The following is a 143,824-nucleotide window of genomic DNA, read 5'->3' as shown; positions in this document are numbered from 1 at the left end:
GTTTCCCAATTTTGTATTTGATAGGTCTCAAAAAGTAAGCTTTTTCTGGTTGGCCTGTTGCTCCCACAACTTGTACAAATTCATCACTCTTAGGTACCAATTCTTGATTTAAAACCGAAAATGTTGCTCCTGTATCAATCAAAAAATCCAATTCCTTTTTACCTTCCCCTAGCTCCATTTTAACCAGTGGGTCTGCTAGGGTACGGCCCACCGGTCCCCCTCATTCACTGCCCTGATGTGCGATAGTAGTAGTGTCCATTGATCTTTCTCTTGGTTGAGGGCACTCACGTTTCCAGTGTCCCGTTTGGAAGCAATAGGCACACTGGTTTGGCCCTATTCTAGCTGGGTGGGGTTGGAACCTCCCTCCCCCTCTCACTGGGTAGCCCCTTCCCCTACCCCTGGTATTAGGTCCCAAATGGTTTGTATTTTGAGCTGTTATTGCTGCAGCCACTATTCGACCTAGCCTCTTATCTTCCTTTTTCTTTTCCTCTATTTCTCTATTATTATACACTTTCCACGCCTCATTCAGCAACGCCTCCAGGTTTTTGTTTGCTGGATGCTCAAGCTTTTGTAATCTCTTCCTAATGTCTGGGTTACTCTGTCCCATCATTAATCCTAACAGGTGTTGTTTCCCTTCTTCCGTTGCTGGGTCCAGGGGTGTGTATTGTCTCATGGCTGCCCTAAGTCTATCCAAAAACTCTGATGGGGTCTCATCTTTTCCCTGCCTGATGTCATATAGCATCGACCAATTGATAGCCTTAGGGATCGCATTACGCAAGCCCATCGCTATCAGTTTTCTATACTGCACCAGCCTCCGATAATGCTCTTCATTGCCCGGGTCCCATTCTGGTTTACTGCTGGGGAAATTATCTTCTAGTCTCCCTGATAACACCTGAGCATGTCGTTTTCCTGTTTCCAATACGAGTTCCCTTTCTGTATCTGTCAACTCTGACAGCATCACCTCTATATCTTCCCAATCAATATCCAAATTCTTTGCCATTAATTCAAACCTCTTCGCTACTCCCTCTGGATTCCTCCTGAAGTTCCTTGCCTCATCCCTCCAATTGTTCAGATCACTTGTTGAGAACGGCACCTTTATTCTAGTCCTTTCCCCTACCATTGGCATAAGTTGTCGGAGAGGAGCTATCGTATGGTTCCCTTCCTCTCTTTGCTTTGCTTCCCTCCGTGCCACAGATCTGGTATAATACGAGTGACTAATTCCCCCCCCGGGATCTTCTTCCTGTGCCTCAATGTCTTCCCTACTCTTTCTCTTCTCTTTTCTCTTTCCCTTTCCCTGTTCTTCATCTTCACCTTCTATTTCTGTTAACTCTTTTCCTACTACTCCCCTAGCATGGTTCACACAGTCCAACCGCCTCTCACTCTGCATCTGTCGCCTTTCTTCCCGCATCTGCCGGCACCTATCCTGTTCCGGGCTACCGTCCTCCTCATCTTCTGTTCCCCTTCCATCTCTCTTATCCTCTATACGAATTACTATATTCAGCTTCTGTGAGTTGTTCTCTGCCTCCCTTTCGCATGTCTCATTGTCATTCTTTTCACTATATTTCAACTTAGAGACGTCGCCCCCCAGTGAGTCACCTTTGTCTCCAGTCCTCGGTGTGCTGGTTTCCATTCTACAGGTACCTGATTTCCTTAAACTTCCATTCCTAGGTGTGCCACTATCCCCACATGGACTTAGTTCGGGCAAGCTGCGTGTCTCCCCTCGGCTCTCTTCTCCATGTGGACTGCCCTCTTCCCTCTCAACTTCTAGTCTGGGTGGGCTGCCAACATCCCTGTAGCTCCCCGACCCCTGTGGACTATCCAGTCCCTGTGGGCTGCTTTCCCTCTTGTTAGTCCCCGATTTTAATGGGCCACCCCCCTCCCAACTGTTGTCTAGCTTCTGAGGGCTGTGCCCAAACTTAGATTTCCACCATCGTTCCAGTTCCTTTAATGGGCTAGGATCCCCTTGTTCCTCTTTTGGCCTGGGAAGAGGCCCTTCCCGTCCTGGGGCGAATGGATGGTATTCCCACAGGCTTATTTCGCTCTCCTTTCCACTGTCCCTTCTTGTTAACTTAAGACATTGTTGCCCAATGCTACATGCATCACAGCAACGTTCTTTAGGCTTTGAACCTTTCTTATCTTTTTCCAGGGCTAGTACTAGGGGGTCCTGAGGTGCTACGTTTACCCCGCACTCTTTTTGCCACTCCGGTTTATTTCTTAAGGTAAAGAACATATCAGCATACATCACTTCGTCCCATTTATTAAGTCGACGAAGGAAAAGCATCAGTTGTAAGATAGTGTTATAATTAGTTGTTCCCTCCGGCGGCCATTTCTCATCGTCATCTAACTTATACAATGGCCACCACTGTGTGCAATATTTAAGGAGTGTCTTTTTACTTATGTTTCCCCCCGGAATCCCTCCCAAGTCCTTCCAGTGCTTTAGGATACATCCTAAGGGGGTTTTCATATTTACGTCCTTACTCTGTTGACCTCCCATTACTATTCCCTGTGGCTGTGTTTACTGTTTAACCGGATCAGTCCCTTTCCCGCAAGTACTATGCCAATTTATTTCAACACTTCACACACACAATTTCCAATCGCTTTGTCCGTTTCCGACCTGGCTTCTCGCGAAGAACAGGAAATGCGGAGTGGGACTCCCTCTCGCTTCGCAGCGATGCTGCGTCTCATTCACTCTCATCCATACCCATACACCTTTATCTACAAGATTACATAGAGTGACAAAATGTCTCCTGTAAGATTTGCAACAGACACATAGAACACCACAAACTGACCGACCTCTCTCCCGGTCTCAGAGAGCAATCTTAGTTCTTGACCCTTAATTCACAGTAAATATAACATTAAACACAATATTAAAACAGTTTCCCACACAATAAGAAGAACCCAAAAATATCAAGATAAATGAAAAACAAATATTCCTTCCAGCAGGACTCTAACCTGCGTTTCCAATATTCCTTCCAGCAGGACTCTAACCTGCGTTTCTATTACCGGGACTCTAACCCAGCTGGGATTTTTTTTACCAGGGCGTCCCCTGGAATCCCTTCGAGCGGTCACGTCTGACCCTCGTTTCCCAATAAAGCGCTTTACCATAAAACCTATAAGCAAAGATAAATACCTCTTAATTTGGAGCAGGAGATGCAGAAAGTTCTTGTCCACCGATGCGCGTTGGCTGGAGGATGGGGGTCTCTTCTGACAGAATTCCATCAGGGGCCCTGAAGAGGTCCCGGTCCCCCGAGTCAAGGCTCAGACGGACCCTTTTCTGTCCTGCCGCGGTCGCCAAAATGATGCCAAATTTTGCCCCAAAAGGCGAGAATAAGCTGCCCAGAGACTGGATTTGAGGTCTATAGGCAGGAGGTATTTATTGGCAACGCGTTGGAGAAATCGCTAAATGGATTTCCAAATTATGTACAGCAAAAGCAGGTTTTTATACAATTTTGAAAAAGGATTACATCATTATTACATGCATATTCATAGGTAGGCAGGAGTACAGTCGGAGTCTTCCAGGAATTCTTGGTCTTCCTTAGTTAAATTTTAAGCTTTTCCTAATTTGGGCAGTTTCCTGTTATTCTTGGTATGTCTTTCCATGGCTTGGCAGAAGTTATTGTTGTATTTGGCTTGATTCTAACGGCTTGGCAGGTCACTTTAACTTATTGGCTTCCATTTCTGCTTTTCTCTTCAAATATTCTAATTCCAATGTTTCCTCTTCAAATATTCTAATTCCAAAGTTTCTTCTGTGTGTGTTTTTTGGTTAACTTATCTAGATATCTGATCAAAGTCAGGGCTCCCTAACAGTGTATTTTAGGTTATTTATTAACTTATCTAAATATCTGATCAAAGTTCTTCCTAATAGTGTATTTTAGGTTATTTATTAACTTCTGCGATTCCCTTGATATACTTTTAAGTGTCTTTTAATTCTTTTATTTCTCAAAAACTATTGTTCAATATAATAAATGGCTTCATTTAAGTCTGATTAAGGTTCTGATAAGGCATAAGCAAAACAGACAATGGTACAGACCTGTCCGGGGTTTATCACCCTGCCTCTTCTACCAAAAAAACAAAGGAATCCAAACACAACTTACATACTGTATGCTAATACATATTCATCAATATTTTCCTGTAAATCTCCTCCTATTTTTGATTCTTCAAATCTACGTCCCTATACTGCATGCTCCACATGCTCCACTTGTTTCTAAGAGGTCTTTGCTCTTTGGTGGTCAATTCTGATGAAGGCTTCTCATCATCATCACTGTCCTTTGAACAACCCCACAGGCTGCAAATGCACCCCAAGTCTTGTGTTATAGAAGCCAGCGTTACATTCCAAAAATAAGCCTTACTATTTCATAGATACCTGGAATCATCCCAATTTTTTCCATTTCAAGGCTGATCCCTTAATTATCCCGAGGCTGGGATCCATTTTGGGATATTGCTTATCTCAATACTCTGTATTCTATTTTCTCATGAACATCTGAAAACATTTGTTTTGTGACACTAATTGCATATCCTTTTCCTCTATAACTTTTTAACAAATATTTTCTGAAATATTGATATAGTTACAATTTTTAGCATGAATCATATTCATTTATCACATCAGGAAGGACGTGGAGGGGCTGGAGCATGTCCAGACAAGGCCAGCAGAGCTGGGGAAAGCTCAGGAGCACGCATCCTGTGTGGAGCTGCTGAGGAAGCTGGGGGAGTTTAGTCTGGAGAAAAGGAGGCTCCTGGGTGACCCTTCCTGTGAAAAACGCCAATCACTTGGTTTTAAAATTTTAAAAGTTTAATAGTAATAAAATGGTTATAAAAATAGTAATGAAATTAGAGTAATAAAAATTTGGACAATTAGGATTAGGACAATACAAGACAATAAGAACAAAGAGTTATGGACATCCGGGTACCTTTTTCTGGGCAAAATAAACCCCAAAAAAGGACCCACGTTAACAGAGGATTAACTCTTAAAAGCAATAGCCTTTTGCATATTCATACACCTCATACATGATGCAGAAATTCCATTCAAACACAGGATTCTGTCTGGTCATCGTCAACTTCTTCCTCTTAGTCCTGAGGCGTCTTCAGGGCTGATTGAGGCAGGAAGAAGTTCATTTCTTCTGATAAGGGAGCAATAAACTTTTTCTCTGAAAGATTTAGGTGTCCTGTGGCTGCTATCTCGGTGAGAGTACCTCATTCCTCTCTTTAAAAAAAATATTCCACATACATAGTTTCTGTTTTAACCACAAAAGCTACATTTTAACGACAAAACTACATTTACCATACCACTAAAATGTTAATACAGCACTAATCAATACAACATAATACATATAGTAAATATCTGTGTAGAGCCAGGTAATAGACACTTTTCACACTACCCCTCTACAGAACTGCCTGAAACGAAGGCGTGGGCAGCGTGGGGTCGGCATCTTCCCCCTGGCAACAAGTGACAGGAAGCTGCACCCGGGGAGGCTCAGGTTGGACAGCAGTTTTGTGATTCTGTGAAAAGTGAGCACGAGGCTAGGGAGGGATGCAGGATATCGCCTTTTCCACGGTGAAAGCCCTCGGATTGGCTGCCCGACGGCAGCCCGGCGGTGGTGCCGGGCACGGGTATCGAACCCCGGTACTGGACCGTGACCCCGGCGCGCCCGTGGGTGGCGCGGCCACGCCTCCCTTATCACGTGACCGGTGCCTCAGCGGCGCGCCTTCCCGCCAGCCACGCGAGGGCCGCTGCCAATCAGCGCCGCGCAGGTGTGCGGGGCGGAGCATCGGCGGGCGCCACCGCGCATGCTCCGTGCCCCGGCCGGACGCGCTCACTTCCGCGCGGGAGAGTTGAGGGCGGGGGAAGGGGCGGTGGTGGTGGCTGTGACGGCTTGCGCGAGTCGGGCCGCGAGCGGGTGGTAAGTGCTACCGCGGGCGGGGGGAGCGCGGAACCTCCTCAGCGGCGGTCCCGCAGCCCCGCTCTCCCCGCAGTGCCAGCGAGTGGACCCTGCCGGGGCTCGGGCTGGGCGGGGGCGCCGTGAGGCGGCACCGGGAGCTCCGTGAGGGCGGCCCCGGGGGGCCCGGGAGGTACCGGGAAGAAGTTCTTTGGTGGGTGAGAGTGGTGAGGCACCGGCACGGGTTCCCCAGAAAAGCTGTGGTAATCTGGTCTCTGGCGGTGTTCAAGGCCGGGCTGGATGAGGCTCTGAGCAGCCCAGTCCAGCGAAAGGTGCCCTGCCCGTGGCAGGGGGCTGGAACGAGATGGTCTCAAGTGAGAGGTGATCAGAAAGACAGCTTTGTTTGTTCCTTCTTCTTTCTTGCGAAATCTGGGTGTGTTTGTTCTGTACTGACGGGGAGAATGGGGAGATGAGTGTTGGTCGTGTTTAGCTGTGGAATCTCCAGCCGTGCTTCTTTCCCCACAAAGCACAAATGAGGGACAGTGAGTGTGGGGTAACGGGGGTGTGATTCCTTTCTTTCTTTCTTCCTGCTCCCGTAGATCCAATCCTGCACTGCGCTGGAAGGAAGAGGAGAGCAGAGCAGGAGCTGGGGCAGTGGATTTCAATAGCGCGCCGGAATTCAGGGGACTTGGGTTCTTTTCCTTACTCCCCTATACTAAGAGATTCTGTGTCTTTGCCTCCTCCTGTGTAAAATATGGGTATTTACATACAAGAATGCTTTCAGAACTGGGTCTGGAGAGCAAATACTTAGACAAATTGGTAATGTTTCAGCAGGATTGCTGAATTTGAAAGTGTTATAAGCCCTGGACTCTTGCCGGCACTGTTCTTCTCCCTTTTTACTTTCTGTTTCCTTTCCTGTTTCCTTCCCTTTAGTCACTGTTGTGAAAAAATGAAGAAGCGAAACCAGCAGCTCTCCTTCTAGGAGATGGCACAGGAGGAGTGTCCAGGTGTGACTGTTCTCTCAGCTGCTGCTCTGCCTTCTGTTTTGCAGTGTCGTTTGTCCTGTCATGAGCGGAGGGCAGCAGGAGCCCCCCAAATCTTGCAGCTGAATTGGGCCCCCTGGGTTCCCTGTAGTGGTAACAGTGGAAACAAACGGTTGCAGAAGGATTTAGGGACAGCAAGGGATTAACTATAAAACAGCAGGTGAAAATCCAGCGTTGATAAGTGGAAGATGATGGATGTGGCAGAGAAACAACCATAACACTGATGCCCTCCCTACTTAATCTGATGCTACTTAAGGAGATCTGGGGAACTGTGATACTGGTTTGGGGTTGACAGGAGGGTGTTGGGTCATTGTTTGGACTTGATGATCTCAGAGGTCTTTCCCTACCTAACTTAACCCAACCAACTGACAAGTATGTGACTCTCACTGAAAGGTGTCCCTTCTGTGGGGACAGGAGGACAAACCCATGGATCTGTCCCTATGATTTCTGTCTTGAATTCTCCCCTTCCAGTTAGGTACAAATCAGGGTACTTTTGTACCTTCCATTGTTTGTGGTCACATTGCACAGAATACCCTGGAGGTGCAGTTTGGTGCAGAACATTTCCTGGTAAGCAAGGGAAAGAACAAGGCCACACGTCTCCCACACTGCCTCACATTCCTCTCCAGACCCGTGGCAGTACAAACCACCAGCCCTCCACCCAGTTTTGTCTGCTCTGATCACCGTGGGCCCCCTTGCTTGTTGAGCTTCGTGGTTTTTTCACTGCTTTATGCTTCCAACAGTAGTTCTTTGGAAGTGTCAGCTCTGTGCTCAGAAGCAGGCTAAAATGTGATTGAAATAGTGAGAATTGTTAAGGAAAGAAGGAAAAATACGGAGTGATATTGTGGCTTTGTAGTGTAAATGGTAGCCCATCCTTTTGGAGGTGGTGTGCTCCTCTTTGAGTGTAGCCAGAAGAGTATAGGAGTGACAGAGGTGGAAAAAACTGCAGACAGGCTTCTGTACAGAAAAGAACTAAATAGTTTCAGATTCCTTGGCTTTAAAAAGATACAGCAGGAGAAATAGTAACAGAGCAATGCTGTCATGAGTGCTACTGAAAGAGTGGGGCGAGGAGCAAGGATTTCTTGCCTTTTCAGACAGATCCAAGTGCTTCAACTGGAATCCCTGAGTGGCAGGCTTAAGCTCTCCAAAAGAAGGGCGTTGCTCAGATGAAATGTAACTAAACTGTGAAACTGGAAACCTGCCCTTAGCCTCTCCCTTCTTGTGTAGGAGCAGCCAGCCAGCTCCATTGCCCCGTTTAGCTCCATGTCCTCTTCCTGGTAGTACTGTAGCAAAAAGCTCAGGAAGAGCACGGGCTCCTGTGGGGGTTTGTTGGGTTTGCACAGCCAGGTTTGGGTAGCAGGAGGGCTACAGGGGTGCCTTCTGTGAGAAGCTGCTGGAAACTTCCCCCGTGTGCAGCAGAGCCAATGCCACTCAGCTCCAGGACTGACCCTCTGCTCCCAAGGCTGAGCCCAGCAGGAATGATAGTAACACCTCTGTGGTAACATATTTAAGAAGGAAAGAAAAAAAGTTACTGGGCAGATATAATTGTGGGCAGAGAGGAATGGAGTGGGAATATGTGAAAGGAGCAACTCTGCAGACACCAGGATCAGTGGAGAAGGAGGGGCAGGAGTGCCTCAGGTGCCAGAGCTGAGATTCCCCTGCAGCCCCTGGTGCAGACCATGGTGATGCAGGATGGCCCCTGCAGCCCAGGGAGGTCCATGGGGATTCAGAGATCCATGCACAGCCTGGGAGGAGGTGGGTGCCTGAGAGAGGCTCTGACCCCATGGGAGGCCCATGCTGGAGCAGGGTCCTGGTAGAACTTGTGACCCTTGCGGGGAGCAGCACTGGAGCAGGCTGTGCCTGAAGGACTTCACCCCATGGGAGAGTGACCTGTGTTGGAGCAGTTCATGGAGAGCTGTTGTTCATGGGATGGACTCACGGAGGTGTTTGTGGAGGACTGTCTCCATTGAGAGGGACCCCACACTGGAGCAGGGGAAGGACTCTCCTTGAGTGTGGCAGGAGCAATGAGTGATGGACTGACCATAACCCCCATTCTCCATCTCCCTGTGCCTCTTGGGGGAAGGAGGTAGAGTCTGGAAAGAAAGGAGGGGTCAGGGCAAGGTGGTTTTAAAATCTATTTTACTTGTTATTATCCTGCTCTGATTTTGTTAGTAATAAATTTAGTTAATTATCCCCAAGCTGAGTCTGCTTTGCCTGTGATGGCATTTGGTGAGGGATCTCTCCCTGTCCTTAGCCCATGAACCCTTTGTTATATTTTCTCTCCCCATCCAGTTGTGGAGGGGAGTGATAGCATGGCTCAGGGGAGTTCCTGGCATCCAGCCAGGGCCAACCCATCACAGAGGGACAGGATACAGGGCTAAACAGGGCTGTAGGTGCAGGCTGGCTGCTTCTGCACAGAGGAATGGCCAAGAGCTGGATTTCCACTGCTTCAGGATTCCTAGAAAGGTGCTGGAGTAAGCCCAAGGCTGACCATGATCAAGTGTCTTCTGTCCTCCATCAGCACCAGGATTTCTCTGGAGCCTGTAAGAACACCAGGGACTGTAGAGTCCACGTTTAGCCCCTTCCTTAAAAAATTCCTAGAGCTGGATCCTCTGACTGGGCCTGAGCAGGCACTATGTGTCTGTATTGAATCCAGGTATTGGTTTGCTGCAGAGAGCTTTTCCTGTATTCTAGGCCATTCAAACTCTAGCTCATTCTTCTTTTGAATTTCTTTCTGTTCTATTCTAGTTCTAATATGTCCTTGTATTTCTGTTTGTTTCTATTGTATTTATTGATTGCTCAGGTTCTGAAACTGATATGATGGTCAGTGTATAGATGGGTATTGGAAATCAGTTTCTACCCTGCCTTGCTTACAAGACATAGAAGGAAAGAGGGAAAAAAACTCCAGCTGTGTGCAAAGGCAAAGTGACTTGTGATTACAAGTAAATTGTCAGAAGTGTGAGCCAAAGGGGAAAAAACATAAAAAATGCTCTTCTAGTCTGGTGGTGCTTTCACTTGGGGCTACCCAGTCTGTTTTATGCAAGGGGAATGGGAGCTAATGAAAACAGTTTGTCTGTTGAAACTTGGAAAAAAGTTGCAGAATTTGTTGGACTATGACATTTCCTGCCTGTTTTGTGCTTGGGCCTTACTACCTCTCACTAGAATAATTTAACTTCAGATCTTCCTGTTTCTTGAAAGTAAACACAGATTTTTCTTCCCCCTTGTCATACAGGAGTTTGTGCTGTCAGAGGTGACGTCTCCAGCAGAGGATAGTTTGGAGTATCACACCTAGTAGGAGTGGGAAGTTGTTGAAGATTTCTGTGGTGGACTTGCACAAAAAGCACAAAGTAAAATTTCTGCTACAAATGTTATGGGGTGATGCTCTAACCTGCTGGTGGGGGATGTGTGTAAAGGCTTGTCCAGAAACACTTAGACTGCTTTTGTGAAGTATGTAGGTGGCCTCAGAATGTTGCAGCTGCTGGAGAAAGGCTATGTGAAGAACAATTAAGACTTAAGTGTATATGGCCAAGAAAAGATAACAAGTGTCCCTAGGAAAATTCCCAGGGCTCAGGGAAAATTCTGTCACTCCTGTTAGCATTTCACCCTTTTGAGGGAGAATGTTTGAATCTCTCACTTAAGATTTTTTTTTTTGTGCCCCAATTTACTTGTAGACCTCTCCACACTACTTTGCTACATCCTTCTTACAGCAATAAATTAGTATTTCTTCCTTGTTTTCTGTGAGCTCCTGGAAGGCACTGTTGAAGCTTGGGGGCAGCTGTTTTTCTGTCCTTTGTTGACTCGCAGACCCACACATGGCAGCAGTAGGTTAAGAAAACACTATGAGTGATTGCCCTCCTCCAAATAAAAGGAGTTTCACACCTGAGAGCATGACTTGCCAGGCTGCTCTTGGATCTGTTTTTGGAGCAGATATTTCAAGCAAGCTTGGAAACTCTTGTATTAACCCTTATGACTTGTTAGTGACTTTCCAAGAGGAGATAAACCACTCTTTCTCCCGCTCTAATTGCTGGAGCTCCTGGGATCTGGTTTCCATCCCACTGCTGTGCCAGGTGCAGGCTTTTGCTGTTCTACTGGTAGTTGTTACTGGAGGAGCAAAGCACCAGGGTCAGGGGATGTAGGTGAAGGAGCAGTTCAAGGGCAGGTGTTGTCAGGCTCTGTCCTGCTTGGCCTATGGAAGTTGTTCAATTGCTTTGTGTTTTGTCCCAGTTTTCCCGCTCTAGGTGCTTTCTGGATAATGGCGAAGATGGTGAGAACGACATGTGCATTTTGTTCAGAAGGGGAGGCTGGCTCTGTGATGTATATCGCCACAGAGAGAAATATTGCAGCTCATCAGGATTGTCTGGTGAGTGCCTTTAGCTGGTCAGTACTGAAGGGATAGGGGGAAAGTTTCCATTGCTTATCTGTTTTTGGTTTTGCAATGATGTCTGGATTGAAAGGCTGGTTACTCAAACCAGCAAGTTTATATTATGAAAAGCTTAAAGAGCAACAGGGCTTGGCCAGGATTTTGGAGCGGGAGAGGATGTGTCTGCACAGCTGGTGCTGTTGATTCGTGGTGTTTTCATGTGTCTGTTGCTGAGCAGTGGTCCCAGACACACATGAAAACACCACAAAGACCACATATGGTCTAGCAACAGGAATAGGTCTTCTCGAGGCACTGTTGAGACTCATCCTCTTGGATGAGGATTCTCAGACCACACAAAGTTGTATACTTAAAACTTTGCAGGAAAATATCCATATCACTTAAAGATTAAAAAACTTTCCAGTGTGTCACTAATTTAAAAATAAGGAATAAAAATATCAGAAGTTGATGATATAAAAATATCTCTGAAGCTCTTAAATGTGTTGCAATCCTCCTACTCTTCTTGCCTTCCCTTTATTCTGGAATGTTGGTGGAGCTGGTTCTTGGAGTGCAGAATCAATTACAGCTGCTGTATTCTCCCTTCAGCAGAGGGAGAATATAGCTGAGGGCAGTTTAGTGCCAGAGATTGCTGCTAGAGCAGCTTTCTGGCTGTCACTGTCCCAGCATTCTTATTCTCACAATTGTTATGTCTGCATCTTTACTTTTCTGATATCTTTTTTGGCTGGTTATTTTTTATCAGAATGTTTCACAACAGCGTTGTTTTACCGCACTTGAATGTTTTGTTTGAAACAGGTTTTATTATGGCTTTAATGTTTCTCCAGTGTTAAAACTTCTCTCTCTCTCCCTCTCTCTGTTTTTTCTTTTTTCTGCTTTCTTTCTCCTCCCAGCAACTTTACTCATTTCTCTGCCTTAGGCTTGTTTGTGCTGTTGGGTTTTTTTGCAGTCAGTTATCACCCTCTGAGCAGACAGACTGCGCCTGGTAGTTGATGAAAGGGTAGCTCCCTTTTGTTTGGAATTAGCTGCATGTAATGCTTAGGAAATATTTGCCAAGAACTTCCCCTTCCTCACTCACTGTCATGGCTCAGCAGTTCTATGGGAATTAAAATGGCCTGAGTGTGCATGTATGCATTTTTAGTGAGTTTCTCCCAGGATATGTACAATGCTTCTGTTTTTTTCCTGCAGTCAGCTGTTGTCAGCATTGGGCTGTATGGAAATCTTATTACAGAGAAATGTTGCATCCAGGTGTAGGCCTGAACAGCTGAGCAAATAATAAGATGTCCAAGGTGTGGAGGTCTCTTGCCTGAAGATCTCATCCTTACTCTGGGCACCCTGGAATTTCACATTTTCTTTGATCATATTTTTAATAAGTTAACTTTCTCACCTTATTATCTTTTCTTAGTTTGCCTTCAGGTTTGTGAAATCTCCTGTGTGGAAGGGGGAACTTCTTTTGATTGCAGAAATGCTTAAGCTTAGCTCCTTGTTCAGTGTAGGTGAAACCTTTTGTTAACACACAGAAAAATCAGCCTTCTTAGGTAGGGCAAGTGCAAGAAGAAAAGATGTATTCCTTGTTTCTCTTCAGCACTGATGACTGAGTCATTCTTATTTCTTATAACTGTCTCTTTTGTCTTTAGTTATTTTCCTCAGGATTTGTGGAATCTGAAGATCAGAACCCAGAAAATCTGGAAATAAGGTTTGATGTGTCATCAGTGTTAAAGGAGCTCAGGAGAGGAAAGCGGCTGGTAAGGAGATGTTTCTGAGTCTGCAGTTAGTCCTGTCTCATAGTGTTGAAGGTTGTCTAGCCTGTTCTGTGCTTTAAAAAAACCCATTCAAGTAGCTGGTCCTTCTGATCTAGTAAGATTAGGGAAATTGCAGGTTTAGCATTGGAGTCATTGATTTAACATTTGGTTTGGTGGAATTTAGTTCATTCTGTATTAAAATGCAGGTGGGTTTTTTCCTGGCCTTTTGTGTCCTTAGTTGAAGTTTCCTGAGACTTTGGTGTAGAACTAAGCCAGTGCCTGAAACAAAAGAATGCAATCCACAGTTGTAAAGGGGAACACATTCTGAGTTTAGCAGAAATATGATTGATTAAAGGAGGGTTTTTTTAATTGCCTTTGTCTTCAGCTGCCCTCCTCCCCAGTGTCCTGGGTGGAAACTCTTTTTATTACGAAGTTAGCCTAGGAAACATAAATACAAACATTAACACGAGTTAATGTTGAAATAACTTGGGAAAGTTGCTAGTGCCCTCACATGGCTCTTTGCCTCATTTTACAAATTGATCAGTATGAATTAGAGGTAAAATAGCAAAAAGGTGGCTGCAGTAATGACCAAGGTAGGCGTTTGCAGGAGTGAATTTGCCTGATGAATTACACAGAGGTGACTTGCAATGGAATACTGGATTTTCCCACAGAGAACATCATTTGCCCTCTCTGGCAGGATTTGGAGTAGCTGCCTGTGGCATTTACGTGGCGAACCCTCTCCCGTTGCAGGTGTGCAACTTCTGCCGCAAGAAGGGGGCCACGGTGGGCTGCGAGGAGCGCGCGTGCCGCAGGAGCTACCACTTCTTCTGCGCCCTCTGCGACGATGCCGCCGTGGAGACCGACGAGGTCAACGGCGTCTACAGGTACCTCACCCAGTGTCCTCCCACTGCCACTGCCAGCCTCGGGGGGTCAGCAAGGGGGACTTCATTGGGTGGGGCTTAAAGGGCTTTTAGGCAAGGAAGTAAGTTCCCCTCTCCTAAAGCGATCCTCTGTTTGCAAACTGTGGGAGAAGCGTTCTCATTTCACAGGAAAACTTTACTGCAGTGGGAGGGAATCTGTTCGGTGCTTGAGCCTGTAACATCACTGAAAGATAACAAGGAAAAAACTGAGAAAGTCAGTCTTTTGTGACTCTCTAGCCAGTCTTCAAGAACCAAAACTTTTATTAATGTCACTCAAATTCTAAATTTTTTGTTGGTTCAGAAGCTCCAGTAAACGTGGTCTGAGCACAAAGCAGGTTATAGCACTTCTAGGTCTGCTCACATTAGTCAAATTTGGGTTGTTTTCCCACCCCATGCTAGCAAAGAACTTTGATTCCCACCAAAGCCCTTGTATGTCAAGTATGTTGCTAGCAATAACATGATTGAATGCATTCTAAGTAAATTTTCTGTCCTGATCATGCTAGTCCTGGTGTCCACTGCCTTTGGGCTGCCTGCATTGCCATTCACAGATGAAAGCAATTGTTTGGAGGATGCAGATTAAGGGGTTGAAAAATTGGGGCTTCAGGGACCTTTTGAAATGCTGAAGTTATAGTAAAGTCTGAGGTGCATAAAAGCCCTGATGCTGATTTCTGTGCAAGGCCAGAGAGGTCACAGGTCATGTTAGACTTAGATTGATTTGGGGATCATCTAATCACTACTTGTTTCAGAAAGGGGTGGACTAGTGCAGTCCTTGGTAGTGGTGGAAGATGGGTCCTTTTGTGTCAAGAGACTCGCACTCCTGGCTGGTTCACAGCACACTCTGTCTAAAATGAATGCATCTGTGCAAGGCTGTAAGCCCAGCTGTGCAGGGAGGATGGGAGCTGTAGAATCTTCGTCAATCTGCAAAGCTCATGAAAGAGTGTAACTGGGAAGATAGAAACTTTCTATGATCACAGCATAAATGGCTTTCATCTTATAGCTTTAGAAAGGATAACTCAGGCTCAAGAAGACTGAACTCAAGATGTTGAAAAACAAGTGGGACTGACAGCAGTCTAGATACAAACTGGTAAAGAAGTGCTTGCATATACAGTTTAGTTTGGTGGCATTTTGGAGCTGGTGACCTTGGAGGTTTGGAAGAGGGACCCTTAAAAATGCTTTAAGTGTCTGTGCAGCACTGATAGCCTAGGAAACCAGGCTATAGCAACCTGTATTGAGGAGTTGGGGAAGGATTAGATTAGAGAAGGATAGTAGGACAGCTTTCAAGGATTTGAACCTAAAGACTTCTGCACAGTAGCAGTGGTGTAAATAAAGCACAAAAATTGTAGCTAGCTGAAATTATTGGAGAGTACACTTGAAAAACAGTGGATGTGGATTGACAGCCCCTGCACATTTTCATGGTGAAATATAACATACCAAAAAGAGAGAATTCCTTCAAGAGAGGCAGAGCTGGTGGCTTTAAATTCTGAGTTGCCATCGTTGTGGTGATGGGTTTTGATCATCAAAACAAATGGAGCAGAATAAAAAGAGAAAGTATATGGTGCTGTGGAAGTGGCCAGTAAGAGCAGAGGTGGAGAAATCAGTACAATTTGCACTGCTGTCTTGCAAAAATGATAGTAGGGGAGTGCTTCCAAATAAAGTGGCCTGAATAGTAAAATATACTGTCTGTACTTTATAAGATGTTCTTGTGCTTAGGATGGGTTGTTTTTAACTGTGAAAGACTAGAACTAAAGGGAGGGGAAGAATAAAAAACATTCTCCAAAGGGCAGTATTAGAAATTCAGGGATGTAAATAAGGTGTCTCCAGTATATAGCTTTCTGATGGCATTGTTAGGCATACCTAAAACTGATTTGTTCTGCTTCAAGATGCATTACAGGCAAAAGAAGTTCCTCATCAAGCCAACAGTCTGCATTACTAAGGGCAGTATGACAATAATTAGAAAATGTCCTAGTAAAAGCAGTTCCCTTTAAAAATTGCCATGCCTCCTGACAAGGCATTTTTGCTTAAGAAGTTACTTGGGATGCTTCCGTAAGAAAGGCATATTATAAAAGTTGGTTCATGTTCTCTGCACATTATCCAAAAGATAAGGAATATTTTCAGATAAAAAATTTGTTTCATTTTGCCTCTTCCAAGGAATTCAGATTGCTCTCCTAGAACCACTGAAAATATTCCCATTTCACATATTCCTGAAGTGTTTAAGTAACAAATGGACTGAGCAGCTTTAAGCTACTGGATCTCACACAGGGTTGCCCCTCGTACTCAGGATTTGGGGGCCATTCCATGAGCACAGGGCAGAGGGAGGGAGGGGCACAGAGATCTCCAGGCAGGTGAGTGCATGGTGGTGCCATGTGGCACTGCCAGCATCCTGCAGGGCTGAGGAATGGAAGGTGACACTGGGCAGATGTGTCTGAGGAGGCTCCTGGCCCGTGTGGGGCAGAGCTGCTGTGATGGAGCGGTGTCAGGACTGTGGTGTTTCACCTTGGGAGCGTTAATCTCATTTCAGTGTCTCTGACCCAGTGATGGCCACACGCATGAAATGTGTCTGACTCGGGGCCTGAGCAGTGGGCAGGCCCAGACAGGGGGGCTGATGGAGCTGATCATTCAGAGCTTCAGTGCTGAGAATCCACTGCGGCTCTAGGAGTACAGACACAAGGTTGTGCATGCACAGGACTTTAAAGCAGGTGGTTTTTGAGGTGGGTAATGCTGAACAAAAATCCTGGTTTTTTTGAACTGTCTTTCAGTTTATGTTCGATGGAAAGAGGAGAAAATATAGGTTCAAATAGGTCAACATAACTCAGTTTGCATATTTTTTAATACTTCTTCTCTTCTTCTTGAAATTGAACTTAAATTTTAGAGTGTTCTGCCCAAAACATGACCCAGGGAATAGGACCAATCGCTATGGTGAGTTTCTTTAATGACTTCATTGATTTCATTTGTTTTAAAAGTTTGCATCCTACAATCAGTAATTCATAAGAACAAGATAAATACTACCACCTTCGTATCAAGTGGTGAATTTCTAATCTTGCAAGAGTGGTTTGGTTATGATCCACATGTATGCACAAAAAGGAAGGTTTTTTGAAGTGGTAGAAGTTAAAATTTAATCCTTCCCGAATCTCCTTGAAAACTGACTTAAACCACAATGGACCTAATCCTTGATGGAATCATTCTTACTCTTCTTTGGGCAAGTAGGCCCAAGCAGCTTGTAAAACCCATGTGAGACAGGCGAGCCACACACAAGTTTGCACTAGATTAGTAAGGAAAAGACTGTTTCAGGATAAGTCACCTTGGGATTTTATCTGTGTTTATGCAGACATTGACATTTGCATCTTCTGTATTCACTGCAGTAGTTTTTAAAATAGGGCCTTTCATTCTGAAGGATCCCAAGAGCTTTTTAAGTGTAACAAAAGGGTTGTACAATCCTTGTTTAGGGATTGCTTCCTGTGCTGCAGAAATGCAGCTTCATTTGGCAGTCTTGGCCCTTCCTGATTCAGAGGTATTTGGAAATCCCAACCAAAGCTGGACATTGTTAGCATAATGCAGAGAACTCTGCTCACGGTGAAGTGGCTCCTGGACTGGCCTTCACTTTGAATTTGACCTCAATTGAACTGAGTCTTGCTCCACCCTGATGACACTGAAGAGATGGGTTAGGTGATTATAATTTAAGCTTTTATTCATCAGGGGCTTTGCAGAAAGACTCCACAACTTGTAAAAGTTGGAAGGTAGATATGTATTTATTCTGCACTGGGCACATGTGGGATCTCTCTGAAGCTAGCTGCAGGGTCTGAGGAGCCCCTCTTATCTCCAACAGGCCTCGCATTCCTTCCACCTTGTTTGGGGTAATGAGCTCTTCTTATCAGGATCCCTGCATTCCTTTTTCCATCTTTGCAGGCCTTTGCCAGCACAGCAAGTTACAAGCTGAGCAGGTTAAGCAACATACATCATCTAAAACAGCTGTCCCGACTCTGAAATTCATTTCTACCCTAAATTAATTCCTAACCCCCCTGGCTCACTTTTTAGCCAGACATACAGTCTTTTCAATATCTGGTATTGCTGTGGTTCACTCACCAAATGCATCCTCTTAGTTTACTTAGTAGTTTCGCTTTTAATTTACCCATAGTTCTGAATCCTGACCTTTCTTCCCTTTTCAAAATTATTTTGATTTCTGTGGTCACATGGTTGTCGGTGTCTGTTGGGGCTGCCCAGGGTGCCAGGTGATCTCCTGTACAAGTACTGGACAGGCCCAGAATTGCTTTGTTTCCAGTACCAGATAATATTCAGGCATTAGGTCCAGCCCTCTAGACCACTCCTTGTTCATCAGGAGTACTTAAGTCTTACAGGGTTGAATCACAGAATGATTTGGGTTGGAAGGAACTTTGAAGACTATCTAGTTCCAGCCTGCTTGCCTTGAGCAGGCACATGTTCCACTCGACCAGGTTCTCAAAGCCCCATCCAGCCTGGCCTTGAACATTTCCAGAGACAGGGCATCCATAACTTCTCTGGACAAACTGTTCTAGAGTGTCAATACCCTCACAGTATGGCATTTCTTTATATCTAACCTAAGCCTGCTGTCTTTCAGTCTGAAGCCATCTCCCTTTGTCCTGTCACTACATGCTCTGGTACAAAGTCATTTTCTGGCTTTCTTGTAGCCCCCTTTAGAAACTGGATGGGGTTTTTGTCTTCAAATGCTGCATATGCAATGTTCCCTGAGAAGAGAATTTTCTCCTAGAGGAGTTCTTCTAGTGGCACTTAATTTAGAGACCTTCTGTTTCTGAGGGGTAAATGAATTCTGCTGGCAGTGTCTACCCTGCCTCCTGAATGAGCTTCTCTCACCTCCTGAGGGTAGCTTACCCTGGGAAGGGGGGAGCAAGTGGGAGAGTTGAGTAGAAGACACTTGGTTCCCTGAGCCCAGTGTCTCCTGCTTCATAGTTTGGAGAATAGGGGATCAAGGAAGATCCCCTTATTCTTGTTCATACAATATTCTTGTGCTGGAATGTCAGAGCTCTGCTGTGTGATTGGAAAGAGATAAAGGTGCCTTACGGGCCAAGAACTCTCCTTGCAGCTCTGTGCAGCAAGGATGTGAGAGCAGCTTGGACTTGGAAACAGGCTCCAACCTCTGTTTAACTGGAAGAGTTGGATGTGGACAGAGTAAAGGCTGACAAATGCAGGAGAGCAGCCAGCACTGTGCAGGGCAGGAGGAGCTGGGCTGCTCTTCAGACTGTGTTCCTCTTGTATAAGGCATCCTTACAGCAGATACCAGGGAGAGCTCAGAAAATCCCATCATGTGTCAAAAATACCACACTGGACAGCAAGGAACACTTGTACCTACAGCAGTATCTCCCACACTGCCCTGAAATTGGCCTTACAGGTTTGGTTTGCATGAAGTGAGAGACCAATTTCCTTTCAGCCCATGAGAAATGCAAATGTACAGCACCAGTGCCCAAAGCCCAAACTTGTTTTCACCGCCTCTGTATACAGCAATGGCTCCTCATTCCTCTTGATAGGATGATTTCTAACAGGGAGGGCCTTACTAAGTACTGCCCAGAGGTTCTGGAATTAAACAGGGAAGGGAAAGTATAACCCCACTGTACGCTAAACATTCAGGTTTTGGTGGGTGGTTGCACTCTTCTCTGCCTTTCTCTGCTCCTGCCATGTCTTCTTGCCAGAGCTATCCCTCTCTGCTTGTGATACTGTAGCTGTTTCCAAAAGCTGCCAGTTGTGATGTTGGCAAGAGTCTGGTGCATGCTCATGGAAAGGATGCAGTGAAAGCAGAGAGAATTTTTCAGAGATCTTGTACCACATAACTACAAACACTTTGTAGCATAAATAATAATAAACTGACAAGTCGAATTATTACAATAATAGTAAACTGTCAGTCAAACAGTAAACTGACAAGTCAAACCTTCTGGAGGTTTTCTGGGAGGGTCCTTATGTTGATGAAAACTCTAATGCCATTTGTATGTCTTTGATACACCTAAGTAATTCTTTATGTAGTCTTAGTTTTGAGGGTGTATTAACATACGTAAGAATTGTTTGTTAAACCAAACTGTTTTTTACCACCTAGAAGTGATGTTGCTGCCAGGAGGAATAAGTTTACTCTGCCACAATTAAAAATCTACTGAGTTGAAAAGGTTAAGTGATATCCTAATGCTATAATGATTTGCACTTTTCCTAATGGTTGGTTGATGCTTGCAATTTTCCTTAATGGAAACAGTGTGAATTCTGCTGAAATGTCAGGTTTTTGGGAAAGCTGAAACATATTTCTGCCTTGCCACTCAAAGGGCCTTATTTCCTTAGTTTTTTGGGAAAAGAAGGAATTTAAATGATATGTGATGGTCAGTCTGAGGTTGTGACTTTTGTTACTTTGTTGTTTATTGATTCCTAGATGCAGCTAATAAGAAAAGAAGACGTACGTTGACGTCTCCCACCATCACAGAAGAAATGGTAATTCTAAATTTCAGTAGTACTAAATCAGGAGACCCACACCTGCTACTGCAAAGGACTTGCATATCAAACCATTCTGACAGTGTTCAGAAAGAGCCTTGGGAGTTCCCAGTAGGCATTTGTTAACTTCTGTGCTATTTGCAAATGCAGTGGTTAAGGAAGGTGGTGTCCCAGGTGTTTGGCTTTTCTTAAAGCATTTTTGCTTTGAAGCAGTTTTTGCTTCCATTTTCAAAATAGAATGTCTGCAGAAGAATATTGTTAGCCACTCAGAGAAGCTGACTATGTTCACAGACATGTGGACTGCTTTTTATCTTTCTGCTAAGACACAAGTATGATAATGACAACAGCAGTAAATGTCAGCATGATGTAAAAATGCATTGTTTTGATTTTCTTACAGAGTACAGAAGAGACAGCAGAAGAAAACAGTTTAAGAATACTAAAAAGAAAAAACAACAGGCATAAAGGTGAGACTCATTGGATACCAGAAGGGTTAATTCAGTTTTTACTGTGCCTGTGAAACTTTAAGCAGAGAAACAAGGCATGCAAATGCTGCTCCTCCAGCAAGGACAGTGGGAAGACAAGAAGAAGATATGTGGCTCAAGAATGCAGTGATAGATGGAACAAAGGACTTATTCTCTGGGAGCCTGGGGTGGGATTTATGATAATGGATAAATTGTAAGTGTATGTAGGGAGTGTATATGAGCAACACACTTAATGTAGAGCCACAGTGTTCATGTAAGGTTAGGTGAATTCCCTGCAGAGCCTTGGGCCTGAAGAAAGGATGCTCTCTTTAACTTCAGTGTTAAGGAGCCTTATTCTGATATTTTGGACATTTGATAACAACTTCATGGAGCAACTAGGAGGTACTGTGATCTGTTATGTTCAAGTGCAGAGCTTGGAGATGGCTGGTAGCAAATTCTATGCTGCAAATGTATTTTTATGATTCTCCTGAGACAAGTGGCACTCTGTGCTCTGGTGTGGCAGCAGAAGTCTGATTTGAATGTTTTGATAACTGTACAGCAAACAAATGCCTGTGGTGAGACTTGCCTGTGATGTGAGCTGGTGATTCAGATGGGAATGCCCCGCTCTGGCTGGCTGCTGTGTTCAGCTCTGTCTTCTGCAGGCAGGGGTGCCTCTGCCTGACGTTCCTCCTCCATATCAGAACAGTTAAATCTGAAATGGGAACCCTGGAAGGCATTAACAGAGGAGGTGCTCTGAGTAGGGGGCAGCACATCTTGCCTTTGGAAGCCTGGGTGTACACAGGGTACTTAACACAATATAGGCTTTCACTGCATATATATGGTGTTACAACAGTGAGATGCATCACAGGAGCTATCCTGCAGTTTTCATGTTACCCTGAAGCTCCTGCTGCAGTTGCTTGTTGGGATTCTGCTGGCACTTGGGAGTTTGGAATGTGCTAGATGGTGATTATTCACCTCACTGTGGATATGCTTAATGTATGTGCATGGTATTGCAAGTGGCTGCCTAGTGGTCTTTTTTGAATTTCATTACCACTGTAAAGAACAGGAAACCGATAAAGAATCCTGGAATACTCCTAGAGCATCTCGTGTAAGTGAGAAGGCATTTCCTCACAAATGTCTCCAGTAAAATGTAACATTGTTTTTAACAGAGACTGGTGAGTGAGCCATCCAGTGGCTCTTTGCTTTTAAACAGCCCATTGCATTGATCTACTAAAAGTTGCTGCTGCTCAGCGATAAAGAAAAAATAGTTATTTCTCTATCAATCCAAATCTGACAAAGTCAGTATATAAAATAGGATGTAATAAAAAACTTTAGTTGCCTGGATCACTTGGAATAAAAGTAGCCTCAATTTTTATCAAATCTGATTCATTTATTGCACTGTTTTCAAGCTTTAGCTTTAGCTTTAGTCCATGGTGTAGTCCTAAGGATTGGTGAAGCTGCAAGCAAGACAAATCACTAGGGGGTATCATGAGCTTTAGGAATGGAACATTTAGAGCTGTGGAGCTGTTTGCTTGTGATGAATGAAGCCAAATCTAGAGCTTAAGGAATTTTACATCCAGCACAGTGCTTACATTTGCCTGGCTACTTTTTTGTTCCCACTTAAAAGGGCTGTGTGGGTGGCTGGAGGAGCCAGAGATCTTCAAAACTATTTGTTACTGGTGGAAGGGCTTTGGCTTAAATCTTAGTTTTTAGTTTGGCTTAAGCTTTAGTTAGAAGAGAGGGAGCAAAGCCCACTTTACAGATCACTTCTGTATGAGAATGCTTTTGTGTTTTAACAGTTCAGATAGACTTTGTTAGGAAGTGCAAACAAGCTGGGCTTCTGGATGACATATTTGAAGAAATGCTGGACACACTTCATCTGGCTCAGGAAAAGCTGATGGATGACAACACTTCAGAAACAGGTATGTTTCAGGGGCACCCATGGCAGGGACTCTGCTGTCAGAGTAGAGGTGCAGATCTGAATCCTGGGCACTTGGCCCTGGGCAACCTTCCTGAGAATAGCATGGTGCTAAATAACTCAGTCCTTATTTCTGCAGCTGTGCAGGAGGTTGAAAATTACCTCTCCTTTTGAATGACCACTTACAATGAAAGTTCCAAGGAACTTCTTTCTCAAAATTACATAAGAGCTGCCAACTCAGCATCTCCACTGAGACCTTCTGACTTGAATTTTTGAAGCCACCTTTTACATGCTGACATAAGCATAGGAAGGTTCAGTCCAGCCTCTCCTCCCAGGAACTGGGGAGCAGAGAGGTCCTGAAGAGAGCCAGGTTTTATTTAGGTCATAAGCCCGTGTTGCTCTTGCAGCTTCACAGAGGTACCAGCTGTCTGTTAATATCAGCACTCTCTTCTGAGTGAAAATCCCTAAGTATGTACATTTTAAGGCTTTGGATGATTTGTTACAAGTGTACTGTCAGCTGTTAGTGTCTGTTTCAGGTTTTTATGGGTTTATCACCTTGTATGAGGTACTTTGTTTTTAAAGAATTCCAATCTAATGTTGCTTTGTCCACAACACAGTTAAAGAAACTTTTGAACTTTCCTCTCCAATTGCCCTCCCAGTTTTGCAAAGTTAGGAGTAATACCTTTGCATAAAGAAGGCTATTTTATGCAAAGTAACTGAAGCACATGCATGGAAAGTAAAATGTCCCACCTGGAAAGTCTTCCTTCATGAGCAGCTGGTGTGTCAGTTGAACTCTGTGAGTCTTTTGTATTTTGCTTCAGCAGAAGCCTCAGGTATGAAATTGAGGTGTAATTCTTGGATATTTCTTAACAGCAAATGGGGATAGCTCAGCCCCACAGCTGATGAGTCAGGAGGAGTTGGTGCAGTCAGCTCTGCCATCACACAGTCCTGGCACACTGAAGTCAAATATGACTTAAGTATATTGCTCTTCTTTAAATGCACTGTTCATGTGGTGCAAACACAAAAAAGGAATAATCTTCTGTATGAAACTAAAAAGAAAGAATTGACAACTTGATCCTTTTTTTCTCAATATAGATTATATGAGAAGGAAGACATCTTAAAACCTTGAGCAGTCAGTATAATGGAAAATAAGTAATTACTCTTTTGTGGTACTTCTAATGTAGGGCTCTGTAAACCTTTACTCAGTAGTATTACATCAAATTATCTCTTTCCCCAGAGTATGAAGAGACAGTGATGGCACTGTTTGACTGTGGACTGTTTGAAAACATATTGACAAATATTTATTCAGGTATGTGCAGAAAAGCTCTCAGAGGAGCAGCTGGTGTGGGATTCGGCATTGAAGTTATTCTAATGAGAATTTTGATAGAACAATAATTTAAAATGAAAATTCCAAGGAACCTTTTTTCTCAGTGTTATATAAACAGTTGAATAAAAGCCATGGCTAACTGAATCTTTAGAAATACAGTATATCACATGGGGCTGGCTGACCTGAAGGAGGGAGCCACTCACAGTTCCACAGCTTTAGAAGGCCAAAGGGTCTCCACCCTAGGGGAACTCTGCTCTCCTGCAGTTTATTTGGGTTCCTTCTCCACAGCCTCCCTTCAGCAGTTTGCCAGTGTTACAGCTCTGCTGCTGGCTGACCAGTACTGGTCAGAGTAGTGCTTTCCACTGAAACACAGCAGCCAAAGGCCAGCAGAACTCACCTGGACCGGGGGGCAATTGTGCTTTGAAAAACAAGATGAGAATGCTCAGAGTGAAATGCAAACAAAGGCAGGAACAGTTACTTGGGAGTACTGGTGTGGAAGGAAACTGTGGGGCTTGGATTCTCAGCTGTTTGAAGCAACAAGGCTGAAGGTGGTTTTCAGACAGGCAGGTCTCATGCTTCCCATTTCCCTCTCCAACAGCTGTTCTAACTTTTGCTTTAATTTATTCTGGTGAAAAGAGTTTTAATTAGCTAATGTTGAGGTTTGGTTATGTGAAGATGATGTTTGCTGTTTCTCCTTCACTTGACTGAAAAAGCCACTCCTCCCTTCAGTCTCCTGTTCTTGCACTTAAATTCCTTTTTCAGCAGTTGGAGTGTCCAGTGTTGCAGTTGTCTGACACAGGTTCCACCACTGCCTCATCTGAGGACATTAAAACATCTCTGCTCGAAATTCCTCATGTGACACAACCTTGGATCACACTTGTTTCTTTCACTGCTGCATCAATTATTTCATCCTCTTCTCAGCTTACAGGAAAATCTCTTGATATTGGCACCTCTCTGCACACAACCATGTGATTCTCATGGGTACTAGCTGTCCCCTCTCCAAATCCCCACAACTCAAGCAGCTCAATTCTTCCTGTACCGCACAATCTTCTTTTCTGAGACCTTTTTATTTCAAGGTCAATAATAATGAGGTTGGTTCCACAACTGATCCAAGAGGAGCTCTTAGAATGAAGCAGTGAGAAAGAAATGAAAACCATGCTAATTACAAGTGAAACTGTAGAGGGGAAAGCAAATCACCAGCTGCTATTTTTTCTTCTTTTTTTGTTTATTGTTACTGTTGTCATAATCTCTTATAAGCTCTAACTAGCTTTGTGGTGACATACTAAGTCAAGGACTACATAAAGTAGGACTGGTATAAATTCTGTGTTTCAGGCTGATGATTTTGGGTCATCTGCCATGCTTTAAATTCAATCTTTTTGTCACTTCTTAAATCATCATGCAAATACTGTTCTAAAGCTTTACATGCCAGCACAGCAAGGCTACTCTGAACTGTAACTGGTGAAAGGGTTTTTTAAAACCCCTTTTTATATACAAGGATCCACACTCCTTTTGCAATGTGCAGCTTTACTGCAAACTCAACTGCATGTTAAACCTTCCACACAGGATATACTGTTGCCTCAGCAGCAGTTTCAGATTTCTTGGTTGGAGGTTCTTTTCCTCTTCTCCAAGGGAAAGTGACTTCTTTTAGTTTTGTTTTCAGTTCTGTTGTGCATCCTGCTTGGGCAGGATGCCTCCATCAGATTCCCTCTCCTCTGTGCTGGTCAGCAGTCTGGTCAGAAGCTTTTGAGCTCCTTGACAGCATTTGTTTTCAGGGGTTTGTAGCAGCAAATTCTGCAATTCAGATAAAGGTTATGGAGACAAAGGCCATGATACTTAATTTTAAAACTGTTGTGCAGTTCCTTCACTGAGAGCCCCATAGCACTTGGGGCAGTCATTCCAGGTCCACATCCCTCAGGCCATTCCTGATTTTACAGAAATACATTTTCTTTCCCTTCAGCTCATTTCCTCTATGAGGTGGAAGGTTCTCAGTCTCTTACCTGTCTTCCTTTCCTGTGGAAGCATTTCTGTAGGCCAGTCATTCCCATCACTGATAGCTTCTCTGGGCTATTTCTATTTCTGCCACATCCTTTCGACAGGAGAGAAACTGAGCTGTGGGTGTTCCATCTGTAACTCTCCCAAATGCTGAATCAACAGGATCACAGAGTGTTCTGAGTTGGAAGGGACCTGCAAGGATCACTGAGTCCAACTCTTAAGTGGCATGTATGGGGATAATGGGGATTGAACCCATAACCATTGGCATTATTAGCACCATGCTCTAAGCAGCTGAGCTGCTTTGTTCATTTCTGATCATTAATTCATATCCAGATACTCTCTTAAGAGGGCTTTTCCCCCTCGTTCCACTTGTACATGTCAAACTTCTTCAGGCATGTGTCACCTGAGTGCAGAGGGAAGGGGCATCTCCTTCTCTCCAGTCAGAGCTAGGCTGGGGCACCAGGTCCCTCTTCAGTGGACACTACCAGAATTTCCCAGCAGGCACCAACAGTGCTCTGGCTGCCCATCTTCAGCAGCCACGCCCAACTTTGGGTAACGGATTTAAAAACGTGTCCCTGTCCATCACCTTCCACATCCACCCACAGGCAGCAGGTGCTGTGTTTTCTCACTCAGAGGAAGAAGCAGTGGGGAGGCAAAAGGCCAAAGTGCTTTCCTTTCCTTTTTTTTTTTTTTTTTTTTTCAAATCACTTCAGGCTTTTTTATTTTGAATGGCATAGGGTAAACATCTGGAGATGTTTCTGCACTCTCCTCACTGGAACTTTGGAGACATTTTTCAACATCTTCTCCCCCAAAAGAAGAAAAATACATTCCGTTTGTACAAAATGTCTTCTTCTTACTAGGATCTGAACTCTCAACATTCTCACACACTGAGAAAGTTGTTTGTTGTTCACAGACCAGCCTTGCTGCTCAGAGGTCACCAACACCTCTGTGTGTCCTGCTAACTGACCAAAGCAGGTGCTTCATTGAAAATTTGGAATTAACCCTGTAAGGTTGTGGTAATGCTTCTGAATACTGGCCAGGTTCCTTACTGAGCTCTCACTGACTTCAGTAATCTTTAACATTAGGGAAATGGAAGCAGCAGAGGGAAGCAGAAATGCAGTCAAGCAGGGCTTTGCAAATAAGGTAAACAACTTGGGTAATCCCATCAGGATACTGTCAATAATGATTGTGCCAGAAGCAGGAGAATAAATGCTATTGAATTGTGGTTTTGAGAATCAAGTTCTTGAATGCAGTTGTCCAAACCATCTGGTTTTAAGTTTAATTTTGTTGTTGGCTAAAATCCATTAGGCTTGTAAATTTGCTTTAGGAGTGTAATTCAGAGATGGTATCTTTAAAGATTTAAAATCATTGTTGGGGGAGTTCTCACACAAACAGGCTCTGAAAACAGAACCTTTAAACTCATATGCCAGTTAACACAGGGGATTAGTAGCTAAACTAGTGATTTTTACATATGCTGAGATGTTTGAAATTTAATCTCAAAACTAGTTCTGTTATAGAGGGATGGCAGAGGACATGACTCCTGCTCTGTGCTTTCTCTGACACACCAGTCAGGCTCTCTGCAGACAGAGAGTTCAGCTCTTTGTGAGGACACCAGCTGTGCAGGGTGGTGGGTTACAGGCATTGCTGCAGAAAGGGAAAGGCTTTATTGTAGGTTAAACCAAGCAGTGGTAGCTCTGCAGAGTTAATGAATATGTAATGTATTTTATATCAGTAATACTTATGTATAATAATAAAATCTTTTTATTCCTTCATAATTAAAGCTTTTTATCCCCTTTTCATAATAGGAACAGAAGAAAAAATCCAGAAACTTCTGGAAAACAGAAAAAGACTGGATCACAAGATTGAGCTGCTGCAGGACTTAAAAGAAGCCATCCTTCCTACTCCAGAGAACATGGCCAGCACATCCAGTACAGTGTCTGAATAACCCCTCTCTGTGATGGTGCAATTGTTAGGATTTTTAATGATAAAAACCATAGACCAGTCTGGTCGGTGCCCAATTTCCCAGCCCGAAGATGAGGGCTGAATGGGTGCAAGAATGTGCTGTTATACTCATTTTTATACCTCACTGTTGCAATAATTTAAAGTCCTTCAAGTGTTCAAATTTTCCTCTTCAAATTTTTCCCTGGTTCCACTATAAATTTCCACTTATATTGCACAATGGAATATAAATGTGTTACTAACTAAATTTAGCTTTTGCAACAACTCAACAGAACCCTCCAGGGAAGACTTTTTTTCTCAAAGCCAGGGGCGTGTTCAGCTGCCACAGAACACTTGCTAAATTCACTTTACCTGTGGGAGCCCTCTCCTGGCTGGGCAGTAGTGCCTCACTGTCTGTGTCTAGACAGTGATGTTTGAAGGATCATAGTGCTGCTTTGGCTTTCCCAAAAAAGATAAAGGAGCAGCACTTGCACTCAAAGAAGTCTTCTGGATTACAAACAGGAGTTTAATTTAAAAAGCCACATTATTCTTTATTGACTGGTCCAGGGGCACTGTTTCTGCTATACTGGCAGTGGTAAAGCAGTGTTTGCAGGCAGACCAGAAAGGGTTGGGCATTATACTCAGAACAAGGACAATGTCAAATGGAGCAAAACAGTGACTGGATCGTCCCTTCTCCATTAAGAAAGGGTTCAACTTTCATGTGTTTTGTCTTTAAAATATTGTTTGAATACAGAAAAGCCACAACAGGCTAAGTTAATAAAATAAAACATTTTTTAAAGGAGCTGTGTGTGGAGTTGTGCTCCCCATCCCTAAGCTGCTGCACAGGACACAGCCAGGAAGGGGGAATGCTGTCAGCCATGCTCTTGCTGAGGCGCAAGCAGAGCACTGGCAAACACCACTTGGTGTTACACATGTGACATCCTGGCACAACAGCTGTACTCTCTCCATGACCACTTGGAATTCCTCACTTGAGCTTGCTCTGTAGGAAGGTGGGGATTGATAAGCACAGAAGAACAGCATTCAAAATGAGCTCTTGAACGATAAGGTGTGCTTGATTTAACAAATTAATAGTAATTTTAATTGCTTAGAGTTCAAGTCTGCTGCCCTTCTAGGCCTAGAAACATCACCAGTTTACTGCCCATGGCCAGAACTTGAGGGCCACTCAGCCTGAAAAAAAACCCACCTAAACCAAAAATGCATTAACAAGCTCTGTCATTAAACACAGTAAGAATGATAAGGATGGTCCATACCTACCTTCAGAAGGGTTACAGCCACGTAAGGATGACTTAGTATAAAAAGTCAGATCCATAGAGTGAACCACTGAGGTCTAAAATTAGTGCCTACAAAGAAATCTGTGAACTTCTGAAATCAAGAGCACAGGTATTTTGTCAGGCACAGTGAAATCAGCAAGATTCATTGTATGGGGTAAGTTGGGTTTTGGCTTTATTTGTTGTTTATTTGGGTTTTCCTTTGTTGTTTTGATGAAGTTTTTTAAATGAAGCAACTTAAGATGCTGTATGTAACACAAAAAGCTTGCAATGTTCTTCAAAATCCAAAGTTTGCTAGTGAAGAGGTACAAAAAAGTAATTTTATTACATGTAGTTTAAATTCAGACAATAATTAAAAGCAAAATCCCACCCAGCTTTCCCTTCCCCCTCTGAGGGAACCAATATAATCTGAAGTCACTGGAGAGTGGAATTATTTCCATTAAGCATTATAAATATTGCTTGAACAGATTCCACAAAGTACACATTACAACTTATATTAAAATATACCCAAATATAGAGATTTACTTCAAATTAGTTTTCCTAGTAACTCCTTTCTTCGAAGTCACTTGCAGAGGCTTTGAAGATACATCATTTTTGCACACTTGAAGCACTGCATACACTTGGTTAATTACACACAGCAAATGGCCAATTCATTCACAATCATGCAAATGCAGCAAGAGACAACCATGCCATTTGCTCCTCTATAATCCCAGGGAGTTAATGATTTAAGTGACATCATTCAGTGGCTCGGGCCAGACTATTTTCCAACCCCAGACAGTAAATTGGAGATACGAGCAGGCGGTGCTAGAACGGAGATTTCCTAGGCTGGAAAGGCAAGTCCGGGACACCGGCCGGAATCCTTTGCACACTGCAGCATTCCCTCTCTGCCTGAATCTTGAGCTGGATCCACCATCCAGGTTTGTTAAATGCAAGTGAGTGTTTTGCTTGACACATTTTTACAACAGTTCGCTCTTGAGCACTGAAAACATTTGTTTTCACTGTGGCCTTTCAGGTTCTGTGGTGGAAGAGACCACAAAACACCTGCCTGGACCCACACAGTTACATTGTAGCTGGAAAAAGAACCCCACAAACACCTCGACTTACGGCATCATTCTTTCAGTTCTTAAAGGCTCCACATTTACTGGCTTTAGCAATAAATTCCTTTAGCAGGGGACCATCCATTTGCCAAAATGCTGTAGTTTGTGTCACTTCTGTCAAATGATTGACACAAAACTTAAAGCAGAATTCCTCTAAGTCCTAAAGAGGTGGGAAAAAAAACAAAAAGAAAAAACGTTATCTTTGTTTTCAATCACAGAAAATATCATTGAGGCACAAATGCCTGTTTATGTTTTATTTTTGCAGCAAGTTGGACAAACACACCCAGTGGCTCTGTGTTTCCCCCCCAACAGTCACTATGTAAATGCAACAGAAAATAATGATTCTACCCACATGTCACTATGAAAATGCAGCTACAAGAGGAAGTAACCAAAATTTGTTTCTCATTATATAGCAGCAGTCACAAAAAACAGCTTTTCCGAGCAATATATATTTTAAATTCTCACACTTTGTTTCATCTGCATTCTCTGACAACTTTGAAACTCCAATGTAAATAGGAGATCTTGGGGTAATGATGTATAACCAAGACTGTGGATAAAGAAAATTCAGCTCTTTTCTTTCATAATATGAACAAATCTATTATTTGTAAGGTTGCTTGACTTCCTTCCTGCTTCTTGAAGGGCTTAGCTAGATCCTTGAAGTTCCAGGCTCAGTGTATCCTGACTGGACAGTTTGTACAGCAAAGATTAGGCAGAAGGTCCTTCTGTGCATTAGAAACAATCTCTGCTACAAAGTACTTCACAGGGCTCCTGAATGTGATTCAAATGCACTACTGGAGCACAGTGCAGCACAGCAATCCTTCCAGAAAGTGAGCTCTGGATATTTGAGTTTACTTAGAAGTGACTCCCATGTAATAATTAGCAAAGCCTCACAACCATCATTGCACTCTGGTGATGTCAGACAGAGAGAATGCCTTAAAGAGCACCAAAAAAAGGCACAGTCCTTGTCAGTGCAAGGTTCCCCACAGAACACTTCCCACTCAGATTATTTCCAACTCCTCCTTTGAGGAGGAAATCTAATCTGTGGTGCAAATCTAAGCTGCTCTAAGGAGGATGCTGCAGCCCTGACAAAAAAGGGCAACTGCCCACACTGTTCTAGTTTCTTTATCAGATGTTTGTAGGACTCTCTATATGTGAGAACACGCTCTTCCCTTGGCTGCTCAGCAGGATGGGCACTGCAGGAAGGCAAAGCAAACTCTCTAAGCCCCATGATGTAGGAAAGACTGAATAATATTGATGCTTTCTCTTAAGGTCAATACTGAAACTAGAGCAACTGTGTGTGCCAGTGCCAGTTCTTGACATAACAGTAATATAAAAATATATCCTGGCCTAAAACCAGGCATTCTGAAGCTGCAGATCTTGACTTGTGTGGCATCTGTGCAACAAAAAAAGACAAGCTTATTAGAACTGAACACTGACAGTTGTGGTATTTTTTAATAACAAAATTAACTAGCATTTTAAAGAAAATTACATCATACACATCACAATATTTTGCACTGCTTTATTAAAAACTTTATATTCCAAGTCAATGCAACAGAAGCATACAATAAACAGAATTATTGTAGTATTAGTAACTCTGGAAAAATCTAAAGTTCTGTATAAAAAGAAAGGCTGAGTTTCATTTGCAGATGGATGAGCTCCCAGCAAACTACTTAATATAGACTTAGGTGAATAAAGGCACAAGGTACAGCTAAGGATTATTTTAAAATCTACAACAAGAAGCTCGCCCTGACCTAATTTTAGCCCCTTCAGTCAGTCACCAAAAGAAACTGCAGGAGTTTCATGTCATGGAGGTCTTTTAAATTAGTGAAGCAGCTTCTTTTTAAGTGTTGTCTTCCGGCACACATCCCCTTGAAAGAACTACATCAGCCAAGCAATTCCAAGCCCCCTGCCAGCATTGCAGCATGTAAACCCAACTTTTGTTGAAGCCCAACCCCTCAGCATCACCCATTCTCTCATGGAAGTAGCATTGAAGCCTACGGTTCTAACTTTACTTGGCTAGGGAGCTACAGGTGTGGCAGAGTACAGGTGTGGCAAAGTCTGGATTCCTTACAGCCCTTACAAGCAGAATCAATCACATACCTAAGACCCATCCTGCAAACCATCTCTGGAGGCTAAAATATGGGAATCTTCCTATTTTTTTATGAACTTCTATCAAAGACATCACTATTCACAGTAGATTAGAAGCCAGGACAGACACTAACACAGCTTTTGGTTAAGGTCTGTCAAGCAAGCATCACACCTCAAGGCTCTGAAATAAGTAAGGGCAAGCTGCATGCCAGCTGCTGGAAATTAGGTACAAGAAAAAGCAATAAGTTGATTTACTGAGTACCAAAAAACTGCTTTGTAAGCACAAGCAGCAAGTTCAAAACCAACCAATTGTAAAGTTGCCAACGCAATGCACAGAATACCACTGAACACAAGCAGCCAAAGCGAGCCCAGGAATACTTCCTGATTAGTTCCTAAAGCAGCATGTTAGGGATCTAGGAGTGAAGTCAGACATTCCACAGTGAGGAGGTTTCACTCCCCTCTTCACACACTGTTGCTCTGTCTTCAACGTTTATAAGACCCCTGAAGCAGTTCCTATCCTGACACTTCATTAGCATACTCTGAAAACTGGAAGTGTATTTGTACCTAACAAAACTAAAAAGCTAAAAAAACCCCACCCCACCAACCAAAAAAAAATCCCAAATCACTCAATCCCCAACCTACCACCATGTCATCACACACAACACACAGCCTTACAAATAAGTAATTTAAGGCTTAAAAGCCTGCTTTTCATTATGTTACTTTTTGTTTAAACCTTCCCCTTGTTTCAGAGTTAGTGTTTCCATCCTCAGAAATATCTGCATACTAGTTCACCTTCCCAGTACTGGTTTATAGGGAAAAATGAAAATAAAAAATGAGATACAAAAACTGTATTTGCCATGAGAGGTAAGTCCAACATTCTCAAATTCTGAAAATGGCAAATAGAATTAAACGAAAGTAAGAGAGCTTATATGAAAATGTAACCAGCTGCTTTTCTCCATAGTTTAAGTCAGGAAGCAGCCACCCATTTAAGAGATTGAACTTTAGAAGTTTACCTCTGCATCATATCTGACAGCAGCAGAGAGCAATGAAAATGCATTTTCCACAGTAATTCCTCTCTTGATAATGTGCTGACACAGTTTTTTCAGTCTGTTTTCACAGTATGAAGTAGCCAAATCCAAGAGCCCTGCAATTAAAACATCATGGTATCAGTCAATTGAAAAATTAACTCTGCTCTTTCAACCTCTCTGCTCCTGCAAAGCTCTGTATCTCTATAATGTGATTTTTCCAAGTAGGTTACTATTCAGAAAATGCAGATTAAAGGCAAAGAAGAACTTTTTATTACCTCATTCTGCACTCCTGTAATCTCTGTAAATATGAAGGCTGTCCTACTAACTTGCATACCTAGTGGCAGGCACCATAGCATGAGTAAAAAACTACTATTATCAACAAATGGGCTTGAATTACAGCTTGTTGTAATTGCTCTGCTGTCCAAGTTTCCTCCCCGTTAGATCTACTGAGATTCTTTGATCATATGCCAAAAAGTAACTGACTCAAATTAGTAAAGCATGCAAGTATTTTCACCCAGAGAAATAGTTCCTCTCCCAACCTTGACCAAACTGCTCATAGTTTACTTCGAAATACACATTATTTTTGCTGCAGTTAAGTTTGCTACAACAGCATTTTAAAGACAGCTGAATTAATCACCAGTGAAATACATTCTAGGCTAGACTAGAAGCCTGTATTTAGTCACTTATACTGCAAGCCCTGTCCCAGTTTTTCTGGCTTTGCTTTCTGACCATCAGCAGTACCTATTGCATCTTCCGGCGGGAGGTCAACGCTGTCCGTGTACAAGTACTCGAGGAAGGCACGATACACAGGGTAGGAAAACTGGTCTATTTCTATCACCTCCTTCATATCCTCGTTCCAGTATGACTGGAACATGGTTCTGAAGTGTTCACACCTAGGAGACAGAGACATCATCTGGAATACTACTACACACACACAAATGTTACATTACAGTCCCCCCTGAAACACATATGTGGGGCACTCTACAATACTCACAAATATTTTACCATGCCCCATCAGGGCCAGCAGTCCACATTTTGGTTCCTAACACTGTAGCCTTCATTATGCATTTAAATAAAACTCTTCTTTTGCCCATGCTACAGAAACATCTGTGTATACACTGCAATCAGACCAACTTAACAGAATTTATTATCCCAGGAAAAGCAGGCTCAGTGAAAAATTAATGTGGACCCCCTTTTACCATCACTTCATTTAAAGCTATTTGGATACATGGATACTATCTACTACAGGTTTTGGGGTCCCTCCTTCCCTCTTACTGTTTTTTGCCCCTTTGATGATATCCTAAGCTTGTTCTGTACAAATAAGAGCTGTGAAACACAACCACTACCTGATTTTCAGAACAGCTTTGTGGACATGGATGTACTTTCCATCCACACGGAACTTCAGGTCTGAGGTTTCTGGGCTGTCAAACTCTTTCTTCAGAGACTCTGCTACTGTTAAAAAGTCTTCATGCTCTACAGAATCAATTTCAAAACAAACAAACAAAATGAGATGTTAAGAGCATCTTAAATGGAACATACTCATCACTAAGGCTAGGAGCTTAACCAAGAGTTGTCAAGGAAAACAGATCTGTGTCAGGGATCCACTGGCTTAAGCAGAAAAATGGGAACGATTAATTAATCCAGTAGCATTTCCTGTTGGGAAGGGCTGCTCCACAACAGCTACAAGCAGCAATGGTCAGCAGTTCCCATTCCATCCCATTGCACAGAGGCAGCACAGCACTAAGGGAAGTACCTGGAGAACTCTGTCTCCATATGGGCACTACCCACAAGATTCCCAGCCTCCAGGCAGCTCAGTGCTGGCTCAGCTTAGCTCTGCCCCCTGAACTGCAGCGTGCTGCTAATGGGAGTCTGCAACACCCCTGAAATCCCTGGGGAAGGGGCCTACAGCACTCCAGCCACACTGACACGGTGTGAGCTGGGCCTAAAAAGAAAACAGGTCACCACATGGTCACCTTTCTGTGCTGGCAGATTGGATACAGCCTGCAGGCTGATGAGGTCTTTGCCAGGCCTCATTAACATGAACTATCACTGACACCAATTACTCAGTTTATGAGTCAGTTATAACAACACAAAATCCAGCAGCAGTGCTGCTGAAGGTACAACCAAGGACACAAAACCTCAGCAGCTCTGGAAGTGGATTAAAGCAGAAATACCACAGTTTTCTCTATTGAGGCCTGTGGCACTGGTCTCATGGAGACACACTCTCTGTGTGTCTCTAGAAATCATACAGGAGTTGCAGCACAAGCTGTCTGAGGCTTCTGGTAAAACAAGGCCTCTGAAATTTCAGAAAACCTAATTTAACCCACTATTCTGATGCATCTTAAATGTGTGTTTCAAAGCAAGTGGCTTCTAAGAATTGAAGCATGGAAAAGAAAAACAAATGGATTTCTACTAAACAGAATGCAATCCACAGGACTGTATAGAGCTGATCCATATATAATCTTCACACCACTCTTCACCATTAGGGACACTAAATTATTTTGCATTTAAGAAGAAATACTGCTGTAACAAACTACTCAGAACTGGCAAGCCACGCCTGTTCCACACAAGACCTTGCACTCCTCTGACTTACATGAATCACTCACAGAAACTGAATCTCCTCTGGCCCAACTAAGCCATGCTCCAATCCCTCTCCATTTGCTCATGTGATCTTTTTTTTGCTAGGTCATGAGCTTAGCTTTCACTCCAAATACTTTCAGTCCTGCAAATTTGTATTTCACCACAGCCAATCCTGAGTGGCTGATTCATTTTTTTGGCAGGGACACTGTAACTGTAAGTAGAACAATAACCTTTACACAGAGTTAGCTCTCCCTAAGAAAACAAAACAACACCAGAAAACCCAAACAAACAAAAAAAAAAAAACATAAGAAAAAAGAAGTGTTTACTCCTATGTGATTAAAACAGGAGGGAAAGGAAAACACATATGGAAAATGGAGATTTAAAAATGCTCACAGAACTAATTATTTTGATTTAAATATTCAGTAAGATTGCCAGACTAAGTGGGGAAGAATCCCCAAAGGCTAAGAGGAATTAAAGTGCAGGTAACAGAGGTCAAACACCTGGTTATACCCAGTCTGGGAATACCTCATAAAAACAAGGGACTTGAAACCAGGGAGAGATGTCATTTAAACAGCTCTCACTATTAGCAAAAGGCAACAGACTGGACAACCAGGAGACCTCCACAAGTGTGGAGGCAAGAGAGAGCAAGACCAGCACATATTGCAGAGGATTAGAGAACAGAGAAAGTGACAAATGGGATAAAAAGCAGACTTAGATTTACTCAGGAGCAGACAGCTCGAAGTTAATCTTCTCTCTCTGTCGCATCTCTACTCAGTTCTCCCCTACAGGTGAGATGCTGTTACCTGGACCTCTACAAATGTGGTAACGTGCTAAATGAGAAGTTACCACAGAGAAGCTGGGTTAGGACAAGCCAAATGCAACAGTAAAGTCTGAGAGACTTAAGTGGAGAGAGGTTACTTGGGATGTGATCCATGGCTCCCCAAAAACAATTCCATACAGAGACTAACAAAATTAGGGTCTGTTGTCAATAGATTAGGTGTCCTAAGAGATCTTGAGAACTGAGGAGGCAGCAGATGTAAGATGAAACATCCTTATTTTTTTGAACATGAAAACACCTTCATGTTTTCCAGGAAGTGCAAGCTAAGCCCTTTATATCCTATTTGGGGTCAAATAAGAATTAGCAGCATGTGGATCAAAGAAAATAAAGAAAAAAGGTTTGAGCTTATTTGTTGGACACAAAGACAGCACCCCACAGAGTAATCCAAGACAATATAAGAAGAGAGTTCCAACAGAAAAAGCAATTAAATAGTCTTGTTTCACAGGGACTATTATTTACAAGTCTGTCCATCTTTAAGGATAGTCAAACTAAATATACTTGAGACAAATCATCTCATGAAATGAAAACTTGGAATTCTGTTACTTTCAAAACAAGAAAACACAGGGGAGAGGTTTGCTCCTAGGAGGGCAAATACTAATGAGGGAAAAGCTACAGGCAACACTTAAAATCCAAAGTTGTTAGATACCAAAAGAAAACAAGCCTCAGGAGTAATCTTCCAAGCAGGAATAGTTTTAAGAGGAAAAAATCCTTGGTTAACAGGTGTCCTTTTTCAGGGTTATGCTGCCCAGAAAAGGTACCCAGACATCCATAACTCCTTGTCTCTATTGTCTCATATTGTCCATTTCAATTTGTCCAAATTATTATTACTCTAATTGTATTACTATTTTTATAACCGTTTTATTACTACTAAACTTTAAAAATTTAAAAAACAAGTGATTGGCGTTTTTCACACACCATATTCCATCATGCAATGGTAAAACAGGGTTGGCTTTGAATGTACACTGGCAAACAACCTTGTTACCCTTACCCTGGATCCCCAGCTGCTGAAATAGCAGAAGGAAGCAGAAGGAAGAAACAACTAGCCACAGAGTTGCCAAGCTTCCCTCCTTGAAACAGAAGCCTGCCAGGGAAGCAGCGTGCTGTACAATCACCAAGGGACACAGGGACAGCGGGAGCTGGAGCTCACCTACGGAGAGCAGGCGCCACATGACGGCGGGGGTGGCGAAGCAGGCGAACACATCATCGGTGCAGGCGAAGTGGGTGAGGTGCGGGAAGGTGACGGACTGGCCCCGGCACTGCCCCCACATGTACACCTGGCCGCTCTGCGTCTTGGCCGCCGACGTGTGCGCCGAGTGGCAGGCGGCGATCTCCACCACCCTGCGGGCACAAGGAACACCGTGAGGCACTCGCAGCACTTCCCAAAGGCCTCACCAAAATAGCAGCCAATCAAACTATGCAGCGACAATCCTGTACTTAGGTTTTTGTCCTGCAGAAATGTGATACTGCTTGAACGGGTATTAAAAAATCCCACAATCAAATTTTCAGATTGTCGATTTTATTGTAATCAGATGTTGCTTTAGCTATGTCCTTATCAACTGACTTGCCTCCTATTTTTTCATAACTATGGAAAAGGGGATAAAGAAAAAACAAGTTTTGTTTTTCCCCCTTAAAACCAACACAAATCAGAAACTTATTCTCAAGAAGAAATTTCTTCTACCTCCTTTTAACTTGATTTTTGTAGGTTAACAGAGCTCTGGCCTACTGCCTGTACTTCAGACTTATTTTGCTGTTAAGCTTACTTTCCTCAACACTGAAATTCAACGTGAAACACAGTGCTTCATTTGAGGGGAATGAATTCTTTAAGAGCTATGGTTGTTTTTAAATAAAGTCTACATAGTCTTTTCACCCACCTCACAGTTTTTTTAAAATACTAAAGCTGCTGATGCTCACTTATCTATCCTGTTCTCCAGCTGCTCAGGCAATCCCTAGATTCTTATCTGAAACACTGCAAGAACTGAGAAGGAACACAATTCCAATTAAAACACCACAAAGACATTGCCAGAGTTTCTGTGCATGTGATAAGTAAAACAGGGAGGGTTCCCAAGTTCAAAATAAAAGCTATGCTTTCCTGTTTTTTCTCTGTGGTAAAAAACACATCAGAGGATTTCATGCTTTTGTGACAGAAACCCATCAACCAGGACAACAAATATCCTTCCAAGCAATCTAAGAATATACACACACAAATGTGTATTCCTTTACAGAACAATGCCCATGAAGAGTTAGATTTTTAGGCAAAAAAAAAGTTTCAGCACAACGTTCATATTTAAAGTGCAAAAATTATTTCAAGACAAAACTCAAAGAGTCTACATCACTTTCAGTATATGTATCAATAATTTCTGGCAGAAAGAAAACTGATTGCTTGTTTTACACTACTGTCAACTTATGAACCTCTATGCAACATCTCTGCAAGACACACCATAGAGTATTTATTTTAGGGACAACTCACTTTTTATCACAGCTATCAAGCTGAACTTCTTCCCTCTCCAAACCTTCTTTTCTTAGCAGAACAGATTCTTCTTTTTACAGACTATACAACACTTCAGCAGTACAGCAGTACTAAAGCACACCTATGGTACACATGCTTACAGTACATGTACAGGGTAACATGTTAACCACGCATTTAACACCAAAATTCAGGAAGATGACCTTCACAGCTGTTCCTCTGAGCTAACACTAAATGAAGTCTGAACATTCCTTACATCTGTATGTGCAATATTTTTCAAGACAGCACCAAATGAAACCTCCTAAGTAACTGCTGCCAGCATTAAATATAAATGACAAAAGAATTACATAAACGAAAAGATCAGGAGCAGCAGTCATGTGCTTCATGGGAAATGACAGCTCACCCACTTTTAGCACTGTTTCCAAGGGAGCCAAGTCAAGCAAGATGAGTAAGTTCAAGTGATTTATCTCTCCCTTAGATCCCAAGCAGAAGTTCTATAATACTTCCCCCTCCTTCATCCATTGAACAAATGCCAGCGTTATTATAACCCCATGCTTGGGTTCACATACAGTTCTGAACGCAACAGTTCCCCTTGACAACAGTTTACTCATGAAATAAATCACTAACAAAACAAAGCTGATCTATCTGCAAATGTACACATTTCTCTTTCACTGCTTTTTAAAGAATATTTCATTTTCCTTCACTAGTGTCAGTTCCTTCACAGACAAACCAGCCCCACGGCAGTGGTTTTTATTGTGATAGTTCCTTTCTTCTTTCTCTGACCCCCATTTTTAAGCTCTTAAACATTCTCAATACTATGAAGCTTTAAATGTGAAGTGTGAGAAACAACAAAAAATAAGAATGACTTCCCAAATGGGGGAGAAAAAGCAGAAGTGTTTCCTAGATAAGAGGAGACTGAAAATTAAGAGATCTATAGACCAAGACAAGGTACATTAATGTGCCCAGAAAACACACAAGGGCCCAGAGAATGGGACTGAGGCCCACATTTGTAGGTGAGCAGCAAAAGAGGTAGCCCCAAATATGAGGACGATGAAAGGGTGATGAAAGAGGACTGACAAGGGTTAATTTCATTCTTTTATGAGTTCAGGAAACTAAAAAAACTACAAACTACTAACTGGTACAAGTAATAAATATGGGTGCTAACTGTCCTTAGCTCAAGCAACCTTGCAAATTGAGTTCTATTTTCATGGTGGACTATTTTAAACCTTTCAAAAATTGTTTTTCTTCACATGTCACTTCTTGCAAAGGTGGTGTTTCCTTTCTCCCGACTTTCTTTTTCTTTTTTTAATGTAGGCTTCAATTCATGGCTTGGTTTATTGATTTCATAGCTCCAGTTTTAAGCAATGGAACAATATACAGAATAGCGTAACACTTATTCCTTCAGTATCAGCTAATGCAAAGTACAGTTTGTTCAATAACCATTACAGAAGCAAAAAGCACTCAGTACTCATTGTAAACAATAAGTTACCATCCTTTCCCATATTTTTAACATCAGCAACAGAAAAACAATCCACCAAGCCCTACACATGCATGCTTCCACTGCTAGAGACTGCATAACACATGCTCAGACTTTATCAACCCAGAAAGAGCTTGAGCAAGATTACCTTTCTTTTTCCATCATGATCTGCACAGGGCTGAGCTGATTACTTTTATTGCCAGTCCCCAGCTGCCCGTAAGTGTTAGCTCCCCAGGCATAGAGCAAGCCCTCATCTGTTAGTGCTAGAGTGTGCGCATAGCCGCAGGCAATCTGTAAGTAAATGTATACAGCGTTACTCCCGGACCAAACACAATGAGAAACAAAATATCGCACACATTACCTTGGCTAGCTCATGGTAAGTATCTCAGGCACTCTGCACCCAGCACCACAATGCGATACTTCTCAGTACTGGCAGCTAACACGAGCTATGTTGGCTGTAGGTACTGCCGAAGCCCCAGCTTCATTAATTGCATTGGCTGCTCCCAAGGAACTTACTGCACACTAGACAAGTCTCCCTAGATGCTACCTGCTTCCTTTGCACATGAGGAACACAGAACTGCTTCATCACATCTTGCAATGCTCTGAAAGTATTTCAGAGCTGGATTATTCTGAATACAGTATGAGTACTCTGTAATGAGGAGAGCTGCAGTTCAACAGCCAACAACCCTTCAACGCAACTTACCACATTCAACTCTATAGAACCTTCCATAAAACCCAGGAAATCCCAAATTTTAGTTTAATTTCTAGCTAGAAAAAAAAAAAAAACCAACCCAAATCCAAACAAACCAAACTAAATCCAATCACCAAACAATCAAACCCACCACCATGTCTCATCTTTCCTCTCCCCTTGCTTCTAAAGGACTAATTAGAATACTTAGAACAAATTTGAACATCTGATTCCCCTTGTCTTTAACTAGCACATTTCATTTAATTTTGTAACAAGTATGCAATTTGTATCAACTGCATAATTCACTAGTAGTTACAGTAGCTAACTTTAAACCTTTCCAAGCATTTACCAAATCAAGTATTTCACAGCTTACTTGCATGTTGTATAAGCAAAATATAATTCATTGTAGCTAAAAAAAATTCAGCGTTGGAACTAGTGAAATCTAGAAGCAGGTGTAATACTCCAAAGAGAGTTTTCCAGCAGAAGCTAGCAGCAGGAATGCACTTTCACCTCCACGCTGGGCATACCTGGAGCACACAGACGCTGTGCAGCGCTGCCACTCTGCACGGGGTCAGCTGGTTCCCGTTGTTCCCCAGCCCGAGCTGCCCATTGCCATTGTAACCCCAGCCATAAACCTGAGTGCACAAGGAAAACAAAATGAAGCCACTCTTCACCAGGAGTACGCAGCACTTAAGACTTAGTATCCAAGCACAAGCCAAGAAAAGTACTTATTAAAAAATTGTGTGCTATTTGAAGAGCAATACAGAGAAGACTGAAAGATATTAAGTAAATTGCAATGACTTACTGCACTCAACTTCTCCACCCTGAATTTACCTTTTAAAGAAGCTAAAAAACATGTCTTTGAAGTACTAGAAATTTGGCAATAAACTTACACTACACCAAAATCTCTCCCATAGCATCAACACTGACTTTTACACCATCCTTTCCCTTATTACTTTTCCTTTTTTTTACGTTATTCTGATGAACTGATCACTTCATATGGAAGTCCCCAGTTTATCTCTAATTCTTCCTTTAGTTTTGTTACAGTGGACACACACCAGGACACACATAAGGACAATGAAAACCCATCTCAGCCTCAGGGACTTTGCAGTCCTTCCATTCACAAGGAAATACTACCCTCTGGTTGGTGAAATGAAGTAAAATAGAGGTCACAGTTCATACCTAAAAGCAAGACAGCACCATAAACTTATGTCAAATGGAACAGTTGCACAATGGGAGGGCAATGTTCAAAAGAACGCCTTGGGTTTGTTGCTGGTAATTAAGCAATGTGTTTAAAAAACAGGATCAGCCAATGTATCCTTGCAGAAAAATTAACTGTTTGATTGTGCATGCTTTAAAGAAATAAACTGAGACTAATATAATGAATTAAAACAATTTAATGTAACTTATGTCAAGTAATCTCTTGCAAGATGAAGACAAACATGGTTAATACAACTGTTCAAATTCTTGCAGTTGCAGACTCAGTAAGAATTGTGTTCCAATACAGTCTTTGCCATAAGAAGGAATATTGAAAGACTGCATCTCCAGTCACGCGCAGTGTTTTCCTGCAGCTGGCTCACAGAAGTTGCCAGGATAGCTCTGTCAATAACAGCCCTAACCTGAGCCCTCCCTGCCAGCATTTCTCCATATTCAGACACCAGCTTGGTGGGCTCAGGTGACAGAGAATGAGGGAATGCAGCAGCAGCACTTACCTCACCATTGTTTACTACAGCCATGGAGGAGGTCTGGCCACAAGCGATGCCAACCACAATTTTACCCTGCAAGCAGTTGGAAACTCTGCGAGGAGTTGGCTGGTTGGCTGTAGATCCAGATCCAACTTGACCACAGTTATTGTAGCCCCAAGCGTACAGCTGTCCATAAAAACAAACAAACAAAGCCACACAGTTTAAAGCTTAATAATAGTAATGATAGCAATAGATAATCTTCCCACAGGCAGCACTGGATTGGGTAAACTATCCTACTTAACAAGCTAAAATGCTTAAAGTTCATTTTTCAATAGAAGAAAATTATAAACAGCATTAGGACTCATTTAGCAAATAGGAATATAGCACTTTTTCCAACTTATTGCAAAAGAATGATAGCATCTGACTAAAACAAAAAACAAAAGGAATATATTTCCATATTAAATACAAGTCAGACTGTAAGCCAAAGAGCATAGTGATTGTCTTTACAATTTCATTATGTTGAAAAAGGTATGCAAGCCAGAATATCATTTATTTCCCAGACACACTAACTCCCCAGTTTAGAGCTATGTAGTTTTCTTCAAAGAACTCTAAGCCAGGTTTATTGCTGGACACTCATCATACCTCTTCGGCATCTTTCAAGAGCTGTGAAAGAGCAGGGTTTTGTCAGTTCGTGTTTCACAGCAGCATTAACAAAAAAAATCCACAATTTCTGTCAGTTTAAAGTTTCTTGGGGCAAACTAGTACTAATACAAGCAAAAATATGAGTTCCTGTTATCTGAAAGTCAGGAAGATAGGGAAGTAGTTTGGTATAAAAAAATTATAACTCTGTGGCTTTGGTGCCTCCAATTTTTATTACATGTATACATGCCCACAGCTTGCAGTAAAATTGTTTCTGAGGGTTCATTCTCTGGTGCCTCATCCAGTTCAGAAGTTTGGCCTCTTGGAAACACCTTCCACAGACATGCTTGGCAGTACAAGCACACTGACAGGTACCCTCATGAGAAACCTACACATCCTTTGGTGCCAGAAGCTGTTTACTGCAACACCAAACCAAGAGTCATTAAAAACTAACACCTCCATCAGCACCAAAAAAAAACCCCGACCCACCAAAGACAAGAACAAAAGACCCCCCACCACCAACACAACTCATTTACAATGAATAACATGAACAAAAGAAAGAATCAGTCCTTTGCTTTTTGTTACTTCTAAATGCTGGATCTTTGATTCCTACTGAATATTTGAAGATGCCTCATAAAATACTTTAACTTTAATAACAGGAAATACTTAGGTAGAGAATCTCAGAAGGTAGATCAAAATGCCAAAGGACATGCCAGAGAAGCATGAATGTTTGCATTCCTTTAATTCTATCATTAAAATACTTTTTTTTTAAATTTGCACTGCATTAAAACTGCACTGAACCATACCAACCAATTATGCCAGGTATTTCCACAAATACTTCCAACTTCAATGTCTCCCTGAGGTTTTTCAGGTTTATTAGGACACAAGGGGGGCTGGCAGCCAAATCTTTCTATAAAGCTGCTTAACACATTTTGCTGCTTTCAATGCACTCAGTTCTGGTAAAAGCTCAGAGCACAAACAGACCAAGTTACTGCAAGGTACACCAGGGATGGATTTAAAGTACATTAACGAGCCACACTGGGCAAGCCAGCTGCAAACACCAGCTCCATGGTCAACACGAAGAAATTTCCCTGCTTCAACTGAGATTTCAAGCATGTCACATTTATGACAAGAAACAGTCTGGCCTGCACAGGCAGCTACCACACAGCAGCTGGCACCTCTAGTGTAAGTAATGTGCAAATGTCCTCTCCTCCCTGCATGCTCACCAAGCTTTACACTTTGACCAAGTCAAACATGACAGCACAAAATCTTTCCTAAGTGTAGGCTCTTCTTTCAGATAAAACACAGACCACTTAACCTAATCTCTCTTTACCCTTAAAATACTTGGTATTACTGTTGCACTATTATTCCATACTGGGCCACAACACAGACATGCTCAGATTACCAGGATGAGAAGAGCTGTAGTTTCCCTTTTCACTGTCAAAAGGTTTTAAAATTAGAGGTTTTCTTTTATTACTGCACAGCTGAAACCAGATTTTCCACTGTGCATACATTGGTCAAATCTGCATAACTGGAAACTAATTGGATGTGTTTCCCACAACACATAGCCTGAAGCCTGAAACAAACAGCATGAAGTAGACTTGGATATAAACCAAGTGCTCTTTCATTAGCTACACAACAAGGTATTCTGAGGTGTGCAGAGCCACATTCTTCTGCAGTACCAGTGTAGAAATGCAAGACATTTCTACAAGAAAAAGACTAAATTCTAACCCAGTAAATACAAATTCAACACACCCCCTAACTAAGAGAACTGCAAGCAAATAAATAACATTTTGCACCTCAAAAACCATTACTTCACCTCTAAGTGGCACATCTTTCTAGTCTCACCCCTGTGAGAAACACAAAAGTTTACTAAGTTGTATTTCCCTTGTTCTGGGAACAAGGTTCTGGGGTTCCTTTTTTTTCTGGCAGGGGGGGTTAGTAATTTGGTTTTGGGTTTTTTTTTTTTTGTTGTTCTCAAGTCTGCTCTGAAGAAAAGGACACCTTACTTTGAGATAGCAAGAGAAAAGGTTATATTTGTAATTACACTGTAGAAACAGAAGTTCAAACTGCAAGGTCACCTCCACTATTCACTTCAACAAGGAGATTAAGAGATTTGAACAGGTTTCAACTTACATCCCCATCCAATGAGAGTGCCATGGAATGATGAGAGCCACAAGCTACTTCCACCACTTTCTTTATTAAGAGATTTGTGCAAACTTGAACAGGAGTAATGCCCTGATTGGTTGTGCCATTTCCAAGTTGGCTGTAACCATTATGTCCCCAAGCATACACTTCACCATCTGCAAAAATATTTGTGATGAAAACCACTAAAAATTTCAGGGAGGTTAAGACAGAATTTTAAGAAATTATCAAATACCAACAGGAAATTGAAATTAACAAACTATTAGAAGAATCATCTGTATGCTATAAAATTATATACTTTGTTTTATATTCATACATCACAGCATATCCTCTAGATTGTGGAAATACATGGAAGTGCACAGGTAAGACAAAGTACATCATAAGTGACAGTGTAAAATGCTACAACCTCAACATAGTAGAAATGGAAACTTTAGCAATTACAAAATCCATTTACTTCCACTTAAGACCAACAAGAACCTCTTAGTGTACGTTAGCCAGTTAACAAGTTAATACAATTACACTATAATCCATTCCTGTTAAATGCAAGTTTAGCTTAAAATCTTTAACTTATGTTTCTAACTAAATGTTAATTTTCTACCTTCAGTACAAAGAACAACATGGGGTCCACTTCCATAACTGAGACTGGAGATCTTCTTTCCACATAAGGCTTCCAACTTCTTTGGTACTATTGTGCTCTGATTATCTCCAGTTCCCAAACAATTACTGCAATTCAGTCCAAAAACAAATACCTGAAAAACAAAAGAATACTCATTTCAAATATTTTATGCTCAGGTATGCACAGATGTGTAATGCTCAGGTCTTCATTAACTAGGGACAGAATTTCATCTTGGACCTCCAGGGGCCAGAGACATCCTGCATGGAAATTAACAATCTCAAGAGGCTGCACAAGGGCATTTTGGATGTTAACTGAATTATTCAGATTTGTACAGTCCTGGAATTTAAGCTTTTTATTTTATTTTTATTTTCAGGAAAATAAAAGTCTGAAGTCTGAAATCATAAGAAGTCTGAAATTCTGAAAAGGGGAAGCCACCACCTTCTTTTAAAAGCAGTTTGTAAATAGCAAATAATGCATAAGCATGTAAAGAGCTATACTGTGGGAGGCTCATCCTACAGGCACTATTGATAGGACTTCGGGGAAAAAAAAATCCTTCTCTACCCAGTCTTACCAGAAACCTTCCCATTAATACATCCCAGAACACCTGTCTCATTTTCTTTGAGCAGCACTATGCTAACTCATAATGAGTTTCTGAATCATTAAAATCTACAGAATCTTTCACAGTATTTTTTACTTAGCAAGCCATAACCTCATTTTCTATCTTCATACCTGTCTGCACTTAACTTCAAGCTACCACACCTTCTTTTAAATTCTGCCTGTCTTCCAAAGTGCATATAATCCATCCTGGCCTTTGCCATGTGAAAGTCTTCTAACAGTCCATTTATATTGTCCCCACACAAAACTTAAGAAAAAAAAAAATCAAATGTTATATCCACCACATTTTAGATTTCACATAATGCTTTTGAGAAGCTACTAATCTACAGCCATTCTGAAAACAGGCACTTGTGGCAGCTCACCTCGTCGTTGTGCGTGATGTAAATGGCTTCGTTGGCCGACGTCCCGAACACACACGCTTTCCGAATGGAAGCAATTTCTTGGGGGGAAAGTAAGGTAAATATTGGCCACTTGCCTACGTCCACCATGATGCTGCTGTGTGTCATGACGCCTCTACAAGCAAGAGGACATTGCTGCAATAAAAAAAACACAAACAAAAAGCTTATTAAAAAGAGTATTCTGCGCTTTCATTAACAGACAGTAAGGGAAATTCCTTTACATGGAGAAAAGACAGGTAGCTCTGAAAGTAAATATTCTATTCTGTATGAAATATGGAATTGTATTTCCATGTATTTAGGTGAACAAAAAACTCCTCACTGAAAAAACAAATTGTGTCCTTAACAGGGTATTTAAGTAAACTATATTCAATACAGCTAAACGTCTGCTCTTTAACAAGCAAACTTAGTAAAAATTTGTGATTTAGCAAATATCCACTGGTGGCAGAGTGGAATTCTGAGGGAATTTTCAAAGGGAATTTCAGTTGCAATTCCAATTTATAAAATTTTCACTTGTGAATTTTTTGTAATCTTACAAGTTACAAATGCCATGTAAGCAAGCAGTTGATATATATGTGAAACATACAAATAAAAATAAGGATGGAGCTGTTATGAACATGACCCAAATCTGCCATCTCTTGTGTAATCAAAAGCTGTTATGGTCAAAAAATATTTGTGAGAGCAGGAAAGCATGAGCTTGTGCAATTAGGCAGTGAAACACATCAGAGAACAGCAATTAAGTAAAATTGCCATAATCTGTTACTTAGAAACCAGGTGGATCACATTAACAGCTGGAAACATGACAGGGTATAGAGATGTTTGCCAATGAAAACAAACATCTAGAACCCATTCTTCTCCAGTGCTCCCTCTTCCCAGTTTCCTCAGGATGACTGCAGCAGCTCAGGAGCAAAGCTGACAGCACAAACATCCAGAGCTCATCGAGGCACTCAACCCTGCACATCACATCGCCCACACCCTGAAGGGACTCTGCAGCTTACAATCCATGATCCATGCCCAGGGCTATCAGCAAGTTCTGTGAAATGTGGAGAGCATTAGGTGAAGAATTCCACAGAATGTCAGTGACAAGACAAATCACCATAAAACAGTAAAAGCCAAGGAGGCAGGGAATTTTTCCATGGATAAGAATTGCAGTCTCTACCCAGATGCCATCCTCTCATCAACGCCTAGTTCTTTCCTTTTCATTTTTTGCTTCAGTGCAACCCAATCCCCCTATTCTTTGCTATGCTGCTTTCAAGTCAGGCTGCCTCTTGATGGTGCCTGGGTACCAGGTATGGATAACAGTGAAAACACAGCCTCTCCGCTCTTCTTCTGATGCTTGGTTCTCAAACTGTGCTGACAACCAAGACTGGGCTTCAGAAAGCCATTTAACAACAGCAGTCAACTGTTATTCATTGCAGATGTTTTTTTGGAAGAAGAGAGTTTAAAAAAAGTAGCAATAATAACAATTAAGAAAATGAAGTTTGAGAAACACAGAGGTCACTGTGGAATTATGTCCATTAAAAAAAAAAAACCCTAACACAAAAACCAGGCAGGGTTGCTTCCTTATCAGATTCCATAACTTTGATCCAATAAACCCAGCTCTGCTCTACAGACATCTCTTACTAAGAGCCTGACTTAACTCTCTATTTCAGATTTGAAGCAGGTCTTGAAAACATCTGAAATCTCCAGAGCAAATACATAATAGATTTATTTGTAGAATAGCTTATTTTTTTTTTCGAAGTCTACCTGATGGCAAGGCGTAGGACATTCTACAAGCTAAACAGGTTTGGATGCATTTAAGCCTTCTTAATTTCTAGTCCAGTTACAAGCACAGGCTAGTTAGCTGCCAAGATTTGTCACCTCACCTTGGCAAGTCTTTTAACATATGACACTATCAATCAATTAAAACAAGGCAGCAATTACTTGTTCTTTTGAGCAGACCAAGGAAGTGTCCCTTCTGACTTCACCTATTTAACTTGCCTCATGTAATATACAACTGCCAAGGCACAAACGAGTCAACCTGAATTTTAAGAAAACTATTTTCTTCACTGAAGTAATTTTCAACATAACCTGTGAAGACAGGAAGACAAGGTGTAAATTGGCTAGGATATTCTCTGGCAGAATAACAAGTTTTACAGCACCCAGAGAACCAAATCTATTCTAAAATTAATAAGTGTAATATGTGTTGCCTTTTCTCTCCCTTCCTGATCTGTGCACTAGGTCTCTAATCCATTTGACTTCTTTCTCTTCCGCTCTGTATGACTCAGTTAATCACTGATCTTTGACAAAACCTTTCCAAGCACTTCCAAAACTTATGCTGCACTCCCCACACCTCACAGCTGAACCTGACATCTTGTCAAACTAATATCAATAGATAAAAGCTTTCAAGCACATGAGACTTCCCAAACTGGAGATATGAGCAATTAACTCCATCCACAGGTGAAGGTCCTTACAATTGTTAACAGCTGTTAATATTGCTTTTCCCAAAACCATGCTGTATATTTTCAGTCATTTCAGCTGCTACTACATTTCTACAGTTATTTCAGGGGTTTTCCTCAAAAGGTTCTTAAGGACAACTCATCTGCCACTGGTAAATCTGTTTCTTAAATAAATCTCAATCCTAAACTCTATCCAGGATTTAGCAACCAACAAAGGTTCACAAAAATCCTTAAACCAACCAAACAACATATTGCCTTTTATGTCATATGTACTGCTTCTCCTCAAAGACACAGTTTTCCCTACTCTTGAAATATTAACTACCGTCCTTAGATTCTGCTGTTTGCTGGAGTACCTATCATCACTGGCTTTCAACATTTCTATGGCAGCAACAGCAGCTGTTTTCCTTTATCCTTTTGTCCAAAACAGAGAAATTACACACAAACCTGAAAGTTCTGGGCCTTATACACTGACTACTGTTTCTTAACTGTAGTTGTGCATCGAAAGCTGATTTAACTATTTATTCTTCATTTTCCACAGAAAACAAATACTCCACTTAGGCAGAAGCACCACCTTTTTCTCTCTAAAAACAGATTCCTTAATAACCTCAGCCAATTTCCCAGTTGTCCAATAAAAGTTCTGGCAGTCACAGGAAGGAAAAAAAATTCTACAAGTGAGGAAAAAAGTATTTGAGAAATCTATTTTTAAATGTAGGACTGTAAACAGAGGTATCAGTAAAGTTACTCGTTATTATCAAAACTGAAACCAAATTGGTTCCAGCATCCTGTAGGACATACTGCACACTTCCCAAAAGAGCAGATGCTCTGTGATACCATGACTGAGCCCTCACACCAACTACACTCACGCTTCATCCCTGCACAACATTTGCCTGAATCTGGTGGGGACAGTTGTGAGGGAAGTTTCTTCTGGGCAAATCCTTGCCATGAAAGGCAGATGATCCAGGAGACTCCAGACATGGCACCACAAACAGGAGCACAAAGAAACCCAGCGTCCTTCCCTCACCCTTCCTGCAGAGTGTCAGTCCCACACCTAAGGTTATTTACTTCTCTTGACAGGACCCTGCTACATCACACACCGTGCAAGGGTTGCACCTCAGCTGAGAAGTTTGTAAGGGCAAATGTACCAGATGGAGCCCCGAGCAGCCAAGGTATTTTAATCTGCATGCTAATAGCTCTCTCAATATATTAGCTTCAGGCTATTGCTCTGATTCTGTGTGCAACAAGGCAGCAGCAGCTCTGAGGAGTATCCATCATGTATCAACACCCAGATCTTAAGTTAATTGCACTTAAAAACCTTATGAGTATAAAACCCCTGAGCTTAAACTGGCTGCCCAAATTGCTTTTAGAAACACTGCGTGCCACCTCTCAACTGTTAATTTCTGCTGCATGATGCAGAGGTAGACAATTACACAACACAAAGCTTTACTTCTGCTGCAAAATGAACCAGCAGAGGGAGTTTATGTCAACAACACCTCTTCTCACGGCTCTGACATCTCCAAAATGATCCAACAACCTCAGTATCCAAACAGAAACAGAGATCACTCCTTGAATTTCACTTAGGCTAAAAATAAGCAAAAAAGGGCGGCTTGTAAAAGAAAGGAAACTGAACTGGCCATATTGCGACGAAAAAGAAACTGACCTCAGGGTAAGCACCAACATTAAGGGGAAAACATTTACATCTGCTCACAATTTTAAAAAGCCACACACTTTTGGAATCATAGGCACCTCAAAAATCCTGTGTTAATCTGCTGCCTACACATTCATCTCCTCAGTAATTTGCTTACTAAATAAAAAGCCTGCAAGCCGATTCACAGTGGCACATGAAAGACAAACATGAATCCTGCCTTAAAAAAAAAAAAAAGGCAGCGTTTACAAAATGCTTTGTTAAAATTATTTTAGATACTGTTCTACAGAGTTTATAGTTCAGCTAAATAAATCCACGCTGGATAGAACAATAGCCTAACACAACATCCTACCGGGAAAACAGTACCAATTGTCCTCGGGACAAAAAAAACCTACAGTTAACTCCTCAAAGATTATCCCCTTATTTGCAAAGGCTGCTGGAACACAATTGCACGTTTGTTTGTTTCACTCCCTCCTTAGGCTCCAATGTTGCAGCTTATTCCAGCTAGGCAGACCTACTCCTGCACAGAAAAACTGCAGGCTCAGGCCTTCATTTTTCCTAATTGTCTTTGGGAATTATGAACAGCAGTGAGAACACAAAAGCTGGGATATCTGGCTTTAGAACAACGCAGAGTGACTGGCACACTAAATCCCTTTTTAATTGGAAGTACACCTTAACCAAGGAAGAATCAAATCCTTCACGTCCTGCCAGTCTTCTCCCAGTCTTCATTTCCTTTTTTTGATTTCATATCTTGGCACTGAGAAGGAATAGAGAAACCATATACTATCATTATATTAACAATACTATTGATGTTAAGTAGATGTATGAACCAAGGGATGCAACTGAGGCATTCCCCCTGCCAATGAAGAGACCTGCACACTCTGAAAAAGTGTGCCCTAACTTACTTTCCTTGGACCTTACAGGAAGCAAAATTTCTATGGCAAAACTCATGTGTTCCAAACCTCTACACAATTTATTTTCAGATGTCCTTAATGAGCCACACAGGGGAGGAAAGAACTACTGATCCAAGGGCTGACAACCAGATCTCCTGTTTGCTTTGAGTAACCAGCTGAGAGAGATAAGCAAGCAAAGAGCACCATCATACACGTGAATGCTACTGAACATGACTGGCTTAGCCACAGGAAACCACCCTTATGAGGGTGACTGCCATCCACCCACCATAACAAACCTCCAATTACAAAACTGCAATTACAACCACACTTTGCCTTATTTTCTTTTTTTTTTCCCTACGCTAAAACATTAGTGCAACTTATCAAATCCATTCACTGAGGACGTCTTCTAAAGCAATGCCTGTCTTCCAATCTGACATACAGAGAGATAAGCATTCAAGGGGAAACATTCATATTAAAGCACTAAAGAACGAATGCATCTTTCCAACAGCTTCTAAAGTTTTTCCTAAAATACCCTGTGCTCCAAGCACATTTCCATTTATGATGCCTTGTACCCTTTTCTCTTAATCCCACCCCTTGTCGGAACGATTTAAGCCCATTTTACCTTCCGTCAGTAGAGGACAACACAAACGGGTCACTTGAACTTTCTAAATCAGAACCCTGCAAGTTCCTTATAAAACAGGCAAATATTCCTTTAGCGTTCATTTACAAGAGCTTCCTAAATTGGAACTCCGCAAGTTCCTTTAAAAACAAAACAAATACCCCTTCAGTTTAGAAGAAGTGCGTTAAAAACCCGAACAAACGCTGTAAATATTCATAGAAAGCCGGGCGAGGAAGAACAAAAAGCGTTGAGTTTTTCCTGCTCCTGGGTTGTTTGTTTTTTCCCCGACCAGCCGGGTACCTCAGTCAGGCTCCAGGAAGCCGGCGACAAAAGGGAAGGATAAACCGCAACACCACAAACCAGGAAAATAAAAGAGAAAAAAATCAGTAAGACCACACAGTGTTAAGGACGTGCAGTAGGAGCCTTGCAGAGGCTGAGGGGGAAACTGGCTGGCGGCGAGACAGACGCGGGTGAGGGTCCCCACCCCAGCCCAGCTGCGGCGACGAGGACCGTCTCTCTCTCTCTCTCTCCCTCCCTTCCTCCTCTCCTCGCTCTCCCGTTCCGCACGGGCACAGCCACCCTCGCAGCCCCGCTGCCCGCCCGCTGCCCGCGGCGCGCTAACGGGACGGCGCGGGGCGGGCGCTGCTCCTCACCCGGTGCCCGCGGCGGCTCCCGGCGGGCTCCCGGCGGGCTCCCCGCGCCCGCTCCGCCCGGCGCGGCCCCTGCGCGCCCCGCCCGCCGCCGCCGCTCGCGCTGCCCCTCACGGCCGTCGGGGCCGCGCGCGCCGCCGGCGCCAGCGCACGTGACCAGGGCGGGAGGGGAGCGGGGGGGGCAGAGTTGCGCCGCATCACGTGACTCGCCGGAGGGACGCGGGAGCGCGGGGTGGGGGGGGAGGAGCCCCCCTCCCTATTGACCGTTCGCGCGCGCTCCGTCACGTGGGCGGCTCCTCGCTCCCCATTGGGCGCCGCGGGTGCGCCGGGCGCGTGACGCGGCCCCTGGTCCGCTCAGCCCAGCCCAGCCCAGCCCGGCCCAGCCCGGCGTGGGGCGCAGCGCAGCGCAGCGCAGCGCAGCGCGGGTGGCGGGGACAGGGAGGCTGGAAATCACCCTGGCATCATCCCGAGTCCAACCTCCCGCCGAACGCCACCGTGTCAACCAGGCCACGGCATTGAATGCCATGCGCAGCCTTTCCTTATGGACCGCCAGGGACGGTGACTCTGCCACCTCCTAGGGCAGCCCATTCCAATGCCCAGTCATTTTCTGAGAAGAAATTCCCTGGCACAGCTTGAGGCTTTGTCCTGCCGCTCAATTACCTGGGAGAAGAGGCCGACCCCCACCTGGCTCCACTCTCCTGTCAGGGAGCCGCAGGGATCGATGAGGCTCCCCCTCCCCGAGCCGCCTTTTCTCCAGGCTGAGCGATCCCCTCAAGTCCAAACTGCCTCAGACCCTCTTCGTAAGGCCTTGCTCCAAACCCTTCCCCACCTCCGCTGTCCTTCTCCGGAGCCCCTGCAGCCCCTCAGAGTGCTGCCCTTCCTGAGCTGATGGCCCTGTCTGCCCCGCATCCTCCGCGGCTCGGCCCAGGCTCCCTCCCCGGCCGGGGAGCACAGCCCGCCTGGGGCTGGATCGCTGCTGGCTCTGCTGCAGCCTGGGGCCAGTAAGGCCTCAGTCCAGGTGGGTCCCAGAGACAGGGCTGAGGGTCTGCTGACACAGTCACTCAGCGACTTCTCTTCATTCAAAAGTATGTAGGCAGCTGATAAACCCCTGCTAGGCCTTAGCATTGACACAGTCTTGTCCCTTCACTGTTCCAACACCTGCGCATCAAGTAGGCAGGATCCAGGAAAGGAAAGATTGGAAACCGGCATTCCCAAGAGAAGTCTTTTGTTAGCACAAAGTTGTTACCAGGAAATGGCTTCTTTCTTTCTCAAAATTAACTTTTTTTTTTTTTTTTTTTTTTCCTGACAGTGGGTCAGAAGGCAGCTGGGGTTGCAGGGAGTGGACAGCTGATGGATCTGAAACATAAAGCAGTAAGGTCAAGCCCACTGGAGGTATCAATCTCTTTTTGAGGGTGGTCAATTTAAGAAAAAGCTAAGTTCAAAGAAGAAATTGTAAGGAAAGGGAAAAGAGGAAAGGAAAGGAAAGAAAAGAGAAGAGATAAAAGAAAAAAGAAAAGAAAAATCAATTTTAGTAACCCAGGGATCAAGTGTGCATGGGTTGCTCTGAGAGGGAATCAGTGATGCTGGAGAAATTCTGCTCTGGAATACGAGGCAAGGAAAGCACAGTGGTAGGTCCCGGGTAGAAAGAGCGTTTTCCTGCCAAGTTGCTGCTTGCTGCACTGCCAGCATCAGGAAAATACTGCTGAATACATTGTGGGAATTCTGTAGCAACAGAAAGAAAAGGCATAAATAAGATACATGGAAAAGTGTCATCAGTGCCTCTGTGGGGGGCAGAAAGGGAACATACACAGCATTTGTTTTCAGCTTGTGTTTGTGGCTTCGCAAAGGAGTCAAGAGCAGCTGCCTTTCCTGACATTGCTGGGAAATGGTGCAAAGGTGGAGCTGCATAAACAAAACTGATTTTAGTTCTGCAGGACAGCCCTGCTTAGTTACCATATGCAGAAACTCAGTTGTTTTAACAAGCCCAGAACACAAGCTCCAAGTCAGGGTTTTTTTTTATTCACATGGGTTTATTTTTCTTCTTATTAGTTATCACTAGTCAGTTTTGACACTAATTTTATCATGCAATAAGTTCTTAAACAGCAGTTGCAGGCAGTTCATATTGTGTGTGGGCTTTACGAGCAGCTGAAACAGCTACAGAAGTGCTCTGTGTGCAGCAAAATAATTTTATTATCTTGCAAATAACTAGTTCCAGTTCTTTTTCTCTCAGTATGGCTTTTTGCAAAAGCCAGCAATAACAAAAAGCAACCTTCCTCTAGCATTTCTTTTCCTACAAGGAAAAGGGTTATGAAACCTGATATCCGTCTTGCAAAAGTTATGACCGACTGGAAGAGTTATGAAAACATTAAATAGGCCAGCCAGGCAAAGCAATGCTATCCAGGGACAAGTTTTGTAGAACAAAAGGAATTGTTTCCCAAGACACCACACAGGTAATGTGTGTTGCTGGCCTCGGTGGTGATCTGGTGCTGATCCCTCTCTCTGACACCAACAGCCTCAGTTTGCATCTCTTGGTAGCAGTAGCAGGTGACTGAGAAGAGCTTTCCTCAAGTGACCGAAGTGGGGACACTAGAAATTCAAAATGGAGAATAGCTTGGCATGGAATTATATCCCAAAACCTAGGGGTTTTGGAATTATACCCCAAAAACGGATTCTGTAATTCCATTCCTAATGATGTGGTGTCAAACCTGGAGATCACAAAGGTGTGCACAGTCGTAGATAAACCCGAGTGTACAGGAATTTGTGACCTTGTTAATTGTGGATTTAAATGCTTGTTCTGTGTCTGCAGCTCTGTGAAGCTTCACAAACAGTGATGAGTTGTGATGGCAACTGTCAGTGACCTGTTACAAGATATTAAAGGAAGAAAGTTCTTCAAAGTGTTTCTTGTTTTTCTCTTCATTAAGCATCATTTTTTGCCATCGGTAGGTTTTTCACTTAGGTTTTCACTCAGACTGTGGAGTCCTAGGATATAATGCCAGCTAAATCTGATGTGAAAACAATCTGGAGCTAAATGTGACCTGCATGGAGCTGACATCTCACTCCAGTTCTGTTCTGCAGTGCTCACCATCAGCTTCCTGTGGCACACAAAACAAACCTACAGCTGCTGTTCAGCAAAACCCGTTTCAAAGTGATCCACTTCCAAAAAAGGGAGGGCCTGTCCATAAATCAAAGCAGGAAATCTGACATCTGCTGTTTGGCAGCAGCTGGTTCCGCAGGAGGGAGGCTCTCCATTGAGAAATGTGTGGGAAAACATTGACACTCTGTGGCCAGACAGATAAAATGCAACTTGTGAAATTTCATGGGTTTTTCTCACTTTCTTCCATTTTACCAAATAGAAATGTAAAGAACAGTTTATAGCTTTTTTTTTTTTGTTGATAATTTCCAGTATCTTTTCAGTAAAATTCTTTATTGGTATAAAATGTCCTAAACAGGTAAGCTAAGACAAATATTAAAAACAAACAATTAAACAAGACTTTGCATCCAAACCTCCTGAATCTAGGAGCACTGAAAGTGAGACTGCTGTGGCTCTGGAGCCTGTCAAGTTGCACAAAATACGTTTTCAGGTCCATGCCTGCACTGTCATTTTAATCCCATTTTCTTTCTCTGGAACTGAAACAAGGGAAGGCCACCTTAAAGGGAACTGAATTTGTGTATTGCAAAGCAGGATTTCCTCCAGACTAATCTGGAGAGATGAATTTCGTCAGCATACCTTCAAAGTGTAAAATTTTACTTCCCATAGAAGTAACAGGTAAGATATTACCTATATTATATTTAATGCAAGTGGGGAGTAGGGTTAAGCATCATTAGATAGTCTCTTTAGGGCTTCCTCTCAATAGAAACCAAAGGAATACTAAAAAAAAAGCCCCAGGAATCCAGTCCTTGCTTCCTGGCTTTTACATTCAACAGATGGAGAAGCAAATACTAGGATACAGGAGCCTTTTTTTGGCACATGTAACACTGATGTTTTTGTAAGCATACACATTTTTTGCTCTTTTTTTCCTCTTCAACTAGAAACATTAATAATAATAAAGAATTGAGCTTAAGGCCTCTCACAATAGAGCTGTATTTTAATTAGTTTTGGAGGTGAAAATGGTTTGTGTGCAGTATGTGGCATAGATGAGTGTATGACCTAAGCTGGGATAGAGACCGACTGGAAGAAGAAGAGTTAATGAATAGCATCAGGAAAGGGAATGATAGTGTCAGGATAGGTAAGGGTGCCAAAGAAGCTTAGTTTTAAGTTGTCATGAGGAGACAAAGCTAAGATGTTAGGGGTCAAGGAGGAAGAGATCTGTGAATTTAAGACATAGAAAGAAGGACCTGGAATGAGAGTTTCAGTGACATAAAAGAATACAGAGCACTGCCACTTTATGGGGAAAAACTAAAACAGTTTGGGTAGCACTTGAATGAGTTTGTCTAGAGAGTCCTCTCTAGAGGACTGATAAAATTCTGCATCCTGATAAAATTCCAAACAGCTTTGGAAATTATAATTTCAGAGACTAGAGCAATAATATTTATGGAAAATATTCTACAGTCATATACAAAGGACATACTTAATTCAAACAGAAATCATAGCAAGGCAAATAATTTTCCTTTCCATGTTGTCCTGCTGTTGCAGCACCTGCCAGCTAAGGGATGAGAACATGAGGGAAAAAATTCTTTGCTCTGTGTCGTAATTCTCCACATTCACCTTGTTGCCAGGGCGTTAAGGCAGGGTCTGATGGTCAGGACCTGTCCCTCTGTCCCCAGCCAGGGAGCAGGCAGGCTTGGGGCACACGCAGGGGCACCACCAGCCCTGGCCATCAGGCAGCTGTGTTGAGCAGGATCTCACACCCGTGGGCACGTTTGTGTCCTAGTGGCTGCCATCCTCCAGCACAGGGGTGAGTCCCAGCAGGCCAGACAGGTGGGGACTGACAAGAGACAAGGACCTCCTGGGAACTGTGACATGGCATCAGCAAGGGTGTAGCAGGTGAGGTTTTGTGCTTTCCAGCTAGAGTCATTTCCTACTGGAAGGAGTTAACTTTGGAAAGCATGAAGCTGATAGCCTATCTGCTACCAGTTATGCTACCAAAAACCATTTCCCTTCACCAAATACTTGTCCCAGGAAATGAGGAGAAAACAAGGACCACAGGATGAGATGGACAACAATGCCCTATTTCCAACCCCAGCAGGAGTGCCCTGGAGATACCAACACCTCTCACAGTCCTTGATGGGCACCTGAAGGACAAGTGCTTAACATCTGCTGTGTCTTTTGTTGTGTGAGTCTTGTCATTCTGAACTTCAGGGTGTTGATTCAACTTCAAGCGATCACATCTTGTCAAGAGACATCACTGCAGGCAGGCTTTTCTGGGGCATGTCGTAGCCTGTGGCTCTCTTGTGTAACTTTCAGACTATGCTAAGCCATGTTTCAAGCCTCTGGGAATTTGTCTCAGGAGGAAGCAGCTTGCCTTCAGCTGCCAGCTCTCACAGCCACCCACTGACCCTGATGGAACAGGCAGCTTCCTGGGCAGGTGCCAAGTGAACTGGCACGATCTGTTAGCAGGAGGGAGTTTCCTGCGGGCACACCAGAAATCGGGGGCAGAGCAAGGGGAATGGAGCAGGATGCAGGGAAGAAAAAGGCCAAACTTCTCTGAAGTCTGAACCATTGCATTTGGCTTTGCTGTGGTTTTAGCCTGGGGCCCTGGCTAGGTCAAATCCACTGATCCCAACAGGTGCACAAGGAACTCTCACAGGCCAAACACAGAGAAGTCCCCTTCAAGGTGACTGCCAGCAGTGGACAGGGGGCTCTGCAGGTCAAGACATCCACCGGTGTCCAGGGCTTCCTTCAGCTCCCAGAGGGCTTTCTCACCAGCTCCTGCTCTGAACTTGCCCTCCTTGGTAGTCTTGCCATGTATGATCTAATGAGGAGATCCTGCAGGAAACACAGGCAGGGCTGGGTGCATGGCGGTTTTGGTGGCCTTTCTCAGGGACACAAGCACAATTGGATGGGGAAGCACACTCTGCCTTTGCTGGACTGAGATGTGATTGTTGTTCCAAGCAGATGCCATCTGGATGCACACTCACAACAAGGACCAGAACTACAGCTGCTATTCCTGTCTCTGTGAAGGGTTGTCTCCCTGGAGCTGCCTTCCAAAGAGGTGGCACAGGTTGGAACAAATGTGAGTTAATATAGTGATCAGGACAAAATCCCTGTAACTGGAATCTTTGGGGCATGGGAAGGAGGGCATATTCTCTCCTGTATTGCTAGTACTGATTATTGCTTTTTGGGGGGATGAATATCTAGGAAGTGGAGAAATGCATGCCTAAAAATCAGCAAACAAATAAATTGACTGAAATTCTGTGAAACTATAAATGGAATTAGCATTGCTTCTGAGAATTCAGGGACATGACACACAAGAAAAGAACATTTCTTCTGTCCACAGAAGACACAGCTTGAATAGGGGCTGTCCTTGTCTCTGAACACAATGTCTGAATTATTTAGTACCTGGCCTTTCTGTTCCAGCAATAGATGCACTCAGAACTCATCTTGTATGCTTTTACTTTCTTTTCTTTCATTCTTTCTTAAACAGACTTGTAATTGCTCCTATGTATTATTTATTGGAAATGCTATGCTTTTGTAACATAGCTGTGGGCGGAACAGGCTCTGTAGGCACAGTTTGCACCCTGTATTTGGAATAATTGTCAGGAAGAAAGAAAATAGGTTCAATACATAGGGTATAAGCATGTAAAAAAAAGAAAATGAACATAGAGTTTCCTCTATTTGCCCATGAATTACTGTATTCTGTGCCTTAGAAAACCTGAAGAGTTTTCAGAATTTTACTGAATCATCGGTAAAACTGTGCTTAGTTGCATCCTTTATTCTGGCTTTATTTCTTCTTTTTCATTTCCCTTTTTCCTTTTTCCCTTTTCCTTTCTTTTTTTTTTTTTTTGGGTTTTTTTTTGGTGTTTTTTTGTTTGTTTGTTTGTTTGTTTGGGTTTTTTTTGGTTTTTTGGGGTTTTTTTTGGAAGCAGCCTTCTTCTGTAGCATGTGAGGGAGTGATGCAATCAAAGACTCCATCACATCATATTTCAAATGCTCAATTATTCACTGAATGGTAGAGTCTCCACCCCTGCTTCCCGTACCTGCATTTTAATTTACTTGAAAAAAATTATGGTACTACGAATGTCTGGTCAGATGTGTGCCACCACTGCCTGCCAAGTCTCAGAGAGGATAAGCAGCAGCAAAGGCAGGAGAAACATGAAAAGATCAAGACACAATTCACTTGACCCACTGCTATGTCTAAAAATACCAACTATACTGATCTTAAAGGATAATGAAATATTGGAAGGTTATTCCAAAATGGTGAACAAGCAGATCAAGGATTTATTTTAAAAACTGAAGAACATGGACAAGAGGATAACCCTCAGCCAGCAATACACTCTTCAGGATGTGCAAGCAATGCCCTGAAGGGCCAGAATCCACTGTGCATTGCAGTTCTCTTTTCTTATCCACATCCAGGGAGCTTTCTGCCAGTTTTGCACTTGGACTGGTTTTAGAAAAGATCATGTGTGAACATACACTGCACAGTTTTATTGTTGAATCTTGAGAAAGAAGGCTTATGAAAGTCCTGATAACTGTGTTCCAATATTCACAGGGTGGTTACAAAGAAGATAGAGAATCCCTTTTTTACAAGTAGTCTATGGAAAAAATGAGCACTTATGGGTACAATTTCCTCCTGGGGAGATTCTGATTGCACACAAGAGAATAACTTTTCACAATGAGAACAATCCACCATTGGAATAATCTCCCCAGGGAAGTGGTGTGTTCCCCAGCACTTGGGGACACTTAAGATTTGGCTGGAGAGGGTGCTGAGCTTCTTTTAGACCATGCTTTTGCCTTGAAAGGTTGGTTGGACCAGATAATCCTTGAGGTCCTTCCAACCTGGTATTGCACAGTTGTTAAAACCCATCTTACACATCCACAAGTTGCATAAATCCTGTGGAGGCTCTGGTGCCATCCAGCTCTGTAGGTTAACAATGGGAGAGAGATTTATCACAGAGTTATCTTGCAGAACGTGGTCTGTTTTGCACCCCTTGCAATCCCATGCAGCCTAAGTGGGCTGGACTCCTTGTGTTCTTTTTTTTTTTCTCATGCATCTTCCTTTCTGTAAAAGATGGAAAACTGAAGTATCTTGCCCCCAGAGGAAGAAATATGCCTCTCAGTGACCAGCTGACCAGACAGTCCCTTCCACATGCTGTGCTGAACTCCATCCCCAGCAATGCTTGTGACGTGGAGCTGTCATGTGGAGATTATTGCTGAGGAAACTGCATCTCCCACAGATGTGTTAAAAATTCCCCTGTGGGCCCAGGGAAGCAGGGGTGAATCCCATTTCTTTCTCAAATAAAGGTGGCTACAGAGCAGCTCTGCCTTACTGCTGTGGGGTGACCTCTGCACACCTCTGAGCAGCCTCTTAGGAGCCAAACCCAACCAATAAAGAAGGGAACTAAATACTGGCTTTGCTGTGACTCTGGTGGCTGCCTTCAGCTGCTCTTGCACAAGCGAGGCTGGGAGTTGTTGCAGCAGCACATTTTTGCCTCTGGTTTGTGAAGTGCAAGGGGTGCTGTCTTGTTAAACAGTTTTCTGTTCTTTTAGGGGATTTTTGTACCCCCTCAGCCACATAACTTTGCTTCACTTGAAAAAGTTGAAATGTTGTAAATACTTTGATGTAAAGAATATTATGGATTTTTGCACCAGGAATGGCATTTTGACTCATTGTATTTCCGTAAGACTTCAAAAAAACATGCTTGTGTGCATTTTTTAAAATTGCTGTTGTTACCATTGGCACAAAAGGTAGTAAAAGCTGATGATACAGTGATTTGTTTTGTACTTTTTAACATAAGACTGGCAGAAAAATCGTCTTGTTGCTCAAGAGGCTTTAAATCCCCACCCTTGAGCTGTGATTCAGCAAATTCCTGGAGTAACCCTGGTCTGAAGCCCGGGTTCCTCCTTGTCCTGTCCTGTCGGGGGTGGATTTCTCCTAGACAAGCCAATGAACAGAAGCTCATTTATTTATGTATGTGGTGAGGAGGAAACTTACTGCACGGTCTCCCCACCTCTTCCTGCAAAATGTTAGCTCACTTTCGCACCAATCGCTTCGGGTCCTGAATGAAAAGGAGTGAGCAGCAGCAGAGCCGGGGTGTAGGAACTGCTGATGTGAACATCACTCCCTGGCTCTGCTGCACACCTCGTAAACACTCGCTCTCACCTCATCTGAGCTTCAGAGAGAAGCAAAAGCCGGCTGCCTGCACCTTTCTTCAGCAAACCTGCGGCGCTCTTTCGGAGAGACAGGGCTGAGCCCTCTGCTAATGACTGACATCACCGAGGAAATACGCTTGCTTGCTTTTTTTTTTTTGGCTGCATTTCCCCCCGCACTGGCAGTATCTTGATGGGGAAGCTGATCTCCAAAGGCTGGAGGAAAAGAGATGCTCGAGTTATCATGCTGGGGCTCGACTTCGCTGGCAAATCCACCCTTCTGTACAAACTGAAGAGCGGCCAGGCTGTGGAGACCTGCCCCACGGTGGGATTCAACGTGGAGTCTCTGAGAACTCCCTGTGGTATTTCCTTCACCCTCTGGGATGTTGGGGGACAAGACAGCCTGCGGGCCAGCTGGCCGAACTACCTGGAGGACATCAACACCCTCATCTTCGTGCTTGACAGCACAGACACGGCCCGGCTGGCTGAAGCAATGGCAGCCCTGGAGGAGGCCCTGAGCCACCCCGGCATGGCTGGCATCCCTGTGCTGCTCCTGGCCAACAAGCAGGACGTGCCGGGAGCGCTGGCTCCTGCCCAGCTGGGCGAGATGCTGCGGCTCGGGGGGCTGGCCAGGCACCGCTGGATGCTCCGGGGCTGCAGTGCCCACACTGGCCAGGGCCTGCAGGAAGTGCTGGCCATCCTGGGAATGCTGCTGCGGGGCTCAGGGCACAGCTCCCTGTCCCAGGAGCAGCCCATCACGGGGCTGGTGGAGAGGAGGCGAGCTCCAGAGCAAACCTGACCTTCACATGGACCCCTCCCTCTCACGGCTGCCAGCAGGTTTGTCACTGGGGATTCCAGCCTCCAGGCACCCCTACAAGGAGCAGAGCTGCAGCTGGGACACTCGGTGATGTCGGGATCTCTCGCTGGTCAGAGTGACCCCGAGATACATTGGAAATTCTCTTTTCCCAGCCCGGGGGTCGAAGAAGGAGTCAGAGCTCTTCAGATCTCGGTCTCAAGGTTGTTTATTGTATCTTATCTATAAAATTCTTTCTCCTGACCTGCCGAGGTCCATCCAGCAAGACAGTCCAGGCACTCTGCCTGCCCCCAGGGCAGTGTTATCTTTTATACTAAAAACTACGTGTACAATATTTACAATTACTGTCCAATACCCATCACCTATGTTAGACAGTGAGCTTCTACCCTAAACCAATCTAAAAGTGCCAACATCACAGCAGAAGATGGAGGCCAAGAAGAAGAAGAAGAAAGGCTGGACACACCCAGATTCCTCCATCTTGCCCCTGAATCCCCGTTCTAAAAACCCCAAAGTCTACTTTTTCGCCTTGTGATAAATTCACTATCATTCTACTTAATTTGTCATGGCTTGCAGATCTTCATCTAAGGTTGGTAACTTGCTCCACAGGTCATAGTCAAAACCACAGGCATTTTGGGCTCTGTGCCAGGGTCTCTGAGACCCCTGGCAGGGGTCTTGGCTGCTCAGGACAGCCAGAGGGATGTCCTGGGTCCTGACATCTGAAACACCCAGCTCCTCACCACCAAAACCCACCGGGAGGATCTCTGAGCAAAACTCCCATCAAGGAGCAGTTTTGGCCACATCTCTTGGACTCTCATCTCTGGCTGCAGCTTGTCCCACTGTCACCACGTTCCACTCATTCACTGTCCTTGTGTGTCCAGAGGTTCAGCAAGGATGCTTTTTAACATCTAAGAATTTTAACAGAGAGGTGTGCAAGGAACAGAAGTCTTCTTCATTCTGCAGCTCTCAGCCCAGATACATTTATCCAGATGGGATGATCCTCACATGGGGGGAGCTTGGATGTGCCCCATGCTGCTCCTCTCTCAGCATGGATCACATGTTCATTGGCTGGGAATGCAGGAAAGCACTGAAAGGAATGGCTGGATGGGAGCAGTGTAAGCTCAGGACATCAAATGGGCAAGCAAGTAATTTGTTTTATTGTGGCATCTCCAGGTATAATAATCTTCAAGCCATGGAAGCAAGCTGGGATTTGATGGTGTAATGCAGTGTGTATATTAATTTATGCATTTCTTGCAATGGTTCTTTCTTTCTCCATTCATCATTTTTATCAAAGAATTATTTCATGGAAATGGTCCCTCATTTTCCTTGGATTATGTTTAAATATAAAGAAATCAGACCTGATTTTAAGATGCTTGGAAATAAGTCACCATAGCCAGTCAACCTCTAAATATCCTCATGGTGGCCAGAGCAGCCAAGACAAACCCTGTCTCTCAGACTTTTGAAACTGCATGAGACCACTCCACATGCATTGGCTGGGGACCATGGGCACCTCTGGGCACAGGCAGGTTGGTGACCAAAGGTCCCTCCACACTCAGCTGTGTTCAGGGCAAGTGAAAACACCTGTGCAGCTCACAACAGGACCAGGTTGTACTGTGTGGTAGCGATGGTCTTTGTCCAATCCTGCTCAACCTATCATTGGAAAAACCTATAAAATGTGTATCCAAGATTCTGTGGTCCAGAGTTAAAATTAAAATATTTTATAGTAATCCCTGCTTCATTATGAGATGAATGGGGGAAGGGGAGGGATAGGATACAACATTTTTATTTCTATTTTCCATTTCTGTTTCTATTCAGAAATCAGCTGCTTTCAAGGAACAGAATAGTCAGACTAGAAACACCAAGGAGAAATATACAGCAAAACCCCCTTCTGTTCATACCAGAGCATTTTACAGTTTTTAAGGAATAAATTGTCCAGCTGCTGCTGGTGCTGTTATTAGCTGCACTTCATAGAAGGCAGCAGCTGGAATAGAGAGCTCAAACAGTCACGAAGAAACAGAATCAGACATTTATAGGAAAGTCTCAATAAAAGAATCCTTCCAACTGTTTTAGCTGCATTGATGTAGAACTACTACATGCTATAAAACAGTGCTGCAGTGACAATGTGGCCTAAGCAGTCACAGTTATGAGAGTATTTAAATAGCACTGAACCATATAATTAATTCCATGACCTCTGTGCATGGTGAGGAGGACAAAATCACGTCTTCAGATCTTTGCAGGTGACATAAGCTGGTTGATCTACCTCCAGCTTGTTGCAGGTGGTCATTTTTTATCTCTAGCACCCAAGGCTCCAACACATCTGTTAGCCATTTTGGACACAAGTTCTAGAGGCTAGTGTCCAAAATGGCCATAAAAGGCTCTGTACTGCATTGCTATGCCAAAAAAAACCATTGTCCTAGTTGAGTTTGCTGGTGTTTTGGTCTTGTGTCTCACATGGCACAAAACAGAGAATTGTGCATCAAGGTGAGTTCAACAGAGACTGAAAGGCTGTTGTGGTGATGTCTTACTAAGTGCCCCTTGATGCCTGCATTCGATTCTACAGGATTGTCTGCTGGTAGTAAAATGTGGCATTGAAACCTTCCCATTTTCCTCTGAGTGTTTTCTAAGCTCCTTAAAAAGATAAAAAATAGGCTTTTCTGGCAGCAAATAGAGGTAAGCACCAGCCTTTGCCAGACATCACCAATTAAAAATGAAAACAGCAAGGTGGGAGGTGGGGAAGAAAGGGCAATGGGGAATCCCGAGGGTCTGAAATGATGAAGCAACATTCCAGTTACTGAAATTGTTCTCACTTCCCCTGAAGCAGTAATTTGTCAAAACACCCCATCTCATGGGGCATCATGTGATTTACCCTCCTTGTTTTCTGGAATAAGGCTTTTCCGGACACTGGGTCACATTACTCAGCCCATTTATGCCATTGTTCAAAGACTGTCAGAGCAATGATGGGTCATAATATTTGAAATAGAAACACAGAGTTTACTTCTAATGATTTCCCTTTTCTCCTGTGTTGGACAGCTGCTGAAACAAGTCAGTCTAATGAGCACTGCTCTAATCAAAGGCTTGCTGGACACTCACCCAACAGCACTTAAATGTTTTCATGTCAAAACTCCTGCCTGGTTCAAAGGCAGTCTGCAGGAAGCAGCCAGCTCAAGGGAGGGAAGTTTGTTACCTCTTTCCTGGCAATTCTGCGGAGAGCCCCTGCCACATGGAGTGATATTAATCCCTAAAACATCTCTCCTCATGGATTTCAGCCAGGAGAGCACCCTCAAACTTAGTTTCCCTCTTCCTGAGCATGTGATAGATGTCACAGTCTTGGCACTGATTTCTAAAAATAATATAGCTTCTCTCTGGATAGCAGGTAAAAGAAAAATCCTTAGAACTTTGCTTCAGGTTCCTCACAAATCTGAAACATCCTTCAAGTTATTTTTCCCAGAGCCCACTCTGGTTGCTCAAGATTCTTTTGTAGAAACTTTGCTGGATGCACTCTGGTGTGCATTGACATTTACAGGGACATAACCAGAATCCATAGTTGTGCATTAACCTTCCCAGCCACCCCTCCACTGAGGTGAGCCATACAATCATCTACTCTTGCCTGGAGCTGTCAAGCAGCCTCTCTGCCCAGCCCTGTTAGCAATTCCAGGCCCTGGGCCTCCCATCCCTCCTCTGTTTTGCAGGGACTGCTGCAGTGGGGGTTACCACCATGCCTTGCTGTTTTTTCAAGGACACCAAGACACTTCCCTGCTCTTTCACACTCTTGATAAAAGGACATAGCTTATTCCTCAGTGATTTACCAACTTTTCTGTGGTTTTAAAGCAGTTTCCTGAGTATGACCCCAACACAGATTTATTTTTTAATTCTTATCAAGAAGTTTTCCATCCTACTCCAGAGAGCAGGAAAGCAGCAAACTGGGGAGAAAAGAAAAAAAACAAAAACCAAACAACCAACATTAAAACCAGGAAGGACAATTCATCTTTCCCTCTTCACCAGCTCAGGAAGGGTGACTCACCTTTTCTCTGCTCTCTTCACAACTTCCATTTTCCAGCCAGTCCATGACACAAAACAGTTTCTACTTGCACAGGAGCTGATTTCTGCTGCTGGCATTGTTGCTTTATTTTCAGATGGAGCTACTTGCCATTTGTCCTGCAGTTCCTGGTGGAGCTTCCCTGATGGGTTTCAGTATTGCTGAAGGGCCTGAGACCAGAGGGGAACCATGAGATCCCAGGGCTGCATGGTGAGGGCATGGACAGTGGCCAAAAGTATTTCAAGAGGGAACAGGCAGGCACAGGGTGCATGAGAGGGATCTGTGACCGGATGTAACACTGGGAGGAGAGTGTTTCGGCAGCAGCCAGAGACCTGGAAAATGCTCAGGAGAAGAAAGGTCAATAAGAAGTTCTTTAAAGGCTAAGAAGAGCTTTCTTTTCAAATACAATATGGAAAAAAAATTCTGATCCCCCTTTTTTGTTAGGAGACAGGCTGTATAATGCAGTGAAATGTCTTAATTTTTGCTTAATACACCTAACAGCTGTAAAGTAATTTCTTCCTCTTGAAGAAACCCTGAAATGCCACCTGTAAAGATTCTGCACAGGTAATTTACCAACAAAAAGCAAGAAGCAAAACCACGTGTGATGCCATCTCTTAAAAAAATCAGAACTGGTGCTAAATGGTATTAAAAGCCAGTCATGCAATAATGATTAAGACAAATGACAAACTACTGTCCAATACATCACAGGTTTCAAAGGGTTAATTAACTGGCCTTCATCTAAGCTTTCCCACACTTGATTGTTTTCATGATGCATTTGCTTGAGTCAAAGCCCTGAGCCTGCCATCTGGATATTGTTAAAAATGCCAGGTGAAGGCTGGGATTTGGGTTAGGAACTCAGGGATGCATCCATAGCCAGGAGTGCATCATCCCCACATCTTATACTTCACGCAGTGTGACTTGCATAAAATTCCTGCCAAAAGGGAAAAGAAAAAAAAGATAATTTAACCAACTGCTGTGACCCAGACCTGACAAGTGTGTCCCCCTCTGCCTGTGCTCCACCTGCCTCTCTGTGGCCCAGAGCACAAACCCCTACTCCAACCCAACCTGGACAATCCTCCTCTCCAAAGTTCTAATGCTTTAAGCCAGACCAGCACCATCAATGTCTGGTCTGCTAACTGCTGTGAGATACAGCAAACAATCTCTGTGGAGCTCCTAGAGCTGAGAAACTGTTCTTTAATTCTCCCTTACACCTCAGATTTTTATTAGGTGTTTTTTGGCCTGTGCTGGCTGAACACATTTGGATGTGCCAATTAGGGTTTTTTTCCAACAGGCCACAACCACTTGCACAAAAATCCCTGCTTGGTGAACGGTGGCTCTGCAGCAACACTTTGCCTTGGGCATAAGAGAAATATTTGCTTTTTAATCAAACAGTGGTGGGGTTACAAAGCCACTGGTTCCTGCACAAAGACAACAAAGTCACATGGGCCCATGTGAGGTTTGATAATGGTGGGAAAGGACTTTGGAAAGACCAAACTGGTGGTTTTCTGGGGAAGAAAAATACCTGCTGGGAAGAGAGTTGTGACCCTCATTTCCTGGGGGATCAGGGGACAGTCTGTTCTGCTTATAAAGACACAAAATTTACACCTCACGATTTTCTGGCTTTTGACAGCACTTAACAGTAGTCCTTTTGTTTAATAATGGTGTAAATGAAGACTAAAAGTCTTCAGTGCTAAAAGTCCACCTTGCAACACAGGCAGTATTTTCAGAGACTTGAGGTTTGGGTCAGTACAGGGCTGGAGCAGGGGGTCAGCACTGCACCAGCTGTAAGGTGTCTGCACAGTGTGCCTCAGGGTGGAGCTGGCACAAGGATGGAGATGTAGCTTCTCCCTGATCCTTGGGGAAGGCCAATACAGAGGCAAAACATGACAGACCATTCCTGACGATGCTCCATTTCTGCACAGTGGGGTGGACCCATCACTAGCAAAGCAAGGGAAGCTCAGCCAGGAAGAGCAGGTTTTGGACTGCAGACATGGGAAAATAATCCTGAGTCTCCAGAGCTGCCCTGGGAAGAATGGGCATGGTGTCTGCCGTGCTTCTGAGAAAAAGCAGCTCTGCAAAGAAAGTGCCTGGGAATGACTGGGAGGGTGAGGGACATGTCCTGCTGGAGATGGCTGCAGGCAACCCCAGGCCTTTGGGTGATACAGGCACCTCAGCCTGGCAGGAAGGTGCTGATTTGACCCCTTGGTTCCTCCAGGCTTTCTCCCTTGGGGAGACCTTTATTCTCCTGTATTTCCATCCTGGGAAGAAGCACTCATGATTTACTTCAGTGAGATGCCACTTGTTCTTTTCTGCACCCTACCTTTCTTCCACACCACAAAACCACTCACATTGCTATCTGTTCCCCCAGCACCATCAGCAGAGGTAACAAATGACCTTGTTGTACCCTCCCCTGGCAGAGCTGAAGACCCCATTGGCCGCCTCCACCACTGCATGGGAGCTCAAGTGCTGCTAGAGGCAGGAAAACAGATCCTTAGAAAATTAATTCCCAGGGAAAAATGCAGGCCTCAACCACAGAGAGAGGCTGAAAATGCCACAGAATGGCTTCTGACAGGCTGTGCCTTCCTATGCCCTCAGGGCTGGCTCTGGCTGGCCCTGCCCTTGCGTGTCACTTGGACCAGCAGCCTGTGGAAATGCAGCCCTCGACTGCCCAGTCTAGGCCACGCAGGAGCACCTCACAGTCCCTTCCAACTTCCTCCCAGGAGTTGCATGCTCATGGAATTATTTCAGTCTCTTTGGTGCTGGAACTTCATGGATCTCCTTGCCATTTTCTTGAAGGTAATACCCCAGGAAAGAGCTTTAGATGACATGCCTGCTGTGAGTTTTGAGACTGTGTGTTATAACCATGATAGAATAGCAATCTAAATAATACAGCTGTTAAAAAAACCCCAAACAAGCAAACAAAAAACCCCTGCCAAAACAAACACCCAAACCCTAAAAAACAGGGACAGTGCAGGAAATTTCAGCTGCAAAACAAAAGCTAGGCAGCCTCAAGTCAATGGTTCAGTTCCAGCCATCTGTTTTATAACCCTGAGCAACTACACACTGAGTAAGGAGTAAACAAATTACGTCCACACCAACTTTCCCTGGTGTAATGGAGGGGGACAGCCTGACTTGGGCAGTCAGTCAGTCCCCAGGCACAGAGCCTGCAGCTGGCACTGACACCCACCTAGCAAGGAGCTTTTGCTTCTCTGCCACTGCTTTCAGCTCTCGCACTCTCTTAGGTTGGAAGGAATATGGAAGCAGTTCAGCAGCCTGCTGTCTGATGACTCCCAACAGGGGGAGAAGAGAGCCCCCATGTCCTCAGTGGAAACACTTTAGTGCTTGCAGTGCTTCTGTTAGAGTAGGTGACTGGGACTGGGGTAAGAGCAAACAAAGGCCCTGAGGAATACTTTTTGTATTCTTGCAGCTGGAAGCATAAGAAGCAGCCCCCAGGTTACATCAAGAGAAATAATGGACCTCAGTAAACTTCCATTTCTGAACATGCAGGATTCACATTTGCAAATTTTCTTTCCCATGTTTAGGGACCAAGTCTCTCTTCTATTAAATTTAAACTAATACACAACTGAGGTGAGTAAAACTCCTAGAAAAATTCAGGAGTTTAAATGTTGACTAAAATATCAAATACAGAGAAAACTGTGACCTTTACAAGAAGTGATTTTTTCCCTTTCCATCAGTTATTAATATTTCAAGAACAGACCTCTGGTTGACTTCACACAAAAACACCTCCCTGGATAACAATAGCCACACAAAGCTCAGTGCAAACTCTTGGCTCTATGCTGCTGACAATGAGGTTGCATAAAACCCCAGCAGTTCGATGGCAGGGAGAAAGGAACACGCTGCTGCTGCAGGAGCAAAGTGCCACCTTGGTAATTACTCCCCTTGGACTGGGCCCTTTTCTCACCAAGGAGTTAAATATTTTAGCACAGAGCCCTGAAATGTGAGAATTTGAGACTGATATTACAGAACTGGAAGTATTATTGCTAAGTATCCAGCACATTCAGCTCCCTGTTAATGTTCACAAATGAGCCTTTTGGACAGAAATTTTTCCATGTGAGATGCAACATTTTAGCAGCAATTGAAACAAACACACATTAAAAAGGTGGGAGGTTTAGCCACTTTTTTCCTAAAAATTTTTATATTTGTTCCAAACTGATAAAGGCAGTGACTGAGAGATCTGAAACAACTGAAAGAGCATTTTTCTTTTGAAAAAGCAACACATTTTTCTACATATGTGATTTAAAACATGAGAATTAGATAAGTCCAAATTCTCCCTCTACACCCATCGCCTCCTGAGATGTATGTGCTTCTGTGCTTAACATGACAAAACCTATGACCAGGCAAACCACTCCTAGAGGACCAGTGTCAAATAAACACTGTCACAATTACTGGGCCAGACCTCCTGCAAGCTGGGATCATCATGGCAAGAACAGAAGGAATTTATCCCATATTTTCAATGTTATAACATGCAGAAGTATGCAGATTTCAGGGAGCTCTACCGGGATATAAAAGTACAAAATGTAGGGGAAACCAGCTGCAAACTGCATCAAACAGATAGAACAGTGATGAGTCTAATCTCAGGGCAAGAGCTGCAGCTTCCCCTGAGCATCCCTCTGCACAAACCTACAACTGACCTTGCTGAAGCCTACTGGCAAAATACTTCAATTTCATCCTCCCTCTTTGTGTACAAACAATTTTGTATGGGCGATCATCTGGCTCCATGAATCAGGATTAAAAACAATCAAATACAGCCACTAAAGATGATCAGCCTGCAAATAGCAGAGGCAGACATGAGCTCCCTTACACTTCATTTCAGCACATTAAAAAAATCCAACCACCAGTTTTCCACAGGACCCTACTTAGGAAAGAGGATGGTTCATCCATGTTCCACACCTTTGTGTGTCCCTGAGCCTATTTAGTGTATGGAGCAAACGGAGAACCAACTTCCTCCTGCAGCTCCCCCAACACGTCCAGGGAAGAGTCTTCCTGCAGGGTACCTAAATCCTTCACAGAACTTGCCATTCTTCCTCTGAGGTTGTGTGGTGACATTCACCTATTCTACTGCTACAGATGAAGGCAGCAGCCTAAAGGCTCCAACCTTCATTTTAAAACAAAAGAATAATCTTATAACATTCTTAGGTGTGGTACACAAGGTAGCTATCTCTCCAACATTAAAACCTTACAACTAAGGTTGGAAAAAAATCAGCTTTTAAGTTCCTTTACAAACTGGGCTGCTGCTCAAGAAAGCTGTATCATGAGTGCATTTGCACACAAAGCAGTTCATGTGCCTGCAGCAGCAGCTGGAGAGCTCCAGGCCAAGGCAGCAGCACGGAGCAGACCTGCCCATCACGTTTCTGTGGCAGGATGGTGCACACACAAACCGGGATCAGGGAAGTAGAAAGCTGCTCTAGCTCCTACCTCTGCATCTTGAGACAGGGCAGTTTTCCTGAGCAGCCTCAAATAATGTCCCAGCCTGAAGCAGACCAAACCTGTGCATCTCAGGCAGCTCCAGCTCACACTGCTGTCAAGGTGACAGTGACAATCATAACAAACCCCTGCAGCAAAATCTCCCAAGGCTTTGCCTGCTGGAGCCCTCAGTTTTCTACTGATTGGGTTTTTATCCTTTTCTTCCTGAAAAGGGCTTCCTAATGGCTTGGCATAATTTGTTGTCCTACATACGTTTGAATAGAAGTGTAATTATGCCACAAAAAGGAATACATTTTATGCAACAAAATAGAAGGAACACAACACACTGCATTTGGTGGAAAGGACTAGTTTGAATGACATTCAGAATCTAGAGGGCATTAGAGAAGAGCCGAATAACAAAGTAGGCCCCAGCTGAGATTAAAAAAAATCAATGAAACATCTACCTGTTAGTGGCTCTTCTTACTCATTTCTGTTTAGCAGATCAAGCAAACAATATGGAAGTGTCTGTATTTTTACAAGTATGGGGAACATTAGGATCATCTGCATTTTACTCTTTCTAAACAAGACATGTCTTAAAATAATGCATTATTTATTCCAGTGTAGTCTTTCAAGTCCTCCAGGTAGGATCTAGAGGATGATTATCAGGTTGCAAAAACCCAACACAAGTCAGTTTGTCACCTGAAAGCTGAAGGAACCAAAGGGATTAAACAGCTTTTGGAAATGGGACTTAGGTTCTTATGAAATCTTTTTCCTTTATATCCCCATGGATGAACATTTGCAAAGACTTAAATACAGCACTGGAAGCTCTTCTCCATCTCCCACCCATGGAGACAGGGGCTTCTCCAGGTGGCTCAGCCAACTGACACAGAAAGGATGGCAAAGCCACTGCTGCAGTCACAGGCACCTTTCAAGTGGTCTCCCCTTCCACTGGTGCTGTCCCGTAATTAAAGCAGGACTGTACTAATTAGGAGGCTGTTGGACAGTGCAAGTCTCTGACACTTCCAAGCTGTTCCCAAGCAGCACCCCAATGGGGTCACTTGGGCCAGGGGGAGGGATACTGGCCATGAAAGGCTGTTGGGCCCAAGGCCAGTTTTGGTGCACACTCCCTCCCAGCCCACACCGGGCAGGAGCTGGGCTCCCCTTGTGCAGCATCCTGAGCTTAAATTAATGATGAACCAGCAATCAGCCTTGGACCAGGAGCCTGAAAGGATGTTTCTGGAGGTAGAAGACAACTGTGGAAGTTCCTTGACATTCTTGGTCCTCCTTCAAGCCCTTGAACTGAAGTCACTATTTCAATAATTACATGGAACAGCTGCAGCCCACTTACCAGAGCCCCCTGTACACACCTGGGAAACATCTCCATACAAAGTATAAAACTCCGTATCCAAAGTTTCAGAGATGACTGCATTAGCTTGCTTTATTCATACTTGTAACATACTTCAAACTTTGATGCGGAGTTCTGCTAACTAATATCTAGTCAAAGACAAAAACCCCTAAGTCAATCCATGAAGACTAAGCAGTTCCATAACCTTCAAAATAAGTTCTTGAATGTTTTATAGTATTTGATAGCAGCTTTTTATTGGTTACAAAACCTAAGCCCATATACAAAATTAGGAACACATTTAGATGCCTCTTTGAAAGAACGTTTTAGTCTATTTTAACTGATAGTTTAAAAAAATAATAAAAACAATGCAATTTTAAACACTGTTCTGAAAACGTAAAAGTGCAGCAATATACTTTGTTTCCTTTATTAACTATGAAATGGTGCAATCCCAATCAAAAGCTGATAAGGTCACAGCAGAAAGAACTGAGCAGGCACTTTCACCTGCCTTACCCAGTTCTCCGATGTTCACTTTTATTGTAATGCATTGAGTGCAAGAAAAGGGTCGAATCTTGACAGGAGAGGGAAACTGTTGTCTCATCATCAATTTGCATGTCATCTCTAGAACAACAGTGAGCGTAGGCTGAACCAGGTATGCATCAGTCTATATGGTGTATTGGAGACTAGACTGAATTAGAAGGGGGAAATATTTGTTCACAATAACATCTGCTGGAACTCTAATTTCACAAAAACTTTGTGACCTTACCTAACTTTGACTTTTTATTGTTTAGTTTTTTAGCGAACACCACACAGTTTCAAGATTTTAGACTATAGTGTGTGAATAGGATGCAGTTACCATATGAAGCTTCAACTCAACTTCTGGGAAAAGAAAAAAGGCACAATGAACTTCAACTCAATTTTATGTGCACAAGAGTTGAAAAATCTGAGCCACCTTAAAGAGAAATTGATTCTAAAATTTATAAAACCTATAAATAATCAGAGGCCAAACCACTATATTAAAACAGATTATCTAGCAAGTAAAAATCTTGCAGTTTAAACATACGCTTGTATCCAGCTGAGATACAAGACAACTCACTCTTTAAAGTGGCTCCACCTTGGCAGATATATATTTAATGAATGCACACCTGCTATGTGTTGTTCATCAGTGGAAAAACAGCTGATCCACAAAGCTCTGATGGCATCTGTCCTTATCTTCATCACAGTAAATACAACCCACATCCAATAACTAAATTAGTTTAGATTTTTCTATCCCTTCACATCAATGCATTGGGAAATTACACCCAGTAAACAACAGCAACAAAACCAGTTTGTGTGATAGCTTACAGAATTTCAAAATTACCGATCTTTGCCCCAGCAATACCAAAATCCCTTTGAGAGTGACTGGGTCAGGCGATTTTCCAAAAGCAATGACTTCACATACCCTATAGAAAGTTATTTAATGTGCGCTGCACATCAGGTTTACGCTGAGTAACGGCAGCTTCAATACAGCCTCACACATCAACCAGTTTGTATGTTTTTAATCACATGAATAAGATTTGAGACTAACTTGTGAATTATTCTTCCAATACTCCAAGAATGAAGCTTTTATGACGCTTCTAAGTAGTTGCTGGTTTGTTGCCAACCACATCATCATAAGCACTGGTTACTAAGTAAAAAATAGTTTAAGACTAAATTACAGTAAACATGAAAGCTCCACAGTTTAAACCCAATATAAATCAACCATATCCAATTATCAATTTCAAACAGAAGATATTGACTACTGAAAGTTGAAAGCAAGATTCTTTTTAACTAATACATTTTTGGACAGAATTTTTTTCTACAGTCTGGGACTCTTGCTTTCAGCTTAAACAGAAGTTCAAGTCCATAACAGGTTGTAGCTCAGGTAAAATACCATGCACAGCATTTGATTACTTCAAAACAGCAGGAACACACAGGCTGAAGTGAGTGGTCAAATAGGGCTCGCTGTTCTCAAAAATTAGGTATAATGGCAAAAGCTTTACCAGTCCAAATCTACAGTTCATTCTCCAACCCTGGTTTCTGAGGCAGTTAATGAACACACATCAATTACTGATAGCTGAAGTAGTTTTTTTTGTTTCTTTTAAACTTAAGTGTTTAATCAATTGCCAAGTGTTGTGTTTCTATAAGTTACTTTTATTTCAGTTTCACCAATGAAATTCATTTGGCTTGCATTTTTGAATCTATTCTTCCACATAAAGTTTATGAAAATATGTTTGTGGAGGACGATGATGGAGGCTCAGAGCAAATTGGGCCCCTGTAAAGTCTTCCAAAATGTATGCATCATACCAAAGTGTCTTGATCCACAGCGCACCATTTTCCAAAGAAGCTACTTTTCCGTGGAAAGCCAATGTGCCACCACTATGGAATATTCTTAACAAAACTGCAGATTGCGGTTGTCAGCATGTGGCACCAGGAAAAAGGCAAAAAAAGGTAGTTGGGACTGTTAAAAAGAATTCTGAAATAGTTTAAGAGATCATGCATATGCATTTACAGTCCATGTGATAGTGATGTTTGGCAACTGCAAAGTGACCAATACATGGCTTGCTTTAGAAGCATCAAAACGAAGAGGCATGTGTGTCTTGGAGCCTTTTGTTTCTTCACTTGGTAGCCATCTGGTGGTGCTTCGTACTGGTGTGGGACAACAGAAGCTGCACTTTTTCTGAACTTAAAAATTAAATTCTTTTGTTTGAAGGTTGGCCGTTGGGTCGAAGTTGTAAGTACCTCCTTGAGTGGCTTCAGGAATGAGACTGGGGTCTTCATCAATCTACAAAACACAACAGCAGAAACACATGAGAGGCTGATTTCCTGCATCACTGGGTACACAGAGAAGAAATTCACAAACATTCATGTTTTCTTTTTTTTTAAAGTATTATCGCAGTAAAATTAGATCTGTTTTTCCAATTAAATTCTCCAAATATGTTTAAAAAGAACAACACATCAACTCTGTTCTAATACCATTAGGGAAACAGAAAATTTTTATGGTAATTTAGGGTCAGTGCTGCTGTTTGGTCAAAGCAGTTGCTATTTTAGCTATGCAGTTTAATTTTCAGTGCCAATTTTTAGTACTTCTGGAGTTGGCTAATAACTAGTTGTGGATTCCAAAATTAGTTTTGTATTTTCTCCCATTTTCTTTCAACATGAAAATATATTTTTATCAGCAGCTGATAGAAATACTTATATAAAGCTTAATAGACTTAGTATCTCCTATCAGAATTTGAAGGATTTAGAACTCATTTCAGAGCAGTCTCATAAGCACAAAATCTGAAGTTGGTTTTACATCAACAGTATTCATTGCTCTATTGATACAGAGTGAAAGGCATCAGCAGCCAACTTCACCCAGCTTCCTCTGAGCTGTTAGAATTTGGTATTTACAGCCTCAAGGAATAGCAAATAACATGGTCAGTAGCAACAAAATGCACAACTTCAAACCCTACCCATCCTCCTGCAAATCACCAGCTGCACTGCTCTCTGAGCCTCATTTGAGGTCATGTGTCATTCTGAAGCAGGAAAGAGCCTTTGCATGCGGGGGTCTGAAGAGCTATCTGAGAGACCTGGCCTTGCAGTAGTGCACACATCAGAACTGACTCATCCAAAATCTTTCTCTTGACTTTGGGTGACACTGTTTAAAGCAGGGGGAAGAGATTGAGGCCTTTTGTGACCACAACAATCTGCACGTCATGCCCACATGAAGACTGAGTCTGGTTTCAGAACGTTTCACAAAACATTTTTGTCTTGATAAATTAGCACTTCTGCCTTCTGCAGGGATACTACAAAGTAACCCCACCTAAGCTCACCTGCCTTTAACACACAAAACTGAAGTCAGGAAGCTGTTAGTGCTGGTCCTACAGTACAGGCAGTGCACTTTACAGGGCTCAGCAAAGGAACAGATGGGATTAGCAATGAAGGGACATCAAGGAGCCAGCAACGTCTCATGAGAATACAGAAGCTCCTGAAGTGATAGAAGGCAAGATCACTCCTGGAGAGTCCATCATAACACTGCCAATCAGGCTACCATAACCAATCTCTTGTCTCCCTGGAGCAATTATGGAATTCCTACATCTGAGTGTCAGAAGCTCCAGAAAACATAGTAACAACATAAGAATCTGAAGGAAAGTCCTGCTCTTGAGTAAAGCAGGCATATTCAGCCCATCAGGCATAGATTAAATTGTATTAATGTAAAAAGTAAATGCAAAAAAGGGAGTACTAACCTCAACAGAGATATTTTCCACCCACATCAACCAGACTGCACTTTTCAGTTAGACACAGAAGTTTTAGAGTCTCTGCGGAGACTCTAGGACACTACTCACAGAATCACTACAAGCATAGGGAACTTCTCACAAATCTTAACCTCTGGTGACTAACTTCCCAATCATATAATGGGCCCATGAATTGAAAATTATTGACTCCTGAAGTTTGAACTCTCTAAATGCCAGCTCTATGTAAGAGAAGTACTGAAAACATAGTTCTACTAGGCTGTAGAACTACAGACACCCTGCAAAGCCTAGAAAAGGTAATTAGTCTTTGAACTGCATGTTGAAGCGCTCCTCGGGAATTCATAAGCAGCCAGTAGCAGGAGGAGCTAGAACCAGAGGGTCAAAACACCTATCCTAGGTGCCACAAAATACTAGATCAAACAGCTGCAGAAAGCGTTAATAGTTTTGATGACTCTTTTCACTGCAGAATCCAGACTGAGCAAATACAGTTGAAATACAAACATTTTTCTGAAAGTAAGGATCTGCTGCCCCTTTCAAAGACTGATGTAGGAGAAAATAAAAAAGGAGAGAAAATAAAAAGGAGAGCCAGAGAACTCTTTAGATTCCAATCACAAGTAATTACACGTCAATCTGACAAAACTAAGTGAGCATTGATCAATTTGTTAGGCAAAACTAGAGTAGTCCTCTAGATTTTGCTGAAGGAAAGTCCTGGTATTGAGAAACTCTTCAAAGACTTTAAATTGAGGGAAACTACTGAGCAAGGACCAGGAAAAATGACTTGGGAGATAATGTATGTTCATGACCACTGGAGCTGAGGAACAGTGACAATGTACTTACTGAGCTAAGAGCACAATACATATACGTTTCCATCTTTAGCATACTTACATCATCACCAGAGAAATATTGATCTATAATTTCAAATGCTAGTTTATAAATGTCTTCATTCTCATGCTGTTGCAAGGCTTCAATTTTCTCTAATCCTGAATAAAAGAAAATGGAGAAGAGTTTTGCAAGATTAAACCAGAGTTACTGACTACTTTAGAAAAATAAGAAAAATAATTAAACATTACTACTGAAACACACTAGAAAAGATGTAGCTCAGTTTGAAAATACGATCTACACAGCAGCTATCTTTGTCTCTAAGAGGATAGAGAAGTAGTTTGTGAACTTTATATGCCAGGGAATATTCCATTTTATAAGCAATGGATAATGGAGTCTTCTCTTTATTTAGATAAAACTCTTTAGTTTTTAAAACTTCTGTCTACTACATAACTTTTGGGTTAGTCGCTGTGGTTTCTATGTATCCCCAAAAAGAAGTGGCTACGTTTGTGTGTTGGCTGTAAGTTTAAAACAGCAAGGTGACAAAGCAGCTAAAAGACTACTCCCATTTTCAAACTGGATATGGAATAACACAAGGGAAAAGCTTCCAGTACATTACGTTCTTCAGTATTTCTTTATTATAATACACTAATTAGCATACATTACAACTTGGATTGTGATATTGAAAAGACTTCTCATCCTGCTTTGCTCTGTAATGAAATTGTGATCCTAAAACTGCTTCCAGGGCAATGAACTGGAGCAAGAATTGTGTGTTTTACCACAGGACAAAGTATGTGCAATTATCAAATGAAAAGAATTACAATTCTCATTGAAACCTAAAAAACCTATGCTACAGAAAGCTCCTTCAACAATTGCCTCTACACAGCCATCTCCAAACTGAAATAAAGAGAAAAAAAAAGGTAATGTCTCTCATTAAAAAGTCTCCCTTGTTTACTCAAATAGCCTATGTTAAATAACACTACAGTAAACATCAACAGCAGCAAGGGGAGGACAGAATAACATCCAGCCAATTAAATTTTTTAAAAGCCTAGTAAGTTCTTACCTCCACACTCTTCTATAATTTCAGCTATTGTGCTAGCCTCATCACCAGCCATTATCAGGATGTTTTTCAGGCCATCCAGCACCACCTGCACCACTTGAGAATCCTTTACTGAGAGTAGATTGCAGAATGGTGGGATTACATTTTGTTGTACAAGGTATTCAACCTAAATAATTAAAAACAAACAACAACAACAACAAAAATTTCAGCATTGTGCTTCTTACATAAATGGCTGCATATGCAACATTTTAGTGACAGCTTGAAATCCTGCTACACATACCTGATCTTTTCTCCCACTTATTGTCAAATTGCTAATTGCCCAAGCAGCTTCCTTTTGTGTCCCGAAGTCCCCCTGAAAAATAAAATTAATAGCTCATTAAAATCAGCATGGAAACATCTGTCAAACTTATTAAAAATCACAAACTCCTCATGTCAGATTTATAAAAAGACGATGACAACTTGCATAGCTGATAGCTTGACTGACCTTAGCCAGCTGGTGTATGATCATGGGGATTAGCCCAGCATCTATTACAGCCTGAACTTGTTGCTGGTTTCCTGCTGTGATATTGGAAAGGAACCAAACTGCTTCCTACAACGGGATAAAGCAAAAAAGTAGAACACTTTTAAAAACTAGTCAGCAGATGAAAAAAAGAACTTAACCAAACCTGACCACCTCAAAACCTAAAATCATACAATGAGCAATCACTAAACAGGCCTCCTCCTCCTCAGTAGTGCTTCTAGCACACAAACTTTTATTGTACTGTCAAAGATAAAAGGAATCAATGTAAAATTAATATGATTGATTCACAGGGCCAGATTCTCTCTCACACAAGAAGTGTCTCCATACATCCGGAAATGTGTGCCTTATATCCACTTTGCACTGCTGGACTCACAGACAGGCTTTAAACTTTCAATCAGTTTTATGAGGAAAACAGGAAAACTGGTAAAGCATCATAAAAAAAAGGACTTGCCCTGTAATCCTGCTACTGACAGCTCAGTAGTACCTTTCTGCTATGATAAAAGGAAGACTCCACCTCCCATTTTCTTCATGTAACATGAAGTGGTGTCCACAAATCCCGTTCAAGTATCACACATGACACTGTCCTGTGACTTTGCTCAGCAGTTACTCCTTCAGGAGGTTCATCCACATGGCTACCACCTATCTGATGGCAGTTATAAATTCCCAGTTACAAAGGGGGATACTTGTCATGACAATCCAGAACATCTTAAAAAGGCTCCTATCTTGAGTAAAAGATGTGGCAAGAAGGCAATTATGAAGCACTGCAGGAAAAAAACCCATGGGTTTCCACTTTTTTAGGGACGTGTATTTTATTTCTATTTGCCTCTCACAATATAGACTTGAAACAAAACTGAAAGCATTTCTGGACTTTTTTTTTTTTTTGGTACAAAAATAATTCCCTGCCCTTCAAAAGAGCTCTTCATCACTCTTTTGTGAAAGTTAAGAGGTAAGGCAAAAATAAATCACATCAGTTTGACTGTCAAAGATAACTTCTTCAGAGATCTTCACAGCTGACAGGGCCTGAAGAAACAGAGATTCCTCACAAATAGATTTTTCCTCAATGATACACTATATGGGGGAATTACATAATCGAAACAAAAAAGCCTTCTGCTCAACCAGACCATCTCTGCAATGGAAGATAGCACAATGACTAAAAAACCCCAAATAAGACGAAATACAGCTCTGGAAAAAGAGGCACTGATCACTTTGATCAAACTCTCCCTATTCCATCTCAGCCTTGCAGCAGTGAAGTTATTTCTGCCAAAAGGAAGGAGATGAAATGCATACAATTTTCAGGGAAGAACAGTGATACACCCTCCTTCCTTGAAGATGAAGATGAACAAGTGAACCAACTTCACTATGAAAAGGTGAAGTGGGAAAACTGCATTGGTCTTATGCAACTCACTGGACTCAACTAAAATTATGACAAACTGTAACTGAAGTTAGCCAGTTATTCACTTTGCAAATGAAAAGAAAAAGTATCTCACTCCAAAGCAAAACCCTTCAGTCCTCCCAGAAAGCACGAGGCATCAACACCAATGCATGGATACTCACTATGGCTGCTTGGTTTCAGTCCTAATTAAGCACCAGCCTCAAAGGCTGCATCTTTATACAAAATTGCTCACATGCCGGAAATAACAGCTGTAGGAAATTCTTCTGTAATATTCCACAGGCTACTGTTTTATGTCTTAAAAAAAATACTAAGTTAGGAAGAAACAAATCATACCTTGTTTATCTTCTCTTTTGGATGCGTCAGGAGATGTGGGAAATAAGACAAAACATCACAATTGAGAACAACTTGTGTCTGCTCATCAGTACCAGTTACTATGTTGCCTACTGCTCTCAGTGCTGCTGTCTGAATATCCAAAGTGGGAAGGAAAAAAAATTGCATGTTAAAGACATTGCTGTTACTTACGCTATAACAAAGAGCATTTTAAGATATCTCTTTATAAAAACACTTTGCAAAATACAATTTAGCACTTCATCCTCTGAGCTACATCAGAAAAATGGATACTGGTTCATCAAAAGACACAGTACATTACAAAATAAATACACTGCAGCTCAACTCAAAAAGTGCAAACATTAGAAATTAAAAGAATATTAAAACCTTAGAAGATTAGTCATCATGTACCTGATCTGTGCTACAATTCCAACAACAGCTTCTAGGCTCTATGTCTGCTGAGGTTGCTCACTGCTCCATTTAGCTCCCCACTACGGCATTCAAAACCTCACAACTACTTATTGAGTCTCAGGTGATTTCAGAAATTGACTTTACATCTTTATGTATTGGTCAGTAAATGCTTTACAAGTGACAGAATACTGGAGAGACTTCTTCCATCAAGTGAACTAGTCTGACAAATTTTAAGACAGCCAAATCTCATCCAAAGTACAAACTAAACAAATGTGTCAAATGCACAGATATATAGAAGATCTCTGTATTACAGCAGATGGGTCATAAAAAACCCAGTACACATTAACTAGCTTTTAGTTTCACATTGTCTTTAAAATTAATCAAGTAAGCTCAGCTAACCTTTCACAGCTAATTACAAATATACTTTACTAAAAGGACTCAGCATTCACAAATATTTCCATACTCTAAAGGTTCCAAAATACTGATTTCCATGAACTATTCAGATAGAACATGCACAACCATGTATGCAGCACCAGAAAAAGTGGATATTACTTGAATTCTGGAAAACATAAAATCTATTGTCATTAAATATTTTAGGACTACAAAAGGAAGGCACCCCTGGTAATCACATAACAGAAGTTAATGTTTAACCTGTCACTACTTAAAACTGGGTTAGTACTATTTTGCTTGAGTTTTATTTCTCTTTAACATTTTTTTCCTCAGTGTAGGTAATATTTTTTGTTCATTTTACCTACGCAAAATGTAGCTATAAATGTTCGTCTCACTAACTCCACTAATAAATACTGTAAGGCACATTATTTTTAGCAAACAGCATACAAAGGACTATTCAAACACAACTGAATCAGACTTACTTGAACTTTAACCTCCTGATGACTCAGAAGGGGAACTAGAAAAGGTACAACTCCCGAATCAATCACCATTTGTATCTGTTCATTTCCACCATCTGTTAAGTAGGACAAAGCCCAAACGGTGTCCACAAGAATCTACAAATTGGAGAGAATAGGGTTTACACATTGAACAGAAAAAATCTGTATAACGAAGGCTTAATTTAGTGAACAACATTCTACTGTCTGGGGTGGAGAGGGGAAAACATGCAATTTAGTTATAGGAAAAACTTAAACATGATTGTGATAAGACCTAATCAGTAATATGTTAGATTATTATGTACAACTATGAAAACCAGGGCCATTTGTTCCATCAGAGTAATTTCTGTATGTCCACATTTTGGTGCATAAAGTGACAGCATACATCATCTCACAAAGGTAAACTGTTGGGCTTGATTTGCATTTCCAAGATAGACAACCAGCTCAGGTAAGTAGTTGTGCTAGTAACTTTCTGAAGAAAATACCAATACAGCTTCCTTAGCATAGCTGTAATTTGTCAGCTGTGCTATCTTATGATTACAGAATACATAAATTCCCTTAAGTCTCTAATCCATTGGACATCTTAGCATTTCTGATCCATAGTGCAGTTCTGAAGTGAAACTGCAAACAAGTCTGGATGCATGCCTTTTCCTGCCTTCATATTAAGAATAAAAAGCAGCAAAGGAAAGTAGTTCTCATACCAACTAAAGGACTGGCAACTATTGTAATGTGGCAACTGTTGAAGTGTTCAAGCAAAGCAAAACCCACAGAGAAATGCCTATCATGCAGGGCCATCTGAGAATCTTAAAAGAAAAAAAAGTCACTGATGATTTGATAAGGATGATTAGAAGCCCTCAAAAATAGACAGGTACAAAAGTTAGTCACTGAAAGGTAGTACCTGAAGCAGAAATAATGCGAGCAGAGAGGGATATCACATCACATAGAGATGATGTTAGGAACTGCAGGAAAAGAAATCTGGATCCTACTAAGGACATAATCTGTTGAGGTAGCTAGATCTAGCCTACTTTTAAAACAGATAGCCATTTACAATTTCCAGCTATGAGAACAGCTGAATACTGCAGTACTAGAGCACAGGAAGGACTTCACAGTCCTGACCCAGCTGCAGCCACCCAGCTCCGGATGCCAGCCAGCACAGCCCAAAGGCTTTCCTGCCACAGCCTGCTGCTGCCCTCACCTCCTGTGCTGCAGTGGAGCCACTCTGGCAGCAGAAGCAGTGAGAGATGGTGCCTCACCAGTTTGCTACCCCACAGCCCTGCTGGTGACGAGAGCAGCAGCCGCCAGAAGCACTCACAGGACTGTGGGCTGACCTACCTGCATCACTGACTCATCTCCAAAGATAGGTTTGCTGCTCCAGTACGGAGAGGCTGGGACCAGACTGGTACCTCCAAACTAGCACCTGACTCTCAGGATCAAAATGACGGACACCCTAATTGAGATCAGTCAAAACCTGGCATCACAGTCTCATACCTACATCAATAAGCTCTCATACAATCATTGCTTGCAAAAAGCTTTAAAATTTGGCAGAAAAAAAAAAGAGCCTACAGGTTAGAAGTGTATTCGGTTTTGCAATGAATTCTGTTCAGCTTTGTCCAAATTACTCATTGAAAAGTCACCATGTGCTGTCTCCCACTCACATTACACTGGGAAAACCCTGGCAAAATCCCAGCTTAAACTGTACAAATATTTTGTGGAGGCAAGCCCACTTCACCATTAAAAAAGCAGCAGAAACACTGCTACTACAGTGCTGAACTAACAAACGACAGTCCCACTGATCTCATGCTTTATTTTATCCCCAAACCCAACACAAGGGTTCAATTCCCTCTTCCCTAAACTAAAAGATCACTACAGGGATTACAAAATCCTGATAGGAGGAGGAGAAAAACAGCTCAACATCTGTCAGTTACACAGATGTCTGTTCTGAAGTCCCAATATATAAGGCTTGATGAGATAAATCCACTCCCTAGGACATTACTTGGAAAAACACAGGCAAACTCACGATTCAGGAATGTGGGAAGTACTGAAGGTTTAGTATTAAAAACATGAAGGTTGTCAAAGGTGCCACAAAACAATAGTTTATTGCTGTTTGTTTAAATATATTTTAATACGTGATTTCCTTAATTAAACGTTGCAAAGTCAGGCACCCAACAAGTACAGAAGTCAGGTTTACCCTTATGATCACAATATTTTACTGGACTGATATACAGAATTACATCTAATTTTTTTTACACATATTACATATCATCTAGGCAAAATTATAACCTGGGGCAGAATTAAAGTGCAGCTGATGGTAAAGCTGACACTTTAATTTTCTAGTGCTCAATTAAAGATAGGATTTTTAAAGCCACTTCAAACGTACAGGATAAAAAATGCCATCTTCTACAAAAGGTATTTCAGAAATGGTATTTGCACTTTCTTTTTCATGCTCTGAATGGCTACAGTCACATTAGTCTTCATATTTAATTATGCATTTATGATTTAATGATACATAAATTAACATACAAACACAAGTTTACTACTTTAACAAAATCCTGCAGCATTATCTTTCTAGAGAAAGCAAAGAATCTAAATATCTAAAACTTTAGAAATTACTTACGTTTATATCTGTATGGTAAATGAGAACACACAATGCTGGCAAAATCTGAAAAGAAGTTTATCAGTCATTACAGTAGAACAAAATTGGTGGTAAAATTATGAATCCAAGTATTACAATCACAAAGCTTAGTTTGAGTCTGCTTTAGTATATTGTAGTCACATACTTTCCAGCAGCTGGTCATTCCCTCAAAGTATGTATAAAAATATCTGTATTATCTCTCTGTATTTCAAATATCTGAGTATCTGTATTTCAAATTTCTGAAAATATGAGACAGTACTAGATTCCAGACACAGAATGTAGACTGTATTTTGAGGGAAAACAAGCAAATAACAGAGGTAAGATACCCTGCTAATATTTTAAAAGTTTAATTATCACACACAAAAATTATTAGCCAAATATCAATATATAAACCTGTTGGATTAAAGTTTAATTTTTTATAATCACAAATGGAGAAAATATAAAACTGGGCTGTGATAAAACTGCTTTGAACAGAGTGCTTTAGTTAGTAAAGCATTACGTGCAAAAGTTTTCTTGTTTCTCTGCTTCATTTTTAAAATGTCATTAAAGTTTAGCTGTTAATAGTAACGTACTTCACATGCCTTCAAAAACTGTATCCACACTTTTGAATTTATCTTAAAATCAAGAACTTTACTTACAATTACAGTTCTAGTCAAATAGCTCAATTTTACTAACTGTGCCAACATTATGAACCAAGCATTTGCTCTGTTCACCAGTTTAAAAGGATTTTCAGGATTTCTGCTCAGGCTGGGACTTGGCATTGGCTGCATGTGCACACCGAGTTGAAACACAAACCGTACTACATGTCACTGTTTACTTACGCTTCCTCTTGCTGAAAATAATTACATCTGAATTCTTCTATGTACAGAATCACATTGTGGCCTTTTTATTTTTAGTGAAAACATGTAATGCTGACTATTTTAATACTTTCTAGTATGTTAATTTTTTTGTTGTATAGCTCATCACTTTAGTCTTACTCCCTTTCAGATGTTACAAATAGCTTTATTACAGCTGTAGCAAGTAAATTGGTCAAATTATTTCATCTAACATATGATAGTGGCACAACACATGTGCAGTGACAAAAAACATGCAAAAATTCATAGTATGACAATGTAAAACATTTGGCCTGCAGCCCAGAGTATAAAACATTATCTGTCTCATAATTCTTTATTTACCTCCTGAACTGTCTCCATAGGCGGTGGGGGGTCCTTATTCCTGCAGAGATTTACAATGACCCATGTGACGTTCCGAAGGAAGGTGATGGGAATGGAGGGATTGATGAAGGACAGAAGAGGTTTGACAACTCCCAGTGATATGACATAATCTCTACACTGAGGACCATCACCTACAGAAATGAAAATTGTTGCAAAAGAAATTACATTAAAAATGGAGAATCTTGAAATGTATGCAATGACATGTTGGGATACTGAAATTCTATGTTTCCTCACCAATAATCTACTACTAAAAGGTCATATTTAATTAAATATACATACGTAAAGTTATGTATGTATATTTTAGGAAGCACAAAATTTATCCTGTTATATTTTGCATAGCAAGTGATACTATTATTTAGAAAAAAAACAGGAGGTACACATGTAATTCTGGCCATATTATATACTTTCAAAAAAATTGCATCAAGACATAGAATTCAGAGGAAACATAGTCTCTTATGATAATGCCAGTGTTCAAAAAGTCAAGTTCTAAAATGAAACGTTCCCTGAATTCAAATCATCAAAACAACAAGTTACCTATAATATTTCCGAGAGCCCAGACAGCTTGCTCACAAACATTCTGGTGTGGTGAATGAAGTAGTCTCAAGAAGAGGGGTACTGCATCTGCAGAATGCAAATATTAGATTTGTTTAACGCTGAATCTTGGTATATGAGCAACATGTTCACTAATTTACACAAAACAGATTCTCCACCATGCCTTATAAATGTTTCTATTATGAAGGGTGCACAAAACCTGAGTTGAACATTTCTATATCTATCTGGAGAAGGGAAAAATAGGCTTAAGAACAGAATTATTAATCCACAGTGCTCCCCACATTCAAACATTTCCCCATATTTCTCAAAGCAATAGGCAGACCCTCAAGTATGCAGGTGTGAGGTTTCACGTCCCAGTAATTCAGATTTTCCAGTTATCCAGGATCACAACACATACCAAGCAGAATGACATGCCCACTTGTGCAAACGTGCTTCATATCCTGACTTTAAGAAAATAGCTTCCTCCCAAGAGGTGGCTATAGTTAGTTTCCATATGCAGTTGTCGTGAATGGCGGAAGAATTGCAGCACACAATATGCGTGAACAGCAAATCTCAAAGTTTACTGATAGCTCACACATATTTATATTGGTGTTAATGAAGCTTATACATATTGCAAAGCTGAGCTCATTATTGGTTAAAGCACACATGAATCAACCACACCTACTTCTATGCTCTAATGATTATTTTGTTTCTATGTTTACATTCTTGTGGCTATTCTACCTAGGCTATCTTCATTTTTCTGGCAAAAGATTTTCTCCCCCATCTTCATGTTGCAGCAAAGGTCACCATGACCCTTGTCAGTGATTGGACACTGACTACTTAATCCCCAGCTTGTTTGCCCTAACCTTATCCAACGGTATCACATCAAAGTGGCCTTTCTCAGCTAGCCAATTATCCACAAAGCTCTCCACACGCAGTGAAGATTTACATCCATCTGCCAGGCTCAAGACATGTTTTAATTTTCTCTTATATAATGCCAGCAACATACTAAATTAAGGAAGTGGTACTGATTTTAGATATCATTCTCTGTGGAATTAAATACATTGGATAGAGCTAAGTAACCATCCCACTACTATCCCCATGCACTGTTTTCCTTCAGACAAGCCATACTGTTTGAAAGACAGTAACTCTTAGTAACTCTTGCAGCAATTTTTTAAGTCTATTTATGATCATACTCATCCTATAGTCTGAATAAACTAGATCAATTTATATACCGTTAAAGAGTATTTTTCTTGCAGAAATAGCTTCACAAATTTAAAAAAAAAAAAGTTTGTGAGCAACCATTAATCAATATTTTGTTGATAATGTAAAGTGACAATAAGCAAAAAAACTGATGTATTTTCCTGAAAAACACAGAGCCATGAAGAAGAAAGACAACCTAAAATTCCCTGCCCACCCCAGAGGAGTGATTCAGCCATTGCCTATAACTGACAAGCAGGAACAGCAACACACTGATGCTTAAGAACACTCACTCTTGTAATAAAATCACCCCACTTCTATTAGCTCAAGTGGAATATTTTAGCTTCCTTCTCAGCAATTACTGAGATTACAATTCAGCCATACATGCATTCAACATCTTTTGGAGAAGAGGGTCAACCATGTAGTTTATATTACACTGCAATCCTGGTATGCTTTCAAAACCAGGAATGAAGTTATTTCATAATAGCACTCAGGCAGGAGGACAACCTGAGACAGCATGAGATGAAGTTTTCTGACCTACCACTCGCAAAAAATTAATTATTCCTGCTCCAAACTGGCTTCTGCCAGGAGCTATTCTGTGCAAATAGTACTTCTCTTTTGCTGGGCCTTCCAAGTACCATCTGTCCCTCCTGACTGCAGGAGGATGCCTTCTTTTGTATTAAGGCTGCATCAGCCTCTTCTGTAGCTGCAAGGGCCTATTGCTTTGTTTCCTCAGACCCTTCCTTTATCTAAAGGGAGAAGAGCTGGGAGACTGTTTTCCCTCGGTCATCTCCCAGTCAAAGCAGCAAGACTTTCAGACTAAACTTCATCCATTATCTCTTCATGAGTAAAATGCTTTTTATTCTCTGAAGTCATTTAGCACATTTTCTTTTCAAGCATTAACTAAACAGATTTTGGGAGAAACATGTCCCAACTTGAACTTCTAGTAATTGTTCAGGTAACAATAATGCTTTTAGTTATGCTGTACACACTTTTATTCTACTTTTAATTTTTACTTCAAGATTTTTTCCTGCAAAGTTAATACTATAAACATCCTTTCTATTAGCTTCATTCAAACAGGACAACATTGTGGGACATGAAAAAGAAAGAAAACAATGACTAACCAATGAACAAGTTGAGAAGGAAGGAAAAACTTGGGAGTAGATTTTCAAAGGTACTTAGACACCACAAAAGCAATCTAAAAACAGAGGTGCCCAAATAGCATCAGAAACTTTTGAAGCAAATTCAAGATGTTGATTTTTTTTGTTTTAATGCCTTTGGATTTTTATCCAAAGCTCATTTTGGTAAGATAATTTTATCCAAATCTTATTTTGGATAATAATAATAATAATAATAATAATAATAATAATAATAATAATAATAATAATAATAATAATAATAATAATAATAATAATAATAATAATAATAATAATAATGCTCCAGTATCATAAATATACAGAATCTAATAATTATTTAGTTATTTTCTTAGCAATGAAAACATATAAACCAGCATTTTAATTTGAAAGGCAGGTTCATACAGTAAAAAAAAAAATTCAAACAACTACGTCACCACTTTCCCATATAAAAATGAGAATATGAGTAAGTAAAGATAGCTTATTATGTATTTGCTTATCTATAATCTAGTGTTTTATGACAACATATTATATTAGCACAAAGGTGATTGTTTTAAGATAAGTATGCTGATCCATAAAAGCTATAGATAGAATAATGAAAAAAGTATTTGATTAATTTATCTTCATTTGACTTTAGAGTTTCTTTCCTTTCTCACTGTCTGGTTAAACAAGAAATGAAAGCAGTTCAACAACTTGTGTGTACAGGAGATACTAATCATACAAACAAGGAAAGGATGATAATTTTCTTAACAATGTATTTAAATGGGCAACCTTACATAACTGTATATATTTAACAACTTTAATAAGATTTATGAACACACCTTTGAGGCAGAAAGAATTAACTCCTAACTTAAATGTTAGCCACAGAGCAATTAATGGTACATGATTTCAGAAATCAAACTAAGAACAAGAAAGGACTTAGATTTTTGTCATAGTGATTGTGTCCTCTGTCATTCTCTGTCTTCTTTATGGGAAATCCTGTCTGGCATCCTTAACATTGATTGTTAGTGACAAGCAGATTTATGTTTAAGAGCAAATGTAGAAATCTTTCAGAAATCTTCAGGACAAGCATGTATTTATTACTTTAATGGTATTGATAAGAAATGGCATTTGTTATCCAAATACTTTCTTTTTCCCACAATATCCACCCCCACTGCCTCCTCCCCAAAAAAACTAAAGTTGTAATACTTACTCGACTGTACAACAGCTTGAGTCTGTGCAGAAGTGCCTGATGCTATGTTAGTCAATGCCCATGCAGCTTCAAATTGTAATGAAGGACTGTAATGAAAGTGTTTTATACTAGTTATAAGTTGATACATCATCTGAAGACTATTTTATGGGTCATTTCAATATTGCTAGCTGCATCCATAAGAAATACTCTACATTTAGGCAGTACCACTGGGCTAACATTTAAAAAACTCCAACATCTAAGCCTGCACTTTTCAGGGAAAAAGCTGTAAGAAAAAAAGAGGTCTTGCATTCCATGACCTTTTGTAAACCATTCATCACTCTGAATTAATATTTGTAACAAAAAAACTCCAACCAAACAACCAATTAAACTTGATTCTTCCGCCACTACTTCCAGATCAAGTGCAAGCTGGTATACTTGGATACAGACATTTTTTTGCACCATCATTGACAGGCAAAATATCTACAATCAGTATGAAAAGACAGCATCACACCTGTCTTATTAAATACAGATAAAATTAGTTACAAATGTCATGAAAGCTGAGACAACATCTCTTCCAAGATGTCTGTCAACTGCTGTCTGTGCCAACCACAGTTTAGTAAAACAGTTTGCATGAAAACTGCTGTTTAAGTTAAGAGTTCTACAAGCTACAAAAGAGTTTACAGCCCACGGTCATTAGCACAACTGTAAGTGTCTGGATTTAGGAAGAACAGAGAATATTTACTGTCAGGTGACTGTTTCATTTCCATGGCTTTTTGTGTCTTTATCAGTCATGTTTTATATATAGTTTTAAATACTGGCTTCTTTTAAATTTTTTTTTGTGTATTAATTTCCAAAGCAATTTGAGGTTTTATTTGGGATGGGAAGAATTAAAAAGGAGGTAAAAACAAATCACACCTCTCAGCAGCTACCTATAAACCTTTAAATTTTAGGATCAAGTGTATTAAAACTCTAGTTTTAGGTTAGTCCCTTTTTTCTTTCTCTCATTATAAGCTTTTAAGTATAACATGAGTAACAGCTTTAATGATTTGTTATGCAAAGTCTTTTCAGAGTATAACTCTGCTAAATATTATATAGCAATCACGATTAAAAGGACTGCTTAAAAAAAACATTGAGTTCAATTTTGAAAGACTTATTAAATATGTACAAGGGTAAATCATACAAAAACTAGCAGAAGATTCAAATTAAAAAATTTTCAAAGCACTGAACCATTTACTTCTAGAGCAGACAAGCGTTCATGACCCATTTTAAAATTCTTTCCTGATTTGAATGTTATTGTCAGCTGCCTTCTAAGCAACTGTTTTGTTAAACAAGCTCGGAAAAAACCCTACTCGCAGTTCGTAGCTTTGCAGCCATCAAAATATACCAAAAATACCACAACATATTTTTGAAATTCCTAGCTCTCATAGCTGCAGAAATAACATTGAAAATGGAAATACTATAAATACATTCATGTCTGCCTGAGATCAAAGACAGGCTAAAATATTTACCTCAATTGTGTTAATCCCTATCTATCCGAATCAGGGGCTCAAGATTTGTTGAATATGGCATGTTTTGTTTCTTACACGTCATTAAATGCCTGCAGCTATATGCTCAGTGTTTTCTATGTTCTTTACTGAAGCTCTTTGTTTTCCAATAAAGGCTCAGAGAGCATGCTCACCATGTTCTACCATCACATAAGAGAGCAGCAGAGAGCCAGAACGAAACACACCTTGCAGTGAGAAGAAACCAGAAACTTCAGCTAATAATCTTAATGGAAAAGACAAATGTATTCTACAAAAATCCCCTGTTCACAACCAGGCATGTTCTCTGCCTTCACACAAATACACACAAGTCTGTGGCAGGTTTCTTAAAAAAAGCTAGTAAAAGGCTGAAATATTCAAACCCAGTGAGAAATGTAGTAAGATTTTCTCCATTACTTGGATATGCTCAAACATGCTCGAAAAAATTAAATGACATTTCAGTGGCAGAATAAATATTCCTGGAGAACTTGTGATTTATCACCATGGAATGTGATCCACTGTGTCAGATTATATGGTGCTGGAATTCTCAGTTTTGTTTCAAATAATCATTTTTTTCTTAATGCAAATTTCTAGTAACAGTGAAGATTTTTAAAAGAATACTTACTTATCATCCCTTTCTAGGCATTTTACCAGAATTGGTAAAATTCCAGATTTTATTAAGTCATCAATAGGTGGATTTCTGTCACTGGATAGGAGTTTTCTGTGAAATTGAAAGTAAAAGTAAGTAACTTTTATAACAAAAACCATGTATAAATTATGTTTCTGTATCTTTAGTTATTTTACCTTGCAGCTTGGACAGCACTCAATTGGATCACTGGGTTGTCACTTGTGGCATTCTGAAATAAAAATTAAAAACACAGTAAAAATTAAAAATGCACAGAACACACCCTTCTAGTTAAAAAAAAAGTTAAATATAACATACCTGCAGTATAGCTTCTAGTGTTACATTTTGCTTCAAAAGAAAAAAAAAGTTTTAGTAATTTTGCAGATAAATTATAGCCTTCTTAAACATTTAATATAAGAAAACTTATTTTAACAGTGTATAAGTTCATAAATTTACTTTCAGATAACTGTAAGATAACAGAATATATTGTTCAGTTACACTACCAAAGTTTTAAAAATAATTCCAGAATCAAGGAACTTACTGCTTTGAAATCAGCATCAACATCAGAATCTTCTAAGCTTTCCTCTTGAGGAACATTTCTTTTTTTCAAAAGATGTTCATCTCTTTTGTTCTGTAAAGAAATGACAAAAAATAAAGCCACTTCTAATGCTTATTAGTACAGGGTGGTGATGCACAATGGACCCTTTCAACATTTAAGTATAGATAAGGTTGCCTTTTTTTAAAGGCATTTGTAGCTGCAAATAGAATTTGCAGTATTTTAGCTGTAACAATCTGGCAGCTTGCTAATCAGACAGATCTACAACAATCCATGACATTTGAATTAATTAAAAGTCACACTCTGGGGATCAGTTTTCTAACAGGCATTCACAATACTCATAGCTCTGCATGATATTAACATTTAGCCACACGTAACAGAAGTTCTTTTTCAGTGAAAGATTATTTTTCAGCTAAAACTTGTTTTGAAGCTCCCTGGTCACATCTATTTGCATTTTCTGTGTAAAGTAGCATGTTCCATGCACACTGGCACTTGCAGTATTTCCCACTCATGCTATTAGCCTAAGTTCTGACAAAAAACAAGACATCCTCCAGTCTTAGCTCCTTTAAGGAATTACAAAAGAATAAAATTATCTTTTTAGTGTTAAAATACCCATTTAACATTTCATTTTAACATTCCTAATTTAATGAATTTGAAGACATAAAACAGTACTTTAAAAAGGAAGAAAACAAATCATCAATTGTTTACACTTTTTTACAAATCTAGAACGTATTAAAAGTATTATACCAAAACTGTGAAATGGTCTCTTCTAAATTTTAGACTTTATAATTTGTTTGGTATGTCTAGAGGTACAAAGACAGAAGAGGCAATGGAAGATGATGATACAGTATATATATCTGAACACCTTTTTATATTTGGTTTTGGATTTTTTATAAGTTAATTAAGATTTAATTCTTTAATGATGCAAAATGTTGAAAAAGCGCAAGAGCTAGCTCTAACATCTAGAAGAAATCTAGTATACTAGCAAGGAAAGGCAGGCTTTTCAGTCTCCAATTATCTGATAAGCACAGTACTCATTAAGAGATTTTATTATACTACACCTGGTTTGTAATACCTAAAAAAGCCTCTAAACAGAATGATGTAAAGGGTCCCCAATATTTTATTTTATGTTATAAAAAACAGCAATTCCTGGTCCAAAATTTCAGGGACTTGTTTACCTTTCAGACATCTTAGAAATAAATTAAAACAAGTTTGAAATCCTCCCAATCAATATCTTTTTCTTTTCAGATAACACAAAGCTAAAACTACAAACAAGCACGAGAATAACCCTTTAATGCAGAAGACAACATATCACAGACTTAGCATAGTTTAATTTTAGTCAAGTTGTAAGAACAGAAACTAGATCCTCAAAGAGTGCACAGACCACCTAGACTGGCTCCAGAGCCGTGCAGTAACAGCTGCATACACGGAGCACATAGGTGCAGACAAGCATCACAGGAAGTTTGTTGGCAAGTGCATCTGCAGAGAAGGAAGATGGGAAGGAATGGGCAGCCGAGCACCAAGAAAGCAGTGTATGCAGACAAAGTGCATCAGGCAGGAACACATCAACTGATGGATTCAGCAGAAAGACCTGCAGTGTATTTACCTGATTTTCCTACACCAGTCACTGAGCTGAACAAGAGCCTCTCCTGCTCCAGTAAGCCTTCTATACCTGCACACACAACTATCCAACCCTTCAGCACCATGAGCATGCCTCCCAGAATGCCTCCTACTGTTAACCTTAACCAAAACAAGTACCAGTAACAGTCCATATTCTAAGGCCAAGATATTACACCCCCTTAAGAAAGAAAAAGAAATTTTACAGGATATAACTGACCACAGAATAACGCCACAATTTCTGTGAGTGCAGGCAATGTCTTCAGGCCATCAGTGATATGGTGTGATAGGCTCCAGAAAAAATTACCTCAGCCAAGGAAAGAAAGAAGGAGCAACAATGTTCCTGTAACTACTCACTGTTTGCAGGTGGCTGGGTTGAAAAACAACTGTCAGGACCAAGACAGAAGAGTTTCTACAGCAGCCTGAGGCAGAGAGGCTAGTACTTACTGAGAAGTACTAAAAGTTTCTATTCTAATTAGCATTTCTTATAAAGTCAGTGCTCATGAAACCTTTCAGTTCTAAACAGTGTCCCTAAGGCTATTTGAAATATCGTTGTCCATCTGCAAAAGCATCCAATCCCTAGACAACTAAAATGCTCTCTCCAGTAATTTGACAGGCCAATCACTCTCCTACAGAAGGTAAAAGAAGATGATTTGCAGCCTGCCATGGCTTTAAAATGCTTGTATTTGGACGTATTGTAGCAAACTCAAAAAGGTTTTGCCTAACTCAAAGCACCGGCCCCTTCTGCAGGCTCCTGTGGTGAAAATGAAGACAAATGAACATACCTGGATACAGCTGTCCTGTTCAAAGCCTGGTGAGAGAGCCCTTTCAAAAGCAGAAGCATCAGAGTAGAATTCTGATGGTAAAACCTTGTCCCAAACAAAATGCACCAGGTCTCCTTCTAAAGGGAAGATTCTCAACACTGCCTGAACCATGTATACTATGTCCAGTAAGTACAGAAGTTCATAAACAGGTGCTGACTGCTGGTTCTAAGTATTGCCAACATTCTGGTAGAGATCCCACTGCAGCAGCCTACAAAGGGCATTGGTAAACTTGCCAAATGAATAGATAACAGTAATGATACCAGGAGTGCACTTTCTTGTCCAGTTTTTATGACAGATGCCCATCATTTGCTTCACTGACAGTGGGATGGTAAAGCTACACGAACAGCAAGTATTCAAGTCCTGCAGATCCCGGTACTTCTTTTGTTTATCTTCTTAGAAGATGGCCACACAATTAAAAAAAATAAAGACTAATTCAAGGAAGTTTCAAATGTTCAAAAACACAATTTAACAGAAGACTCCTTGTGGGTAAAGGGAACATCCTAAAAACTCTGTGCAACACTGAACTTAGTACTAGGGGACATGGCCAATGGGATGCTCTAACAGAACTGGGAAAGGTGTCAAATATGAATTTCTACATATTTTTTCAGCACTGGACACACCGGAAAGCTCTGTGAAGAGTGCCAGCTGTTGTGAGGTTCCAAGATTAAAAGGGAAAAGAAATTAACAAGAAAATCTTTGCCTGCAGATAACAAATACCATTACAAAATGTTTCTTCAAGTCAGGGGAAAGCTAAATAGGAGCTCAGTAGCCAGTAGACGTTCTTGAGGGACAAAAGTTAACATAATTATGTTTGAGTCTTCTGAGGACAAAAAGCAGAACTTCAAGAACATTTCAACATTAAAAACTGGAGTTCCTAATGCTAGCCAGTATTAGATATACTCACAGATGACAACAAGCAGCTCTTGCCCCTGCAATTACATCCAAGGAGAGACTAAGGGTTCAAGCCAGTGACGGAGGTAGATTCAGGTTTTCTGGACATCACTTTTAAGCTACCACTGAGCCCAAGTCAGATTCCAAGATTCTTCTTCAGATAAAGATTTAGCTACAGATACACAATTAGAAGAAGTAGGCACTTCCCTACATTTGAGTTCTGCTAATTCACCTTTGTGACAACACAGAGCCATCATAATGTTCCTGTTCGGATAGTGCTCATCTGTCTCAGAAAAGGGGCAAATTGACTCAAAAGAAGTAGATAGCAGTGTATGGCCTAAGCATGAATTGCAAAGATTGAGACCTCTTAAGTCAGGGAACAGCAAGATCTCACTCAAATGGATTCAAGCAAATCTCCAAAGAATTTCTTCCTAGCCCTTTTCAACTAAGCCTCTAAAAGAATCCATTAGGAATGTAATTTTCCTCTTAGGGTATTTTTTTTAAATGAATTAGTTGAGGCAGGGTAAATGCAAATTCTTTACCAAGAATTTGTGCTACTAACACTTGATAGTAACAAATGTTAGGGAAGCCTCCAGAAGAACATACTTATAGTGCTTCAGTGTCCCTGTCATTGTAGTCATTCTTCAAACTGGCAGACTTATATTATGTACTAAAACATGTCCTTTACAGCAAACAAAAAGCTATACATACACAATGAACTGGAAAAGACACTTAACTGATACAAGTTTTACTGTCCTGAAACAAAGTGTTTTCTTTTTCTTGTGGAGTTTCAGACTTACTGAGAATCAGAAAAAGATTTATTTTCCACCCTAGCACTCCCAGCAACATAAAAGACAGATTCCTTTATTCAAAGAGTCTTCTATTTTATTTAGGAGCTATCATGGACATAAGCAATCTTAAGAAAGATCAAAGTAGAAACAAGGACAGTATGCCAGGGAAAGAGGTAAAAAAAGACATATGCCCATGACTCTTTAATCCACCACTTATTTAGCAAATAATTGCTTTGCCTTGCACCAAACTTAATTGGCAATTAAAGCTTTCACGTGCTCATGTCTGTGAGCTCTCAGAGGCAGCTGAGTTTGCCAAGAAAGCTAAAAATAAACCTTGTGAGAGATCATGGAAGTTCTTAGGATTCCAGTTAGCAGGACAGTATCCTGTGTTTCTGCTGAAGTTAGGAGTGCTAAGGCTTCCTTTGAAGGGTGACATCTAACTCAATGACCGTATCATTGACCTGGCTAAGACTGACTACCTTTGTTTAGGCACACAAGTGACCCAAGACAAACTGCATTTTCAGAGAAAGCCAAGTACCCAGAATCAAAGGATGTCTCAAAGCAATGGAGTTACAGGATTCATTTAGATATAGAACCTTAAAATGAATCCTAACCATTGCTCATCTACTATGCCCCTCTAGATTGAGACTAACAGACCAAGCCAATTAATTCCAGGATCCTTGTTACTAACAGAGCAGCCTTCAGGTTTCTGGGATGCTGAAACCAAGTGATAAACACTCTAAATCAGACTTCACCAAGACATTGCACTGAAGAGCTTTATATTCTACATCCTGATGCAGCCTCTACCACCTGACTCTTAAAGTATCAGAACTGACACTGTTATCTGTCAGGAAAGGGAGATGGCTATTGTTTAAGCTCTCAGAGCTGCTGCTGTACAAACAATATAATCAGAGACCAAGACTATCTTTCCAGAAATGTAGTAGATCCACTCTCAAAATGCATAGAACACAAAGCCAATATGGAATCAGTAAAAGGGCATCTGACCCTGGGGAGTGTCATCTGACTGGTTCATGATGCCAACCCATGCCTCAACCTGGAATCCGCCAGACTACTGCTACCTTTTCATGTCAGATAGCTTTGCTAATCTTTGTCAATTAAATTCCTAAACAAATAATAAGTGATTGAGAAATAAAAAGCAGGGGAAAAAATAGTTTCTTCCTGAGTAAGAGCTGTGGTGTGAAGACAGTGAATAGAGATAATATATTCTTAAAACAGAATGTGGTGCAAATGCACCTTGATGTCTGTAATTTCAAGAGAATAAACACCTCACACTGATGCATGCTGAAGTTGTTTACTACTGTTCAAAGCCATGATTTTTTATTTATTCCATCTTACTAAACAGAGATGTGAGCAATTTCATCAGATCCATTCATTTAATATTTATATCCACATTGATTCAAAAGACAAACCCATGACTGTGTAGTGCTTCAACTGTACAGATCAAGAATACACTCAATTTGTCTCTTTTCTTCAAAGCCAGGTGTACATGCAGCATCTGGGTAGCTGGGATGAAGACAACACATCCCTTTCCTTTGAAGAGGCACCAGTGGATTACTAAGGTCATGCCAAAATTTCCTGATTTTGGCATACTCATGCTAGAGCAGCAGTGTTAACTGTAAAGACTGAAGCGATGATACTACAACTTATCCTTTCCACTGCTGGAACTTGATAAAACATTATCAAAACATATCCTTTAACATTTCAGTCTCAATTCTGTACCAGAAGCAATGGTACAGAATCTCATCTGCCACAGAGTTCCAACTGCAAACCAGTTGCCCACCAGCACCAGCTGAGTTGACACACTGAATTTATTATTAAAGCAGATTTTTTTCTGGTCTCTGCAGTGAAGATGTTTAACCAACATTCAAGAACACCAATTCCTGTATTTAAGAGTGCTGCAGCTGCTGTTCACTCTTGATTTACAGTCTGACCTACATCCAGTGCTCAGGCTTCTCCTCTGAATGTGTAACTGATCTTTGCATGTGCAGTTTTCAGGGAGAAGTCACTGGCAGCTCATAGGCTTCCTCCTCATTTTCACTCACATATTACTGGCACATGCTGGATTCCTTCCACACAGGATAATATCTTGCCTTAAGTGTCTGACTTGCTCCCCCACCATGCTTCTGTAATAAACTGGCCTTGAAATTGTGACCTGTTACAAAAACCAATTAAAAGAACTAATTTAAAATTAAAACTCCCACTTTGCACTGCAAAGTTCTCTTCCAAGATTGCACAGGAATGCTCACATTCCATCTCAATTTAATAAGATGTATAAGGATATGCTGCATTAGTTAAGCCATCTTTTACAGGTTTGCTTTGCTAGCAGGCACAGGCTGCCCAAGTGCAACGAATGACTTTTCCCAGTACAGATTTCACAGTTACACAGCAAGTTTTACACCATTTCTGAACAAAGAGGGCCTCTAACATGTCACCATAAACTTCCACTGCTGATCATTTTCCAGTCTTCTGAGTCAAATTAGATTTCTTTGACTAATTATTATAGTCTCAGGATGAATCTTAGAAATGTTTATAGTTTATATTGTAATGAGATAGAGAAGTTTTTCTGTAAGACCTGAAAAAATAAAGTCCCTTTTTCCAAGAGGAACAGAAGGATCCCAGGAAAATACTAGTACAAGATTTTTTTGGTTGCTCCTACATAATCAGGTGATAAGTGCAGACAAAATTTCTCAAAAGTCAAGCTAATTTCCATCAACATAGTTTCTCTTTACAAAGCCTTCACTTTGATTTTAGCAAGTATTTTGTCTTCTCAGTTTGCAAATAATGAAAACATAAGACAGAATTTGATGAGTGTGCACTTCTAAGCAAGCACTACTCAAACTGTCAAGGATTCAACTGGCAAACTGGAGACAAGCATCAAACGGGAGACCAAAAGGAGTTTGGGCTATATTGAGAATATTCAAACCAAATACTTATCAGATCATTAATGAAACTAATAGAAAATACAGGTTATACCAAGTTGGAGAAGCCTGGAAACATACTGGGGAACAAAATGGGAACGCCTGGAAAAAGGAGATGTAATTCAGGAGACAGAAGTCAATTGTAAAAAAAAAAATCTGCATTTATTCAACTATGCAAACAAAACAACTATATTTGCTTTGTGGTATCTTAAGAAGTGTACAAAGCATACACAGACTGTGTGCCTGTCAACAGCATACTTAGTATAAAGAGGAATACAGTATCAGGAACTGGTTTTCACTATTCCATTTAAAACTCAGGATGCAGCCTGCATCCTTTCAGATTTCCAGACTTCCAGAAAAATTCGGGCAATTTGGATCTAAGAAGCAGCAACAAGTCAAATCTAGGAAAGAGAGTGTTCAAGAAAAGGGTGAAGAACTGAATCTGTCTCAACAGGATAAAGGTAAAGGGGCCAGTATGAAGTCCTCAAATACACTGAAGGTACCCAAAAGCAAATAAAAGTTTACCCTTTCTCTTTGAGTTGCTGAGAAAGGCAGTTGGAAGAGTTATGAAAGATGAGGGTGTAACAAATGTTCTAATTAGGCAGAGCAGTAAACCAGATCAGCTCTCATACTCATGATCTTTCCAGCCATACTGACATTTACCCAATACAGCCAAAATCTGACCCCCAAATTAACTCCCTTTACAGCATGGAAGCAATAATTTTCAGATAAACAAGATAAATTAACAACCTTACTTTCTAAATGCTAAAGCTCTCCTTTTTCCCGTTCAGAGATTTTAAACATTTGAACAGCTGAGAGTTCCACTGTAATAACTGGTACAGAAACTGAATATGGATTATTTCCAAGTGATACACTGGAGTAAAGCAGTACTGTTCTGTTGTACTGAGCTTCACAAATTGGAGAAGAAAAATAAATTAGAATCCACAGTTAGTATTTACCAAATTTGCACCTTTTCTATATAAGTTTGGGGCTATATAGCAAAGCTTATGGAAAAATATTTATTTAAGATACCAGAGCACTTTTAGCAAAGCAACACAGTTGATAATGAAAAGCAGACTCACCTTCCGCAATTCAATTGTAACTTCATTCCTGTGTCTTCTCATAGTCTGTTAAAAAAAAAAAGTATGTCAAGAAAGTAGTATTCTGTTTGGAATCAGCTGTTTCTAGGTTAAAAAAGTGCAGTTATTCATCAAAAGACATGGAAAACTGTGCATAATTTATAACTCAATCTTTTCTAGGAGGATGCACATATTTTTTGTGATGTTTTGCTTCGGTTGTGGGTTTTGTTTGTTTGTTTGATTTGTTATCTTTTTTTTTATCATACACCTTACAGATAGCTTTTACCACAACAAGTATCCCAAAGGTACAAAATATCAACTTCCCATGGAGTTTTCACTAGAATGATTCTCCAGGTGTTTTCACTGAAATGACTCTCCAGGTGTTTATATGCGCAGACCATAGGCAGCAGTAAATCCAGGTTTCTCATATTCTCATATCAGACCATCTCATATTCCCATATAATCACATTCACAACCTAAACACATAACCTATACTAGTTCTCTGGCCAAAATCAATCATGACTGAGCTCTATGCAACAAGACCGATCAGGCTTGCAGAAAAAGGAAACAAAGTAGTACAGTGGTACTGAGTCTCCTTAGGATCTGTAGCTGAAACACTACAAAGGAAAACCAGCCCACAAGCATCTCAGCTCCTTAAAGATACTGCGCACTCCGAACGCATTCCTGACAATGCTGCTACACCTCTCAGATAAGACAGACCAGAAGATTGAAAAAGAATTTAGCCTACTGAAGGCAATCTCCTTAGGTTCATTCAACTATCAGTGGAAAAGACATGTACCATCAGAATGCAATTCAAAGGAGAACAGGACTGGATGACTGCTGCAGTCCAGCAAGATCACCCACACTAACTAAAATTAGCCTTTTAAAATACTTTCTATGTCCTATCCTTGCTACTGACCTTCACTGCCACTATCATGTTCCTTTTGAGTTAGGGCAAATAACTCCCTGAGCAAAAAAGTTACCAGTGAAGACCAGCAATAAACAGTAAACACCAGCACTCCCCATCAGCCACCTAAGAAAACACCAAACATGCTAAAGATGAAACACAGATAGAAAAAATGAGCGGATTTCACACCATGAATATATACAGGACAGAACTACAATAGCTTCACTGCTCTCAGCCAGGTTGCACAGCAGTGCCATGGGCAGGGGTGCTGCTCACTAGACCAGCTTGCTCAGAGCCCCATCCAGCCTGGCCTTGATCACTGCCAGGGATGGGGCAACTTCTCTGGATAACCTGTGCCTCAGGTTCTTACTTCATCCTCAGTAAAGAATCTCCCTGACATCTAATATAAACCTACCCTCTTTCAATTTAAAAACACTGTCCCTTGTCCTCTCGCTACCTGCCCATATAAACACCCTCTCTCCCTCCTTTTGTAAGCCCCCTTAAGGTACTGGAAGGCTGCAATGAGGTCTCCCTGAAGCTGTCTCATCTCCATTATGAAATTCATCAAATTCTCCATGAAATTCATTACCTTGGGATCACTTGAGAGTAAGAAAGGCTTGTCTTCCTGCCCACTGCTTGATTAACCAGCTCACTCATGTAAACATGGACAAAATGCTCCTTTTACATCTACAGGGTTGAACTCTAAACAAAATAAGTCCTCATCACTGTAAGAGGACACCAGCACTACAGCATCCACCAGAACTGCAGGTTATTTCCCCCTCTCATCATTTTGGTAAACCCTTTGCTTTGATACTTGTGACCATCTGAGCCTGCTGCAACAGCTCAGTATGATAGGGACTGGATAGCTGGGGAATGGGAGGGCATTGTATAGGTTCATTTGCCTGAACAAAGAACCCAAGAAGTCATCATATGCAACTAGCAAGACCAGTCATTAAAATTTCTTGTTTTATTAGAACTTTATATTTGAATAATCTTAATAACTGTGTCAAATTTAAGAAAACCATATAGCCTGAAGTTTTTCAACACTTCTTCCCCATGACAGCTGCCTCCCAGTCCTAAAGGGGATACAAGAGAGCTGGAAAGGGGCTTTTTACCAGAGCATGGAGTGATAGGACAAGGGGGAATGGCTTTCAGCTGAAAGAGGGCAGGTTTAGACTAGACATTAGGAGACATTCTTTACTGTGAGGTGGTAAGGCAGTGGCACAGTCTTCCCAGAAAAGTTGTGAATGTTCCAACCCTGGAATTGTTCAAGACCAAGTGGGATGAGGCTTTGAAGAAGCTGGTCTTGCGGAAGGTACTCTTGCCTATGGCAGGAGCGTTGGAACTGGATCTCCAAGGCTCCTTTCCACTCACGTCATTCCATGATTCTGTAACTGCATTTCAATAAAAAATGTAACTAAACAATGCTGTAAAATCTCCTTTTCTTGATCATTCTGTGTTATAAACACCAAAACTCTTTACTGAACATTTCACTAGCAACACCATCCCACCTTCCCCTAAAATCTCACCTTTATTCCTACTCATCTTAAATTTTGAGTTTGAGGTGTACCCTATCATAATCAGTCAACTCAAATGTCCACTAGAATTTTCCTCTCCAAACTCCAATATTGCACATGCCAAATTTGAAGTCTCAGTGATTTAACTGATGCAAGGCACAATTTACTTTTAGATTTACTCCCTACCTACAATTTACTCATTTGGCTATGCAAGAATACTCTAGAACATTTATACTGAACAGAGAAAGAGAGAGACTAAATCTCAAGTTCTTTAGAAGATCATGGTAACATTTATCACCTATCATTCTTCTGGAAGCAGGGCAGATTTAAGGAATACTATATGTTGGGCTCAGCAGTTCAGCAGTTTGATATTTCTGGTTTAGAAAAAACCCAAATACAGGGCAGTCCCAGGCAAGACATTACTACTCATTTCATCAATTTACTCTAAAACCTTCTCTAACAATATTTTAGTAACAATAAAGACAGTTACTCAAGAGTCAGCCAACCCTAAAGTCTCCATTGGGAAGACTCCAAGCTTCTTTCTAAGGGCAAATAATTCACTCAGATTTTCCATTAGGGTTTTATCTTTGTTTCATGCTTCCATTACTTCAGCCTGTCTGATTCTACCCTATTACAAATCTGTCTCAATATTTTTTTACTCTTTCTTCTTTTTTATCAAGTTGATCTTCAAAATATTTCACTACTCCATTACACACAGTTTTCACAATCAATGTACAAAAATCTCCCATCTTTTCCTCATTTAGAGAGCTACCACTCTTTAGAAAGATTCATAAAAAAGTTATCACCTCTGAAGACATTTTTGTTTTCCAGTACCACACATTTTTTGAGCTCTAATTCTCTTTAGGCAATCTCCATATTACCTGGGTTTTATCCTTTTAGGTGTTCTTTTGTATTTCATTTTAAACCTACTATGAGTGTTTTCTCTTTAAAGCAGCTCTGGTACTTTTTACCTTCCTCCTTTTAAAGGCAGTACAGGTTGATAAGTGGGATACCAGTTTTAACTCCATGGAACCAATGACTGTTACTAAACAGTTTAGTGCCCCCCACTAAACTAAGGGCTCCCAGTCTTCATGCTCCCAGGGCTCTCCTGCTGGCACAGCATCTTTTTAAAAAAAGTCCGTTTGTCAGGGTCATCAAGATCACCAAGAATCAGTGATACAATGCTGGGGGCTAGAGACTTCCTACAAGCACATGGGACTGAAGTTCCCAAAGAGCCTGTGGTGCATTCTGGCAGTTAAACTTGGCTGCCATGGCTGGATCATGATCAGTGCTCCTTGCTTGAAGTCTGCTGACACTACTTCTAACCAACACTTTGTGTCCCTGACACATGACATGACCACTGCATATCAATGTGTTTAATCCCATGGGTTCCACTTAATTCATACTTGTCAATTGTGGCAATTACAGACTGTACGTACATGAAAAACACATGAATGCACTTCACATTGGCTTGATTACCTAATTTTATTCATGCTTCTTACTGGGGATTTCTCCAGACTGTTGCCCAGCTTGATTTTCTCCTCTTTACCACTGGTGCTGATACACTAGTGACAGACTGCTCCATGGTAAGACTCCGAATGTCCACAATCTAGTCATCCTTACCTTGAAAGACCTAAAATATATTTCAGCTTCATCCAATTACAAGAAATGCAGGTACACATATAGCACCATATTCTGCATACTCTTGCTGGACTTTTGGAAGTTTTAAAATAAAACTTGCAGACCAAAAGGCACAATTTCCAATCTTATCTGGTAGGGTCAGTGAGGAGAGTGGGACAGGATAGGACAGGAAGACTGACCAAGCCCAGATTTTACTCCCCAAAAACCAGACCTAAATGATTCAGATAATTTTTTTGTCCTGATTTGCCATTTCTTGAAAGTATTTAAAGCTTGTGTTTCAGATGAACCATTTTAGAAATACAGCAGGTCATCAGCACCTTCCTACAGCCTCAGAAGAGACACAAATATTATAGTGCAATAGCATATAAAAGAAGCAGTCTTAAGAACCACTGCTAGTCTCCCTTCAAGGAATCATTACCACTGTAAGCAGAATAAGATGCTTTTACACAACCTGCAAGACCCAGCATGTAGGGGACTGAGAGGTATTTACAAGGGATTTATACCCTAGTAGAAAGGCTAAACATTTTCCCCAGCTATTACATGTCAGATAAAACAGAGAGAAGAGATTAAATTATTCTGCAACTTAACCCAGGATTCATTCCCAGGTTCCAGGCTGGGAGGACATCTGCTGAAGTTTATAGATACCACACCAACTGAAGTCTAGCAAGAGGTTACCAATGGATCTAAAACAGGGTTTGACATCCACAGCTTCTGACTATGATCACATCTCAACATAATGAGCTCAAACAAGTAACTTCATGGAACACTGAAACAGCACATCTCAACACTAACCCCCAAGCTAAGGCTGAACTGTTTCACAGGATAAAAAAATAACAGTCTCCAAGTCTCTGACAGGGAAAATACGGCACAGGCAAAATCCTACAAATCACAAAATGATGACAGCGGCAGCATCTGAACCATGAGGACACCCTAAACACAAGGTATTAATGCACCGTGCACTGAGTGCAAACAGTAAAAATGAGTAACTGCCAGTCAGCAGTAAGAAATAAGAACACAACACTTATCAAGCTGTGCTACAACATTACATCTCAATTGTTATACATGACTCAAGGCAGACTTAAGTTCGTAAGGCTTTTGTAACAAGAGATTTCTTCTCCCTAGTTCAACATATGTAAGGAACAATTATTTACCAGTATGTTTGACAGGCTGACATGACCACAGTAATGCACCAAGTACTCTAAGTCTTGTTACAAGTCAAAAGTAGATGTTGAGCAGTATTTCTAATTTCAAATTCCTCAGCATTTTGTTATTTTATAAAAAAAAGCATAAAAAACCCCAAAAGATCTGCTAGGTGTTGTTGGATAAATCAGTGTTTCACTTCTACACTGAATTTCTAAATATTCTTCCAAAGTCAGACACAGTTACCTATGAAGAATCACTCCTTATCACCTTGAAGGAAAAATAATTCCTAGTTCTCTCAAATCTGAAATTAATTTCATATGCCAAAAAAGAAAATCACTGCACACATTAGGGTTGTTGTGTTAAGGGCTGCAAGGGAACTTTGTTTCACTGTGATACAAAAAAGCCAAGAGATTTAAGAGACACTAGACCTTGAGGAAAAAAAAGAGGAAAAGAATACCACGGTCCCTGTAAAACTGCTTTTGACACACTCAATGGGCAGAAGGAACACAGAATACAGCTGTACTCATCAGATCAGTGTTTCAGATCTCTCAACAAGGGTGGCATCTCTCTCAACAAGATGACAAAAAACTCAAAAGTTCAGTTTCAGCCACCTGAGGTGAAGGGAAATGTCTTCCTTATTTTTCAGTTGATACTTGTTTTAAGATAGAAGACAAAACTGCATCGAACTCTTGATATCAAAAATCAATGGCCTCTGAAATTCTGAATTATCAGCATAAGCTGTACCACCAGCTATAAATAATTCAAAGAATTATTTTTCAAATATTTGGAAGCCCTTTACCGAACCATACACACTGCACAAGTACCATTTCTGAAATTGCAGATGAGATGTACAGAATGTACGTGCTCATTACATGTTAAAGAGCCAACACCACTCCTATCACACTGCCACTTGGTGCCTTACCACAAGCCATGCAGACCTTTCTGGAAAAAAAGGATTACTTTCAAGTGTTGAATAACTTGAGATTCTATGGAGGTAAGTCCAACAAGCTTTTCAAGCCTTTGTTTAACATAAAAACTATTTAATGCATAATACATTAAACTACTTGAAAAGGCAACCCATATAGCCTCTGTAGACTAAAAAAGAAAATAAATTTCAAGGAACCCCAAAACCAATCAGCTGTACTTGTACATGAGAACAAGATAACATTTTTCAAACTCCTCTGTAGCAAATACATAAAGTGGTGTACTGGGGCGTGGGAGGAAACGGGACAAAAACCCAAACCCTACTATAGTTACACAAGGTTGCAGGGGAAAAAAAAAAATCAAGCTAATCCAAAAGGATAAAAATCACACCTTAGACAAAGTAGACAGAGTAGTCATCCATTTATGACACAATGTTTTAAAACAATGTTACTACTTTAAGCAACTAAATCTCATCCACAATTAAATAGGAATACTGGTCTTAGGGTTTCTGTTAATTTTAAGTTTCTACTTCATATCTAAAAATCAATCTTAATTGACCATAAACACTTTGAAGTCCCTTAAGTATATCACTTCTGGAGTCACAGAATTCTGGACACTTGGTAAGATTACTTCATCCCCAGTTACAGTAGAAATCAGCAAACCAAAACTATTTAAATATGTGGGTGGTACAAAATGAAATGTAATGACCTGACCTTCTGACTAGTTGTACGCTGAGATACAGAATCCTTAAACAAAATTTAAAATTAAGTTTCATGTACAGAGTGCTTAATAATGTAGATTTGCTGCACAGAAAAAAATAATAAAATGCTGCAACAGTAAGTGGTATGAATTTTAATAATTTTAACTACTTTTAGCTATACCAATTGTGTCAGAAGGAAGACTAAAGCATAACCAGCATCTACAACTAAAAATCTATCTACCATTGTAACAACAACATAGGGAGCTCAGTGTGGTGCTCATCCTGAGCATCCACCTCATTAAGTGAGAATTAAGTGGGATACCTCAACAGTGTCAACTTTTAATCAACACATTTAGACCACTTCCATTACAATTTCAGCAAGCAAGTCCACAAACCATCAGAAATTAAGAGGGAGGAAGCAGATGTTTTTACCCAGGCAGCACGTCACTACTGCCAGCTGCCCCACAACCAGCTAGCTGCCTACTCCCACTCTCCTGCAGGCCAGCCAGCAATATCAGCCTTGAGCTAGCCCATGGCAGTGGGAAAGCCAGCACCATCTTGACAAGACTCATGCTTTAAGTTTTAGCTTTCATATTTTTCAGATTCTGTACCGCATTAGCACATAACTCTGAACTTTATATAAAGTGTTACCAAGTTCTCTTCACAGTTTAGACAAAACAATCCTTATCCAGCCTGAGAACCAGGACACTGTTGCAGCTTCAGGCCCCAAAAATGTAAACAACAGTGAACTGAGGAGAGCAGTCTGGGAGGATGGGACTTCACAACCTGAAGCTGTAATTGGACAATTAACCCCAATATGTAAATGGACCAAAAGTTATAAAAGTGTGAAAACTCGGGACCCAGCATCCATCTTGGGTGGAGCCACGGCTGGGCTCTTGCACTGCCCAAGGTGTATCCTTTGAGGGCCTTTTAATAAATACCTACTTTATCCCTTTAACACTGTCTAGCCTCTGTTCTAGGTAGCCTCACAAGGCATCAAGATGAACAACACACCTCAATGTCAGCTTTGGCTATCCTGTGGATACACAAGTTATGTTTCCGGGAACTTTAGTAAGATATGCACTTAATTCCTTTGAAAATTCAGCTATTAAATTGAGAGCACAAATCCACTGACCAATTCTAATTTCTCTGAATCTACAAACATCATTAAATTCTTTATTTCTGCTTTTGTCTCTCAACATTACAGAAACAGATCTCAGAAAATCAGAAGTTACATGCTTAGAGGAAAGAGCTACCCTGAACACATAGCCAGGTTAGTAAAGCAGCTTGATTAAACATATAGGGAGCCCAACCAGCTTAGCATTTGCAAGTCAGTTCTAGACTACTTCCACCTGCCTAACCAAAAGAAAAATCTGGCCCAGTTCCAACAGCTGGATTGGATGTAACTAATGCCTTCCCCCTTGCATGTGAGCATATCCTTGAGTACAATTTTTATATTTCACAACATAGGTGTGGGTGCAAGACAATAAAAGGTGATGTTTGTATAGATGAAGTAAACACCAATCTTCACTAGAAATTGCTTTACTGACCTTTTTTCCCTATTCCTTCCCTGACACCTCTTCAAAAATACGAAATACTGCAATGCACATGAAAATGCAGAAGCCTCACAAGCCAGGCTGATTTGGGGCAGGAAAAAACCCCATCAAAATGCTTGTTTGTATACAATTGATGAGATGATTAAGATTGTCAGCTGCCTATCTTTGGTTAAATCAGAAGCTAAATATTCCCAATTTGCATAGGCTAGGCATATAATTAGTACATGTAAAGTTGAGGCCTAAACTGACGATATTCTACTTGTTCTGATAACAGCTGGCTTCAGATAAAAACAAAGACTAAGAACACTGACAGGAGGTGACACTGCTGTTCTACCTGTTCACACCTTCAAAGTGTATATCCCTTACCCAAGAATTGCAAGTATCTCACAATACAGGAGAGAAGAATTCTGGGATAGCATAATGATAATCTGAATGCAACTACTTAATCACAATTGGAGGAATTAAAACCAATGATTCTCTGTACACCAATCCCATCTAGTTCTTTTGGACATACAAAAAAATTTGACATCCATGCCAAGTAAACCAAATGTTTAGTCCAAATTAACCCTTCTAGCTAGGTTATTCCCTTACTCACCAGCATCATGGATTACCCATCTTTTCTCCCCTAACCAGTGTATGTTCTAGGCAGACTCTTCTTCCCCAAGCCTTATTTTGAGACTTACCTAATTACCAAGTATTGCTATATAAAGTTCCCAATTGTCCTTCTGAGAAAAAAAAAAAAAAAAAAAAAAGGGGGATTTTTCCCCCCAGTTGTATAGACTACAAAGTTAGAACAACTTCACTTTTCACTTCTGGCTTTGTTATCATAGCTCCACATTAAATTATGCTGACCCAGTTAAAAATGCAGGCAGGGGGCATGGATTCCACAGTAAAAAGCAGCCAAACAAACTTAAAATGTGTTTGTACCTTGATCTGATACTCCAAGACACTTTTATTTCATTTGATTACTATTTGACCTAAAAGGTATTTGCTCTTCTTTTAGGTAAACATTCTATTATTTTGCAGAAGGTATTAAAACTTAGTTGAGATTTCCTGTGTGCTGCAGGACCATAATATTTTAAATCTTCCTTCTGGCTTGTAACATTTAACACCGTACTAGGTACAAAAGGAGCAGAGTGCAGTGTTTATGCTACTTGTATCTTATGCCATGATTTGTCTGGGACCTAAGATCCTCAGGGTTAATAAAGGCCACTAAAAGAAAACTAGTTCTTTTGCAGTTAGAGATGCCACACTTTTTTTTTAAAATCCCCAGTTTGGGGTGCCTGAAATTAAGCCCAGCCGCCTTCTGTTAACTAGTCTGTGGCAAGATAATTCAGGTATCTGAACATGGCTAGCCTCAGCAAACTGGATGAATGAGAGATCTACTGTAACTCTTTTACTTAGTGGAGGGTAATGACTCACTGAAGGCAGATTCTCATGCCAGTATTGAAAGCCACAAACCTCCAATTATTACTGCTCATGATGCTGACCCACCTGAAAGCCCTGTGGAAGCAGACAGAGCTGCCCATTCACATTGTCTGCTTCTAGTGCTCCAAAAGATCTTAGCAGAAAAGCAATTGCTATGTTTATTTATTACCAGCTCTTTTGTAAGGATATTCTTTGAGGTCCTGATATCCTCTCTGCAACTGTTCAACCTCCATACTGAGCTACTACCAGCAAAGAAGCGAGAAGTGAGCACTCCTGTTTTCATTCCCATATACCAATTATCCAATTTACAAGTACAAACTATCAAACAACCCTCAGGAGACTGGACTCGAGGCAAGTTGGCTGCATTCAACACAAATTGCACCAATACTGGAATACAATGAACATGTTATCTCCTGGTTTGATATAGAATATAAGAGCTGGAATTCTCTATTCAACACCAAAACTCATGGAAGGAATATAAAATCTAGCCCATTTCCAGTTACTACTATTGTATGAATCAAGGACATTATATCCTGTCAAAAGTTTTACAGGACTTCCATTCAGATGTAGATCTTAACACTGTTAATCACACTTTTACTGATATCAGATCAAAGACCACAACGTACCCATGTGGGCTCCACCTGAAGGCAAAATCAAGTTTCCAGGTAATTCGACAGCACCCCAAGTTAAACTCACCACTGTGCAACAGCTGGTCTGCACAAACCAACAGGTAGGCAGCAAGGATCACCAACTAATTCCACTACTTTTGACTGGTGGTCCTAAGTGAGCAAGGAACCTCTCCACAGAATGTCACAAAAAGTAGTGGCAATGCTGTCACTTGCCATCTCCATTTTGACACTAGGTCTACCTTGAAAAACTTTTAATGCAGTGTTTGGTCATTTATGCTGCGGCCAAAAGAAACTCATGGATACCTGCATCGAGTTTTTCTTCTCCTCTCACATCTTTTGGACAGAGAAGGGCATACTGAATTTCACAAAGATGCCAGCTCTGCCTTATCTGAATACTGTAATACACCAAATAAACACCAAGAAGAGTGGAAACCAAGATAGTCTAATTACAAGTAATTCCTATTCATACTTCTTTTGAAAGTTAAAAGATTAAGGCTTCTTGACACATTAAATAGGTACAAGGATTTGAGATTTGGTACTTTTATGTTACAGGAATCTGCTTTTGCCAGTACACAAACTTCTAAAAAGGCAATTAGTTATTTTGCTAAATTGCATGAGCAGGATAGTAAATGCTTTTGAGTTTCCTGGAAAGAGAAGCTTAACCTGTCCTTGAGGGAGAACAAATGAAACACCTACACCACTCCTTGGTCTTGCCTAAGACATGACACCTCTTCTATCCTCTCCTGAAGTTTCCAAGCAAGCATCGCTCCCATCCCTTTTGAGCAGGGAAAGCAGCAGACCTGTCTGGTCAGGCAGAAAAACCTGACTGCCTCCACAAAAGACAAGGAAGCCCTTTCCCCTTCCACAGTCCAGAAGACTAGAAGAGTCTGAAGAAGAGTCTAGAAGACCAACTCAGGTACAGTTTCATTTTTTTACTAATAGATGTTACCAGAAACCAAACCTACCACCTAATGCCATATTTCATAGATAAAATACCATATTCATGTGTGTACAGGACATCAAAGCAGCAAAGCCAAATTAGGATCTTTCATGGTAACTAGGTGCAAACAACTGACTAAAATGATGATCTTCAGATCAACACTAAGATTTAAATACTTTCAAATGTAAAAACTTATATTGTAGATTGTAGAAATTGTAGATAACCACTTTTAAGAAATTCATTACAAAATTAAGTGTTTGGTCAGAAAGGCTTCACAGATTTCTGGGGCAAACACCAGAAGACCAGAGATTCTTAAGCGTGCCAAATATTTATACTAGTTTCCCTTAGCAAGAAGAAAAATCAAGAAAACATACAAGGCTAAATACTAGCCAGATACCTTCTTGTGCCATCTGTGTTTGAATAAAGACACTCCCTTTTCAAATAAGTAAACAGTCTTCAACTGTAATACCAAAGTACCTGGGATGATCATTCTATGAATCCATTATATATTTATAAACACCTCCCTGTGAAGTGGGGAAAAAAAATTTTGTTATTCCATCTATAAAATGAGAAAATAATTGCAAGTTGCATACATTCACAGGGTGCCATGAAAAAAAAAACCAATAAATCAAGTCCCTAGAGAGCTAGGCTATATTCAACCACAGCAGACTTCTTTGGTATACTATTACGTGCTCAAATGAAATAGGATTTTCTTTGCTGTTTTTTGAAAGATATAATCAAAAGGCAAAAAAAAAAAAAAAAAAAGATTAAACATGTGCTAGCTGCCTAATTAAATCTATGAAGAGATCATTCTGCTCAAATGCAAGAGAAAACAACAAACCCAGCTGACAACGCAGGAAGAAGATGGAGCATTAGGAATTAGAAAATACACTCTAGCAACATCCCACAATCTTACAAACCTTGTCAGCTGCCCTTTTGATTTAATCATTTCAGTATCCTAAATTCTAGATGCTTCTACCTCACTTTTTAATGTGACAGAAACATAGAATCCGTGTGCTTACATTACTTGAACATTTTGGGTATCATACTGCTCTCCTTGAGGATTCCTTCAGTTTCTTAAAATTCCAGTTTATACATCCTTCCGCTAAAAGAAAAGATGCTATGACATTGATTGCACATATCAGTGCTCCTTTAATGCCTCTTCTTGTCTGGAAGGTTGGTCCTCAGTGCTGTTTGATCAGTGCTATGAACACTACAGATTCTTCTTGCACACCTGGCAAACAGTGGTTAACAGGATCCTGATGAATCGCAGCAGGGCTCTCATTTCAGGACCCTCTCTTGATGTGGAAAGCCTCCTGTATCTGGCTGAAAGTCTGATTTTTATTGCAGAGAAATCACTACCACTGACTTTGCACCTAACATTACATGTGCATGAGAAGTGAGAGCCCCTGATGCCTAAAAGCTGCATGCAAAGAGTATCTGCTGGTGAGTGGTGACTTCAGTTACCTCAGCAAGACACAACAACTCTCTGCAGAACTTCATCAACCTTCTGACTTACAGTGTAGCTGACTAAGAAAAGGCAAGGGCTGGCACTCCAGGAACTGCAAACCTGAAATCTGACACAGTACCTGGTCAGGAAAATCCCCTACTGCACCTCTGAAAGCCTGGGCACACACCACGCTAGCACCCTGTGTGACCAACCACCTTTTCCTCATACAGATGAGCTCTGTGTTCCACACCAGCAAATTTGCAGTGGGACTGGAACACTCAACACTTCTCCATCAAGGCTTACAAGTCTTGAAAGGAAGCTGTTTTCCCAAGCAGATTTTGAGAATCACTTACTCTATCACCACCTCCAAAGTCCACCTGTTACTGAATCTGACAATAACTAAGGTTAAAAATGCTCAAGAAGAGGTCCTCAGCTGATGAGACATGACAGAGTATGAGGGAAATGAGTAATTCAGTAACAGGTGTTTGAATGAAGAAGATACAAATTTGTCTCCTGTTCTGCAGACACTAGTACATTATATATTCCTATTTTGTACTTGCTGTACTTTTTAAATACACACAAAATCAAGTTCAAAGCTGGCTGCAACATTTGCTTAGCCTGAGAAGGAAGACAAGTGTCAGGTGAGCCAAGGAGCCTCCCCAGCAGATTTAATGGTGTTAATCAGATTGTGAAGGGATAACAATCCAACAGTTAAATACCACTAGACAAGATATACCTTCTCCCCTTCACACTGACCTCTTTGAGCCACCACTGGTCTTCTCCAGATGTGAAGGGCTGGCTCAGGAAGCTAAGGGAGCAGAAAATTAAAGAAACATGAAGAGCTTTGCAACTCATTCACTCCAAGGCACAGACAGTTCTGATGCAGAACTAACTTTTTGGAAGATAACAGTGCTTTTGACTACCAATATCAAATTTTGTGAAATGGAATACAAAGCCCAGTTTCTGCTATTATATTAGTAAGCAGGAACATCAATTCAGTATCAGAGTTTCCCACAGCAGGTATTTTGGAAACAACTGACAGACTCTATTATTGGAAAAGATACAGGTTTTGGATTTCTTTTTCAAATCAGGTCAGTTGATAATTTGTCTCTACTACTTGATGACCAACCCGTTATCTACTAGTTCATCACCTCCTCTAGCCTGTTATAAATTAGATGCCTCATTCCACTTCTAATCCCACAACAAATACAAATCTGATCAGTTATTTGTAGCTGCTGTGTCTTCCTAATTGCTGTCTTTTCACATAACGCCATTTTAAAGGACAAAACATCCTGCTTAGATATGTGCTGGAATGGTACAATTACAAAGGCCTCAAAGAACTTAGGTAAAAAATAGTTAAAGAGCCCTTTAAAACTAGTCTGTTACACTGCTACCAGCTGTGACCAGACTTCAATATTCTACAAATTAAAAATTAATCCTTTCATAGAAGAAGCTTTAGAGGTACAAGTGGCACTGCTATAGTGTTAGAAATACACAAGAATGAAGAAAAACAAATTCTGTAATTATAGGAAGATTACCAGAGGCTTGGTGTATCACAACAGCAAACAGCAATAATTGGGCCTCAATACAGCAAGCACAGATCCCAATCAGCTTATGAAGATTATGTTCATCACAAGATACCATCTCCAAATTGCATTCTCCACAGGTATTTTGGAAATAAACAACGATTTCCTAATGTATCTGTGTATTTAAATCTTTTAAAATGCAATGGATTCAACTGATTTTGAACTTCACGGAAAACACTACACAGTACATCTAAATGGACTTATCAGGTGTTTGCTTTCTGCCAAGAGTTACAAACATTTCACAGTGTTGAACTATTTACTTGCAGACTAAAGCTTGGAAAATTCTGCAGCAATAGCAACCAAAGAGGCTTCCCACATCTGTACCTTACTTCCAACCCATGTAATTCTTTCCAAGGTACAAACATGTACACTTTTGTTCTCCCAAAAGTATATATATTGGGTTTAAAGGGTAACAAAGAAGTAGCTGGAGTTAAAAAACTCTGCATGAGAGTACTGGATCATGTATTACATCTAGTTCCCAACAGGAAGTTACCTGACACCTGTGTTTTCACTTTACCCACTGAGCCTCAACAAGCCAGTGAACCTTACAGCAGGTCCATAGTACCTTAAACCCACCTAAGCCAGCTGTTAAATCCCTACTCCCTTCTGGTATCCTTTCCTGTGTCCAAATGAAATGCAGAGAGCTGACCAATCTGTACTGTGAAATTTTGAAAGAAACTGCATTGGTACAAAGTAGCTGGGAGTAACAGGATTTCTGGGACTGCTACAACACTTACTTGTTTCATGAAGCCTTGGAGGGAAATACGAGGAAACAGCAAAAACTCTACTTAGTGCACAGAACAGCACCCAGAAATGAGCTGGCAGCAGCATGTGCACTCATTCGCTAGCACTGTGCAGGTATGGAGGCTCCACTGCAAAAAGCCTTTGACACTTGACAGGAACAGGGCTTTAGGCCAAGCTCTACCTTTTCCCAGATGCCCAGAGACTGCACCGATTTGGCCTCCCCAGAACAACATTCCTGTGCTCACAAAAAATTGATGGCAGCATGATAGAAAAATGGGGCTGAATTCAAGCATCCTCAAAAACTAGATCCTTACTGTTAGCAATGCAGGAACAGTAAATACACTGAATCTGCCAGAGCTGATGACGGAGATCTGGGCTAAGGCCACTTGCTTTCTCTGCCTCATTTGGGGTGAGAATGCTGAAGGCACAGAATAAAAATGTATCCTTCAAAGTTCCTGATCCCAAAGGTGATACAGACTTAAAGATCACACAACTGCCTGTAACTGGGAAAAATACATCAGTGACCAGGACTTCAGAAACTAAAAATCAAATAGAGCAGGAGTAGGTGAAAGATGACAAGTGGCTACATTTCCTTCTGGTAAATGGCCCTCAGCAAATCTCAGAAGGATAACCCTAGAGCCTAACCAACAGAAGATCTAGGACTTATCTTCTTTTGACTTATGACTGGGGTATGATAGGTATACAAAAAGGAAATTTTAATCCCAGTCATTGAAGTGTTTTTACATAAAGTTATTCAGTTTATAACACGTTAACTCCCTTCTAGGTTTTGGGTTTCTTTCTCTCCTTGGTTTTCTTTTAAATGAGAGCACATAGAGTTTTCAATTTAGTATGCACTTTGCTAATTTCATGACCACACAATCTCATTATATCACACACAAAACCACCAGCATATCATGCAGACAGCCCTACAAATTATAACACCTCTGCTCATCAAGACTTTTTCTTCAGTTTTAGTCAGGGATGCTGACTAATCCTGACAGAAAGAAATGGGCCGATTGTTTGATCCACCACCTTAAACATCAGAACTGTGAGTCAACAAATGGGTGCCTGCTACTGTAATAAAGAATAAGCAACATTTCTAATCCAAAACACTGAAGGAGTAAATAACGCTAGGAAGGATGTTACTGAGCAAAGAATGAAGCTGAAGAACTGCAAAAATCAGAAGGTTCAAATTAGGTTTTCTAAAAGCTAGGCTAGCTTAGATATCAATATAAACAAATAAACACAGTTACAGTGAGTGTCACAAATTAAGTGATTGCAACTGTTTAATTTTGTCCTGTGAAGCCTCAACTGTACTGGAATAATTAGTGCTGGATATTTAGGGAAAAAAACATCACTGAGACTTAAGACTCATGTCCATAATCAACACTGGAAAGTCTTCTCATTTTATGTGTAACAATTCAAAAACCTCTTTCACATCTCAGGAGAACACAGAATTCAGAAGACAGTGAGGAGAGAACCGGCAGCTGTTTGTCCAGATGAAGCCATGAGAGTCTTGGTTGGTTCCCTATTGATCAGCTCTGCAGGTTGAGGTTAACTTTGTCTGCTGCTAATCACATGTAAGTACCTATAAAAATAGAAAAATCTCACTAATTAAAGAAAGAACAGAAACTCATATTAAGTGAAGAACACTTAAATTGTGGCATTTGATACTGCTATTATCCTTTTTGAGGGCTAGATGTTTTTTTTTGAATATTAATACCCCAAAATCAAAATTCCAGTTCAGTATCAACAACTTTACCTCCCTAAAAGAGGAACACAACAAAGAGGTATGGAACTTCCACCCAAACTTGAAACTAGAAGAAGGAGAATGAACCTGTACAGGTCAAAGATTCAGAACCTTTGATTTCTGCTCAACAGATCTGTTCCTCTGCTCTTAGAAATTCACAATGAGAAGCTGCATGGGGTGCAGAGCAAAATCCAAAAGTACTTGCTTATCTCTTGTTTCCCTTAAAGTTGCATTAAGTAAAAGCAAAGACAATTATATGTCCCAGCAAACCCAGTAATAAAATATGAGTTAAGTACAAATTAAAGGAGTAAGTATTTTGGTCTGCCAGAAGAGTCTGTACCCAGAGGGGATCAATAGTAACTCTCAAGTATTTAATAGCAGTCAAAGGAAGATTAGTAAAGAATGTGTTCAAGCCTGATGTGTTCAAAGGCAATGACTGTTTCCAGGCAGAAGATGACTCAAGTGCCACTGTTTTCAAACTGAAGCTGAGACTGTACAGCTTTGAATATTTTAAATTATCCAGAGGATATAATCTAGATATCAGACCATGATTTATTATGCCATCATTCTAAATATTTCACTTCTCTTTGGTGGAATTTGACAAAATGAAGTAGTGTAGATCAATGCCAACGAAAGCACTGATGCCTCCTGATTTCCAAAGCTGAGCACAGAAAATTGAAGGCAGGTTCTCTACGTCAAACCCTTTATTGCAGTACAGGGAGCAAACCAAGTGTATTTAATCGCTGACAGTTGGGAATTAGGTATATTTGATTTAGAAAACAAACACTTTGTCTCCGTGTAGTGCAAGTTATAGGCTTTTCACAATCTGTGCAATCAGCAGGTCAGTCTGTGTACCAGTTCCTCAAGAGAGGCACAGTAACTAATGGCAATTATATAGCTCTGCTGAGCTCATTCATTCTCCACTCTAAACTTAATCTACATTGTTTTACTTTTAGAGGCTTTAAGTTAGATAAAGTTTACTCCAGAAGGGTATTTCTGAGATGAACTTTTAAATACCCAGATCAGAAAAGAGTCAAAAAGGAGGTTTAGTAGAAAATCTCAGACATTTAATACAAATTAAGCTGTTTTGAAAGACACTGAAACATTTCCAATCTTTAAAAGTCCTTTAAATGAACCTAAATTTCATTTTAGCATATCTCCATGGGTATACAACTTTAAAATACCTCTGCATTTTATCTACTTGTTAGTGCAAAAGAAATATGTTGCCTAGATTTTAACTCTTTTCAAAAGCAGATATGACAGCTTTAACTACGTTACTGGAGCTCTGCACCACTCTTAGGCTCAGCCACAGAAAGGGAATCACTCAGCACACTGGAAGTCAACCCTAGGGATATGCTTCTCCATAAGAGCAAATACACTACTCCAAAATAATTACTCCCCTTCAGGGTGAAATGAGAGCTAAGCCACCTTAGCTGGTCTGGCAGAAGTAATCCCAGCAAAGCTGAGGCAGTCCATTCCCTCCTTCCTCCCCATGGAGGCAGACATTCAGTTCCCCTAGTCTTGGGCATGCTATAATATAGGCAGGCGTGGATGACAGATCAGTTCACACTAGGCATGAACATACCTAACCTTTCCCTGTTTAGAGCTCTGATGGATTCAGGCCAGTGACTGAGAAAGCAGCAACAAAGCCGGTAACCAATACGGAGAGATGAGACAAGGACAAAATGAATGAGGAGCAGCAGGAAGAGCCTCACTGGATGAGAAGGGGAAAAAGAAATGCACCACGCCGCCTCCTTACCCTGAGAAGCAACTGCTAAACAGAAGGATGGGCAATTTTTAGTTACTTTCTAACATTTACTAATGTTAGCCAGAAGTGTTGAAGTTATCATACTCTTTACATGCACGGTTTTCTTTAAGAAAGATTCACTGTTGCAGACTTAAATAAAAATTAAAGATTACTTAACACTGTGAATGTCACCTTAAAGACACTGCTGCTGCTAAGCCTGACCTGCATAAAATTGTCTCCACCCAAACAATAGCAGCAGAAGTGTGAATTCTCCTAAAATACAAAATGTGCTTTCAGAGGACTAAAATTCCAGTCTACCGATTACAAAAGTTAAGTGATAAAATCGACAGAAGCATGGAAAACACCCTCAGGTGAAGTCAAAGTAATCTGACACATATTTAGGTTTTCACTCTAGCGAATCCTAAGCCGATTTCAATCCTAGCCTGATTTCAGAGCTCCCTCCCCCTTCCTTTCCTATTACAGAAACTTAAACACGAGATTTGGGATTTCCTCTTTCAATTGCGAGTAGAGCTGAGGATGTGTCCGAAAATGACACGCAGATTCGAAGACCTCTGGAACATCTCTAGGAAAAGCTCCCAATAACCCTGAAGCTCTCAAATTCGGGCGAGTAAACTATAACCCCATTAGCCTTACCGAGCACCGCACTCCTTCCCCATTTAGACGCAGACGCCCAGCAAACCATTACTGATGGGCCTACCAGCATTTGAAAATAAAATATAAAAACTGAAAAAAGGGGTTGATACACGGTAGGACAAGGAACAAAACGGGCCAGCACAGCTCACCGTAACCAGGCTCACCAGAGCGTGGGAGCGGTTCCCGGCACCAGCACAGGCCGCCGTGAGCGGCAGCGGCACCGCGGGCCGAGGGCAGGGCAGCCCCGAGCCCCGGCGGAAGGGCCGCCACCGCCCCGGGGGGCGGCACAAAGGCGGCCGGCACCATTGTCCGAGGCCCCATCCGAGCCCCGGGCACGGGGAAGGCGGCAAGACGGGGAGGCCTCCGGGGTGGGAGCGGGAAGAGCCGCGGGAGGAGAAGGTGCCGCATCCCGCCAGCCCTGCCCAGGCCCCGGCGAGCCCGGCGGAGGGGCCCGCGGGCGGCCCGGCCGCGCCAACCCTTCCCCCGCCGCCGCCTCCGCCCCCCGCCGGCCGCGCCCGCCCGCATGACGGCGAAGAAAAAAACCCCCCTCAGGCGTTCCCCCCCGCCGCCTCCTCCCGCCGCGAGCGCGGCCCAGCCCGGCCCGGCCCCTCCTCTGGCGGCCGGCGGCGGAGGCCGGGCCCGGCCGGGGCCCCGCCGGCCCCACACGCACCTCCGCGTCGCGGCCCTTGTTCTTGAAGCTCTTGATGCGGTGGCTCTCCAGGCCGGTGGCGGCGGCGTTCTCGGCCATGGCGGCTCCCGGCGGCTCCTGCGAGGCGGCTCCGGCGGCTCCCGGCGGCGGCTCGCGCGAGGGGCGGAGGGAAGCGGGACGCGCTCCGTGACGAGCGCGCGGGGGGGAAAACGGGCGGGGAGGGGGAAGGGGGGGGCCGCTGCCGCGCGCGCGCGCCGTTGCTGAGTGACTGGGAGAGGAGTGGAGGGGCGGGGAGCGGGCGGTGCGAGCGCACGTGACGCGAAGGGCGGGCGGACATCGCCCAATCGCGGCGCGGCCTCGCGGCTCTGGCCCCGCCCCTAACCAGCCAGGCCCCGCCCCCGCCGCGCGGGGCATTCTGGGGCGTGTAGTGCGGGCGGGCGGCGGATCCGCACGTGGAGTGGCGGGCCGGCCGCGCGGTGCCGGCTCGACGCCGGGCGCTCCGGGAGAACCGAGGGCCTGACGGTACTGGGCAGGCAGAACCTCAGAACAGGTCCGGTTGGAAGGGACTACAGTGGGACATCTGGTCCGATCTCCCTGCTCAAACAGCACATGGCACAGGATTGTGTCCAAATGATTCTCGATATCTCCAGTAAAGGAGACTCCACAGTCTCCTCTCCGGGCAAATGTTCGAATGCGTGGTCACTCACACTGTAAAGAAGTTTTTTCTCATGTTCAGGTGGAGCTTCCTGTGCATCATTTTTTGCCCATTGCCTCTTTTCCAATTGCTTGGCACCACCAAGCAGAGCCTGGCTCCATCTTCCCCCCAGCCTTTCCTCACAAGAGAGATGCTTCAGTCCCTTCATCATCTTTGTTGCCCTCCACTAGACCTGCTCCAGGAGCTCCCTGTCTCCAGTGTGCTGAGGAGCCCAGAATTGGACTCAGAACCCCAAATGTGGCCTCAGCAGGGCTGAGTAGATGGGCAGGATCACCTCCTTGGACCTGCTGGCAATGCTCTTCCTAATGCATCCCAGGATTCCACTGATCTTGTTAGCTGTGGGGTTTTCCCCCCAAATGCACTCTGGGGTGACCCCACTGGCACGGCTCATGCACAAAGTGGCCTCAAGCAGCTCTTCCAGCCAGGGCTGTGTCGTGGATCTGCTCTGCACCTCACTCTGCTCCTCATGACTGCACTAACATCGTTGTACCCAGCCTGGGAAGTGCTGCACAACAAGCACCTAGGAAATCCAGGTGTTTTGGGAAGCCTCAAGTCCCCTCTGGTGGCTCTGCCATGCAAGCAAGCCCTGCCTGGAAAAAGCAAATCCAGTGCTTTGCCAACATGCCCTTCATTCCACACATGCATGTGGCAGCTGGAGACACACCTACTGTGATGCAGGGCACAAAGGGGCTCTGCCAGCCCAACAAACTGTCCCCAAACTGTCAAAATTATTGCAGCATGACTCCCCACGTGCAGCTCTGGGACTGTTTGAACAGACTGCAAATGCAGCACCCCCAGATTGATGGCAGCCTTGGCACGGCAGTTTGGGTCAAATATGGTGCCCTGAAGTCACACCTGGAATTTTCATGGTAGAAAGGAGGATGTAAGTGGGTGGTGTAGTTGTAGTCAGTGGTAAGCAGTGATCTAACACCTTGCATAAAGCAGAGTATTATCCAAGAAAACCAACACCCCAAAATAATGAAAACATGTAACATTCAAATTTATCTCATCTTACGCCACATCAGGGTGTGCAACAGATCCTTACAGCTATATATAAATTTTTCTTTCAGAGGTCTCTAATTGACGGCTCAGCTTTTTATTTGCCTTCTCCCAACCCCTCTTTGGATCATTTGAGTGACTGTAGCTTGTACCTCACAGCTCTGGCAAAACAAGGCTTGCAGCCTGCTGGAGATGAGTAAAAATCTGGAAGAGGAATGCTCTTCCTCACCGTCATTGAGTTGCATGCCAAATGTCCTTATCTGAGGGATCAATATCGGGGTTTCCATCTCTCTCCTTTCCAAGCAGTTCCGACTCCCAGCACACTTCCCTCTGTGCCTTTTCCCACAGCTTTTTCCGGATGTGCTGCACCATTGTTGCTAGGGTGGAAGACAAAAAGGAGTCAGAAACGGGCAAAGCCAAAAAGGCACAACCAGTGTGGCTGGTGTTTGTCAGAGGTGGCCTCTAGGCTACCTGGAAGTTTGAAGGAAAATTTCTCCAGCTATCCAGTTGTCTTCAGGAGAGCTCCTAAAGCAGATTCAGCAGCTGAGAGCTTTGTTTTACCCCCTCAAGGAAGAGGGGCTGTGGCTGTCTCAGGCCTGGTAGGGCAGTAGAGCAATGCTGATATGATCCCTGCTAGGCAGGATCAGTTCTCCTCTGGAGGAATTGGCCACCTTTACCATGAACAAAGGATTATTGTTCAGCACCACTCAGCGTAAACTGAGAGGTAAAAGGAAAACTTGCAATTAAATATCAAGTGTCTCCAGGTTGGGATAACTCAATTTACCAATCATAAATCTATACCCATTCCACTAGATAGGATTTATAAATTCACTGTTCTTTTCTTTCCCATTTCTTCCTGTACATAAGCCCTTCAGAGTTTCTATGGTTCATTTAATTAATCCTCGTAGACACTCAGGAGTTGAACACCTCTTAGACAGAGCTACATGGAAGTTTGCTTGGCTTTGCTGCCTGAATAAAGCTTTGTGGTGAAGCTCTTGATTTGGATCAGGGAAAACATTTTGATGCAGTTAAGGAAATACTACTTTTTGGCACAGTAATTAACAGACACTACTAAAACATAAGGAATGAGTAGTTTGCTACTTTAAAAACAGAACAAGCCATGTGGATCTGGGTGGCTGTTCTTCATCACCGTGACTTTCATATCATTGTGTTCATGTTGTCAAGACCTGCAAGATATGTGTGAGGACCATGAGCACATTTGAAGGATTCACTGACCCTGAGCAGCCTCCTCATGCTCCATTTCCATCCCTTGCCCCAGTGATGCTGCAGTGGTGCCAGTCTTAAGCTCCATTGCAACCCTGGCCCAAATGTGGGTGCTGGGTGTCCTGGCTGGGTGATGGGGAAGGGTGAAGGGGAGCAAAAGAGGGTGGTTAGGGCCACCAAGGCCTGTGGGTGCCTTCAGTGCCCTGACAACATAAAATCTGTAGCTTAAAGAGCTGTGAGGAGGAAAGATATTTCATAATTCAAAGATAAGGGCAATAAGAACTTTTCACATATTCCGTTACTGGATGAAGTTGAGTAGTGCTTGTTTCTGGGATGACCTTTTGGCTCCAGCAAAACTGGAATTAACAAATTCATTGGGATCAACCCAATGAATATTGCTATATTTTGGGAAGAGCACATGGTCAGCTCAGTGCAGTGTCAGATTCAGCGGCCACTCACCCTGTGCTTGCCAGTCACTTGTTCTTTTGCAGTCAGCAATTTTGTCTGTATCCACCAGTCAATAGAGCTGCAAGGAAACCAGCAGTAAAAAAATGTAATGAACCTGAGTCATGTTGTCACTGGCAATCCCTTCAAGAAGGATTGGGGAGGTTTAGGTGCACTGCTTTGAGATGCAGTCCCACCCTGCTAATGGATATTAGAAGGCGAGGCAGGAGAGACAAATAGAACGTGTCAGCTCCTCAGTCTCTGTTCACAGCCATGAGAAGCTGAAGCCAAGACCTTAGGGTGGAGGAGGCATGGATGCCTCCTCAGCAGAGGAGCAGGATGGCTGGCAAGGTGGGATCATCTTGAAACACTGCTGCTCACTTGGCCACAAACCACATGTCAAGAACAGCCTGTAAAATTGTGCAACCTGTAATCACAGGAAGGTACAAGGATTGCTACAGAAGTTCAGGCTCTAACCTAAAGCACCCATGGGTCTCATGCCTTGCTTGCCCACCTCAGAATGGGATACCCAAGCACCTCTGACCTGGGATGAATGACAGCTGTCACCATGTGTTACCACTGGCATGGCAGAGTGAGAGAAAGCCTTTTTGCCCTATAAAATCTGCACTGTTCATGTGCTCTCTGCCTCTCAGCAGACATTAACCTTCATGCCTTGCCTTCTAGTACCTCTAGAGACAGTGTGACTGGGGCAGGCTCAGACCCTTGTATGGCTGGGGTCCCTGCCCAGACCCTCTGTGGCTGTCCCACTGTACGTACAGCTCTCCAGCAGCTGGCTGGGCAGCATTTTGGGTGTTGCTCTCTTATAAAAAGGGATGAGTAACACATGTAATAAATGAAAGCAATGCCTCTGACACTCATTTTCCCTTAAGGTACGTGTATTGTTTTGGTGAGACCATTAATGCATGTTTGCAGTTCTCTCCACCACTGAGGTAAAAAATTTGTCTTCTTAGGAAAAGAGTTATGTTCCCACCTCATTGCAACTGTGACTTGGTAATGACAGTGAGCTAAATCCTGGTAGACACTCCAGCTTTGTTAAAGGCTGCCAACAAACACCGTGTGAGCTAAGAGGTAACACGCACTCCAGGAGACATGAGATAGATCCACTGAAGAGAAGCCCATGGTGAGTTGCTGTGTAGAAAGATCCACAACCCCCAGGTCAGGAAATCCCTAAGCTGAAAACAGTTGAAACACTGGGAAAGTGCTGGGGGGAGCATCACTTTTTTTCTTGTCCTTATGCTTTTTTTGATACATCAGTTTACTGGTGGCTGTTGGAGATGCAACAGCCTTACTGAATTCTTATTCAGACCTGCTTTTGGTCTGACCCACAATAGTCCTTATATTCACAGCAGAGAATTAGTGCTCAGTGAGCCATGTCAGTGTGAATTTGATACCCAAGTAGTCCCAGAGTACAGTGTGGTCCTCCAGTTTCAAAGCAGGTGGTTATGGGTGTCACCTGGTTGTCCTGTTGCTGCTTTGTCCCTTCTCTGGTCACCTACCCTGGAGACAGCTTACCTGGTGCCAGACTCCAGTCTGGGGTGAAAACAGCTGCTTTTTTGGAAGAGAACTCCAGCCATAGGTTTGGATGCCCACAAGGAAACATTCTCTGGCTGCAGTGGGGTGTGCATCTCATCCAATTGGCTCTCTGATGTTGTTCCCCAGTCTTTCAACAGTGCCTCAGTAGACCTGGCAGTCTGAAATACTTCTCTGCAGCAGAGCACCTTATCCCACTACCCATGGGCAGCATGGTCAATGGCACCTTGCACAAGCAAGCAGCTCCAGTGGGCTCTCAGGAGCTGTGCAGACTGGTAAAGGGCTCAGGGAGATGAGGGCCTTCCTCAGTATCTCTGTGCCAGGACCAGTCCCAGAGAGCTGCCCTTTCTGCTGGAAGCAGTCACTTCTGGGGACAATGCAAAGAGCTGGTGAGGGAGCTGTCATGAGGCTGTCTTTGGGAGAGCCAGTGTCAGGATTAGCAAATGCCTCATTATCTACAGACGAGGAACAGAAGCATTGAGGGAGCAGCTGGATAGTCTGCCAGCATCTTCAGAGTCTGGGGAACATTGTTAATGAAGGAGGAACCATGAAACCTCTGGTTATTCATGGGTTCTCTGTGTTCTGTCTGAGCCAAGTTGCTGTCTCAGCATCTTTGTCCACACTTTAACTGGGAGAAGAGGTTCTGCTCCTTCTGGTTCAGAGCATCACTTTCCTTCTCTGCTATTCTCAGAGGAAATCCCACAGTCCATAATATTTCCACATCTTCTGTTGTTCCCTGTTTTTAGGCAGGTGCACAAAAGAGCTGGTGAGCTGCTGTTGTGGGTGACAGCAAGGTGGGCATGAAATAAGGGCTTCATGGGCAAGGATCTTCTGCTATGGTACCCGAGCAAGAAGAGCTGAGGCAGGTGCCAGGTCATGTCCAGGTCCAGACCAGGGAGTTATATGGCCAGGTACAGGGATAGCTGCAATGTAGCTCAGGCAGAAACCAAGGGCAAAACCCCTACTTAAAAACAGTGCCTGAGATAAGGGGAGTGAGTCCTTGCCAAGGCTCCTCACAGCTTGTTCTCAAACAGCTCTTTGATTCAAGGCCAGGCAGCTGCACTGTCAAAGCTGGCCCTGGGCCCAGGCAGCCCAAGCCCCAGGAGGAGGGGGATGTGCTGGGGGCCTGGGCACCCACCTAGAGCTGAAGACATCCCTTTCTCCAGATGTCTGAGCTCCAAAACTTGACAGGTCATGGATATTCACACCAACTTTTCCAAATTTAAGTTAGATGATGATCAGGAGCAGGAATGTCACCCTGCCCAGAGGATCCAAGCAGGGCTTCTGAGATACTCTTTGCAGAACCATGGATCCACCACCCTCTTGGCTTTGGCCTTGAGATGCAGGTGCTCAGAAGGCTGGGCTGGGCTGTGCCACAAGCAGCAAAGCCTGATGGGCTAGTGTTTTTTCTATAAAAAACATTTTGTAGAAATGGCTCTGGGAGGTCCTCCCCATGGCCCAGAGCCTTTGGCACAGGCAGCCTGGAAATGCACTGGTTGAAGCCCAGTCCCAGAGCCAAAAAGGGCCAGGAAATCTCTGGCACAGGCAATGTTGTAGCTGAAGGAGATGTTAAAGGAATGCAATTTACAGGAAAGGTCCCTGAGGACCTGGGACTGACTGTCTGCAGGATGACTCTTAATTTATATTTCAAAGTGGCTAATTCAATTAGCATAATTGGGAGTTTTGTCTTATTGTCATGGCCTTGCACCTGCAAGCCCTGCTATGATGTTCTCCCACGAGAAATGATGACCACTGATGACCACCGATGTGAGAATCAGTGTTTTTTGACATCTCTCTTCCTATTCCCTGTCTCACTGCATCTTCTAGGCAGGAGGACTCCTCAAAATCTTCATGCAAGCTGTGGAAACTGTGGCAAGTGGAGAATGTCACAGTGGTTGAGGGAAAGCCTGTCTTGGGAGCCGTGACACTCACATGAGCTACCCAAAGCCCCTGTACTGCATCCTGCATGAGTCATGGGCCAGATAAAGGCTACTGCTCTCCATCTCTGAGGAGGTGGCCACGGGGATCATGGAAACAACTGTCAGCACCACTTGCAGCAGGGTGCTGGTGCTGCACATGTCTGTGTGGTCACAGTGGGTGCATAAGATGGACAGGTCAGAGCTGGCTGTGCTGCCCAGGCCGAGTGTTGGTGAGGTTCAGCAGGGATGGCAGCTCTGCTGTCACAGCCCACTCCTGACAGCTGGCAGGACACATGTCCTCCCCCGAACTATTGAAGCTCCTGCGAACCAGCCTGTACACCCACCTGAGGGCTTCAGTTTGACCATATAAACACAGAAGAGCCCTGGTTGGCTCTGGTTGGTCTCTCAAAGAGGATCCAGACAGGACAACCTCATTTTAGTGAACACATAAAGTCTCTGGAGTGCTGCAAGGTCAGACCTCAACTTGCAAATTCCCTTATGCTGACAACCCCAAGCAATGAGAAGTTTCATAGAACCATGGAATATCCTGAGTTGGAACAGACCCACAAGTATCATCAAGTCCAAGTCTTGGCCTGCACATCAGACAAGGTCTTGTATTTTGGCAGCACAAGGGAAAAGGATGGTTTTGCTCTCATATCCTCTGATTTGGTGGCACTGAAGGATCAGTTCTGAAATAACCTACCTGCAGGTTTGGAACTCTGTGGGTGGGGTGACTTTCATCAGCTCCAGAGCGATAATGAGACGCCATGCTGACAGCTTGGTGCTGGGACACTGATGCTTTGAAGAGGTGGTGAGTGATACACAATAGCTAACACGGGTATAGGAGAGAGTAGTTTGATCAGCCGTAGTCAGTGGTGTTTAGCTAGCACAGATGTGAAGAGCCAGCACATTGCCATCTGTGCTGGGCTTCCATGGCAAGATTTCAGCAGCAGGGGGGCTACAGGGGTGGCTGCTGTGAGAAGCTGCCAGAAGCGTCCCCCGTGCCCTACAGAGCCAATGCCGGGGGGCTCCAAGATGGACCCGGCTGTCAAGGGCAGGGTGGGGGGAAGGTGTTTAAAGATTTGGTTTTATTTTTCATTACTCTACTCTGATTCAATTTGCAATAAATTAATTTCTCTGAGTTGAGTCTGTTGTTGCCCACAACAGTAATTGGTGAGTGATCCCTCCCTGTCCTTAATTCAACCCATGAACATTTGTCCTGTTTTTCTTCCCATATCCTGCTGAAAAGGGAGAGTAATAAAGTGACTTGGTGGGCACTGGGGGTCCAGCTAGGGTCAACCCACCACACCATCACAAAGCATGGTGACCTGTTTCAGATTTTGGTACATGTTAGCAATACACTCTTTCCCCTAAACACAGTTGCTGAGAGCTGAAGGGCTTACATCTGCACTGCAGAATAAAGCCAGAAGTATCTCAAAAGTAGAATTGCAATGACACCAAAGCCTTCACTTGTATTTGAACTGATTTCACTAACTCAGACTAAAAATTTCTTTGTGTGCAAGAAAAGACAATTTAATGACAATAATTATGACAAAAACCACAAAGATTTACTGAAGTGGATCTGGGCGCCTTCTGGTTCCACCCCACCCTTAATCCCAGCAACACAACATGCATTTGCACACTGTGTGCATGTTGTGCAAGCAGTGCTTCCCTGCAGCCTGGCAGAGCAGGCTGTTTCTGTCCCTGGTTAATGCAGCTCTGATTACAGCATCCTTGGAAAGGCGGATTTTCTTTCACGTTCTCATATCCAAGTATTAACCTGCCCTGACATCGCTTCATTTACCAGAGCTGATAGCACAGTTTGAGATTGTTTCACTGCAGAGATTACACAGAAGTAGAGGCAGATTCCAGTGACTTCTGTTCTGCAAAACAAGTTCTAGTTTCTGCCCCACTATAAGTTAATACACATTTATTTATATATACATTTATACATAGTTTTATATGTATACATATTTTCTCTCTCTCTCTCCTCTCTGTGTGTGTCTAATAGCTTGTCTTCCTGCTGAGATAAGAAGGTCACAAGTGCAGTTCTATGTGAATCTGGAACAAGATCTTCCCTCTGCGTTCTTTGATGGAAAAAAATTCAGCTGGAGTTATGGTTATGGTACCAACACAAACCCTCTACAGCTGGCTACTGCCATCTCCTTCTCCTTTGAGGAGACATTCTGTATATTTAAATCCTGAAAATGCATTTGGTACCAGGCTGCTATGGACAATATAGAATATCCTTCTTGTTTCAGTAACTATGATTTGTAAGGAGTCACCAAGGTGGTGAGTCTCTGTGCTTACACATCGAAGCTGGTTTCACATGATTATTGGCAAAAGTGCCAATTTTATTTTAAAACCTCCTGTGATCTGATCTCAGGATCTATTTGGATCTTCAGTCCCCATGGCAATAGCTTCTCAAAGCCTGAAAATAACAATGTGCACAGCTATTTTGACTGAATAAACCAGATGCCACGTATGCATAAAGCTAAGCGTAACACTGTGTGCTTGTGGGGTGAGGGTTTCATTTCAGTCATGAAAATAAACAGCAATTTTCCAAGTGCACATGAAGATATGCTCTGCTTGGTCAGATGTGTCAAGTGAGAGAGTGACATTTTAATATTGTCACTTTTTAAACCAGATCCGCATTCACCCCTTTGAATGGCTTTCTAATGATGTGGCGTACATGCACTGGGAACCTATAAGGCATCACTGTTCCCAGCAAAGAACCACTGGAATGGTGTCCCAGAAGACCAGAGGGAGAAAAATATATTCTAGCTTAATTTTGGTGACCATATGTTCCCCTTTGAACTGGAATTGTTAATCAAAATGGGAAGCCTTGTGAATCGTTTTGGTTAAGAATAGAAATCTGTTTTCATCTTTGGTGCTGCCTTAGGTGTTGGAAGATAATGTGCAATGAAGGAAGAACCAACTACACAGAAAGTTTCTTTACTCACTCTGAGTAAAGAATGGCTTTCTGTCATCCTGAGGGACCTTCATTTAGTCCTTTGAGGATGCTCCAGCAGGACTGTGACTGGATTAATCTCTCTCTGCAGGCCACAGGTAGCACATGTACTTTCTCTCCTGGTTTCCCAATTCTGCATCACTTCTGTAGCCTGGCTCCTGTGTGATCCCTATGCAGGAATGCCAGGAGCTGGCAGGCACAGAGTCCCTCGGGAAGCTGGGCACTATTTACCAGTGGAGCTCACCTGCTGGCTGGTATTCAGCTGCTGGCAGTCTCACCCAGGTTGTTGTGTGGAGGATGTTGAGACAGCTGGACCCACACAGGGTCTGTAGCTGTGACGTGCATTGACTTCAGAGATAACAGCTACTCTTTGGAAAAGGTAAAAAAATGAAAGGAAAGAAAAAGAAGGGAAAGGAAAGCTCACCACATGACCAGCTGGGAGAAGAAGGTACAGGAGGTCTTCAGAGGAGAGTCCTCCCCTAAGCATCCTCTCTGCTGACATCTGTCACCCCTCTGCAGACAAATTTCCCATGGTGAGTATATAGGGGTTTGGGGGAGTTTTTTGACCCACTCAAACTTATTGCTGGTTGAACTCAATGTCTTTTCTGATCTAAATGATTTTGCAATTCTATAAATCATTATATGATTCTATGATTTTGTTGTGTTCTGTAATGTAAGCTGAGAGCAAGAGCCCAGGAACAGGAAGAGAGATGGAAAAGGAAGGCAATTCTCACACTGTGGCTATTACTTTTCACGGCAGACTGTCGTAACAGGGCTTGCAGGTGCAGGGCTGTGGCAATAAGACAAAATCAACATGGGTTGCCTGGGGGTCCAAGAGATCCCAGCAGCATGGCAGGGAGCAGCGAGGAGCCTGCAGAGCTCCAGACAGGAGCTTTCATGTCACACAGGCTGAGGCTGTGCTCTGCTCTGCTCAACCCAGAGCAAAGCTGTGGCATGGCTGAGAAGCACACACAGCTGGGAAACACTCCCAGTTGGAGCTGTACAACCCTAAATTGTCTCTTTTTATTATCACAACCAGCAGAGCGGGTGATGACAACTTCTCGCTAGGATGACATCTCGCCAGCTGCGAGCGAGCTTGCTTAAAGGCAAGTGTCCTCAGCCCCTTGCCTGACTCTCACAGGCCAGCTGGAACAAGGGCATTCCCAAGCATCCCATGGAACTTGGATGAGGTGACTGAGGCCTCATGGCTCGCTGGCCAGCATGGGGCAATGCCAGGTGCTGCACTGCACTTGCCAGGCCCCTGCTGGAGGAGACTGGGTGCCATTAACTCCAAGCTTGGCAGGGGACACATCACTGCAGATGACTGCCATTCCTGTCTCCAGCATCCACCAATGGATGCTGTCATCCTGGGCAGGGACATCCAACCCACTGGTAAAATAGATTCACCAGCTTCTGTTTACCAGCAGTGGGCATTGAGCTAAGCCAGTTCTGAGTTTTGCTTTGTCTTCAAGGTGAGCCCAGGAGGGATTTTTAAGCTTTCTTCAGCAGTGCAAGGAAAAGGGAGAAGTAAGGAGCAAGCAAGGAATGAAAGTCAAGGCAAAAGAAAAAGCAGGCAGGGGAAATAGAAGGCAGGAAAATAATAGGCAAGGGGAGAGGAGAGGAGAGGAGAGGAGAGGAGAGGAGAGGAGAGGAGAGGAGAGGAGAGGAGAGGAGAGGAGAGGAGAGGAGAGGAGAGGAGAGGAGAGGAGAGGAGAGGAGAGGAGAGGAGAGGAGAGGAGAGGAGAGGAGAGGAGAGGAGAGGAGAGGAGAGGAGAGGAGAGGAGAGGAGAGGAGAAAAAGGCAAAAGGAGACTAATAAGGAGTGCTGTAGTTCCTACTTCGCTGCTTGTCTCAAACAGTGGATTTAAAGTGCAACCTCAAGCAGTATGAGTGTTGGCAATGCTCTAAGCTAAAACATGACAATGACAACATAGCAGGAGCAAAAAATGTGAGTGTGGGTTATTTGAGAGGGGAGGGAGCCTTTTGTAAGCAATTGTTTGCAGATAGTTTTACGATGATTCAACGCAGTTGATGTAAAATCTGGCTCAGTTGAACTGGATGTCAGCCAGCCTGGTGTGGCTACTCAAATTTAGCTCAATTGGTATTTTGCACCAATGGTTTTAGGTGAGGAGAGGGGTGCTGCCTTTTGGGCTGGCATCCCTGCTGCCAGCCCCAGGCACAAGGGTTGGTTCTGCTCCCCAAGGCCCCTGCCATGTGCCAGTATGGATGGTTGGCAGGCTTGTCAGGAATCAGGTCAGGGAACTGATCCGTGGGAAAAGAGAAAAAGGGAGAGAGGTGTTTGTGGTGGTCTTTTTTCTTTTCCCAGGCTGTTTTTCCTACCCTCAGCTAGCTACTAAGAAACCACCAGGGCCTCCCAGAAACCCTCCAGCAACACGGATCAGTATTTCCCCAGCTGCCAAGGTAAATACAAGCAGTGAGGGAAAACAACAGCGGTAAACCCCAAAACCCTGCAAGCCTCCTTCATCCACTTTGAAAAATGGTAGTGACAGGGGACTCTGTTTGGGGGGAATGCTGTGTGGGTCCCCTCAGAAACCCCCTTGGCAGACCCATGTGCTCCCTCCTGCCCTTCGGCAGGAGCACTGCTCGCTTTAAGAAATGCTGAGCTGCACATCACCATGTCCCCTGTCAGCACTCAGCAAGCTCATATTAAAACAAGAGGGAGGCCAAGTGGATGAGAAACTGAAAGCCTCCCTGCTGGCTACAGGGAATTCCTTCCCTGGCAGAAAATCATTGCCAGATCTACCAAAATTCCTGCCAGATTTCTTCCACATAATAAATGAGAGTTCAGATAATTGTCTCAGTGCCACAGATTTTAATTTTTTAAAGTGTTGCATAGAAAATACTTGGTGAGTCCCTGGCATTGCTCTTCCAGTGTAAAAGGAATAGGGCTTCCTTGTGTTTGAAGAGATAACAGTGCTCCAGGCTACAAAAGATAACTGTGCTTTTTAATTTAATCTTACAGCCATGACAGCAGTGCAGGGGTTCTCTGCTGCAAATATGCTCTCAACCTGCATTGATTGATGGCTGTAATATCTGAAACCTGGTGGGTTGCTTTGGGGAAAGTGCCAGAATAAGCATCTTTACTACAGAATCTCAGAAGACTGAGATGCAGTCAGATGTAAATACCTGGTTTGGTAGATAATACATTTGGGGTTCTGTTCAGACTCTCACTAGGTGCTGGTGGTGGCTTGCTAATAATTATAGTTACATTTTTGAGTGGTATCAAACACTAGGAGATTCATTTGGGTCCTAAAGCTGGAGGGTAAATCCCTGCAGATTATGAGGAGGAAAGAAGACCATTCACTCTTCATCTTCCTTTTACATTTAACTGTTACATTTTACAGTTAAGGCAGAAACTTCAAGATTTCTGTGCAGATCATTAGAAACCTGTATTGGTAGGGACCAGAGTAAAACATTACTACAATTTTAAAATCTAGTAGAAATGCAGTGCAGGAGAACAAATGCAGCTAATAAAACTTCACCTCTTAAACAAATTTGACAATATACATGTTATTTGGAGCTATAGTTTTTGGATGTTACTTATAGCATTAAAAAAGTAATAAATCCCTCATAGTGAGTGTTATTTAGCATCTATATTATTTCAGTTCATTCCACAAAAGGATGCCAAGAAATAAAACAATGAATTAGAGGGCAGATGCTTTTTGTCAAGTGTCCATAATTGCTACCCAGGTTGCATTTCTGGCAGATGGGCTGGAGACCTCTGCAAAGGGCAGTCATGGTGATGAAAGATGCCACAGTGATGGGCACGTGAAACACCAGCGGCAACCTGGGTAGCTGTCACAAGCACAGGTCCAAACCAGTCTATTGCAGCAGAGATTTTTCAAAGTGCCAGCCATGCCTATGGCCCAAGGAACAGCTTTTTAACTCACCTGTGAGAAGCTAAAACATGGGGAGGAGACCCACAGTAGATGCCTGCTGCTAACAAAGCAGGGGCCACAAGTTGGACTGCTTCACATCTAAATTGGCTGCCACCTTTTCTTTCCTATGTACCCTTCAAAATAATGGGTAATGCTGTGTCAGTCCCTTTCTGAACACTGCCCCACAGGTTTAATTACAGTTTGTCTCTGAGGGCACAGTGTCTTCTCTGCTCCTTGATATGTTGTGAACTTGGTGGCACCAGGGACCCTTTTTTGTCACCTTGGCAGACCGCACACACTCACCATTCTCATCTACAGTGGGGTTTTTTGCAGGATTCAGCAAACTCATGCCCTGGTCCTACAAATTGCTTCTTGAGGAGCAGGGAGCCAACACAGGGAAGTGCAAAGAACCCAATTAGGAACAAGTAATTAATTTCCCAAGCATCTTCTTATGTCTTTCGAATTACCAGGCCTTGTAAAGGGCAGGGCCAGACAATTTAGTTGCACTTGGGTCTCTTCAGGGTGAGTTTGGCTGGCATGGTGTTTTTTTATGGACCACTCTGATGAGTCCCCATAGTAATTTTCCCCAGGAAATACAGGACTGGCTTTGTCACCACTGGATTGCTTTTCCGTTGTGTACCTTTCCTTTCTCCAAGTGTTCCCTGAAATGATGGGGACTATATGTAAGAAATCACATGCTTTGGCATAAAAACACCTGATCTCAACTCAACTTATCCAGATCAGAAGCAGATTTAAGCCAAATCACAAGAGTATCCCCTCTGCTTTTGGTATTGATTTAAACTGGGGAGAAAGTAGGAAGATTTAAGATTAAATGGTCTCTCTTAGCCACTGCCAGCCTGCCTGAGCAAGGAGCATGGGTGGTATGGGCTGCACCCATCACCTTCAGCCTCTTAACACAGATGCACACACTCTGGGCTCAAAGACGTTTTAAATATCCTAGACCCAGCAGAAAAGCACACATAAACCACTAAATTATTGGCCATGAATCACAAATCCATTATTTGAAAGACAAGTGTCCTTGGAAATTGCTGAGGGATGCAGGTCATCCTCTTAAAATTCTCCGTGGCTCTTGGCACAACAGAGAACGGAAGGCTGAGAGGAGTGGGGACGCTCGCTGGGTTACACACCAGGCTCTCCTGGTGACAGACACAGCAAACAGAGCTGCAGAATCACAGAATATTCTGAGCTGGAAGGGGCCCACAAGGATCATCGAGTCCAGCTCTTAAGAGAGTGACCCATCACTTGGGTCAAGCCCACAACCTTGGAGTTATTAGTGCCGTGATTCAACCAGCTGAGCTCATCTCAGGGAAGACATTGGGAAGCAGGTTTCTGGTGCACAGCAAACACCAGCATGTCTGGGACAGAAAACAGGAGGAGCTACAGTATGTTTGCACCTCTTCTTTGGGTGACAAAAACTGAAGTAATACAAAAATCACACTGGTTTTCCCTAATTTGGTAGCTATACGCTATCTCTTATCTTCAATAAGCTGAGAATTTGTGGTTTATCCAGAAGAAAAGGATCTTTTCCAGGTTTCCACACTGCCATGGATTAACATCCGTCTTCAGATGCTGCCCTAGAAAGCACTGCTTTCTCCTCTTAAGCTTCCTCCCCATGAGCAGTGGTGCCTCTGCCCAGGCAATGGCTCCAACTGCCCAGGTCACCAGGCAGGACATGGATCATGGAGCCCATGCCAGAACCCAGCAAAGTCACCCTGCTGTCAGAAGGGAGGCCATGATGCATCTCCCAGCTGCCTGGATAAGCCTATCAGCTCAGAGCTGTGTAATGTGTTTCCTTAATGGATCACTATAAAATCACCAAGAGACCCTGAGGCAGCCTGACACCTGCAATTGGCTGGAGGAGCAGATACTGCTTTGGAAGGTGACTTGGCAGGGGAAGGCAGAGTATTTTTCCCTCACACTTTTCTCTCTGCTTGGTCACAGCAGGTTATTTTACATTTGTTTAAACTGGTTAGAGAGTAAATGTTTTTCTTTTGAGTAAACCCAAGTTGAAATGAAAGAAAACTGTCCGATCTTAAGGCTGTGGTATAGAAAGGAGGAGAAGAGGTCAAGGCTGTGTAAAATTACACTGTCTGAGAAAGTCACAGAGATTTAACTGCTTACAATCCCATTAGGCTTGTGCTGAAGAAGACAAATCTGGTTTAAGCTGGAGGAGGGTTTCCAAAGCCTCTGCCATCACAGGGAGCCTGGAGCAATTCCTGCCTGGCTGATGTTTACAGCAGACACCCAGTACTTGCTGGGGTGGCAGCTACTGCCCTGCACTGCCTTGCTGGCTCCCATGGCCAATCCCCCCATCTTGCCCCAGTCACAGTTATTTGGACCTGCTAGAACATTGCCCCAGAGCTGGCAAACTCCACCCCAAGGATTTACAGTGCTGTCTTGTCCTCTCCAGTGTGCCAGGGAGGAGGGCCAACCCTCTGGGGCAGCCAGTTTTGGGCCAACATGGTAGCCTGGGATGTGTCATGTTGGCTGCAAGATGCCACACAGCTGTCCCCAAAGGACACTGCTGTGGCCTGCTGCAAAGGGAGATGATGGGCAGAGCTCAAGTCTCATGGAAAAACATGGATTCCTGAAATGACAGGATGGGTCATGCCAGGTCCCGAGACGTCAGGTTGGGTGAGCTCTGACAGGTTTGTGCAGGTATGAGGAGCATCACTGCTCATGTAGGGCTGTGTGTTTCACACTAAGAGCTAGCTCCAAGCAAGATGTTGAGCTGTGGAGTGGCAGGTTAATCCCTTGTGGAAGCTGAGATTGCACAAGATATTTGGGAAACTGAAAGCTAAACTCAGATGGAATCAGTAGGGCCAAAGGAACTGTAGCCAGCCCTCATTTCAGCAACACCACACTGCAGTGCTCATTTCATCTGAGGAAGAAAAATCCCTTTGAGCCTGGATAACCTAGCATCAATCAGTACTGGAGTGTTTGAATTAATACCTGCTTACTATTTTTACTTTTAATATTTTAAAATAACTAGCTAGGAAGTTGCTTATATCTTTTTCATATCCAAATTGCAGGAACACAGTTTTTTGTGCTGATGGAGTTGTAATTTAAACCACTAGTTAATTCTCTCTCAATATTAACATTCCAAGAAGCAAAACAAGTATCAAGACAAAAAGGCAGAGTGAAGAATATTTACACTATCATTTGTCATATGTTAGTCTTCAAATGGCCATCACCATCCTCATTATTGTGCATATTATGATTAGTCATTAGCAGTTCAATGTTCATCTTCGGGAATTCCCTGAGCTTATTTCTCAGTCTTCTCTTATACAATTGATAGGTCCTGAGGAGTTAATTGCTATGAAATTTAGTTGCAGATGATGCACAGAAATTTCAGAAAATATGGAAAATAACTTCAATATTAACAAGGGATAAAGATAAGAAAATGTGGAGTGGGCAAATCAACATTTGGTGATGATAAGACACTTTTGTTAGTATTTTATAGTGACTTTCCATTCTGTGCAGAGTACAGACTTTAGATGTCCTTGTTAATATGCCTACGTGCTTCAGAAAGCAGAAATTGTGAAACATTTCTGTTTTGATTCTTACGTTTTCCTCTCTCACTCTATTTAGGGACTTCATCTGCCTGTACTATCTCAAGCAGCCTTAGGACAGGAAGGTTAGGTTGGCACAGCTCCTTGACTGCTCAAAGCTCGAACTGAAGCTAGAACTTCTTAGATACCTGGATTTAGTCTTGCTTCTTACAGCTCAGCATTTTTGCTGATTTAGCACAGATGAGTGCATAGAATCACAGAATTGTCTTGGAAAAGGCCTATAAGATCAACTGTTAATCCAGTACTACCAAGTACACCCCTAAACCATGTCCCCACTTGCCACATCTGCACATCTTTTAAATACCTCCAGGAATGGGGACTCCACCACTCCCCTAGGCAGCCTGTTCCAATGCCTGACAACCTTTTTGGGAAAGAAATTTTTCCTAGTATCCAATCTAAACCTCCCCTGGTGCAACTTGAGGCCACTAGTTGCTTGGGAGAAGAGACCGACCCCCACCTGGCTACACCCTGCTTTCAGGCAGCTGTAGAGAGTAATAATGTGCCCCCTGAGCCTCCTCTTCTCCAGGCACCATGCCACGCTCAGTCTCAGGTCCCTTCAGGATCCCATAGCAGCCAGTCATTGTTTTGCAGTGCAAAGGTACTTTCTAGGCTGCACCACACCAAGCTCCTGATCCAGAAGGGGATTTAGTGGCTATGGTTAGCTCAGCACACAGCTCCTGAGCCTAAATCCAGAGATGTGAACCTCAAAATCCTGTGCAAGCTGCTGCTGAAGCTTGGAGAGGGTTCAGATTTGGGGCTATGGCCTCAATGCATGTCACACCTAGAAAGCAGAGGGATCAGGAGCTGCAGCCCAGCCAAGGCCACCCTGCAGGGGTGCTCCTGGAGACCTGCTTTGGGAGATGGTTCATTGTGCTGAGCACAGCTTCTTGTCCCATGGAATGTGGTTGTCCTCCTGTCATGGCCAGGTCTGGGCGACCAGAGGGCTATCCTAAACTGCAGAGGAACAGATTCCGACAAGGGGCAGCAGCAAGGGGCCTGAGCTGAGGAAGCACCTTCTCCCCCCACATAAGAGGTGCAATTTAAAGCAAAGCCCTGAGCCTGTGTTTGCTAAAGATCTCCTGGCTCATTGTACTGAAGCTTCTCCAAGACCCCCTCTCCATCCCCATCTGCAGTACCTGAACCACAGGCATCTGCCTCTGGGCACAGCCTTCTCTTCTTAGACATATGTGAAAATGTTAGTCTGAAAATGTCTTATTTAAGCTACAACCAGTGACTCAAGTATATTGTATAGCCACAATATATATTGATAAATGTAAATAAGTGCATATAGCATAGAAATATAAATTTGTGTTCATTAGGTAGTATTAATATCTGTTGCATATATAAATGCTCTACATGTGTATATATAGATTATAAACTTTGTTTATATGGACACATTATATGCAAAATATGTATTTGTCTATGGTAGTTTTGCATTTTATGTACTTAGGGTTGCACTTTCCCTTCAGTTGTGGGTGGAGAGGCTTTGACGCTGTGCTGGGTGCATCTCTGAAACACAGCATGCAAAAGGGAAACATAGCCCAGTTCTGATTGGATTATTCCACCCTGAGTGATGCTCCAAAAACATCACTCTGAGATTTCGATAGGAGAGGAGCAGAGGAGGCCACTTTCCTGCAGAAGGGAAGGGTATTTTTGAAACGTGCTCCTGGCAGGAGAGAAGGGAGCGATGGTGAGTCTGCGTGTCCGTGCAGTGGGGTCCTCGATGCTGGATGTGCTCAACCCACACTGGGAGGCACAGATACTCATGAAGAGGAGAAAGGGTGAGGGAAGATGCCAAGGGAGGCTTGAGCATGCTGAGTCTTGTCAGGGATGGATTCCTGTGCTACAGCTCTGATCTGCCACAGGACACTGTGGGCACTGGGGACTTGGCAGATGTGCCAAGGGGAAAGTGACCATGCAAAGTTTGGGGCTCCTTGGAGATGACCAGGCTGCTCCCCCCAGCATCTAGGAAGCAAGATTGCTCCTCAGTCAGGTCAATACTCCTAAAGCAACAAAAAGGTGTTGGTTTTGTTCTAGATCAGAACAGAGGGAGGAAAAAATTTAAAAACCTGGAAATATTTGTGACAAGCCCCCTGTTCTTGCAAGGAAAGTGATTCCCTTCCCAGTGCGGAGCATGTGGTGGTGGTGCCTGTGCAAGAGGCACACTTGGCAGCACATCCTTGTCCTGCTCAGCTTCAAACCCCAGATGGGGTCTGCCCCTGGGCAGAGCATGGCCGGGAAAGGCCAGATCGGGTCCTAGACAGCCCACCTGAGCTGTGCTGCTGTGAGCAGAGGGAAGCCATCTGGCTGGGACAGAGGGAGAGAGCCTGTGGCTGCTGTGCCATGTGTGAGGTTCCCGTCTGCCATGCAGAAGCTTGGATCTGCAGAGCTGTTTAGGAGGGCTCTGCTCTGCTTGGAGGGAAAGAGCAATTATCTGCCCTGCCAGTGAGTTCTCGGGTTTATGTATAGCCCCACGCCTTCCCCTAAAAAAGCTTCAGTGCAGAAATTGCAAAGCTGAAGAGATCCTCTGCAATTAGGGGAGAAGACATCCCTCTTTCAGCTAACCCGAGAAAAAGAGCTGAATGAAACCCTGCATTGTTAATGTGCTCTGGCTTAGTCAGTGGGGAGGGTAACAAACAAGGCAGACTTGGTTGGGATAAAAAAAGCGTCGAGTATGGCGAGATTATGAAACAATAGGTACTGATAGAGAGGCAGCACAGAGCCAGCCGCAGAGCAGAAGCTTTACTGAATGCCTGGGCTTGAATGAATCCTAATGATAATCACGGGCTACATGGCAATTTGTTTAAATAACGTGCCTCCTGCTTCCTCCCAGCCCAGCAGAATGAGTGCCTACATGTTAATTGCTTCATTTTGAACAGAAAGCTCCTCTCTGTGTGGCAATAATATATATTTAATTTTCGCTGTTTATTTACTCTGCCCTTCTCCAAGCTTTTGGCTGTCTATGAAGGCATCTGCTGCTGTCATTCTGTATTTCAAACAAAGGTGTTTGCATTGAAGCTCTGAAGTAGTTACAGGGAATCTCTTCAAGGAAAAATGGAAAGGATGCATGGGATGAGTGAGATTTTAGGAGGGATGAGGAGTTGTTGAGCCAACCTACAGGTCACTGGTAAGCACCTCTGCACCGCAAGTCTCTGAACTTTTTGAGTGGTTGGGACAGGCTGCAGCTTGACCCTCTCTCAAGCACCCTGCTCCTTTCCAAACAAAATGCTGCTGTGGAGAGTGAAGAATACCCAGGAATGTATCACTTAAGGTTAACATCAACTGCATTCACTGGGCTTGCTCACTGGAGAGCCTGGCATGCTTATGGTTTATCGGAGAGCAATAATAATAATAACAATAATAATCTGGA

At 42.3% G+C, this 143,824-nt stretch overlaps 4 protein-coding genes across 11 annotated transcripts; 2 read left to right on the top strand and 2 right to left on the bottom strand.

Moving 5' to 3' along the window:
* The first annotated feature begins 5,799 nt into the window (after positions 1 to 5,799).
* Positions 5,800 to 28,841, top strand: PHF11 (PHD finger protein 11). 5 transcript variants are annotated; one of them, XM_066544978.1, is made up of 12 exons: positions 5,846 to 5,897; positions 6,807 to 6,880; positions 10,146 to 10,260; positions 11,138 to 11,273; positions 12,923 to 13,030; positions 13,778 to 13,911; positions 16,817 to 16,863; positions 20,345 to 20,403; positions 20,801 to 20,867; positions 22,664 to 22,786; positions 24,020 to 24,091; positions 27,907 to 28,841. In XM_066544978.1, exons 4-12 carry the CDS (start codon positions 11,166 to 11,168, stop codon positions 28,044 to 28,046), a joined length of 858 nt encoding a protein of 285 aa, XP_066401075.1. In that variant the 5' UTR covers positions 5,846 to 5,897; positions 6,807 to 6,880; positions 10,146 to 10,260; positions 11,138 to 11,165; the 3' UTR covers positions 28,047 to 28,841. The 5 variants fall into 5 exon arrangements, with proteins under 5 accessions (XP_066401074.1, XP_066401078.1, XP_066401075.1 ...); XM_066544977.1 differs by lacking the exon at positions 6,807 to 6,880 and having other exon boundaries at positions 5,800 to 5,897; XM_066544979.1 differs by lacking the exons at positions 5,846 to 5,897; positions 6,807 to 6,880 and adding an exon at positions 5,988 to 6,087.
* A 635-nt stretch (positions 28,842 to 29,476) lies between these two features.
* RCBTB1 (RCC1 and BTB domain containing protein 1) lies at positions 29,477 to 54,004 on the bottom strand. 3 transcript variants are annotated; one of them, XM_066544974.1, is made up of 12 exons: positions 53,929 to 54,004; positions 47,651 to 47,821; positions 46,656 to 46,806; positions 46,049 to 46,215; positions 43,301 to 43,459; positions 42,116 to 42,223; positions 41,049 to 41,191; positions 38,107 to 38,297; positions 34,888 to 35,014; positions 34,283 to 34,434; positions 33,527 to 33,657; positions 29,477 to 30,585 (listed from the first exon to the last, which is right to left on the bottom strand). In XM_066544974.1, the coding sequence occupies exons 2-12, from the start codon at positions 47,792 to 47,794 to the stop codon at positions 30,445 to 30,447; spliced, it is 1,614 nt and encodes a 537-aa protein (XP_066401071.1). In that variant the 5' UTR covers positions 47,795 to 47,821; positions 53,929 to 54,004; the 3' UTR covers positions 29,477 to 30,444. The 3 variants fall into 3 exon arrangements, with proteins under 3 accessions (XP_066401071.1, XP_066401072.1, XP_066401073.1); XM_066544975.1 differs by lacking the exon at positions 53,929 to 54,004 and adding an exon at positions 53,576 to 53,785; XM_066544976.1 differs by lacking the exon at positions 53,929 to 54,004 and adding an exon at positions 53,437 to 53,456.
* Positions 54,005 to 63,365: 9,361 nt separating this feature from the next.
* ARL11 (ADP ribosylation factor like GTPase 11) lies at positions 63,366 to 63,971 on the top strand. Its single transcript, XM_066571215.1, has one exon. It carries the CDS (start codon positions 63,366 to 63,368, stop codon positions 63,969 to 63,971), a length of 606 nt encoding a protein of 201 aa, XP_066427312.1.
* Positions 63,972 to 74,854: 10,883 nt separating this feature from the next.
* Positions 74,855 to 123,283, bottom strand: KPNA3 (karyopherin subunit alpha 3). Of its 2 annotated transcripts, XM_066544967.1 has the most exons (18): positions 123,162 to 123,274; positions 116,767 to 116,818; positions 103,179 to 103,223; positions 95,020 to 95,109; positions 94,797 to 94,826; positions 94,658 to 94,710; positions 94,479 to 94,574; positions 92,355 to 92,440; positions 88,833 to 88,919; positions 88,260 to 88,429; positions 87,067 to 87,111; positions 84,441 to 84,572; positions 83,164 to 83,292; positions 81,402 to 81,506; positions 81,198 to 81,269; positions 80,921 to 81,083; positions 79,924 to 80,018; positions 74,855 to 77,588 (listed from the first exon to the last, which is right to left on the bottom strand). In XM_066544967.1, exons 3-18 carry the CDS (start codon positions 103,218 to 103,220, stop codon positions 77,490 to 77,492), a joined length of 1,494 nt encoding a protein of 497 aa, XP_066401064.1. In that variant the 5' UTR covers positions 103,221 to 103,223; positions 116,767 to 116,818; positions 123,162 to 123,274; the 3' UTR covers positions 74,855 to 77,489. The 2 variants fall into 2 exon arrangements, with proteins under 2 accessions (XP_066401064.1, XP_066401063.1); XM_066544966.1 differs by lacking the exon at positions 116,767 to 116,818 and having other exon boundaries at positions 123,162 to 123,283.
* Between the last annotated feature and the right edge of the window lie 20,541 nt (positions 123,284 to 143,824).

Source organism: Molothrus aeneus, chromosome 2 (genome assembly GCF_037042795.1).
Source record: "Molothrus aeneus isolate 106 chromosome 2, BPBGC_Maene_1.0, whole genome shotgun sequence".
Lineage (NCBI taxonomy): Eukaryota > Metazoa > Chordata > Aves > Passeriformes > Icteridae > Molothrus > Molothrus aeneus.
This window is presented reverse-complemented; position numbering and strand designations above follow the sequence as displayed.

Excerpts from the sequence above, each read along its gene's own strand:
- PHF11 (XM_066544977.1), top strand. The coding sequence starts at position 11,166 with ATGGCGAAGATGGTGAGAACGACATGTGCATTTTGTTCAGAAGGGGAG. Across the intron at positions 13,912-16,816 it reads GAGGTCAACGGCGTCTACAG|AGTGTTCTGCCCAAAACATG; the intron begins GTACCTCACCCA and ends CTTAAATTTTAG. Across the intron at positions 16,864-20,344 it reads GAATAGGACCAATCGCTATG|ATGCAGCTAATAAGAAAAGA; the intron begins GTGAGTTTCTTT and ends ATTGATTCCTAG.
- RCBTB1 (XM_066544974.1), bottom strand. The coding sequence starts at position 47,794 with ATGACACACAGCAGCATCATGGTGGACGTAGGCAAGTGGCCAATATTT. Across the intron at positions 46,807-47,650 it reads ACATCACGCACAACGACGAG|GTATTTGTTTTTGGACTGAA; the intron begins GTGAGCTGCCAC and ends TTTGTTTTTCAG. Across the intron at positions 43,460-46,048 it reads CACTCTCATTGGATGGGGAT|CTGTACGCTTGGGGCTACAA; the intron begins GTAAGTTGAAAC and ends TTTTATGGACAG.
- ARL11 (XM_066571215.1), top strand. The coding sequence starts at position 63,366 with ATGGGGAAGCTGATCTCCAAAGGCTGGAGGAAAAGAGATGCTCGAGTT.
- KPNA3 (XM_066544966.1), bottom strand. The coding sequence starts at position 123,239 with ATGGCCGAGAACGCCGCCGCCACCGGCCTGGAGAGCCACCGCATCAAG. Across the intron at positions 88,920-92,354 it reads TCAAGCTGTTGTACAGTCGA|ATGCAGTACCCCTCTTCTTG; the intron begins GTAAGTATTACA and ends TGCATTCTGCAG. Across the intron at positions 80,019-80,920 it reads AATTATAGAAGAGTGTGGAG|GATTAGAGAAAATTGAAGCC; the intron begins GTAAGAACTTAC and ends TCTTTTATTCAG.